This window comes from Lygodium microphyllum, chromosome 18, assembly GCF_053477565.2.
Source record: "Lygodium microphyllum isolate KBCC chromosome 18, Lygodium_microphyllum_v1.1.10, whole genome shotgun sequence".
Lineage (NCBI taxonomy): Eukaryota > Viridiplantae > Streptophyta > Polypodiopsida > Schizaeales > Lygodiaceae > Lygodium > Lygodium microphyllum.
In genome coordinates, this window is record NC_141152.1 from 44944880 (window position 1) to 45089058 (window position 144179).

Below are 144179 nucleotides of genomic sequence, written 5' to 3' on the forward strand. Positions count from 1 at the left end.
CGAGCTTTGAAAAATCCTGCGCGTCCGGCTTGACATCCTGCACTGACTGACAGCTCCTGACATCCCACACTATAGTCGGAAAAATTATCAAAAATCTGCAAGTGTCACTCGAGCGCCTTTTAAAAGCCGTTTTTCACTTGGTGCTTAAAATCGTCATAGCTGCAGAGCTGCCGCCTTCGATGTTGAATATTTTTTCCCTAAATTCCAGATTTTTTGGCAAATTTTAGGCACATACTGGGCTCAAAACTCCGCTCTCAGGATTCCAGAAAGAAACACTTTGGGAAAAATCCTTTATAATTCAAGAAAATGCATTCTCTCTATTCCCTTAAGTAGTCTCCACTTATGAATAATAATAATGGCCCGAATTTCTACACCTTCCACTCTGTACAAAACATCCGAGTTAATGTATGCATCAGTAGGAAGATTTTCTTCCAACAGCATCTTGTCATGTACTTTGGGGCTGAAACATTAAGGGAGATTCTTGTATTACCAGAACCTATAATCTTCCCAATGCTAGACTACAATGCATCCTTCAATGTACATGTCTTTATTTTATTATAATAGTTTCTCATGAATCACCGCGAGTAGTATGGAGCAATCCAACCTCTTGCTATGCAAACTGTGCATATTGTAGCCAGCACAAAGCTTAGATTCCAAGGCATTATTAGAAGCATACTAGGGCCTAGATGTCTTGCTAAAATCAATGCATATGTGAACCCATTCATCCTTCCCCTCATAAAATACAACTTAAGTCTATACGTATTCATCTTTGTACTCTACTAAGGCAACATGGCATTTCCAAGATTCTTTGGGCGCAATGGAAAAAATGCAATGGATTTTTTGGACAACCTTGAGATGGCCTTCCTTGTCTATGGGAGGGATGATGGAGCATTAAAGTTGAGGGATTTTCCTTTGGTGCTCAAGGAAGAAGCTAGAATGTGGTTCCAAACTCTAAATCCAGCCCAAAGAGCTGAATGGGAGGGATTGAAGGGAGATTTCTTGTAGAGATTTCAACAAACCAAGTCAGCTAAAGAGTTATGGCAACGGCTTTTGCCCTCCATCAAAGTGACCCTTATGGTTATGCAACTTATGAGGAAGGGTTTTTGAAGCTTTGGAGGTAGTGGTCAGACTCACAGAATCCTAGTGAGAGAGCTCCAAACTGCCTTCAAAAGGATCGATTTATTTCAGGTTTGTAACCCTTGCTCAGGGATAAGGTAAAGGTGAAATTTCCAAAAACCTTTGAAGATGCTTTGAGAATCACTAGGGAAAAGAATCAAAATATTTTCTACCAAGCCTAAGCTAGCCAAGCAGTTTTGGAAAACAACATCACAACTATGGAGGCCTCTCAAGTTCCCCCAAATGTATCTCATGCACCAAGCCTTGTTAGAGGTCAAGAAGACATGATCCAACAAATAAACAATCTTGCTAATCAAGTAGAGGGTTTGAGAGTGAATCTTGTGCAAGGTGCAATAAGACCTATCGAGGGGAATGGTGGGAATCGAGCACAAATGTGGCGACAAGCAAGGGAAATGTTGTGTTACAACTCTGGAGAAAATGAATATGGCATGTACAATTGTCCTCACCCTAGAAGATATGATCACCTTGCCAGAGGTCCTCGACAACAAGTAGGCCCTCCTCGTGCTAGGACTCAAGAGCGAGAAAAATCATAACCTGCAATTTTACAACCACCTTATGTTCAAGCTGAAACCCCTATTGTTCAACCAAATGTTAATGTCATAAAAATAGAGGAGGTGGTCAGGGATAAAAGACTCCAAGAAGAAATAGCGAGAGGTAAGATGAAGGTAGATGTAGTAGAGACCATACCTATCAAGCGGATACATGTCCAAACTGAGGCAAGCAAGGAAGTAATCAATGAGGCAAGTACATCACGTGCACCTAGAGATGAAGGGAAGAAGAGAAAGTCTCGAACTAGATATAAAATTGATATCTCCGACTTCCCTTTGGGTTCTCAGACACAACCTTATGATTTGATAGCAGATATGAGCTCTCAAGGGCCAAAAATTACTTGGCCACAACTACTTCATAACTCTCCAAAGCTACAACGACAATGGTAAAAAATGATAAGCACAAGGGCAAGGCAAGGTAAAATGGTTAGTGCAATCAAGGTATATGGCCTCAAAGATATAGTGCCTTTAGCGGAGGCTCAAATCAAAGGTCAACGGATTTCAAAAACATATATTGATAGTGAAGCAGAGGTTTGTGTCATGACAGAAAAGCTTATGCATCAATTAGGCTTAGAAGTAATGGAATCCTCAACCTTTAGGGCAAAGATGGCCAACAATGATGTAGTCACATGTGTGGGTGTAGTGAAAGCTTTGAGAGTTTCTGTTTTTGGAATCACTATAGCAGTGGATGTTTATGTGATGCCTGTAAAGGGAGAAGGATATCCCCTCATCCTAGGGAGACCTTGGCTTATGGGCATCGGTGCTAGGCAAGATTGGGCAACAAGGGATCTGGAGTTGAGGCCACGTAAGGCGGGTGGCCACAATCAAAAGGTGGTTTACAACTTGAAGAGTGGGCGTTAAGAGAACCTTGAACTAGAAACGTCTGCTAATGAGTGGAGCTCAAGTGGATGTTCCTCATTGGTAGAAGAGGAAGAGAGTTCAAGTGGAGAGATTGATAGCACTATCAAAGTTATGGGCGTCACCTTAAAGGAACCTACCTCATCAGAAGACAACCCAAGAATCCCATGAGAAGATGTGTGGGATGCTAGCCTAGAGAAGATGATATCCAAGGATATAAAGGATGAAGAAAGGGAGGGTTATGTGAATGCTCTCAAGAAGCATGCATCATTGTTTATTTCTAATTATACTCACATTACAGGTACATTGCAATGAAGCATCACATCCAACTCAAAGAAGGAAGCAAACCTGTAGTACAAAGATTGAGAAGACTGGGAGTTGTGCAACAAGATGCACTATTGATGGAGGTGAAGAGACTCTTGAATGTAGGATTCATATACCCAGTGGAAGATTCAGAATGGGTCTCCCCAGTATTAGTGAGGCCAAAGAAAAATGGTAAGTGGTGAGTATGCATAGATTACAAGCCACTAAATGCTGCAATAAAGAGGGACCACTTCCCTCTCCCATTTCAGGATGAAATCTTGAATGAAGTAGCGAGACATGAGGGGTATACAGTGTGTGATGGCTACTTTGGCTACTTCCAGATTTTCATTCCAGAGGAGGATCAAAAGAATACCACTTTCATCATACCATGGGCTGTTTTGCCTTTTGGGTCATGCCCTTTGGTCTCACAATCGCCCCAGCAACCTTTCAACGATTCATGAATATGGTCTTCCAACCTTACTTTGGTAAGTCCATAATGGTTTTCATAGATGACCTTTGTATTTACAGCTCAAGGAACATACATCTACGCAAGGTTGATGAAGGATTTACTCGCTTAGCTAGGTTGGGTGGACAGCTAAATAAGGATAAATGTCACATTGGGGAAAGCAAGGTTACACTACTAGGGCATGTAGTGTCAATTGAAGGAATTGAGGTAGATCCAAAAAAGGTAGAAACATTGCTAGCTCTACCTTCCCCAACCTCCATCAAACAATTAGTCTCCTTCTTACCAAAGCTAAGATATTTGGGTAGATTTATACACTTACTCTCTCAGGCCATATATCCCCTGCAGCAACAACTGACACGCCAAGAAACACTTGTATGGAGTGAACAAAGTGAAGAACATTTTAAGGAGAGAAAGAAAATGTTGGGGTCACTTCCTATAATCCTCCAGCCTTGTTGGGAAGAAACATTCTTTGTAAACCCTAGCGTGGGAGAAGAGGCCATTGTTATTGCTCTCCTACAAAAAGATCCAAAAACATCCTTCATGAGGCCTGTGTATTTTTCCAGTTGTCTCATGAAAGCCTCGGAGAAGGCTTACACATCCATGGAACAACTAGTGTTGGCCCTCATGTTTGCAGTAACCAAATTTCGGCCATATTTGCTTCCAAAGAGGTTTGTGATCATCACTAAGGAGGATATGTTTCCCTATGCACTACAACATATGGAAATCTTTGAAAAAATAGCAAAGTGGGTCCGACTTCAAGAGTTTGATTATACAGTGCAGGTTGAAAAAACAACTCGAGTATGCCCGGCTGATATTTTGATAAACAGGTGCTATGAGAAAAATCTCAGGGTGAAAAAAAGGACCTTCCACTACCCCCATCCATAAAGACTCTTGTAGATGCTTATAGCCTCTACTTGATGGTGCATACAAGAGAACTAAGGATAAGGCAGTCGTAGGCATTGTTGTTTTCTCTCCTTTAGGAGAGAAAATCTATGGTGAAGGAATCATCTTGGAAGGTGTCCACTCTAACAATGAGGCAGAATATCAAGCTTTAATTCATGGTCTCTATTGGTGTCTTAGTAATTCAATGGTAGGAGCAGTGGCTATCAAACCTCCACTTCAGCAATGCAAGGAAGACTTAGAAGATATTCTACACCTCTTAGAGCAAGGAGAAGCTCCCAAAAACCTGACTAAGGGAGAAAGATAGTGGCTAGCTCGGAAGGCTACAAGATATCGCATGGTAAATGATAGTTTGTATTGTCTTGGTAAGAATGGTGTGCTTAGGAAAGTGCCTTCAAAGTGGAAAATTGAAGAAATATTAAAATCTTTCCATGATGATGTGTGTGGAGGTCACTTTGCACACAACATCACAAGTAGAAAGGTTCCACAAGCCGGCTTTTCTTGGCCCAGTCTACACCGAGATGTCAAATGTTGGTGTCAACCATGTGAAGAATGTTAGAAATCACGACCAAGACGGCTCATAGTAGAACCCCAAACCCCAATTAAGGTCTATGACCCTTTGATAAGTGGGAAATTGATGCCATAGAGCCTCTACCACGCACTCCATCAGGAAAAGAGTATATTATCATGGGGGTAGATTACATGACTAGATGGGCTGAGACTATGCCAACTAGAAGAATCACTACTAAGGAAGTGAGTAAATTCATCTTTGACCACATTTGTTGTAGGTTTGGTACCCCTCTTGAAATAATATCAAATAGAGAACCAGGTATTAGAGCTAATGTGGTGGGTGAAGCTATGCAAAAGCTAAATATTCAACGATGACACTCTACCCCTTACTACTATGGGAGCTTTCACTCAACCGTCAAGACCCACGAACCACTTATTGTTCAAGCATTCCAAGCCGAGCACTAATGGCTACCTCTCACATAGCCGATGCGCCATTCATATCTACGGGTGTAGTGAGCTTACCTCCATGCCGATCGAGTTACCTCCTCTCCCGCTCACTCCAGTAGCTCCACGATCCAAGTGCAAGCTTCAAGCAAGCTCCATCCTCAAGCTCCATGCTCCAAGCTCCATGCTCCAAGCTCCATCGCCGTGAACAAAACAAGAGAAGAGAAGAGAAGAGAAGAAGAGAGGAGAAGATGGAGAGCTTCTCCTCGCTAGTCCCTCACCCTCATACACTCACTCCCTCTCACTCTCACACTCCCTCTCTCAAGCACAAGCTCAAGCAAGCAAGAAGAAGAAGAAGAAGAAGAAGAAGAAGAAGAAGAAGAAGAAGAAGAGAGCCACTTTTGGCCACACACAAGAATGAGCTTCTCATTCACTTTTCAACTTTATATACAAAACTCGAAATCCCTTTTGGGCGGTCATTCCCTTATCCCCTTTTTTACATGGCCGGCCGTGGCCTAGGCCCTTTTTCCCATTGCCCTTCTATCTTCCTAGCTTCCTTCCTACCACCCATCTACCTTTACAAATTGCACAGGTGAGAGCCCGACGCTCTTTAAATTAAACCATGATGTGCTTGCGCTCTTTTACAAAAGTATTGACTCGCGCTTTTTCTTGTGCATCTTTTCTCTTATTTAGGACATTTCTGCGCTTCTCATGTTTTTAGATTTTTCTTGGCGCGCCTTCGTCTTCCATTTTCACTTTGCCTTGGCCTTTGTCTTTTGCTTTAGCTTTTTCAAATTTTCCACCCTATTTGTCTGACGATTAACATTACCCCCCTCCTAGACGAGTGCCAGTCCCATGGCACTCACCGTCATATAGGTAGCAGGCTTTAGCATGCACCGAAGATGTGGGTGGCAAGGGCGCCTGGGGTTGCCGTGGAGGAGTGTTGGTGGTGGTGTGGAGGAAGGTCTGTGGGGGCATGTTGGTGGCCTAGGTGGCTGGTGGAAGGGTTGTTGGAATTGGTGGTAGGGCTGTTCTTTGTTGGGGATTGCACTGATGGCCAGTACAAGTGTTGGTTTGTTGGGGATTCTGCACATGACGATTCTTTGCGGGCTTGCAAGATAATAAAGGATAAGCATTCAGAGTTGGGTGTCGATAAAGAGCGAATGACACTTTCGTTGGAGTCTTCAATACCTGCAATTGAAAACCTCTCATAGGTGGTCTCTCCCTAGGGATAATGCTAGTCTTCTTTATCATGCACAAGACATAATTCAATTAGTTTGGGAGATAGGTCGAATCTAAGTAAGCTGAGAGTATTGTCCTGCACTTGAGGACCCAAACAATGTATATGTTTTGGTGCAGATAGTATGTGAGTGCTCGTGCATACTTAGATATTACGTAGTTAGAAGACCGCGGGCTGGTTTTGGTGCACAGATCGGACGCCGTATGCGTGCATAGTGAGCATCAGAAGGTCCCCAAGAACAAAAGAACTCTATTTTTGCACAAAAAACAAGGAAGAAAGCTTGCACGACATGAAGCAAGAGACTAATTGTGTGCAATCTCCCCCCATGCCTTGTGTGAGTGCTCCATAAAGCATGTATTTTATATATTATTCATCTTCAAGCTCAAAAAATAGCCCAATTTACAATTAGCACGCTTTAGCTTTTGTGTTTGCATTTGTGCCACTAAAGAATTAAAGCTATTGGGTGCCCAAGGAGTCAGGCGGTACCCAAATACAATGTCCAATAAAAATATTTAAATCGTGCGCCCATACGCATACAAAAGTGATAAATAAATATCAAGTGCTTTAATAAATAAGCGCGTCAAAATATGGATGCCATGCCTAAGATGCGTGCCCATCAAAAATTGATAATAATTTGAATACACGCTATCCTCCAATGCTTCCCAATGCCACCGCTACTTGCTCTACACATCAATTGAAGCATTCACAATTGTTAGAAAAATAATACAATTAAACTGACAAAAGTGAATACCTTGCAGTCTTCAGCTACAAAATAAATAAATTGGTTAGAACTCAATCCTAACCTTAATTTATTACGAGTGTGCACTCTAAACTCATAAACGTTTATTAATTTAAATATGTATTTTGTGGAATCACCCGCTGTGGAATCACCCACTTACACATTAAATTAATAAAACGCCCAAAAAGGATAGATGTCCCCATCGACTTTTCGCACAAAGAATCCACATTGTGTATGAGCCCCGGTAATAAAATTTTACGGAATCCACCGCAAAACCTCACGAAATCCACCATGGAATATGCCTCCTAGCATCATACCCCCGGGTTGGGATAGCAATTGTCCTCAATTGCTATTAGCTCAATGTGGAGCTTAATAGTGTTGGAAAAAGCACTTAGGTCTCTAGCGTGCATTCATCATTCATTGGGGCCTCTTCAACATGATGATTTTTAAACTTAACCAAATATCTAGAATATCTACGGCCAGTTCTAGTGGTCATAAAGTCAGTATCTATAATACTTTCAGGCTCAAGGATTTCAGTTTCTTCATCTAGCAAAGGAGGGTTTTCATAGACAGGGTGTACAGGTAGTTGTCCTCTAAAAGGTCGTAATAAATTGATATGGAAGGTGTTGTGGATTTTTCAATGTTGTGGTAATTCTAGTTTAAATGCATTGTCATTGATTTTGTGTATGATCTTGAATGGTCTATAGAATCTAGGTGCTAATTTGACAACGGGGTGTTTATCTACACTTTGTAATCTTCGTTTTTCAATTTGTAACCAAACATAATCATCAACTTTAAAAGTCATAGCTTTTCTTTTCTTGTTTGCTTGTTTTGTGTATGATTGCTGGGCTTTGGCAATCATATCTTTAACTTCATCGAAAATAGTAGCATGCATGTTAGCAAGATCATCAGCAGTTTGTATTTTGTTTGATAATGATGTAACAGGTGTAGGCAATAGATATCCATAAATAATTTCAAATGGTGCTTTCTTTGTGCTGTATGTGGTGTGTTATTATATGCAAACTGAAGTAAATGTAGATATGTATCCCATGTGTGTGGTTTTGAAATTGTGTAAGCACGCAAAAGATCTAAGATTGTACTGTTAGTAGCTTCTGTTTGACCATTTGTTTCAGGATGAAATGCAGATGAAAAATCAATCTTTGTTCCTAAGTTAGCAAACAAAGTAATCCAAAAATTATTGCAGAATCTAGAATCACAATCAGAAGTAATGACTTTTGGTAAACCATGGTTAGTAAAAACAGTTTTCAAAAACAATTGAGTAGCTTGAGATGCAGTTAAGGTTTTCTTGCATTGAATAAAATATGCTTGTTTTCTAAACCTGTCTACAATAGTCCAAATCATATCACCATTAGTTTTAGTGTTAGGAAAACCAGTGATAAAATCCATTGAAATCTGTTCCCATGGTCGTGATGGAATGGATAATGGCATTAGTGAACCATATTGTTTACCATGGTGTCTTTTAACTCGTTGACAAATTAGCCATTCAGATACAAAGTTAGATACATCAGTGTCCATGTATGGCCAATAAAAATCTTCAATTGATGTATGCAAAGTATATATAATTCCTCTATGACCTTGATATGGGGGGCAATGAATTTCATGCAAAACAAATGATCAAAATGGAACAGTCACACATAATTTTTTTTCATAAAATATAAATCCATTAGTGTAAGACAATGAATCAATAGGAATCCAATTATTTGCAACTAGTTTATTCCAATCAGCTTGAAAAGTAGGATCTTGGTGATAAGTATCTTTCATTGGGATAAGGGAATCAAATGATATCACAGAAATATTGTGAATTGTCGGTCTTCTACTCAAAGCATTAGCAACAACATTCTCTTTTCCAGGTTGATATTGTATAAGGGGATGAAAACTTTGAATAAAAGCAGCCCATTTAATGTGTCGGTCAGATATTGTGGTTGACTAAGAAGATATCTAATGCTTTGTTGGTCAGTTTTGATCATGAATTCAGATCCCATTAAATAATGTTTCCATTGACGTAAGGCTTGTACTACGGCTAACAATTCCTTGTCATAGGTAGAATATTTAAGTTCAAATGGTTTGAGTTTGCAGCTAGAGTAAGCTATGGGGTGAGAATCTTGCATAAGGACTACTCCTATTCCAGATCCACTAGCGTCAGTAAACTACTAAGAAGAATGGTCTATTGAAGTCAAGTAATTGTAATATAAGAGCATGAGTTAAAGCATGTTTCAGCAATTCAAAGGACTTTTGTTGATTGTCAGACCAATTATACACGATACCCTTCTTTAAGAGTTTTGTCAAAGGTAATGCAAGTAATGAGAAATTTCTCACAAATTTTATGTAAAAGCTAGCAAGACCTAGGAAAGAATGTAATTCATGCACATTTTTGGGTATTGGCCAATTTAAAATTGCTTCTATTTTTTTAGGGTCGACTTTAATACCTTCTGATGAAATAATATGTCCTAAATATTCAATTTCTTTTTGAAAAAATTCACTCTTTTCTGGATTAGCATATAATTGATTGTCTTTTAATAACTTAAAAACCAAAGACAAATGTTCATCATGCTCATTCTCATTTTTACTGAAAACTAATATGTCATCAAAGAAAAAATGCTGATGTTTCAAAAATATGCGATTCATCATATGACTGAATGTGGCTGGTGCATTAGTTAAAACGAAAGGCATAACCAAAAATTCATAGTGTCCAAATTGTGTTCTAAATGCAATTTTGAATATATCAGATTTGTCCAATCTTACTTGATGATATCCAAATTTAAGATCTATCTTACTGAATATGGCAGATCCTTGTAGCTTGTCCTTAAGATCATCTACCCTAGGAATCAGATATCTATTCTTAACAGTAATTTTATTTAGGGCATGATAATCAATGCACATGCGATAGGTATTATTTTTCTTCTTCACTAATAAGACAAGTGCACCAAATGGAGAACTACTAGATCTAATTAATCCTCTGTTAAGTAATTCGTCTATTTGGTTTTGAATTTCTTTTGTTCAATTTGGTTATGTCTATATGGTGCTTTACATTGTGGTTGTGTTCTAGGAATTAAATCTATCTTATGATCTTCAAGACTTGCAGGTGGTAATCCAAGTGATAAATCAACAGAGCAAAACAATCTTGGAATTGGGAAAGAAATTGTGTATGCCTAGGATGCATCTGGTTTTCTTTAGCTTGAATTTCATTCACCCATATTAAATAGGATTTACTACTTTTACGTAATGCACGTTTAGCCTGAGTATGAGTAAGCAATGGAAAATTATTGGAAGTGTGCATTCCATGCAATGTGATTTGTTTTCCCTGAAAATAAATTTTAATTGAATGCGTAGAATAATCTATATCAAGATTGTATTGATGACTCCAGGGCATTCCTAAGATAATGTCACTAGACTGCAAATGTACAACTAAGAAATTTCTTCGTTCAGTATAATCACTAATTTTAATTTCTAAATTATGCACCTCTTGTGTTCCATTATATCTCGTACCTAGGAATGCAGCCTTAATGCGATAATGTGTAGAAACAGTATGTAAATTCAATTCTTTGACCAATTTTGCAGAAATAAAGTCATGTGTGCTCCCATCATCATGTAAAATAGTCTTTTCTTTACCATGCACAAAACATTTCATTGTTAATAAGGAATGGGGAGTTGGTATACCTGGCAAAGTATTAGAAGTAGTACCAATGTCATCATCATCTTCTGTAAAATCCAGTATCTCTTCACATTCTTCATCTTCTATTGCTCCCGGATAATTGATATGAACAGATGGCTTTTTGGATTGACAATTGGCTGCTAGATGTCCAAGTTGATGACATTTATAACAAACTATGGGTTTTGCTTTGGATACATTATTGGTAATGGCAGGAAGTTTAGGAATGTTGGGATTTGACTGTAGGGATGGCTTAGGGTTTGGATTTGTGTTTGTGGCAAGGCAGGTGGTCGTGTCCAAGATTTATGGAATGAAGATGGAAGAAAATGACTTTGATTGAATCTTCGAAAATTTGAATTGAATTGTTTGGAACCAAAGTTACCATTAGTTGGAAATTATTGTGGTCGCTTATCTCGTCCGTGAATTTTGTCTTCAGTGTCATGGGCCAAGGAAATTGCATCTTCAAGGGTTGTTGGCTTGAACATATTGACCTCCACATAAAAATGTCCAAGTAGGCCAGACATAAACTTGCGTTTATGAGTTGCTTCAGGTACATCTTCGAGCATTCGTAGTTGCAATAGAGCATTCCAGAAATGCTCAGTATATTGTGAAATAGGTTCGCGATCCCTTTGTTGTAGAAGATCCCTTGTTTGATTGCTTTTTCGTGGAATTGGGGAGGAAGGAAATTCTGCAAAAAATTCTTTTGGAAAGTCTCCCAAGTAGTGGGACAATCAACGCTTTTGCGGACCACAGTCTACAATAAGGATGCTCGGTTAACTAAATGGTTAGTGACACATTTAATTTTATCTTTCTCAGCATATGATTCTTCATGGAAATAATCATCAAATTGACTGATAAAATCAAGGTCAGTCTTTCCATCGCGTGATCCATTGAAAGTATGACATTTGAAATTTCTTTTACTTATCTTTGTTTCTTTCCGAATGGATTGGGCTTCAAGTGTTGCATCGATGGTACGTCATATAAGATCTTCAAGTTGCGATCCATCTTGGTTGCTGGGAGATCGTTGCAAATTGGCCAATTGAGCTTGCAAAGTTTGTCGTGCTCTTCATTCCTCTTGAAGTTGCATCATAATCAAATCCAACTTTTGCTCCATTGTTGGTTCGGGTAGATCACCTTCAGCCATAAAATCTTCCATGGTTTGATCAGTCATCCTGCAAAATTCCAAAAGACCTCACACACTTGAAACCTTGTTAGCGGGATGAGCGTAGCTCAAATGCGGGTTTACAAGGCTTATATTTTTTTTTTTAGTTTGGCTTTTGTAGTATTTCTCCTTTACGATTGCAAAATTTGATGTCACAATCGTCTTCCAAGAAAATAATTTTGCGTATAGACTGTGTATTGACGATTGTTCGCTGTAATTTGCTTCTGTCAGTTCACAGGTGTGAACAGGGGCTTCCAAAGGGTAGTAAACTGATTCTTGAGCTATTGAATATGAACTATCTCTATAGTAGTTGTTGAAGATTGAAGTTAGGACCTTAGTGACTAGTGATTTTAGTATTTTTTGACTAAGCTTGGATTTGGAGGACCTGAGAATATTGACGCCTGATTCGGCGAGGGACGGGCAGTACATGCTACCGCCATCGACGGGTTAAAATGGGCTTTGAATCTTTTTATTAAACTTCTTTTGAAGCCTAATAAGCTTATCTTTAAAGCTTGAAAAGCTATGGAAGAAATTTCTTATCTGTTCTGAACGACTTTATGAAGGATCTTTTCGTGTGGTCCTCCGCCTCCTACAGAGGCCGGTCCTTCGCGATCTGAGTGTACAGTAGGGGGTTCTTGACTGCCAGGAACACGCTGATATAGATCGTTTTCCACAAGACTCTGATTGTAGAGCTCGATCATTCCAGGAGCTCCACCTTCGCGCGAGATGGTAAGCGATTGGAAGCTCTTGATCTCATCTTTGCTCTGATACCACTCTGGTGCATAGATCGGACGCTGTATGTGCGCATAGTGAGTGTCAGAAGGTCCCCAAGAATAAAAGAACTCTGCTTTTGCACAAAAAACAAGGAAGAAAGCTTGCACGACATGAAGCAAGATACTAATTGGGTGCAATCTCCCCCCATGCCTTGTGTGAGCGCTCCACAAAGCATGTATTTTACATATTAGTCATCTTCAAGCTCAAAAAATAGCCCAATTTACAATTAGCATGCTTTAGCTTTTGTGTTTGCTTTTGTGCCACTAAAAAATTAAAGCTATTGGGCACCCAAGGAGTCAGATGGTACCCAAATATAATGTCTAATACAAATATTTAAGTCGTGTGCCTATACGCATACAAAAGTAATAAATAAATATCAAGCGCTTTAATAAATAAGCGCGTCAAAATATGGCCATGCCTAAGATGTGCACCCATCAAAAATTGATAATAATTTAAATACATGCTATCCTCCAATGCTTCCCAATGCCACCGCTGCTTGCTCTACACATCAACTGAAGCATTCACAATTGTTAGAAAAATAATACAACTAAACCGACAAAAGTGAATGCCTAGCAGTCTTCAGCTATAAAATAAATAAATTGGTTAGAACTCAATTAACCTTAATTTATTACGAGTGCGCACTCTAAACTCATAAACGTTTATTAATTTAAATATGTATTTTGTGAAATCACCCGCTATGGAATCACCCACTTACACATTAAATTAATAAAACGCTCGAAAAGGATAGGTGTCCCCATTGACTTTTTGCACAAAGAATCCACCTTGTGTATGAGCCCCGGTAATAAAATTTTACGGAATCCACCGCAAAACCTCACAAAATCCACCATGGAATATACCTCATGGCATCAGGTTTCTCTTAACAACGTGTGGATGAAGCAAAGGTGTCCATGTTGAGAATAAGTACACGTGAAGGTGTATGACACATCCTTTGCGTTGTGACTGCACGACGTAGCATAATTGAACACAGGGACACTGCACTGTTGGTAGCTGGTAGCTGGTAGCTATTGGACCTGCATGATGAGGATAGTGTACTTTTGATGGCCATTCGTGCGGTGCTTACCATGATTGATTGCAATGGTATTAAGGTAGAGTGCAAGAGGGAATCATGCAAATGGGTCAGGGTGACAGGTCTACCCATAGGCAAGACAAGCTCCTTAGGTATGTCCTGCCCTTGATGTGCCCTGAACAATTGTGGGTGATGCTAAAGGGCTAGGGGACTAGGGACGGAGCCAGCTGACCAAGGTCACTGGACGTACCTAATTTGAGGACCCCTAGGTACTGTGCTGTGATCGTGTGTGCTTCGTATCATTTCATTATTTTCTTTTCTTTTTTCATTTTTTGATTTCTTTTTTGTTTCTTTTTCTTGTGTTTTTTTTTCTTTCTTTTTGTCTCTTTTCTTTTCTCCCTTTGTTTTGTTTTTTTTTTTTGGACTTGCCTGCGTACAACCATTGCAATATGTTGAAGCTATCAGCCTTTCAATGGGTTGGGAAATGTCAAGCTTCGAAGGCTCAAGAAATGGATATTACAATGATGATTGTGCCCTAGCCTCGTTGTTAGAGAAGCAGTCATTGAGATGAGGAGATACACTTGAGATATTGCAACCCTCTTTGGAACGTGTGATGTTGATACGATTGGGGTAACAGCTGCCGTGAGTGCCCGGTGTAGAGTGTAACCCAGAAAGACAAAGTGGTTAAGATCATGCTTTGGGCCATGCGACATGGGCACTCGCACAGGTGATTTTTTCTTTCGGTAGCATGGCTTTGTCGCGGCTCTTTGTGGGGTTGGTGGTCTTGCAGTGACTTGGGCATTGAACACTTTCGCACAAAGACCAGTATCATCCTGCATCCACTTATCACTTCATGAGAGTACATGCACGGCATATGCAGCAACTATAATAAACTAGTGCAACGCAAGGAGACATCACTTATCTGAATTCCATGGTGTTGACTTAGATACTTATCACATGTGCTTGATTAGCTTTTTCTTTGGCTAAAGACGTGAAATGTATTAAATGCAGATATGAAAAGTTTGTACAATTGGGGAACATGTCAGCACATAACCCTTTAGAGACAAAAAGTCATGGCCAGGTAGCATTTGATAAGCCTTTTACATAACATGGGGCTACTCTATTTCTACAAGGTGGGGCGAGTCCGGGTGGTCGGGTGACTGAGGCTGTGCCTGTAAGGTTGGGCAGGGAAGATGTCGGCCGGGACCTGAATGGTGTAGTCCCTGGCCACAACTATTTCTAGAATGCTTTTGAACAATGCATTAAATTCTTGCTTGTCTCGAGCTACCCTCTCCTCTTTCGAGCACCTGGTGCCCGAGCGCCTGGTGGGGGCCCGCACGACCGGTGTTGCCACGCCCCATGTGCTCCATTGAGCTTCTATTCCCCTAGCCTGGGGATTTTTTGGCCTACGTCCAGGGCGGTGTCGCTTGGGGCCTCGTTTCTTTGCATACCTTTTAAGGGTAGGTACGTAGCGTTCCAGCAAAGGATCTTGTGCTGCATGCTCCCTTCAATGGCAGATAGCGTCCTTGCAAGCCAGCTGCACTGGGTGCTCCATGTCAGCAACCGTAGGGGGACCTGTAAAATGCAAATCAAGGATTAGGCCTTGAGACAGGATAAAACTATTTGCATGGAAGGGATTATACAGTGGGTTATCAAGCGCATAAGATGAGGAGGGGAGAGGTGAGGCATGCAATGCTTGTTGTAGAGGGACAGCCCCTTGTTGATGTTTGTTTTGCCTCCAACCATTAGCAGATCTTGGCTTATGCTAAGTTGCATAGAGTGGTTATCATGGAGTGGAGCAGGGCTCATCCATGGAAGGATAGACCGAAAAAGGGAAAATGTGTATAGAAAGGGACGGTGTCCCATCTACATCATCAGAGATGTTGGTCAAGGCTTCCTATGGCGATAATGAGGGTTGCATGCCCTCCAATTGGAGGCGGGAATGATCACACGATTTCTAAATGTGTGGTGAGAGGAGGACCTGAGGAGCTTAGCCTGTCAAACCCAACTCTTCTCCCTACGCTTGACTATTATTACTTGTGTGTGTTGATATTGTCTATACAAGGTCACAAAATTCATTGTTTATTTATATACATATTTGCGAATCCATGTCAGTTCACGAGGATAAAAACCAATTGTAGAACTCAGGATTGTACTGGAGTGTGGCACACGCATCCAGTACTCATGGTAGCATTCTTAATAACATCAGGTATTTTGCAATGTCAAGTATCATGGTACCTTGTCCAAGTCTACTTGCAACATGTAGCTCCTCCTCAGTGAGAACCTTATCAGCCAAATAGTTCTCTTGGCTAGTTCCAGCTAAGTCTGTACCCCGAATGGTAGTTAGCACTTGAAAGGAAGTTGGCGCCACATAGGTTGGGTCTCTTTGAGACCGCCATTTGGCCAATCACTCCTCTGAGACTGTCATAATCTGGGCTCCTAGTTTGGCCATTGCAACGTGGTTTTCAAACCAACGTTTTTTAAATTGACTTTGACCCTCTGATTGTTGCTTTAGTTGCTCTATCTCTAAGCAGTTTGGTTGGCAAAGCACATCATTGAATGTTATAATTAAGTGTAGTTCGTCAGCTTCCTCGTGAGAGGTGAGTCACATACGTTCATGCAGGAGCCTGTCATAGTGCTCGTTAAGATGTTCTTGCTCTTCCCAGGATAGGAAAAATAACAAGTATTCTCCAAGCTGCTCCTTAGGGAATGCGCCCATGTCCGTAAGGACGTAGACACGTGCGAACACGTTGAGCTTAGCATCCAACTCAGTTAAGCATTCTGCAATACTTCTATGTTCAACGAGGGCTTGCTCGGTTGCTATCTCATGCAATGTTCTAGGAGTTTGCCTAGGCTTTAGCATAGCTGGGGGCTCACACCTAGATGAGCAAGATTGATCAACACTAGGATCGCTTACGCTCTCAGGGTTTGTGCATTTTTCTTGAGGTTTTGCTGCTATTTTGTCATGGTTCTCCTCAGATGTGATCGGTATAAATTTGTCACCCTATTGTGACCGTGTTGTATCCACTCTTGATTCATCAATGCGAGTTCTATTGTCGGTGGATTGAGTGTTGAAAGCAACCATTGATGGTAACGACTACTTTGATTTTTCAGAGCACACGGATGTGTCTGTAGGAGAGACATCAATGGGTTCATTGGTGGATGGTCTCGATGCTTTATTCCTTAGATCTTCGGCACTCTTGGTTTCAATCTTCTTGGGGTCTACAACCACTTGCAACTGCCGTTGTTGTTTTCTTTCTTTTCTCTTCTTTTTCTTAGGCAATCGAGGTGTATCCCTTGAAGACTCAGGACCTTGAACTAGGTTAGTCGTTGATGTTCTTGGCTAGGCCTCAGCATTCTCTTTCTCTAGTATGTCCTCATGGGGCATAGTCGTGGCCTACTGAATAGCCTCACTAGGTTGTGAGGTTACAACTGCCTCTCTTTTTGGAGAGTCTAGATCTTCAGTCAATTCCCTTCTGTTTAACTCCTCCAGCTTAGGCTTTAAGCACTTTGGAAGTGCTGGAGTTGTCAAGGATGCTGGTTGCGGCACCTTCTCCATAGGTGAATTGCTAAGGGCATGTTCCGCAAGGGGCATTGTCACGGCCAGGGGTTGTGAGTGCTATGATCCCTAGTTGGAAGTAGTAGCGGCTAGTCGAGTGGGCTGGCTACTCTTGGTGGATTGCGGTGTCAAGTCCCTAGGGCGATCAAAAGTGGTCGTGTCTTTTGTTGCCCTTTGAGCATTCACCTGTGTAGATCAAGCATGAGTTGATCTAGTTGTTGAGATATCGAGCTCCACTCGTGATACGCCAGGGTGACCGTTGTGTATTTATGTCACCGACTTGTCAGTTGCAGATGCGGTTGGTACACCGCCCATGAATAATAGCTAGATGACAACTATCCTTATCTACTCTAGTTCGTGGCTCAGTTAGTATGTCATCTTAGTTAGTTGAGTTTGGTTTGAGACCCATATATAGGGTTCTTCTATTTCTTTGTACATGAGTTCTTTTTGGCTTACACAACTAAGAAGAGGAAAACTATTTTCAGCCTCCATCTCTGTGTGTATTCCCCCATTGTGCAAGCAAGAAAGCTTCAAGTGAGACTCCTTCCTTCTCTCCCACAATCTTGACATGGTATCAGAGCCTTGTTCGTGGTAAGGAGCTCAAGAAAGCAAGCCAAGCTCGCGGTGTTCTGGTAAGAGGAGCAGTGTTGCTTTCATTTTCTGTTTTTGGGAGCAGATCTCTGCAGACAGCACAGTCGGAAATTGCAAGAGTGCATTGTCTCAGGTTGAGACGCCCTTCGCGGTGAAACAAGAGGGAAATATATGCTGCGGGAGAGGGCTTTAGCCAATGGCGACCCTGTTTTTTTTATTTGAGGCCATTTCGGGGCCTGTTTTGGAGGCGAAAGTTTTCTGCACGCACTCAGGAAAAAGCCCTGTTTTATGCTGTGCGACCACTGTTCTACAGGTCGGTGAAAAGTTACCACAGATATTGCATCGTATGCTCGTGTGCAGAGACATTGGGAGTTACAGAATCATCCTTGGTTCCTGTATATGCAAAATCGTCACTAGGAAGTGACTGCGTGGTCAAATACCACTTTCGCCAGTTTTGCAGATTTGCCCTTGTGAGGCTGAAGCTGTGTTCTTTGCAGTGACAAAATTTTTTGCAGTGTTCTGTAATGGCGTCTGATTCTCTTTCACAAATTGTCACTGAAAAGCTTGACAAGAACAACTTCCAAGCATGGAAGTTCAGAATGACGAATTTCCTTATGGGAAAAGGATATTGGGAATTTGTTGCCGGAAATGAAGAAGAACCAGTTCTTCCTGATGTTCCCAATCAACAGCAAATGCAGGCATTTAAAGCATGGCATGAGAGAGCCAGGAAAGTTATGTACTGGCTGTCTATCAACATTTCAGACTCTATGATTGTGCATATTCAAGATGCAAGTACGCCAAAGGAGGCATGGGATACTTTGTCAAAAATGTATAGCACAAATACGCAAGCCAAGAAAATGCAGCTCAAGCAAGAGTTGCACAATGTGCAAAGAGAAAATATGAGCATCAACGACTACCACATGAAGGTGAAGAAGATTGCAGATGCACTTGCTTCCATTGGGTCGCCAGTGGAAGATGATGATTTAGTTTCTGTGACCTTGAATGGTCTAGGAAAGGATTATACATAGTTCCGAACATCCATTTCCGTCCGTGAAAGATTTCTTGATTTTGAGGAGTTGATTGCTCTTCTAATTTTTGAGGAGCAGAGAAATGGTGGTGCATCTTCTTCAAGAGGAACTTCAAAAGAAGCTGTCTTCTACTCAAATGCTGGAAGAGGTAGAGGCAGAGGTAGAGGAGGCCGATTTGGAGGCCGTGGTAGAAATCAGAATATGCAGCAAACTCAAGAAAACCAATCCTATGGAGGAGGACGTGGTAACTCTAGAGGCAGGGGGAGCCAAAGAGGTCGTGGTGGATGGCAAAGAGGCCAAAATGTAAATAGCAATGTTGAATGCTACTACTGTGGTAAAATGGGTCATATGGCTAAAGACTGCTATAAAAAGCAGAATGACATCGTGAATGGAAAATTGCAACAAGGGAATTATGCATCTTCTAGTAGACAGGGTGATGACAAAAATGAGCATTTGTTTATGGTGCAGCACATGAACAATTATGTGACAAGTGCAGAAGAAAGCAACAATGTATAGTATGTTGACTCAGGTGCATCAAACCACATGACAGGTCATGCAGAATGGATGGAGGATGCAAGGAAAATGGAAAAACCAGGATTTGTGGAGACTGGTGATGATACTGCACATCCTATTGTGCAGATTGGAAAAATTCCTTTGTCTATGAAGGATGGGAAAAAGAAATACCTGTCTGATGTATTTCATGTCCCGAATATCACCAAGAATCTGGTTGAGTAGGGCTTGCAGGTCAGATTTAATCCTCGTGGATGCTTTGTTGAGGATATGAAAAATAAAGGTCGCTTGATAGCAAAAGGAAAGAAGAAGGGCAGAATGTTTACGTTGGATGCAGACATGCCTGAATTGAGTGCAGCAATGTTTGCACATGGGACCGGTGTAGTTGTAGATATTGATATCTGGCATAAACGCATTGGTCATGTTAATGTATAGCGACTTAAATCAATGCAGGCCCAAAATATTGTTGCAAGATTGACTAAATTCAAGGTTGCAGAAATGCATAAGGTATGTGAAGCCTGTCAATTTGGAAAACAGGCAAGGAAACCATTTCTTACACATGTTCAAGAGAGTAAGAAGCCATTGGAATTAATCCACTCTGATGTGTGGACTACTAAAGCTGCATCTCTTGGAGGCTGTCATTATTTTGTCACTTTTATTGATGACTATAGCAGAAAAGTTTGGGTGTATTTTATGAAAAAGAAAAGTGAAGTTTTTGGGCATTTCAAAATTCTTAAAGCTATGGCTGAAAAAGAAATAGGTCTGCAAATAAAATGCCTAAGGTCAGATGGAGGGGGAGAGTACCTCTCAAATGAGTTTGCAAGGTTCCTGCAGGAGCATGGCATAAAACAGCAATATTCATGCAGTCATACCCCACAACAAAATGGAATTGCAGAAAGGAAAAACAAGCATATTGGAGAGGTATCTTGTGCCAATGAAAAAGACCTGCCAGATTTTTATTGGGCTGAAGCAGTTGCTACAGCAGTCTACATAATGAACAGGACTCCCACTACAGCAATACATGGGATGACTCCATAGGAGAGGTATACTGGTAGGAAACCAGATATTTCTCATTTGAAAATTTTTGGTTGCATTGCCTATGTACATGTGCCAGATGAGTTGAGATCCAAGTTGGATCCAAAAGTTGAGAAGTGCATCTTTCTTGGTTACTCTATGCAGCAAAAAGTGTATAGATGTTATAACCCTTCTACTCGTAAGTTTACAGTGAGCAGAGATGTTGTTTTTGATGAGATAAGTAGCTGGTATAAACCAATAAATGTGATTGATGATGTAGATGCACAAAATGGTAATGCTGCACAGAATTCACAGCAGCAGTCACAAAATATTAGTGGACCTGGAGCGTCCTCTAGCAGTGGTTCACATTCTTCGCCATGGACAGGCAGATTGAGATCAAGAGAATCTTCTCAAAGCAAATGCAAGTCACTCTTATGTGGATGGTGAATCCAGTGGCTCAGAACAGAGCATTGATGATGAGTTGGGTATTCCTTCTATTGTTACACTTGGAGTAAGGAAGACCAGGGATGTTTTGAGAGCACCTGGGAGTGAAACTATTTTGCGCAGGTCTACGAGAGCTAGGTATCCTGTGAATAGGCTGAAATATGATGGATTTACAGCCATTCACTATGCATATATGGTCAAAGTGATACAGGAACCAGAACCCACTTCTTTTGAGCAAGCCATGGGAAAAGAAAAATGGGAGAAAGCCATGGATGAAGAAATGGATGCCTTGGAAGCAAATGCTACATGGGAATTGGTACCTTTGCCTAAAGGTAAGAATGCAATTGGCTGTAAGTGGGTTTGTAAGGTGAAGCACAATGCAGATGGTTCTGTGAACAGATACAAGGCAAGATTAGTAGTCAAGGGGTATGCACAAACATATGGCATTGACTATGAAGAAACATTCAGTCCGGTTGCAAGAATGGCAACCGTAAGAGCAGTCATTGCTATGGTTGCATCAAAGGGATGGTCTTTACATTAGATGGATGTAAAGAATGCCTTCTTGCATGGTGATTTGCAAGAAGAGGTCTATATGGAGCAACCACCAGGTTATGTGCATGTTGTTCATCATGAGTTTGTTTGCAGGTTGAAGAAAGCCTTGTATGGCTTGAAGCAAGCACCTAGAGCATGGTCTAACAAGATAGGACAATATCTTGTCACTATTGGCTTTCAGATTTCCAAGGCAGATTTCTCACTTTATGTGAGAAAAACAAAGAAAGGTATTATGCTACTTGTCATTTATGTTGATGATTTGATTATGACAGGTGACAGTGATGAAGATATCCTTCATGTGAAAATGCTATTGAAGCAGAAGTTTGAGATGAAGGATTTGGGAGAGCTGCGTTATTTCTTGGGCATTGAGGTGATTAGATCACCAAGTGGGATACAGCTCTTGCAGAGGCAGTATGGATTGGACATGCTGTCCAAATATGGGATGACAGGCTGTAAGCCTATTTCAGTTCCTTTGGAGCAGAATGTGAAGCTGAGCGCAGATGCAGGTAAGCTTCTAAAAGACCCTACTATGTACAGACGCATAGTAGGAAGCTTGATTTATATGACTATTACCAGGCCATATTTGAGCTATGTTGTTGGATTGGTAAGTCTGTTTATGCAGGCTCCAAGGAAACCGCATTTGGATGCAGCTAGACGCATACTCAGGTATGTGAAGTCCACATTGCAGTATGGACTATTTTATGAGACTGGGGTTCAGATACAATTGCATGGATACACTGATGCTGATTGGGTTGGTAGCATTTCTGATAGACGATCTACCAGTGGATTTGTGTTCTCTTTTGGGAGTGCTGCAGTCACTTGGAGCAGCAAGAAACAGCCTACAGTTGCCTTGTCCAGCACAGAGACTGAGTACAGGGGTGCAACAATGGCTGCATGTGAGGTAGCTTGGTTGCATAAGCTACTTTATAATATGCATCAGCCTACAGATGGGCCAGTTGTCATTTATTGTGACAACATTAGTAGTATACACTTGGCAAATAACCCAGTCTATCATGCTAGAACAAAGCACATTGAGGTGCATTATCACTATGTGCGGGAGAGGATTTTACTAGGTCTTATTGATCTAGTTTATGTCAGCACAGAGGATTAGGTAGCTGACATATTCACGAAGGCATTGGGCGCAGAGAAGCTGCGCAAGTTCAGAGACCTGCTTGGCGTGCACGAATTGGGATTGAGCTCGAGGGGGAGTGTTGAGATATCGAGCTCCACTCGTGATACGCCAGGGTGACCGTTGTGTATTTATGTCACCGACTTGTCAGTTTGCAGATGCGGTTGGTACACCGCCCATGAATAATAGCTAGATGACAGTTATCCTTATCTACTCTAGTTCGTGGCTCAGTTAGTATGCCATCTTAGTTAGTTGAGTTTGGTTTGAGACCCATATATAGGGTTCTTCTATTTCTTTGTACGTGAGTTCTTTTTGGCTTACACAACTAAGAAGAGGAAAACTGTTTTCAACCTCCATCTCTGTGTGTATTCCCCCATTGTGCAAGCAAGAAAGCTTCAAGTGAGACTCTTTCCTTCTCTCCCACAATCTTGACACTAGTCACATTAGGTTGCACATGCATATCCTTGGTCCGAGAGTTACGGCTGGTGTCATGTTCCACCTCTTGGACATTTAGAAGCTTAGATGGAGATAGAGATTGGGATTGAGCAACCGCCCTTGACGACTGCTGTCGTGCTTCCTGTTTCCGTTTGGGAAAAGAGAGTGTAGGAGATCTAGGACTCTTAGGTGGACTTGGCACTGGCTAAATGATTTTCTTGAGGCTATTAGACGATTGTGCCATTTGCCTTGTTGAGCAATCATCCTTCTCACGAGCAACGTTGTGCCTTTGGTGCTCATTATCCTCTTGGGGAATCAAAGGCTCCTTGGGTACTAGTGGCTTTTGTGCATCCTCAACGATTACATCTGATATCTACTTGTCAAGCACGCTAGGCTGAGGATCTACCCTCCGATTAGTCCCGTTTGGTTTCTTGATTTTGATCGTGAGGGGCTCGGTCACTCCAATGTTTTTGACTCGAGACTTGGTTTTTCGTTTAGATCTCCTCCTATGCTTCTTTGCTCTTGATACGATCTGGCCTTCAATCAACAAAGGAGGTTTAACAGGGGGTTTTGGTACCCAAATCCATTGGTTACCTGCATAATACCCTTGAGTACGTAGCAACACTTTGGATATCCATCGCGGCATTGTATTGACTCTCCACCGATGCCTTCGTCTATAAGGATTAGGCTTCTTTTGGGGGTCTTCTACGATATTTATAAGTCCAAAGCCCATCCTTAGAATTGTCTCTTGACCTTCTTGTTTCAGGCATGGCCTCACTCACTAGTTCTCGTTGTTCGACCTGTGCTTGTATCAACTCTTCCAACAAGTCCTTGCTCTCGTTAGTAGGCTTGACTGTTATGTCAGCACCTTCCTTGCCTTTTCCTCGAGGTTCGATGAGGTCACCCTTGCTAAAGGTTGTGACTATCCTCACTCCCGGTAGTATCAGGTGTATCCTCTGTGCTACATAGTCGGCCTCACACTTGGTCGCCCTTTTGAAGGGTCTTCCTAGGAGTGCTTGTGGGTGTCCCTCATAAGGGCTAAGAGTTGCATTAGTCGGTTTGAGCTCTGGTTGGTCTAGTAGGGTCCATGGAGCATCGATAGTATGCTCTCTTTTCGCGGTGAGTTTGACCCTAAGATAAGCAGGTGGTACTATGTCTTCGTCTTTCAGGTCTTGGCTTGTAAATTTAAGCCTTCTCACAAATGCCCTTGATTCCCCAACTGCACGACTAGATATGGATTCTTCATTGATGTCTTGGATCGTCAGTGCAATGCTATTCAAGGAGCATCTATCGTCACAGCTGTCATATCTAGTCATTCTCATTGTTGTAGCTTGATGTTGTTGCTTTCTGCTTTGACTAGATGTAGTCTAAATGCAACACGTGTGTGTTTTTGCAGTGTGGCCTTTTTTCCATGTCAGCTAGATTGGCCCATTGAGGTTCTAGGGTCTGTGTTTGTCTCTGTTCGGGTATGGGCTTTTGATTGCTCTTTTGCAAGTGAGAATCCATGCTTGTGTAGAGCCATTACTACACTAGTGTCTAATTTGGAGGACCTGTCATGGCGCGCGTTTTCTCTCCAATGTACTTGGGGGAGGTACGAAGGGGGCAGAGCCCCCTCTACCGGGGTCCGAGGGGGGGCAGTCCCCCCGGCCCACAGGGCCGTTACGGTAAATACCATATGTGATTTGAAGGGCCATTTATAGCCAAATTTTGAACTACTTGCTCTAAGTTTCAGCCCAGTGATTGATCTATGATATGGTTTTGGATCTATATGGTCTCTCGGTCAGTTTCACTGCCTACAGGTTAAAGTTTGAAAAAATCTAAATTTGGCCCAACAGGTCCGAATTGTAGGGGCCGAATGCCCGATTTAGCCCGCGTCTGAGGGCCGACTAGAAAGGGCCGAATTTAACTGGTCCGAATGTCAAATTGGGCTAGTCTGAGTCTGGTTGTTTGAGGGCTGAGTCGGTAGGGCTAAGGGCCGAATTTCAACGCGTCCGAGTCAAGTGATCCGAGTCAGGTGGGACTAGGGCCGAGTCAAGTGGGCCGAGTCAAGTGGTCTGAGTGGTAGTGGGCCTAGGGCCGAATGGTCGAGCGGTCCGAGGGCTGAGTCGACAGGGCAGAGGGCCAAATTTTCGAGCGGTCGGAGGGCCGATTCTGGGACTCGGCCCAGAATCGCCGTCACTTGGACATGCTGAGCGCGGCGCGTTTTTTTGTCGGACTTAACAAAATTCGCTGCGCCGAGCATTGGAGGCCTTCCCGTTGGTCGAGTAGCTCCAGATCCAACCTACTCATGTAGGGGAAGGTGTAGAATTACTTGGGCTAGGCAAATAACTCCCAGATGGCCAGATCGAAATGGATCCACTCGACGAAGCTTTCTGTCTCTCTCTTGCTCTCCTGAAACCTTGCAATGCACAATGTGGCCTTTCTTGCCACTTCTGGCTCCTTATCACCTTGCCCAAGCCTGTACTCACCTTAGTCTTGCCTCCCTTACTAACATTTAACCCAAAATTTCATTTTTAGCCCTTCTTTTTCCTGTATTATCCTGTTATACAGCAACAGAAAACCCTACTGTTTGCTCAAATCTTTTGCTCCTATCCTTCCTAAATGCAAGAAAAAATCATAAGGAAAATACCTACACTACTCCATCATACTTTCCCAAGTCCAAAACAACAAAAACCTACTTGCTAAGGAGATCGAATACCTTTTCAAACTCCCTCGCTTCCTATCTATCTACCTCAAGCACCGGTTCCGGGAAAACCCTACTTCAATGCTTGATTCGAAGCGCGCAAGTGCTCAAAGCTTGAATTCATTGGTCCCGGCAAACAGAACCAAAATGTGGGATCTTTCACTCAACCGCCAAGACCCATGGACCACTTATTGTTCAAGCGTTCCAAGCCGAGCACTAATGGCTCTCTCACATAGCCGGCACGCCATTCATATCTACGGGTATAGTGAGCTTACCTCTATGCCGATCGAGTTACCTCCTCTCCCGCGCACTCCGGTAGCTCCACGATCCAAGTGCAAGCTTCAAGCAAGCTCCATCCTCAAGCTCCATGCTCCAAGCTCCATCACCGCGAGCAAGACAAGAGAAGAGAAGATAAGAGAAGAAGAGAGGAGAAGATGGAGAGCTTCCAAAAGTATTGACTCGCACTTTTTCTTGTGCACCTTTTCCCTTATTTAGGACTTTTCTGCGCTTCTCGTGTTTCTAGATTTTTCTTAGCGTGCCTTCGTCTTCCGTTTTCACTTTGCCTTGGCCTTTGTCTTCTGCTTTAGCTTTTCCGGATTTTCCACCCTATTTGTCTGATGGTTAACAACTACCCTCAATGCAATGGATTGGTGGAAAAGCTAAATGGAATGATTTGTAAAATCATTAGCAAATAGGTACATTCAAGGCCCCGGGATTGGGACAAGCACCTTAGTGGAGCTCTATGGGCTTACAGAACCTCCTTCAAAACCATGTTAGGGTTCACACCTTTTCATCTAGTTTATGGACAAGAGGCTCTTTTGCTTACTGAGGTGAAATTATCTAGCCTTTGGGTATTAGGTGGCACAGTAGGCTCTCAAAAGGAGAAGTTACATCAAAGATTACTAGACCTAGAGAGGCTACAATTAGATCGTGAAGAAGCCATCAACCACTACTCCCAGGAAGCTGAGAAGCATAGAGAAAAGTTCAACAAGAAGCTAACAGATAAAAACATCAAGGAGGGATCTTTAGTGCTTCGATATGACAATCGCTTTGATTAAAAAAAGGATGGCAAGTTTCTTGACCGGTGGGAGGGACCGTTTTGGGTCACAAAAAAATTCAACAATGGCTCCTACAAACTTCAAGACATTGAGGGAAAAGTGCACAAGACCAGAGTAAATGGATGGCGCTTAAAACCCTATAAAATCAGGGTGGGGTCAGCTCAAGATACCAAATAGTGTCTAGAGGCATAAATACCTCTAGCCAGGTTGGGGGGGCTATATGATCCGAGAAAATCACAAAAAAATATGTCTAACACTTTGTTGATTTTTTGTACATTTGGAGGTTTGAAATAAAGAAGAGGGTGGGAACAACCTCTTGGGAAATCCAAGAAATCACTAGATGGAAATATTTCATGGACCGGTTTACCAAGGGGGGGTGAAGAGTAAAGATCAATGGAGGAAGGTGGAGGAGAATTGTGTAATGTGAAAAGAAAAGATATGAAATGGATTTGGAGCCATCCAAAGGGCACGTGAGGCTCATAATGTCATGGCTTTGGAGCCTTATGATAATTCAAACAAATGAGACCCTTCTTGGAAGCATTAGTGGAAGAAAAATCAAACACATGATTTTGTAATATTTTTAAAAAAATACTTCCACTCTGATCCAAAAAAACTTTGCAACATGAAAGTTGTAGCGTGTGAGCTGAAGTTTTGGTTGGTATTTTTTAATAGTTTTTTGGAGCTACGAGTCGGGAGATATGGCCAAAATGGTGGGACGCCAACTTTTTTCAAATGCGGTGGAGACCACATCCCAATTTTATACACACCCACACTTAACACTTCCATAAAAAATCATTCATTAGACTCCCAACCCTTTCCCCTCTCTTCTCCTCTCTCTCAAGCTAATAAACCATTAGAATTCCCCTCTTAAATCACCCTCAAATCATCCTTAATTGTAGTAGTAATGTATGAATTCTCACTACTCTCTCTCCATTATTGCTAGATATGATCTTATTTTCTGAAGATTCTCTATATTTTTTATAGGAGATCTCTTGGACTCAAGCTATGGGGGGAGAATGGAGACAACTCACCTATGATGGAATTTGATTAAGTACAAAATTGGTCAACAAAACATCTAGATGGAGCTTCCACATTGGTGGAACCGCCTTAATGCAACTTTGGTGGTGTTAATTCCTATTTTATCTTAACCTCCTCCCTAAACACCCTCAAGGCCTATATAAAGAGGCCTTCTCCTTTGTAATTTGCAAAAGAGAGAGCCAAGAGGCCTTCTTCAGCCCTATTGAGCTTTCCACATTCTCTCTCATGAGCTTATACAGTTCATTTCCTTACTATAGCTTATGCATACTCTACAGTGTAATAAGCCCATGCTATTGGTGTCCATATTGTGTATATTGGTTATTTCTTGAGGCTTCTCCATCACTTGTGCCCTCTTAAGTTTTATTGATTCATCTATTTTTTTTAGTTCTCTCTCTCTCTCTCTCTCTCTCTCTCTCTCTCTCTCTCTCTCTCTCTCTCTCTCTCTCTCTGTTTTCCTCTCTTCTCCCTCACAAGCTCCTCTCCCTCTTGCATAGCATCCTAGTATGCTCTTCCATGACTAGGTGGTGTCCTTACCTCATTCACTTTGTGGCAGAAGGGAGTTTGGCATAGTATAGAGGCTGCCATACCGAATTTCCTTCGTCAACAAGCTTTTAAGATTTCTTCAATTTTCCATTTTGAAGGCACTTTCCTAAGCACACTATCCTTACCAAGACAATACAAACTATCATTTACCATGCGATATCTTGTAGCCTTCTGAGCTAGCCATTGTCTTTCTCCCTTAGTTAGGTGTTTGGGAGCTTCTTCTTGCTCTAAGAGGTGTAGAATATCTTCTTGTTAAGTGTGGAAATGATTGGTTTTTTGGGCTGATTTTTTGTTGTTTTTGTTGCTGAATGGTTGTTTTTGTGGTTTATTGTTTGATTTTGAAGATGTTTTGAAGTGTTTGAAGTGGTTTGAGTATGTTTGAAAGGGTTTATGTTGGTTTTTGATGAAATATGTTGTTCTGAAGAGTTCTGTAATTCTCTCTGTATCGTTCTGTAAGGCCTAATTTTCTTCTGTTTTGTTCTGTTTTGTTTCTGTTTTGGTAATAGAGATGGTTGAATAGATGTTTTGAGAGATGATTGAGAATGTGTGAAAAGGTTTATGAGAGATTGAATTGGTTTTATTTTGATTTTTATGGGTTTTGTTGATCTTCTGTAAAGTTCTGTAGCTTCTGTGCTTCTGTAGCTCCGTAGTCCTGTTGTTCTGTTGTTCTATGGTCTGTTCTGTTTGTTTCTGTTGAGTGTTATGATGGACATATGGATGTTTTGGGAAGTGTTATTGTCTTAGGAAAAGGATGAATGGAAGCTCTATTCAAGTCAAAAGAAGTGAAGAAGTAGCTGATGAAGATTTACAGAAGGTTACAGAAGACAGTGACAGAAGACAGATCTCACAGGACACTATGATGTCTCTGGTGCCCCTTCATATCTGACATACCTTTTGGGAGGTGTATCCACGACCTAATGAGGATTATTGTGAGTGATTGTAGTGAGGATATGATGTAGTATTGAGAGCATACTATTGTGAGAGAAATCATATCAAGAGATAGTCGATTCTATGTGAAACATTGTATCTTTCTATGAGGGAGAAGACTATGAAGACAATGAAGATGAATACTATGTGATTTCTTTCCATCAAAAGTTGTGTTCTCTTTGTCTATTAATGAAGAATATGAATAATATGAAGAACATGATCAAGTTTGTTAAAGATAAATCCGTGGGAGATATCTACTATGATGCTGTGTGAAGAATTGCTGTTTTCTTTCTTTTGGTGATCAAAAGAATGAAATAAAAGCTTGTTGATGTTACAAGATAGATTTTCTTGAAAGAGAATTCCCTTTTCCTTGGTGTTCCTCTTGGGGCTCCATGTTTTTGGTGCGCAGCCGGGGAACTTGTCATCAACAAGCACCAGAAGAGGCTGAAAATGAAGGAAATGGCATTGCCAAGAAGAGAAGAATTCAATGGATGTTTGTAAAGTTCCTTCTTCTACTGAAGAGTTGGAATTTCTCATAATCAAAGCCACTTTCCACAAGAAGTTCATCCCACAATGGCAGAAACACATCACCATCATGATGCATGCTCTATGTGGTGGACAATTTCCTCTTCGTTTTGAAGCAGCAGAAACTTACATCTTGGTGGCAAACTGTTTGGGAACAAACTGAAGAGTAGAAACTGAGAGAATGACCATCCATGGAAGGTTTGGCATTCATTGAGAAGTTTCTAGACATCATCAAGTGGGAAATAGTCAAGAAGCTTCAGGAGTCGTGGTCTGTGGAGGTTCATAAAAATAAGAAAGAACAAAGCTCAAACTTGTTCCTAGACGCTCAACAGCAAGATACGTGGGATGCTTGGTATTCTAACAATCTTTTGTTTGTCCAATTGGCAACCCACTGGAAGTTGGTAGATAGAGTGTTTTTCACAACATACACTGTTAAAACCATTAGAAGCTGGCATTACTATGATGATAGCACCACCACAATGCTTAGACATATGCATTTTGACACCTTCAGAACTGAATACCTTCCTCTGTGCAGTGGCATGAAAGAAGAATTCAGAGATGTTGAAAAGGAAGAAGTAGAAGAAATGTTGGCAAGAGAGTCCTCCAGAGACTAAAGCCTTCTGTTATCCCTCTGTGGAGCACTAATAACATAGTGGATCCAACCCCCTGATGAATGACGCAATAAAGAGGCAAGCATTAGAATGAGTCCAGAGGTACGTGAGAAGAAAGAAAGCAAAAATCAAAGCCGAGAACGTGCTAGCAGGAGAAGCCACCTTTGATGCCCTTGCGGAACTCTTCACAGAAGTCCCAATGGCACATCAAGCCCTTCCTCCTCTTGCTGGAGGTCCACTTCCAAGCTAGATCCATCCTGGAAATATTGATGAGACAGGCCAGCGAATGTAGTCCCGTTGCCAATTTTTAAGGGAGAGTACAATGAAGACCCCTATCTTCATGTAGCAGAGTTTATTGTAGCATGTGTGGCTAACAATGCCAGAACCCCTGAGCATTGGTTAGCAATATTCCCCGCCACTTTCAAGGGCACGGCGTTTCAGTGGTATGAGAGACAAGCAGCAGGAACTTTTGGCACATGGGACGACTTGAAGTTGGCCTTCCTCACTAAATTTAGGCGTGAAGGTTTTGAAGAGCGGATGCAATAGGAATTTATGAATTTAAGTCAGTCCTCTGGAGAAAGAGTAGAAGATTATGTCTCACGAATGGAATCCATCCTGAAGAGATGGACTAACCATAATCTAGATGATAGCATACAGAAGGGAGTGTTTCTCAGAGGATTACAACCAGAAGTCCGTAAGTTTGTGGAGCTTCAAAGACCAGCCACAATGCAAGTTGCAACAGAAGGTGCAAGATTGTACGATGAAGTGGAAGCTAGATTGGCGATGAATCCAGGAAGAGGAGTCCTACCTCCTCTAATGTCAAGAATGATGTACCCACCAAATGCAATCCCAGGGACTTTCCCCTACCCTACCAACAGATGCCCCCAGTATCACAGTACAGTGCACCAAATCCATAGTGGCCACAATCAATGCCTCAAATGATGGTTCAACCACAAAAACAATGGTCCCAACCAATTTTCCCCATGCCAAATCAGCAGCAACAGTGGAACCCTATCAACTGGAGCCAACATTTCCAACAGTTCAAACAGGAGCTCTGAATCAAAATCAGAACAGAGACCCCTCTGCACCAGCCCAACTTGTTTATGCAGTGATTACAGAGACTCCTCAAAACCCTCCCCTACCAGTGTCTCAAGAGAAGAAAGCTTGAAGGATTATTTATCCAACTCAGTTGCAAATATCAAAAAGGAGTTGATGGATGTGATTACAGAGTAGTTGCAGACACTGAAAGTGAATACCGCTAGCATATCCAACGTTGCAGGAGCAGGAAGAGATGTGATGCGGTCAAATACTTGGTGTGGTAAGTGTCATCAAGCAGGCTATTTAGCCACTGAATGTACACGAAAGCCAACAGTCCTTGGAGCTTTCTGCTCCTACTGTCTTAGGAAGAACCATACAGAGGATATTTGCTCTCTGAAGGAGATGCATGATAGGAGAAGGAAGGAAGAAGACGCAAGATTCAACTTGCTGTAATCCAAAATGACAACACAGGATATTAGACCAAAGCCTAGGGAGTTTGGTCCTAATTTCGGACCCAGAAGATTTCCATCCCAAAGTTACAGAGGAAGACAGTCTGGTGGTGGTCAAGGATCAGAAGTGGAGTGTTATAAACGCGGAGAAAAGGGACACATTTTACCAAATTGTCCAAATCCCAGAAGGTCAGTGGATTACAAGCCCTTATGCAGTCGATGCAAAGGAGAAGGCCACACTGCAAAAGACTATCCAAGCCCAGCCCTAGTGAAAAACTGTGCTACTGATAATCCAGCCAAGGCCCAAGAGCCTACCTCCAATTTAGTGGAATTGGAAGTTGCTGCCATCACACGCGCAAAGAAGAAGGAACCACCTATCCATAAAGAAAATAATCCTCTTGCCAGAACAGTAAAGTTCAATCTTCCAACAGAAGAACAAAATAGAACAGAGCCTGACAGTGCCGTATAGAGCACTACAATGCCACACAGAGTCACAGAGACAGTTCCAGAGATAGGACCAGAGGTCCAGGAGATAGAAGAGGAGGAAGTGCCACAAGTGGCAGAAGAAGTCTCCATGATGCCCCTGTTGGAAGAAAAAAGGAAAATGAAAATGGGTGTCGCCCCATTCCCTAACTGGTTAGAGAAGCCAGTGGATCCTATTAAGGAATACGATCTGGTCAGAGATCTAGATACCTTTAAACCAAACCTCACATTCCGACAATTATTGATGTTGTCTCCTAGTTGCCAAAAAAGGTTCAAAACTATACTGACAAGAAGACGTGGATTAAGGATTGCTCCCTCAACAGCAACAAAGTCCAACAAAACTCCAGAGCCTGTAAAAGAAGTGGATGTGGCTAGCGCCTTCCTAGATCCGGGTACCCCAGAGACTGGTGTGTGGATAGAAGGTTGCTTTATTGCAAATGCACTGATTGATGGTGGTTCATCAGTGAACATTATGACGGATGTGACAATGAAGGATCTAGGCCTACAAGGTGTGCAACCAACCCAATGGTTCATCAGACTGGCAGATCAGAGCAGAATCAAGCCTTTGGGCATTCTCCCATATGTGAAGACTACAGTGGCTGGAAAAGATTATTGGCTAACCTATCTGGTGGTGAAGCCAAATTCTTATGGTATATCCTACCCCCTGTTACTGGGCAGACTATGGCTTTTTGAAGCCAGGGCAAGGACGGATTGGTTCAAAGGAACCTTGACCTTGGGTAGAGGACCCAATAAAGTGGTGCTGAAGTTATATGGTGCTCAAAAAGGACATGGATCCACCTCCTTGGAATTATCTTCTAACTCCCCTAATGAGGCTACAGATGGAACATCAGTAGAAGAAGATGCTGTCAAACAGATCCTTCCCAAGAAAACAATGGCACATTCCCTAACAATGGGTACTGTAAGCCAACTCCCAAAAGATGCAAAGCCATTATCAATGGGTGAATACTTCCTGCCTAAACCAAAAACGATTTCCAAAATCACTTCTGACAGTGAGATAGAAGCATGGATGTACTGCTCTCCCTGTTACATGGCCATAGTAGAGCCAGAGATAGAGGCAAAAGGTGAATCAGAGAACCTGTTCTTCTCTTACAGAGCTCCTACAAAGACAGAGACAGAGACAAATATAGAGACAGAGTCTAAAGAGGACGGAGATGATACTAAAGAAGAAGGTTATGAAAGCGAGATGGAAGAGTCTATCCCACCTGAAGAGGATATATATGAAGAAGAAGTTCCAGAAGCTTCAGAAGCAGAAGACTTCATGCTGTGGGACCGAATGGCAATGGTAACCTTTGGATTGGTAAATGGATCTTTCCATAGGCAAAGCCTATATAAGAAGTGGATCAACCAAAATAAGCCATCTTTTATCAGTGGTTCTTATCGCACCCATCCACACTTGTTAAGAAAGGATGATGATGATGCTCCTTGTCAACAAGTACCAGTCCCAAGGCCACAACAGAATTCCGAGAGCCCTTGTTTTGTAACATTCCTGGATGCATCCTCTGAAGAGAAGTCCTCAAGCTCTAAGGTAATTAACATTCAAACCAAAACCGAGACAGCGCTGATCCCATTTCAACATCTCAAGGAGCAACCTAAGTCTCCACCAAAAGAAGAAGTTGGTTCTAGTGGAACATCAGATGAGGACACCACTCCCTTGAAGGAGTCTGATTTGTATCCAGAAGCGGTCCGTGGGACCTTCATCCGTGAAGTAGAAGGTGAAAGGCAGTTAACCTTTGTAGATGCAGATGGCACTGAACGCCATTTGAAGGTGGGTAGTAGCCTACCAGAAGAGGAGTTGTCAACCTTGTACAACTTGTTGAAAGAGAATTTGAACGTGTTTGCATGGTCTTACAAAGACCTAAAGGGGATTGATCCCACAATATGTTAGCATCATATTGATTTGGAGCCTGATGCCAAGCCAGTACGGCAACAACAGAGGCGAATGAACCCGAATTATTCCACATTGGTGAAATCAGAGCTGCTGAAGCTTCTGGAAGCCGAGTTCATCTATCCAGTGGCAAATAGTGAATGGATCTCACCCATCATGATAGTACCCAAGAAGAATGGAAAATTACAAATATGTGTGGATTTCCGCAAGTTGAATTCCAAGACCAAGAAGGATCACTTTCCTATCCCTTTCACAGACCAACTGTTGGACACAGTGGTGGCAGGACATGAGCTTTATTCCCTTTCGGATGGATTTAGTGGATACAACCAAGTGCAGATAGCATAAGAAGATCAGTCCAAAACAACCTTCACCACAGAATGGGGGATCTACGCTTACCGAGTGATGCCGTTTGGACTCTGCAATGCCCCTGCTACTTTTCAGTGAGTCATGATGGCCACATTCCAAAATCATCTGCACGACTTTGTTCAGGTATATTTGAATGACTTCTGTGTCTATAGTTTGATCCGTGAACATTGGGGACATTTGGAACAATGCTTTGAACGATGCCGGGAGTATGGGATCTCCCTCAACCCCGACAAATGCATCTTTGGGGTCTCTTCTGGAGTTCCATTGGGCCACATTGTCTCTGCATAAGGGATATCAATAGACCCTGCAAAGATCGAGAAGATCGCAGCTCTGACAGCACCCACCAACCTCAAACAGTTGAGGGGATTCCTAGGCCATGTGGGTTACTACAGAAGGTTCATAGCCCATTTTGCAACAAAGGCAACCTCCTTGCACAAGCTTCTGAGGAAAGATGCTGAGTTTATTTGGATGGATGACTGTGAAGAAGCCTTTAATACCCTAAAACAATGCCTGATCCAGGCACCTATTTTACAGCCTCCTGATTGGACGGGGGAGTTCCATGTGCACACAAATGCATCAGTTGAAGGGCTAGCTGATGTCCTATGTCAAAAGGGCCCCTCGAAATTAGATCAATCGATCTATTACGCAAGCCGAAAAGTCACTGATAGAGAGTGGAACTATACAGTGACAGAGCTAGAGTGCTTGGCAATGGTGTTTGCCCTAGAGAAGTTTCGCCACTACTTGCTGTCTACCCACTTTAAATTTTATGTGGATCATGAGGCCCTGTCCTTCCTGATGAACAAAGCAGATTTGAAAGGACGAATGATGAGATGGCTCCTTCTATTCCAAGAGTTTGACTTTGAGGTAATTATCAAACCTAGTCGTTCCCATGTGCTGGCTGATCATCTGTCGCGTATCCCACAGACTGTAGACGAGGAGCAGGATGATCCAGACCTCCCTGATGCTTCCCTATTTCTGGAAGACACTTTAACTCCCTGGTATGCAGATATCGCCAACCTGCTGGGAACCCAACAGTACCCTCCTGGCATTTCTAGTCAGGAAAGGAAGAAGCTTATGTTAGAATTAGCCCCCTACACCCTGTTAGGCGGTGCACTATACAAGAAAGGCAAAAATGAAGTGCTCAGAAGATGTGTTGCAGGAGATGAGATTGGGATTGTTTTGAAGGCTTTCCATGACGAGCCATGTGGAGGCCACTTTGCAGGAGAAGCTACAGCCAGGAAAGCTCTGCTAGTAGGTTACTGGTGGCCGACCATTCATAAGGATGCATATGATTACTGTAAAAGATGTGATGCCTGTCAGAGGATGGGGAAACCCACCAAGACCAGTGCTATGCCACTGCAACCTATCCTTCCTTTGAAGCCTTTTGAGAAGTGGAGCATCGACTTCTTGGCCCAATCGATCCTCCCACCAGAAGGAAACAGAACAAATACATCTTGGTATGTACGGATTATGTCACAAAGTGGTGTGAAGCTAAATCCCTAAAGCGGGACAATGGTAACAGCATGGCCCTGTTCATGTACGAGAATATCATCACCCGTTTTGGCAATCCCCTAGAGCTGGTAAGTGACAGAGGCACTCATTTTATTAATAAAGTTATGGAAGAGTTGATAGAGCTGTATAAGATCTGCCATCGCAAGTCCACTTCTTATTACCCCATAGCCAATGGCCAAGTCGAAGTCACCAATCGCATCCTCTGCTCAATCCTAACAAGAACAATTGCTGCACATTGTCGTGATTGGGATGATCGACTTACAGAGGCCCTCTGGGCGTACAGAACCTCCCATAAAGCAGCAACAGGACAGACACCCTTCCAGCTGGTGTATGGTACAAAAGCTGTTTTTCCTATTGAACTGGAATTGCCCTCTTTGCGAGTGGCTATCAAAGAGCGTTTGGGGAACGATGATTCACTGCAACGCCATCTCGTGCACTTGGAATGTTTGGATGAAACTCGCAGGATGGCTCTACAGTGCATGGAAGCCACGCAAGTTCGACGTAAGGCTTATCATGACAGCTTCATCAAGCACAAGGAGTTCAAGGAAAGTGATTTGGTCCTAGCCTATGATTCACGATTTGGCAAGTTTCCTAGCAAGCTCCAACAGCGGTGGATGGGCCCATATAAGGTACTTGCTGTCAACCCTAATGGCTCTGTCCAAGTGCAGACCATTGATGCCTCTAATGATCCCTTCCTAATCAATGGATATCACCTGAAGAAGTACTTTCCTCCTTGGGGATCTTGACAATCACGGTCACCTGGTCCTTTCCCCCATTGGCGTGTCACTGTCACTCTTATGATGCTACTTCTGATAGCCATTCTTCAGCCACTCCTGATGAGGTGGACGCAACCCTTTGTCCCCTCAGCCCCACCTTCCAGCCCTGATCTCTTATCCTCTATTTTCCACCAACGACAGTGGCGAGGTGGGTTCTGACAAATGGTATTTCCACCATTCCCTTGCTTAATTCGAATATATATATATATATATATATATATATATATATATATATATATATATATATATATATATATATATATATATATACATATTGGTCATGGGAGAAAAGAACTTCGGTCCCTGTCATGCCGACCTATTCTTCGAGAAAAGGTGGAGACACCCTCGGGAATAGGAGAAACAAAAAACAACAAAACATTAAAAAAAGGAAAAAAAAAGAAAAGAAGAAAAAAAAACTGTTATGGGAGAAAAGGAAGAAATTCCCTGTCATAGCAGGCCTCGTTCCAAGAAAAGGTGGTTAACACCCTTGGGCGAGAAGCTGACTGTGGAAAAGTTGGCAACACCCAACAGTCCAGAAAGTGGATTAATCATTTGACATTCCCAGGATCCAGTTCCGAAGTTGCCTCCCTTGGTACGCTGTGTCCTATGCCTTTCTGCAGAGCGTTTGATAGTCCTCTAGCAGACGCCATGTCCTATGCAACACAACGTTCGATCTAATGGCTACCTCCCCGGGTATGCCTCTTCAACAACTGACGACACGATCTTCATCGACAAACAATCGAGGGACGCAAGCTTTCATCCTAACCGGATGGGAAAGTGAGTATGGTTGCCCTCTGAAACTATCAGCAGAGAGTGAGACAGAGGGTGGGGTGAGTGACCAGTCTTTTCCCTTTAAATCAAATGAGAGGTGAGAAGTGTGAATGAAGTGTTGCACGCACGGGATGGGCCTCTTAATGCACAAAGCACGATTTGTTTCTGTGCACTGCACCATAAGGCTCCCTGGCCTTCCTTCTTGCACTGTATGCCAGCATAGGGCGGGATGCACAGTTACACCATCAAATGCACACAAGGCATACAAACTTTGCACAAGTGACCGTGAGGATTATATCAATGGGTTTCAGGAAAGGGCTGCCCTCTGTAACTATCAATAGAGCATGAGACAAAGGGTGGGCTGAATGTGACTAGAATTTCTTCAATCAATTACCGAGAGGTGAGAATTGAGGGATGTTACGATCTTTGGAGTCAGGTACGTTCCGTTTCCCTATGCACCCACGGGGTGGGTCTCTGCCATCAACACAGGACACGTCACCCTGTTCTGTACACTGCACTGTAAGGCTCCCTTGCCTTCCTCCTTACACCTATGTCAGACGGGGTGGACGCACTGATGCACCATCAACTGTGTACCCTGGCATACTCCCTCTGCACCATCCCCTTGTCAATTCCTAAACCGGGTGTGAGATATGGGTTTCAATCATTATTCATCGAGTGATATTAGTAATGGGGCGAGTGATTGTTCTGTCATCCCATCTGAGTACTGTAAGCTGAGAGACTCTCCTTCGTCAGCGACACCGACTCAACGCGATTCATCCACCAGCTACCTCCTTGGGTGCTTCCGCGTGGTCCCTGCCACGAAGGATGTGTGCTGCGAAGATACCTTGGTACCTCCTACAGGCCGATAACGACAGTGGATGTGCCATCGACAGTCAACCTTGATTCTCGACAACATGGGCCAAGTTTTTCTAACCCTACACCTTTTGTTGTCAGTGGTGTTCATGTTTTAAGTGTGGGGACGTTAGCGGATAGTCTGTTGTGTGGTATTAGGTCCCTGTTGCTCGGTCAACCCTACCCATTAAGGTTTTAAGTGTGGGGACGCGTCCTTGCGCGTCTACCTTGTATACCATCCTACATATGCCTCACTTGGATCATGCATGTACGCCATGACTTTGTTTTACCCTCTGGGGTCCCTTCCCCACCCACTCGTCCACTGTCACCCCTCCCTTGGGGATGTTCCTACTCCATTTCTCTTTCTCCTTTATTTTGATGTGTTTCTAAGTGCAAGTACCCTATGTTTAGCAACATCCCCATCTACCTTTATAGCCCTGTCCGTCCCTTTGCACTTTCCAATTTTCCTTTTTACCTACCCCTGTTCCGATGCACGGTTTTTGAGTTATTAATTTTTGACGGATTTTGCATACATTAGACGGTTTTCCATGTGAACGCGCTTTTCTTGCTTTGGAACAGTGATCTGACATCATAGCCCTAACAATCACTTTCTCCTTGATATTTTTCCTTTTTACTCCGTGTCCTTCCGATGCACGGTTTGTCAAATATTAATTTTGCGGTTTTTACGGGACCTTTTTTGTGCATCTTTTTGACATTTTTTCATGTAAACCTGCCCTGTTTGCATCGAAATTCCAATTTGACTTGACAGACATGTCCATCGCGACTTTCCCTACATTTTTCCTTTTTTCTCCCCCTTATTTCGACTTCCAAATTTTTCATTATTAATTTTTAAATGTGTTTTGTGTCCTTTTTACGTTTTGCATCCTCTTTCAGTCGAAACGGTGTTCTGTCATGATAAGGTTGTCGGGCACGTTCTTTTGCACATTTTTCCTTTTTCTCGCACTTTGTTCCGATGCACGGATCTTTCAATATTAATTTTCAATTGCGTTTTTGGACCCGTTTTTGCGTTTTTTGCATGTGAATGCCTTGTCTTTCCCCCGAAACCCCCGTTGCACTTTTTCTCTGTCTTCCTCCTGCCGTTCTGCACAATTTTTGTTTTTACGCCATTTCGTTTCGATGCCCGGATTGGGAGATATTAATTTTTCCTTGTTTTTACGTGTTTCGCGAGACTCGTCCCGCGCGTGAACGCGCTTGTTTTTTATTTTACGTGTCTCAACACGCCCGGTCGCGTCCGCATACCCCGTGTCGACGTTCCGACGCCATTCCGATCTCGCCACGGCAAATTTTTTTACCCCACCCCGCGCCTGTGCGCGGGACGGGGGCACGCCTTTCATTTCTTTTTTCTCTTTTTTAATTAATTTATTACTTAATTTAAAAAATCTTATTTCCCCCCCTCCCATGGCCATTATCTCTTCTCTCTCCTTCCCCCTCTCTCTCTTCTTCTTGCTTCTTTCTTTTTCTCTCTCCTCCCCCTCCCTCTCTCTCCCCGAAACCTCCACCTTCTCTCCCCTCCTTCTGTTTCTCCTTCCTCCTCTCCTTCTTCCTCCTCCTCTTCTCCTCCCTCCCTCCTCTCCCCCTTCCGCCTGGTCCTAACTATCGCCTCCAGGCCGCCTCGCCTCTAGCCCCCCGCCCTGCTCTGCTTGACGGCCGCCTCCAGGCCATCTTGCCTCCAGCCCCCGCCTGGGCCCCCGCCCTGCTGCTGACGCCGCTGACATCGCCTCTCGCCTTGCTCTGACGCCGCCCGGCCTCCTATTGCCCGGCCGTCTAGCCGCCCGACACCTGGGCATTCCCTATCCACGCTCTCACTGACGCCTGGCCCTACCACTCCTCTGACGCCCCCCGCCTGCCTGGCTCTGCCACGCCCCGCCGCCACCGGCATTCCATCTCCTCCCACACCCCCATACACAAACCCCCACCCCCCCATAAGCCCCCATTCCCCCCCACCAATCCCAAACCCGCCCCCCCCCCCCCCCCCCCCCCAACAAGTCACACAACTCCCCCTCTAAGCCCCCATTCCCCCCCACCAATCCCAACCTCCCCTCAATTACACAAACCCCCCCTCCAAGCCCCCATTCCCACACACACACACACCCAACCCCCCAAGCACACCAGTAAACACACACAAAACCCCCCCCCCCCCCCCCCTCCAAGCCCCCATTCCCACACACATACAGAAACCCCTACCCCCCCATAAGCCCCCATTCCCCCCCACCAATCCCAACACCCCCCCCCCCCCCCCCCCCAATTACACAAACCCCCCCCTTAGCCCCCAGTCCCACCCCCCATTCCCACACTAACTTCCCCCTCCTACGCCCCTTTCCCACCCAACCTTCCTCCACAGCGCTGACCACCCAAATGTGCTTTCACCAACAAACACCCCCGTATCCCCTTCTCGGCCCCCTGTCACACGTCGGGTGTGCATGCATGGTTGTGCATGCGTGTGTTCGTGATTGCGAGTTCGTGCGCGCTTAGCAGCTGTTCACGCGCAGGGACGCGCTTCCGTCTTGTCCGTGCGGTGGTGTGCTGAAGCCCGCCGTTCACATGGAGTCCTTATCAGCTGTTCACACGCAGCCGGGTACTGCCCTTTTAATTTAAAATCCCGAAAAACCCTAAAAATACATTTAAAATTTTAAAAATTTATTAAAAATCAATTTAAAAAAATTATAGAAAAATTCCTTAAAAAATCCTTAAAATTTCCCAATATTTCTACACACAATTGACAAATTTTTCCACACTAAAATATTGAAAAAAAATTTACAAAAAAATTTCGAAATTTGAAATTCTTTTCAAAACCATGAAAAAAATTCCTTTAAAATTCATAAAAATGCCGAAATAATGTCAGAAAAAAATTTCTGAAAATTCTACAAATTCTTTTGTACATTTTGCCAATATTTCCTCATTGAAAATGCTTTCCTTAGTTGGCAAAAGTATTAATTGGAGCCAAAACCCTAATTTTAAACAAAATTCAATGAAAAAATCATTTTTCATCCCCCAAATGAGCTGAAAAAAACTCAATTAAATCCGATCACCTTCTTTACACTTGATGCTCATGATTGGTTACTGAAATTTCATGACCACATCGCTTTTTTTTAAAAAAACCAACACACATCAAAACCCACTTTAATTTTTTTTAAAAAACAAACAAACAATACAACCAAATCAAACCAAACTAAAAAAAAACAAAAACAACCCCCAAAACCAAACAATCATAATCTTAAATCCCAATCAATCCAAAACCCCAACATCTCCATTTTTTTTCTTTGGTCACACGTCGCATTTGTTTTATTATTTCTTTTTGGTCAATGTGTTAGTGGTTTTTTCGTTTTCCTGTACAACAGGACGACTAGTCTTAGTCGGCCTTTTGTTAGTTTTGTGGATTATCGGTGGATTGCGCCTCTCCCTTTTCGAGGCCGTTGTCTTAGGCTTTGCAGACAGACCCACACATTGCTAGGTTTTTTCTCTTTTTCCCTCTCTCACATTGCACCATAACACACATTTAAATTGTAATTAAAATCAATTGACCGTTGCACATACACAAAAATTGACATACTGCACTTCATAAAATTGTAATAAAACGAACCCGAACGTTAATTGTAAAAGGAACCCCGCTGTTGCACGAGCACCTTTGCACCATAACCCACTTAATTTTTGTAAGTTAAAACCCATTCACCAATGCACATGCACACGCGTTACAGACACCTTTAACTTGTAATAAAATGAACCCCCTGAAGTCACACATGCATGCACGCAAGTGCCACAGATCATGTAATTATAACAATGAACTGTATTAGTAGAGACCCAGTCAAGTAAAGTCATGTCAAGTCTGAGAGGGGCTGGGTTACGTTTCCGACTCGCCATGCATTAATGGATTAAACATTAATAATGAACTATGCTTAATTGATTATTTAAACAAAATGAGTCTTTAGCTTCACCCATCCACTTCACCGCACTGTAGGACCCTGAACGTTTACAGGGCTTGGGTTTTCTTCGTCCAAGATGTCGGTCATATTTGTTCATGTCTATTTTACTAGTCTGAATCTGTGATTCTGTTTGGAGTCTGATCAGTGTCTGGGTTACGGTATGTGTGACGCTTTTGTTTTATTTTGTGTGCTTGATTATGGGGTTTTGGGCGCTTGTTTATACTGCATATTCACCAAGCTTTCGGTCGCATATGTGCGTAGGTCATGTCGAATTTTTGGTAGGATGTGGTTTGGTTGGGGTGGTTTAGTCCAGTCAGTCTTGTCCTAAATCTTTCTCCTGTCGATGGTCTCAGTGGTGGTTTTGTTTGTGGGTTTTGCAGGTTTTCTCTTTGATTCCTGGTTTTGTGTGTGTGGTTTTTGCTATAGTCTGAATGGCATCATCATCTTCTTCTTCCCCTCCGATTGTGGTACACCATGTTCCCCTCGCAGTCCATGATTATTCTCTCCTTCTAGAGGCGGATTGCATCCGACGTGCAGGCCTCAGACCATTTTTTGCACTCACATTGCCGTCAGTAGATGAGAAACTTTGTTACTCCTTCTTGGCTTCTTATAAAAACCAGTCTGGCCTGGTTTATAGCCGTACCTTCTGCTTATCTACAGCTAATATCCATGAAGCGTTGTGCTTGCCCCTTTCTGCTTCCTTTGTGCCTAGCGGTAACCAGTTACTTACTGCTGAAGAGATAATTACGCTCTTGAAGAAGGAAACTTCTACCCCTTGCTTCTCAATCAACTTATTAACAGTTCAGGGGTCTCTATTGCTCCTATCTCTTCTCCAATATGGAAGCAGTTATGTCAGTTCCTCCAGGACCGATTTATGACGAGTAAGTCAGCTTCTAAGTATCTTTCCAAGGAACTGTTCACAGCGTCTGTGAAGATCCTAGAGGGTGCTAGGTTCAACTGGGCAAGCTTCTTACTCTCCAAGATGGATCAACATTTCCAACGTGTACGGAAGGGTCAGATCATTAATGTTTCCTATGGTACTTTCTTACAGTGCATTATCACTTTTGCACCTCCTCCTGGTGGTGTGCGAGTGCCTGATTCTATTCCTTTACCTCCGCAGCCTCCACCATCAGTCCCTTCCCCTCCATCTAGAGAAGATGAGGAGTCCCCTGTTGTATTTTCTCGCAAGAAACGCCTTCGTACAAAGGGTCCTTCCAGCCCTCTTGTACTTGCTTCCCCTGTACCCGCACCTGTTCCTGCCGTATCTAGTAGTGTCCTTCCTTCTTTCCTCTCCTGTCCTAATTTATTTTTAGCCCAAAAGGAAGGACAAATTGATAGCAGATGCCTTCATCCTTACATACTATATTATCTGGACCTATGCTTTCACAGCTAGTTTCAAATGTCCAGTCCACTCTGGAAACCTCCCTTACCTCTTGTCTTCAGACAATGTATAACAGTGTTTATACTTCCTTGCAAGACAAGGTGGATTCTTTGACTTGTCAGTTGACTAAGGCACTGGAGGATTTGTCTGCAGAAAGGGCTACACTCGGTGATATTAATACTCAAATGACTGCTGCCACATCCTTAATGGATTCCTTGAAGGCAACTATCCAAGAGTTAGAATCTAAGGTTGCTAAGTTGGAAGAGGAGAATGCATCCTTGCAGCTTGAGAAAAATTATGCCCTTGAGGAAATGGTCATTTTGGCTAGTAAACTTAGTACTTGTGAAGGTGAGTTGCAGCACTTTCAGGCAATTGTAGAGTCCCAACAGAAAGTTATTGAATAACTTAACCAAAGAGTGGCTCTTCTTTCTGTTCCTCCTCCAACTCCTATTGTCTCTTCAATCATATCTTCCAAAGGAGAGCTTGATCAGTTGCACCATAAAGCTAAATTATGTGATGGGTTCTCCGCTAAAGTGGAACGCCTTCAGTAGAGGATAAACTGCGTGCAGGAAGATTTTACCCACTATACTGAATTGGTGTCACCTCCTCCATCCTTTTGGATCAAATATAATCAACAGAGGTTTGCCCTATACATCTCTTTAAGCAATGTGGATTTGGAACCTCCAGAGGATGGGTGGTCAAATCTTTGGTCTGCGTGTCTCTTGAGAGCAGTTTTTGATAGATTTGTGGATGAGTTGGTTTCCCATGAGGTTCAGTTATTATCTTTCATGTATCTTGTCAGACATCTACAAATTCCTGATGAAGAGGACTTGAATGTTTATGTGGGGGATGTGATCTTACAGGCAGTCATGTATGTGCACTCAGTTGAGCTCCTGCTAGCAGATAGTTTGAAGTATTATCATGAGCAGACGTCTTGGTGTAAGGGACATGCTTGGCATCCAACTTTCGAGGCTGACGCTTTGGAACCTCGTCGTCTTCAGAGTGTTTTCCATAAATCTGATATCCAGCCATTACAATCTCAGTTGTTGAGCTTTATTACTGATCATCCGTTATTTATTGATTCCTTTTTCCAGGACCCTAATTTCCATTGTTCTATCTATCCTTTAGATCCTGATGATCTCCTTTCTTATTCTCTTATGGCATATCGTTTCCCTTTTTATATTTCCCTTCTTTCCTCAAGTCCTAATACCATTCCGCTTTTATCTTTTACTCCTTCTGGATTTCCTCATATCCCTGTTTTTTCTACATGTCCTTTTATTTTGCTGATCCTACATCATCACCTACCCCTTCTAACCCTCCACCTTCAATTCCTCCTATTCCTTCTTTTTTCCCAGTGGATTCCCTTCGTACCTTTTTGTTGAATTCTCCATCTTTGCCGTCTTCCTTATCCCTTCATTTGCCTTCCTTTTATGATTTATCTTATCCTCCTTTACAATGTTTTCCTCTTATTCCATTGCCCCCTTCATCTGATTATATCAATCTTCCTCCCCAGTCAGTGATGGATACTCCAGGATATGACAGTGACATACTCCATCGAAGACAATGGACGCTACATGATTGTGTGACAGGACCTGGCCTTTCATTCCATGGTCTTGGGATACATCTGCAGCATGTTTGAACTCTTACCTTCATTTTGCCAAAGTGCATGCTACTTCTGAGGATACCACTGTTCGCCTTGCAGCTCATTTTTGTTGGTATCTTGCTTTCATGCATCAGCAGTCAAAGTTGAATACTCGAAAGAGTATCCCTCAGTTGCTCATCAATCCAAATGTAGATGTGACAGTTGCTCAGATGGATGTTCTGTACTACTTTGCACAAACCTTCCCTACCAGGTTCCTCATCTTATTGGAAAGGATGTGTTGCTTACAGTTCCTCCAGAATGTGCCTCAGCATTTTGTTGATGAGAGTAAAGCTTTGGAGCGTTTAAAGCTTAGTATGCTGTTTAAGAAGAAATACCTTCATCCTACTTAGCAATGGAGCTTTTTCCTCATTGTATCATTCCTCCTTTATCAATGGAAATTTTCTTTTTGCTCTCCAATTTTTGGGGATCCATGCCATTCAGACTATATTTGTATATGGGTATTTTTTTGTATTAGGTGATGTTTTTTCAATTGTGTGGAGCTGATGAAGATGAAGTTGTGAAGATTGATGCAGTTGGTTATCACATGGTTGCAGTTGTAGATTTGGATGCAGAACTCTTATATCCTTTAATAGTTTGAGTTATTTTGGTTTTTATAATATTGGAATGGTTTTTTTTTTTAATGTTATTGGTTTTCCTTTCATATGTGTTTAAGATCCAGGTTATGAAGTTGATATGTTGGGGTTGTAATCAAAGTGGGTGATTTATGCTGAATTGAAGATTCTTTTTAGCAGATCATAGAGCTTTTATTCTTCCATTTTACTAGGTCGCGAGGACGCTTCCTTTTTAAGTGTGGGGATATGTTGAGTGTGGAAATGATTGAGTTAATCAAGTCATTGAAGATATGCTTAGGACATACTGCTGTCGCGAACCCAAAAAGTGGATTCAGTACTTACCATTGGTTGAGTTTGCCTACAATGCTTCTTACCAACAGAGTATTTAGATGACCCCTTTCCAAGCATTGTATGGGCATGATTGTCATACCCCTTTGGACTTCTCAGACCCAACTTTGAGGGTAGAAGCTTCTAGGTAGATGCTGGAAGACATGGATGATCAAATCAAATCAATAAGATAAGACATTCAAGCTGCCAAGGATAGACAGAAGGCTTACGCTGACTTGAAACGGCAAGACAGATCCTTCGTTGAAGGTGATATGGTCTTCATCCGTGTACGCCCTAAACAGAGTTCATTGTCCTTGGGAGAGTACAAGAAGCTAAGTCCGAGGTATTGTGGACCTTATAAGATCACCAAGTGCCTAGGGCCTAATGCTTACAAACTGCAGCTACCCACAACTCTAAAGATTCATAATGTATTCCACATTAGCCTATTGACTACTTAATCCAAATCATGTACTTGATGATCAGCAAATTGTAATGCCTAGCCAAGGAGTCCTTGAGCTACAGCCTGATAGAATCCTAGATGTTAAGGAGAGGCATTTGAGATCAAGGACCTTGAGAGAATACCTCATCCAGTGGAAAGATTATCCAGAAGAGGATGCCACCTGGATGGACGAAAATACTCTCAACCAACAATACCCCCAGGTCTTCTTGAGATGAGGACATCTCGATTCCTCTAAGGGGGAGAGGATGTAATATCCCTCGTGCCCCGTGCCTTCCCCCATGCAAACTCCCCCTTTTAAAAAAAATTAATTTTTTTTCAAAATTTTTTACTCTCCCTCTCTCTACCCCTGCCGTGTGCATGGTGGAGGGAGAGAGAGTGTGTGTGTGTGAGTAAGAAAGAAAAGGGGGGGCATGCTGCCCCTAAGTGGGAGGGGTGGCAGCCGTTAACGGCCATCTCCCCCCCCCCCCCCCATACCACCTCCCTTCCCTATTATAAGGGAAGCCCTCCCCTCCTCCCTAGTTGAAAGAGCGCCCCCCCTCCCTCGTCAATGGCAGTACGCCCCCCTCCCTCGGTTGGACAGGAAGCGCCCCCCCTCTGACCATGAGTGAAGAAGAAGAAGAAGAAGAATAATAATAATAATAATAATAATAAGAGAGAGAGAGAGGAGAAGAAGAGAAGAAGAAGAAGAAGAAGAAGAGAGAGAGAGAGGAGAAGAAGAGAAGAAGAAGAAGAAGAAGAAGAATAGAGAGAGAGAGGAGAAGAAGAGAAGAGAGAGAGAGAGAGGGGGAGAGAGAGAGATAGAGAAGCTTCTTCTCCCCCCCTCAAAGAGAGGTCACACACCCCTCTTGTCATTTCCGAAAATACGCCCCTCCCCCCCTCAATCTCTTCCTCCACTCAAGGAGAGGTGGCAAGGATCTTGCATAGGTGAGTGCGAGAACTCTGTCACTCGTACACGCGTCTTCGAGTATGGCCCCGAAGCGTAGTCCACAAATATGGCCGGAAACCCTGCAAGTGTGGATGGAGGTTCGAATCAAGGTGGCACCGCAAACGCAAACCATTCATCAGGCATCAATAACACTAGAATCACGGCATCACTCCAAACTCAGGTTTCTCTATTATTCAATCATAGGTCATAACTATCACGGTGAAAAATCATATTCACATGCATCACATTAATTGCATGTTCGATAATTTCCTAGGTATGAACATAGTTGTGATGTATGTAACGAACAAGATAATCTCCGTTGTAAGATGACATCATAATAGGTGAAATTGATTAGAAACTACATCATAAATTACCAAAAATTCTTGCATAAATTCTTACATAAAGTGCATTGTTCCTTGCACAAGTTCTTGCTTAAAATGCACTTCAGAGGACATTGAAAGAAACAAAATGCATGTCCATATTGCAAGATGGATTCCAAGGTACACGTAGTAATCTGCTGAAAAAGATTGAAGTGCAGCTAGGCTCATACAATGATCACATAAAGTTAGACCATTCAAGAAGGTTATCGATCGTGTAAATAATTACACAGAGAATAATGTTAAGATTGCATGCATAGAAAATACCTTCGCATGTGTAGCATAAAATATCGTATGGATTATATCAAAATTGTAAGCATTGAAAAGAAGGCATGGGATTACGTTGCATGCATTAAAGTTGTTAGGAAAATTCAACGTTGTTTGTAATCTACCAATTGGGATTGAGATCCATGAGTCTCATGTCAAAGTCCTTGGTGACTTCAAGAGGGATAGGTAAAAGCTTAAGCGCCTATGAGCATTATTAAGAGGGCTTAAGAAGATTATACTTTAGGACAGAGTAGGAACTATTCTAAACAGAACCATCTTGACCCACCATGGTCGAAGGGATAGACAATCTTGATCAATTAAGATCAAAGTTAAAGGTACATAGGTACTTCAAGGCATCTAGGAGATAACCAGTAAGTTGACCAACCAAGGACGACAGGGTTGTCCATGACCTATTTTTACCAGGAGACCTAAGGTAAGGATAATTAGGGTCGGCAGAGTACAAACACTAACCCAAAGATAAAGGGGAAACAAGCAACCTAGCATGCCAAGCCCTTGGAATCTCGCCAAGTCACGAACGATCCAGGATCGAATGTTGGGAGCATTCGGGAAGAAGAAATCACACCTTAGCAGTTGGTCATACAAACAACCTTTAAATTGATCGTGATTGTACACTTAGGTACATTGTTTGAACTTCTTTGCTCAAGGAACTAACTCAAGGCAAAACACTTAATGCTTCAGATTAAAAGCTTGGAGGGAGAGGCAGGTTTAGTTACCTCTGACTATCTGCCTGGCCCTATCCAAGGGTGTTGTTAGCCGCACTGAGTATATGGACCGAACCCGCCACGAGAGGTCTCTTTGTGGGTGCTGCTTGGAGCGAGAGGATGCTTGGGTGCCAGCGGAGGCTCTGGCTATAAATTCCTTGCCTCTGGATCCCACACAAGAGGCCAACATGACTCGAGATTGGATCTCAAGGCCCGTGTACTAGTCTACGGGCGAAACTTGGAGCAGCAATCCTGTTGATTGGTGGGATAGCCTTCGGACATGATACTTGATATATTCCGGGACTATGATAAATAAAAATCAGATATTTGAGAAAGGAACTTGCTTGACATTGTTTTTGTGTCAGTGCCTAAGTTATGTGAAGGAACTTATGTTTAAATTGATTAATTAAGGAAGCTGCTTTTGCATGTCAAGCATAATGTGGTAGGTAATTAAATAACTAAGCAAATTGAGGAAAGTGGGGTGGACGTGACTTGGGTCCATCCTATGGAAGGGTGGTCCCGGTTAGCTGGGAACTTTTCTCAAAAGACGTGATAACGAGACTACGAAGACCTAGCATCAGTAGAGTTAGAATCCTGATTTATGTTGTTTTAGGGGAACGGAATGGGACTATGCCTTATGGGCAGAAAGGTTGAGCTTTGCATCCCTCTCATTTTCCATTCTCTGCCAAGGGAGGCTTTGACTGTAAATTCCTTGCCTCTGGATCTCATACAAGAGGCCGACGTGACTCGATATGGGATCTCGAGGCCCGTGTACTAGTCTACGGGCGGAACTTGGAGCAGCAATCCTGTTGATTGCTGGGATAGCCTTCAACCATGATACTTGATGTATTCTGGGACTATGATAAATAAAGATCAAATATTTGAAAAAGGAACTTGCTTGACATTGTTTTTGTGTCAGTGCCTAAGTTACGTGAAGGAACCTGTGTTTAAATTGATTAATTAAGGAAGCTGCTTTTGTATGTCAAGCATAATATGGTAGGTAATTAGATAACTAAGAAAACCGAGGAAAGTGCGGTGGACGTGACTTGGGTCCATCCTACGAAATGGGTCGTCCGGATTAGCTGGGAATGTTTCTCAAAAGACATGATAACGAGACTACGAAGACCTGGCGTCAGTAGAGTTAGAATCCTGATTTATGCTATTTTAGGGGAACGGAATGGGACTATGCCTTATGGGCAGAGAGGTTGAGCTTCGCATCCCTCTTGTTTCCCATTCTCCATGAACCAAGTGTAGCATAAATCTGCTTCAACTCTGTTGTCCCTATGCAAAGAGGTTCATTTGGAGCTCGACGCTAGCTACTTCCTAGAGACTTTGCTGATAGGAAGTGAACCTTGGCTTCAGGTTGATCCTAAGTGGGAACGATTGGATACTTTTGCTCGAGGTAGAATCGGGAAGACCTAGATCACAAACCCTATAACATTCCTTGCAAGTGCCACATGGTGCTTTCTAGACTCTCTTTCTAATGGGCTGCTAAGACGTGTCCCATAGGAGGACAAGCAGACACGTTACAGTTGGTATCAGTAAGCATTGAAAAGAAGGCATGGAATTACATTTTGCATGCATTAAATTTTTTGGGAAAATTCAACATTGTTTGTAATCTACTAATTGGGACTGAGATCCATGAGTCCCATCTCAAAGTCCTTGGTGAATTCAAGAGGGATAGGTAAAAGCTTAAGCCCCTATGAGCATTATTAAGAGGGCTTAAGAAGATTATACTTTAGGACAGAGTAGGAACTATTCTAAATAGAACCATCTTGACCAACCATGGTCGAAGGGATAGACAATCTTGATCAATTAAGATCAAAGATAAAGGTACATAGGTACTTCAAGGGATCTAGGAGATAACCAGCAAGTTGACCAACCGAGGACGACGAGGTTGTCCATGACCTATTTTTACCAGGAGACCTAAGGTAAGGATAATTAGGGTCGGCACAGTACAAACCCTAATCTGAAGATAAAGGGGAAACAAGCAACCTAGCTTGCCAAGCCCTTGGAATCTTGCCAAGTCGTGAACGATCCAGGATCGAATGCTGGGAGCATTCGAGAAGAAGGAATCACACCTTAGTAGTTGGTCATACAAACGACCTCTGAATTTATCATGATTGTACACTTAGGTACATTGTTTGAACTTATTTGCTCAAGGAACTAACTCAAGGCAAAACACTTAATGCTTCAGGTTAAAATCCTGGAGTGCATTTGATGCTCCATCTTGGATGTACATATGGCATGTATGTTACCTATGCTTGACCAGTCTTGACATGCTTGGCATATGTCACTACTACACGCTAGTTACATTTTTTGGAGCTGATTACTACTAGTGCCTTGTCTTGCCTTACTTGGGATATTTCTTGGCTTGCTAGAGTTGTATTTGGGATACAATTGATGTCGATGGGATGCTCTATTTGGAAGCTACAAAGCCTATATGCTCATGATGTCTTATTGATGTCTGGTCTTGGATCTTTCATCACTAGTGCTCTCATATGCCTTTCTTGAGCTTCTTGGCTTGATCCATACGACTTTTGTGCCAGTGGGAGCATCATTGTATGTTTGATAGACATTAAGCAGGTGGTTTATGTTATTGAGCTTTGAGTCTTCTGAGACTGGGATCTTCTTCATTTGGATGTTGCATGGTTGATATTTTGTGGTCCGCATACATGTACTTGGGCTGATTTGGGCTTTGCACTCCCTGAGCATACACCTCTTTGTGTCAGGTCTTGCTAGTGTTGTGTACACTTTGCCCTATTACACAGGGGGTGTGCCGACTTACTGAAAAATTCATTTGACATGCTTGGGTGTTTTGACTAACTGCCTTCCAATCACAGAGAATCCCAAGAAAGGGAGGCTGTGAGTACTCCCACAGATCCAAGCAACAAACAAAGTACTTAAACATTCTCCTCTCTCACACAAAGCCATGAACCTCTGTGCACAAGAAATAGTGCCATGAATTCATCCTCACTCCCTCTCTCCCATAAGATTAGACATGAAGCACTAGAGAGGGAAGGAGAGTTGCGCAGAACGAGAGAGAGAGAAAGAATCGTAAGATTAGAAGATAAAGGAGAGAGATAGTTAAAACCACCTTTTCCAACCTCCTCTCCCACGACCTTTCAAGCCTCCTTTTTTTTAAAATTCATTTTATGGAAGCACAAAATACAAAATTATTCTTAGGTTCATAGCCTTTATAGTTTGTTAGGCTAAGTACAAATGAGATTGACATGTCCAAAAGACCATGTAGTCTGCACTACATTTGACAATACGTAACATGGTTTTTGATAAATTTTGCACTAAAATAAGGGTTCATCATTTCTCCCACACTGGAAAGGTGAGCTCCTGCGAACCAAGATTGGTGAAGACCCACCCGCAACTCTTCATCACTTTGCTTCATCAAAAGGCTTCTTTGACCTTGAGACACTCCCACACTTATTCTTCAAACTCCATGTTACATAGAACACAAGAAGGATCTCCCATCCGCCTTTGGTCCACAAAAAGAACAACCCCCACAACATGGTAAAAATGACTTTGCCACCTTGAAGCTTTGTGCAAGAAAGGCCCCATAAAAAGATTTTGCAGCGCAACACACCCTCACTTAGGATTTGGTCGATGAAGATCTCCTCCCATGGCCTCTTTATCTTGGACAGGCATATGATTGCAGCTTAGGCTTTGACCATTATCTTGATTAGTTTATGTGAAAGAGAAGAGGCTAGGGGTTATGTGTGAATGGAACTTAAGAGATAGGGTTTCTTTATTGTATTTTCTTGATGATGGATAGAGGGAAAAAAACTGTCACTGTCCACGATTGGAAATCCAGTTGTTGCTTCTTCCCATTGTTTTCAAATGGTGATGGCTACAATATACTGCTACTTTGGTGTTAATCCTGTGATGATTAGGCCAGCTTCCACATTTTTCATTCTCTAGGATTGGCGATGGCTTCAACGGCTTTGACCCAACTGATGGGAATTGAGAAGACTAATTCGATGCGCTCTATTTATGGGATACTATATCTTCTATAGTCGATTTTAGGCCGCCCTAAAATATATACAGCGATCATGTGCTGCGCCCAGATCTTGCTATCATGATACCTTCTTTTCATCTTTCAGTTCATCTCACTAATCTTTTGATGCTTCTCTTTGTGCTTGCTTTTGGTCAACGATTTCCTGAGGCTATCCGAACATGGTTCTAATGAGAAAGCCACCCGCAATTACTTTCTTTCAAGGCATCTTGTTGTTTGTTTTGTGATTATTACACCGCCTTGATCGTATGTTATCATGTCTTCGCTTCCATCGAGTAGGAAATCCATGCTAAGCCGCCCATGCTTAAGCGCATAGGATATGCAGATTTCAGATTTTGATAGCTTTGTTCTTCTATATTTGCTACTGAAAATCCATGGATCACCTCCCCCCCGGTAGACGCACCAAATGACTAGCTGCCTTCCAATCACAGAGAATCCCGAGAAAGGGAGGCTGTGAGTACTCCCACAGATCCAAGCAACAAACAAAGTACTTAAACACTCTCCTCTCTCACACAAAGCCATGAACCTCTGCGCACAAGAAATAGTGCCATGAATTCATCCTCACTCCCTCTCTCCCATAAGATTAGACATGAAGCACTAGAGAGGGGAGGAGAGTTGTGCAGAATGAGAGAGAGAGAAAGAATCGTAAGATTAGAAGATAAAGGAGAGAGGTAGTTAAAACCACCTTTTCCAACCTCCTCTCCCACGACCTTTCAAGCCTCCTTTTTTTTAAAATTCATTTTATGGAAGCACAAAATACAAAATTATTCTTAGGTTCATAGCCTTTATAGTTTGTTAGGCTAAGTACAAATGAGATTTACATGTCCAAAAGACCATGTAGTCTGCACTACATTTGACAATACGTAGCATGGTTTTTGATAAATTTTGCACTAAAATAAGGGTTCATCATGTTTGATCGATGTCTATATGACTATCATATGTTGATTTATACCCGCTTAATGCCGGTTATGCTTTGACAGTTGGTGGTTGACTTGGTGCATTGATTTTGCCTACAGTTTGCTCTCATTGTACTTGGTTGTAATTTATTACAGCAAGTAGTTATGTATGGACTGATGTGGAATTTTTAGGCTGAATCATCCTGATTTTATGTACTTTTGATGTTACTTGGTGGGCAACATCATTAGCTATTAGTTCATGGTCATTTTGCATTGGTTTTGGTGGTATTTTGGCTATTTGCAGTAAAAAATAGCAAGCAGTTTTGAATTGTTTGCATTGTTTTGGAATGCATTATGGGTTCTTCTTTCACTAACAGTGCTATCTTCAACATCCCTAAGCTTGATAGTACGAATTATGCCTATTGGAAGAGCCAAATTTGGAAGGTATTAGTGTAGAAATCGCAGATAAAGCCACTAAGGATGCATGGTGAGCAGCCTGAAATTATAATTGATGACGAATGGGATGAGCTTGATGAGTTATGCAAGTCCACCCTCATCTTGTCTCTCACTGAACAGGTTCATTACAATGTAGTTGAGGAAGCACAGAGTGCTAGGCATCTTTGGGATAAAATTAAGAGCCTCTTTGACAAGAAAAGTCTAGCAAGTCAGATGTATTGGCTGAAGCAGCTTATGGACCTACGTATGAAGGAGAATATGACAATGTCTACTCATTTGAGCCAATTCTATGCTATTCTCAAGAATTAACTCGCAGGGTATTACCTTTAATGATGAGGTTACTCCATTGTCTTTGTTTAGGACCCTAAGTGAGTCATGGGATGTATTCTACACTGCCTTATGTACTCCTGCTACTATTTTGATCTTGCCTGATGTACAGAGTGCTCTTCTACAAGAAGAGATCAAGCGTAAGAACTTGGATGCCTCTCATGTGTCGCATGCTTTGACTGTTAGAGGCAGAGATGGTAATGGCAAGAATGTGTTGGGGGTAAAGGCGCCTCCGCCTAGCCGCTCGTGTATTACTACACTCACAGTCACCGCCACTGCACACTACACGTGGCGGGCATCCATCACCGTCACTTTATTCTTTATTCTTTTAGTGACAGTTTGAATAAAGGAAGGCCCGATCACAGATTGTGACTGTTGGAGTTCCCATTTCTTGTCTCTCTCTTTCTTGCTCTTGCTCTCCCGCCATAGTTCTCATGTGCAAGCTTCGATCCTTCTCACCTTTCAACTAGTATTAGAGCTCGGCTTCCCGACTCTTGAGCTTGGTTCATAGCATTCTCAGCTTCCCATCGACTCCCCACTCGCATTGGGTCTCCTTCCCGGCAGCCATATCCGACTCCTTCGAGCTCTTGTCACTCCCCGACTTCCCGAGCACCTTCCTGGCCCCTTTGGGTACCCTCAAGGCATTCACACAGAGGTATTGCTTCACTCTTTATAGGGTTTACCTCAGTTTTCAGTCCTCTTGAAACAAGGCAGCCATTACACTCCCAGCTCTCATTTCATATGTGGGCTGCTCTCCCCTTGCTGGAGCTTGTTTGAGGCCTTCCTTGGCTTTAACCGGACCCCGCCGAAGCTTGGCCACCATTTTTTGCAGCCCCATGACCAGCATTTGTAGTTGGCGCAATCACGCAGCCCTCCCATATGTGTCTTCAGCATTGACAGTCACAACAACAGCTCTCCTCCTCCATTGGCACTTGGAAAGGCTCCATTTCGGGCATATGAACATGCTTTGATGGTTGGTTTTGATGGTTGATGTGTTGGCATAGCATTTGGATTAATTTAACACTATTTTGGGACTGTCATAATAGTCCACATGCAGTTTATGGCAGTGTTACACTGACATTTGATACTACAGCTTGTTTGGCATTGTCATTTGATGCACGGTTGGTCCTGTTTGATGCCCGGATGTTAGGGGAATGTATGCCTATTGTTTGGCAACCATTTGGAGCTGATTTTGGTGCTGAAATTCTCAGTTTTGAACAGTAAATCACTATTGTACACAGTTGGACTGAAGTCATTTTACTCATGTATGCTTATACATATGCTTTTAGGGCTATGTTTTGGGCATATATGGTGATGTATTGACACTCAGGGTTCGACATAGAGCTTGGTTTTGATTCGGGATTGTTGGTTGAGCTTGAGCTTGCTTTGCAAAGCATTTGGATGCTCCATCTTGGATGTACTTATGGCATGTATATTGCTTATGCCTGACTGGTCTTGACATGCTTAGCCTATGCCATTACTACATGCTAGTTACATTGTTTGGAGCCTATTGCTACTAGAGCTCGATCTTGGCTTGACCTTGGATTCCCAGAGCTTACTTGAGCTATTTATTGGCTTGCCAAAGTTGTATATTGGGATGTACTTGATGTCTTACATGCTTATGGATGCTACATACGGATGCTCTATTGCCTACATATCTAGGATGTACCATTGATGCTTGATCTTAGACACTTTTCACTAGTGCTTGTACATGCTTTGTTCGAGCTTTGTTGCTTGATATATATGGCTTTTGTGCCAGTGGGAGCATCTTTGGATGATTGACAGCCATTGAGCAAGCGGTCTATGCTCTTTGAGCTTTTGAGACTATTTGGGATCTTTTACCTTCCAGGATGATGCATGGTTCATATGTCTTGGTTCCTCTTATGCTTATGAGCTGACTCTTTGCTTTGGGTCCCTCTCTTTGTGAGCTGACACCTACTTGTGTCAAGTCTTGGTAGTGGCAGGAACACTTTGCGCCGTTGACTGGGGGGTGTGCCTACTCACTGGCAAATGTTTGTATGACACGTTTGGGTGTTGGATTCATCCTTATCAACTATCATATTCCTATGTTATGTCTGCATGATGCCGACTTTGGTCTTGGCAGTATCTGATTGACTTGGGATCCGATTTTGGCACTATTAGCTCTCATTTACTGAAATATGTAATTTATTATAGTAAGCATTTATGTATGGACTGACATGGATTTTTCATGCTGAAATATTCTGAAATGATGTATTTTCACTAGTTCTTGGTGGGAAGCAGCTTTGGTTACACTTTTCTCACCATTTTCTCTCAATTTTGGTGACTTTTTGGTCATTTTCTACAGTAAACAGCAAGCAGTTTTGAACTATCTACTGTCTTCCAACTTGCATTATGGCGAGTTCGTCCACTGAACATGCTATTTTCAACATCACTAAGCTTGATGGTACAAATTACTCTTATTGGAAGAGCCAGATTTGGCAGGTGTCGGTGCAAAAATCGCAGATCAAACCTTTGAGGTTGAGCGAGCATCAGCGGGCATCCGCCTACAACTATGCCAGATGAGGAATAGCTTGAGCTTGATGAGTTATGCAAGTCCACTATTGTATTATCTCTCACAGAACAGGTTCATTACAATGTATTTAAGGAAGAACAGAGTGCATGGTAGTTGTGGGATAAAATCAAGAATCTCTATGACAAGAAAAGTATAGCAAGTCAGATGTATTGGCTGAAGCAGCTTATGGACCTACGCATGAAGGAGAATGTGACCATGTCTGCTCACTTGAGCCAGTTCCATGCTATACTCAAGAACTTGACTTCGCAGGACATCACTTTTGCACAAGATGTCACTCTTGAGTGTTGAAATGACCTATTTTTTGGCTGCTTTTTGTTGTTTTTGAGAGCTGAATGGTTGATTTTATGAGATGATTGATTGGTTTGGAAGTGGTTTGAGAGTGTTTTGGGATAGGTTGGAATGGTTTGATTAAGCTCATGATGTTTATTAGTAGAGATGTGAAGTTATGTTGATGTTCTGATATGTTCTGTTTGGTCCTGATAGCTTCTGTTGAGCTTCTGTTTTGTTTTGTTTCCTCTCTGTATGGAAGAATAGAGTATTGATTGATAGGGTTTGAGATTTTTTGAAAGCTTATTGAGTGATTTTTGATGGTTTGGAATGGTTTTGGTATGAGTTATGTGTTTTTGATGCTTTCTATTGACCTTCTGTAACTCTTTGTTGAGCTTCTGTGAGCCTCTGTAGACCTTCTGTATGCTTCTGTATGTGTTCTGTTGGATGAGAGTGTAGCTTGGGAAAGTTTTCTAGCCTTGGAAAGAGGTGAATACAAGTGCAAAAGAGCTAAAAGAAGTCAAAGAAGTAGCTGCTGAAGACTCAAGTAAAGACTGGAGTGAAGTGACAGTGGTGAACTATAAAGAGTCACTGTAGTGGCTCTGGTGCCTCTTCATATCAGACATACCTCTTGGGAGGTGTATCCATGACCTAAGAAGGATTACTGAGGGTTATTATGAGAGTATTGTAGTGAGTATATGATGTACTATTGATGGAGAGAGAGAGAGAGAGAGAGCCAGAGATAGCCAATTCTATCAAAACAGTGTGATTGTATATGAGAGATTGAGAGAGAGAACTATGAAGATATTGAAGATGGATAATATGTGATTGATTTCCATTCAAGGATGGTGTATTCCTTTTTGTTCTTTGTTCTATTGATGGATTTTGTGAAGATGTTGAAGATTATGGTTGATTCTATCAAATCCGTGGGAGATATTTACTATGATGCTGCGTGAAGAATTGCTGTTTTATTTGTTTTGATGATCAAAAGAATGAAATAAAAGCTTGTTGATGTTACAAGATAGATTTTCTTGCAAGAGAATTCCCTTTTCCTTGGTGTTCCTCTTGGGGCTCCATGTTTTTGGTGCGCAGCCGGAGAAGCTTGCCATCAACAAGCACCAGAAGAGGCTAAAAATGAAGGAAATGGCATTGCTAAGAAGAGAAGAATTCAATAGATGTTTGTAAAGTTCTTTCTTCCACTGAAGAGTTGGAATTTCTCATAATCAAAGCCACTTTCCACAAGAAGTTCATCCCACAATGGCGGAAACATATCACCATCATGATGCATGCTCTATGTGGTGGACAGTTTCCTCTTCCTGTTGAAGCAGCAAAAACTTGCATCTTGGTGACAAACTATTTGGGAACAAACTGAAGAGCAAAAACAGAGAGAATGACCATCCATGGAAGATTTGGCATTCATTGAGAAGTTTCCAGACATCATCAAGTGGGAGATTGTGAAGAAGCTTCAGGAGTTTTGGTCTGTGGAGGTTCATAAAAATAAGAAGGAAAAGAGTTGGAATTTGTTCGTGGATGCTCAACAGCAAGATACATGGGATGCTTGGTGCACTGATAATCTTCTGTTTGTTCAATTGGCAACCCACTGGAAGTTGGTAGACAGAGTGTTTTTCGCAACATACACTGTTGAAACCATCAGAAGTTGGCATTACTATGATGATGGCACCACCACAATGCTTAGACGTATGCATTTTGACACCTTCAGAACCCAAATACCTTCCTCTGTGCAATGGCATAAAAGTAGAATTCAGAGACGTTGAAAAGAAAGAAGTAGAAGAAATGTTGGAAAGAGAGTCCTCTAGAGACTGAAGCCTTCTGTTATCCCTCTGTGGAGCACTAACAACATAGTGGATCCAACCCCTTGATGAATGACGCAATAAAGAGACAAGCAATTAGAACGAGTCCAGAGGTACGTGAGAAGAGAGAAGGCAAGAATCAAAGCCGAGAATGAGCTCGCAAGAGAAGCCGCCTTTGACGCCCTTGTGGAACTCTTTATAGAAGTCCCAATGGCACATCAAGCCCTTCCTCCTCCTGCTGGAGGTCCACTTCCAAGCCAGATCCATCCTGGAAATATTGATGACAGGCTAGTGAATGTAGTCCCGTTGCCAATTTTTAAGGGAGAGTACAATGAAGACCTCGATCTTCATGTAGCAGAGTTTATGGTAGCATGTGTGGCTAACAATGCCAGAACCCTTGAGCATTGGTTAGCAATATTCCCCGCCACTTTCAAGGGCACCGTGTTTCAGTGGTATGAGAGACAAGCAGTAGGAACTTTTGGCACATGGGACAACCTGAAGTTGGCCTTCCTCACTAAATTCAGGCATGAAGGTTTTGAAGAGCGGATGCGAGAGGAATTTATGAATTTAAGTCAGTCCTCTGGAGAAAGAGTAGAAGCTTATGTCTCACGAATGGAATCCATCCTGAAGAGATGGACTAACCATAATCTAGATGATGGCATTCAAAAGGGGGTGTTTCTCAGAGGATTACAACCAGAAGCCCGTAAGTTTGTGGAGCTGCAAAGACCAGTCACATTGCAAGCTGCAACAAAAGGTGCAAGACTGTATGATGAAGTGGAAGCTAGATTGGCGATGAATCCAGGAAGAGGAGTCCTACCTCCTCTGATGCCAGGAATGATGTACCCACCAAATGCAATCCCAGGGACAGTCCCCTACCCCTACCAACAGATGCCTCCAGTATCATAGTATAGTGCACCAAATCCACAGTGGCCACAATCAATGCCTCAAATGATGGTTCAACCACAACAACAATGGTCCCAACCAATTTCCCCAATGCCAAATCAACAGCAACAGTGGAATCCTACCAACTGGAGCCAACAGCCAACATTTCTGCACCAGCCCAACCTATTTATGCAATGATTACAGAGACTCCTCAAAACCCTACTGCCAGTACCTCATGAAGAGAAAGCTTGAAGGATTATTTATCCAACTCAATTGCAAATATCAAAAAGGAGTTGATGGATGTGATTACAGAGCAGCTACAGACACTGAAAGTGAATACCACTAGCATTCCAACGTTGCGATGTGATGCAGTCAAATACTTGATGTGGTAAGTGTCATCAAGCAGGCCATTTAGCCACTGAATGTACACAAAAGCCAATAGTCCCTGGAGCTTTCTGTTCCTACTGTTTGCGGAAGAACCATACAGAGGATATTTGCTCTCTGAAGGAGATGCATGATAGGAGAAGGAAGGAAGAAGACGCAAGATTCAACTTGCTCGAATCAAAAATGACAACACGGGATATTTGACCAAAGCCTAGGGAGTTTGGTCCTAATTTCAGACCCAGAAGATTTCCATCCCAAAGTTACAGAGGAAGACAATTTGGCGGTGGTCAGAGATTAGAAGTGGAGTGTTACAGATGCGGAGAAAAGGGACACATTTCACCAAATTTTCCAAATCCCAGAAGGTCAGTGGATTATAAGCCCTTATGCAGTTGATGCAAAGGAGAAGGCCACACTGTAAAAGACTGTCCAAGCCCAGCTCCAGTGAAAAACAGTGCTACTAATAATCCGGCCAAGGCCCAAGAGCCTACCTCCAATTTAGTGGAATTCGAAGTTGCTGCCATCACACGTGCAAAGAAGAAGGAACCACCTATCCAGAAAGAAAATAATCCTCCTGCCAGAACAATGAAGTTCAATCTTCCAATAGAAGAACAGAACAGAACAGAGCCTTACATTGCTGTACAGAGCACTACAGTGCCACAAGGAGTCACGGAGACAATTCCAAAGACAGGACCAGAGGTCTAGGAGATAGAAGAGGAGGAAGTGCCACAAGTGGCAAAAGAAGTCCCCATGATGCCCCTATTGGAAGAAAAAAGGAAAATAAAAATGGGTGTTGCCCCATTCCCTAACTAGTTAGAGAAGCTAGTGGATCCTATTAAGGAATACGATCTGGTCAGAGATCTAGATACCTTTAAACCAAACCTCACATTCTGACAATTATTGATGTTGTCTCCCAGTTGCCGAAAAAAGTTCAAATTTATACTGACAAGAAGACGTGGCTTACGGATTGCTCCCCAATCAGCAACAAAGTCCAACAAAGCTCCAGAGCCTGTAAAAGAAGTGGACGTGGCTAACACCTTCCTAGATCCGGGTACCCCAGAGACTGGCGTGTGGATAGAAGGCTGCTTTATTGCAAATGCACTGATTGATGGTGGTTCATTAGTGAACATTATGACGGATGTGACAATGAAGGATCTAGGCCTACAAGGTGTGCAACCAACCCAATGGCTCATCAGACTGGCGGATCAGAGCAGAATCAAGCCTTTGGGCATTCTCCCATATGTGAAGACTACAGTGGCTGGAAAAGATTATTGACTAACCTATCTAGTGGTGAATCCAAACTCTTATGGTACATCCTATCCCCTGTTACTGTGTAGACCATGGCTTTTTTAAGCCAGAGCAAGGACGGATTGGTTCAAAGGAACCTTGACCTTGGGTAGAGGACCCAATAAAGTGGTGCTGAAGTTATATGGTGCTCAAAAAGGACATGGATCCACCTCCTTGGAATTATCTTCTGACTCCCCCAATGAGGCTACAGATGGAACATCAGCAGAAGAAGATGATGTCAAACAGATCCTTTCCAAGAAAATAGAGGCACGTGCCTTAACAGTGGATACGGTAAGCCAACTCCCAAAATATGCAAAGCCATTATCAATGGGTGAATACTTCCTGCCTGAACCGGGAACGATTTCCGAAATCACTTCTGACAGTGAGATAGAAGCATGGATGTACTACTCTCCCTGTTACATGGCCACATCAGAGCTAGAGACAGAGGCATAAGATGAAACAAAGAACCTGTTCTTCTCTTACAGAGCTCCTACAGAGCTCCTACAGAGACAGAAACAAATATAGAGACAGAGTCTAGAGAGGACGGAGATGATACGGAAGAAGAAGGTTATGAAAGCGAGATGGAAGAGTCTATCCCACCCAAAGAGGATACATATGATGAAGAAGTTCCAGAAGCATCAGAAGCAGGCGAGCTCGTGCTGTGGGACAGAATGGCAATGGTACCATTTGGTCTGGTAAATGGATTTTCTCATATGCAAAATCTTTATAAGAAAAGGTTAAAGAAGACCAAGCCATCTTTCAACAATGGCTCATGCCGCCCTCACCCACCTTTGCCAAGAAAAGATGATGATGATGCACCATGCCAACAAGTACCAGTCTCACGATTCCAACAGGCATCAGAGGATCCCTGTTATGTGATGTTCCTGAACACGTCATCAGAAGATGAGTCTTCAAGCCAAGAGGTAACTAATCTCAAAACCAAACCTGAAACGGCTCTAATCCCATTTTAACATCTCAAGGATCAACCTGAGTCTCCACCAAGAGAAGAAGGCAGTCAAAGTGGAACATCAGATGAGAACACCACTCCATTGAAGGAGTGGGATTTGTACCCAGAAGCAGTCCGTGGGACCTTCATCCGTGAAGTAGAAGGTGAAAGGTAGTTAACCTTTGTGGATGCAGATGGCACTGAACGCCATTTGAAGGTGGGTAGCAACCTACCAGAAGAGGAGTTGTCAACTTTGTACAACTTGTTGAAAGAGAATTTGGACGTGTTTGCATGGTCCTACAAAGACCTAAAGTGGATTGATCCCACAATATGTCAGCATCATATTGACTTGGAGCCTGATGCCAAGCCAGTACGGCAATGACAGAGGCGAATGAACCCGAATTATTCCATATTGGTGAAAGCAGAGCTGCTAAAGCTTCTGGAAGCTGAGTTCATCTATCCAGTGGCAAATAGTGAATGGGTCTCACCCATCGTGGTTGTACCCAAGAAGAATGGAAAGCTTCGTATATGTGTGGATTTCCGCAAGTTGAATTCCAAGATGAAGAAGGATCACTTTCCTATCCCTTTCATAGACCAACTATTGGACACAATGGCAGGATATGAGCTTTATTCCCTTCTGGATAGATTCAGCGGATATAACCAAGTGCAGATAGCAGAAAAAGACCAATCCAAAACAACCTTCACCACAGAATGGGGGACCTACGCTTACCGAGTGATGCTGTTTGGGCTCTGCAATGCCCCTGCTACTTTCCAGCGAGTCATGATGGCCGCATTCCAAAATCATCTGCATGACTTTATTGAGGTATATTTGGATGACTTCTGTGTCTATAGTTTGATCCGTGAACACTGGGGACATTTGGAACAATGCTTTGACCGATGCCGGGAGTATAGGATTTCCCTCAACCCCGACAAATGCATCTTTGGGGTCTGTTCTGGAGTTCTGTTGGGCCACATTGTCTCTGCACAAGGGATATCAACAGACCGTGCAAAGATCGAAAAGATTGCAGCTCTGACAGCACCCACCAACCTCAAACAGTTGAGGGGATTCTTAGGCCACGTGGGTTACTACAGAAGGTTCATAGCCCATTTTGCAACAAAGGCAACCTCCTTGCACAAGCTTCTGAAGAAAGATGCAGAGTTTATTTGGACGGAAGAATGTGACAAAGCCTTCAACATTCTAAAGCAGTGTCTGATTGAGGCACCCATTCTGCAGCCTCTTGATTGGACGAAGGACTTTCATGTACACACTGATGCATCAGTTGAAGGGCTAGGTGCTGTCCTATGTCAAAAGGGCCCCTCCAAATTAGATCAACCGATCTATTATGCAAGCCGAAAAGTCACTGATAGGGAACGGAACTATACAGTGACAGAGCTGGAGTGCTTGGAAATGGTGTTTGCCCTAGAGAAGTTTCGCCACTATCTCCTGTCTACCCACTTTAAATTTTATGTGGATCACGAGGCCATGTCCTTCCCGATGAACAAAGTAGACGTGAAAGAACGAATGATGAGATGGCTCCTTCTATTCCAGGAGTTCGACTTTGAGGTAATTACCAAACCTGGTCGTTCCCATGTTCTGGCTGATCATCTGTCGCATATCCCACAGATTGCAGACGAGGAGCAGGATGATCCAGACCTCCCTGATGCTTCCCTATTCCTGGTAGAAACTATAATCCCCTGGTATGCAGACATTGCCAATCTACTGGCAACCCAACAGTACCCTCTTGGTATTTCTAGTCGGGAAAGGAAGAAGCTTCTGTTAGAATCAGCCCCCTACACCATGTTAGGCGGCGCACTATACAAGAAAGGCAAAGATGAGGTGCTCAGAAGATGTGTTGCAGGAGATGAGATTGGGATTGTTTTGAAGGCTTGCCATGACGAGCCGTGTGGAGACCACTTTGCAGGAGAAGCTACAGTCAGGAAAGCTCTACTAGCATGTTATTGGTGGTCGACCCTCCACAAGGATGCCTATGATTATTGTAAGCGATGTGATGCTTGTTGAGCGAATGGGAAAACCCACCAAAACAAGTGCCATGCCACTACAACCTATCCTTCCTTTGAAGCCGTTCGAGAAGTGGGGCATCGACTTCGTCGGCCCAATTGATCCACCCACTAGAAGAAAACAGAACAGATACATCTTGGTATGTACGGATTATGTCACAAAGTGGTGTGAAGCCAAAGCTCTGAAGCGGGATGATGGCAATAGCGTGGCCCTGTTCATGTACGAGAATATTATCACCCATTTTGGCAGTCCCCTAGAGTTGGTAAGTGACAGAGGCACTCATTTCATTAATAAAGTCATGGAAGAGTTGACAGAGCTGTATAAGATCCGCCATCGCAAGTCCACTCCTTATTACCCTAGAGCCAACGGTCAAGTCGAAGTCACCAATCGCATCCTCTACTCGATCTTGACAAGATTGATTGCCGCACATCGTCGTGATTGGGATGATCGACTTACAGAGGCCCTCTGGGCGTACAGAACCTCCCATAAAGCAGCAACAGGACAGACACCCTTCCAGCTGGTGTATGGTACAGAAGCTGTTTTCCCTGCTGAACTGGAATTGCCCTCTTTGCGAGTGGCTATCAAAGAGCGTTTGGGGGATGATGATTCACTGCAACACCGTCTTCTGCACTTGGAATGTTTGGACGAAACTCGCAGGATGGCTCTACAGTGCATGGAAGCCACGCAAGCTCGACGTAAGGTTTACCGCGATGACAGCTTCATCAAGCACAAGGAGTTCAAGGAAGGTGATTTGGTCCTAGCCTATGATTCACAATTTGGCAAGTTTCCTGGCAAGCTTCAACAGTGGTGGATGGGCCCATATAAGGTACTTGTTGTCAACCCTAATGGCTCTGTCCAAGTGCAAACTGTTGATGCCTCTGATGATCCCTTCCTGATCAATGGATATCACCTAAAGAAGTACTTCCCTCCTTGGGGATCTTGATAATCAGGTCACCTGATCCTTTCCTCCATTGGCGTGGCACTGTCACTCTTATGATGCTACTTCTGATAGCCATTCTTCAGCCACTCCTGATGAGGTGGACGCAACCCTCTGTCCCATCAGCCCCACCTCCCGCCCCTGATCTCTTATCCTCTATTTTTCACTAGCGACACTGGCGAGGTTGGTTCTGACAAATGGTATTTCCACAATTCCCTTGCTTAATTCGAAACAAAAAAAAAGAAAAAAATATATACATATCGGTCATGGGAGAAAAGGACTTCGGTCCCTGTCATGCCGACCTATTCTTCGAGAAAAGATGGAGACACCTCGGGAATAGGGGAAAACAAGAAAAAAGAAGAAAAAAAAAGAGAGAAAAAAAAAACTGTTATGGGAGAAAAGGAAGAAATTCCCTGTCATAGCAGGCCTCATTCCAAGACAAGGTGGTCAACACTTGGGCGAGAAGCTGGCTGTGGAAAAGGTGGCAACACCAGCAGTCCAGAAAGTGTATTCATCAGTTGACATCCCCAAGATCCAGTTCCAAAGCTGCCTCCCTTGGTACGTTGTGTCCTGTGCCTTTCTGTAGAGCATTTGACAGTCCTCTAGCGAACGCCATGTTCCTATCTAACCCCACGTTCAATCTGATAGCTACCTCCCTGGGTACGCCTCTTCAACAACTGATGACACGATCTTCATCGACAAACAATCGAGTGACGCGAGCTTTCATCCTAACCGGATGGGGAAGTGAGTATGGCTGCCCTCTATAACTATCAACAGAGAGCGAGACAGAGGGTGGGGCGAGTGACCAATCTTTTCCCTTCAAATCAAATGAGCGGTGAGATGTGTGAATGGAGTGTTGCACGCACGAGAAAGGCCTCTCAATGCACAAAGCATGATCTGTTTTTGTGCATTGCACCATAAGGCTCCATGGCCTTCCTTCTTGCACCGTATGTCGACACAAGGCGGGATGCACAGTTGCACCATCAAATGCGCACAAGGCATACAATCTGTGCACAAGTAACCGTGAGGATTACATCAATGGGTTTCAAGACATGGTTGCCCTCTGTATCTTTCAACAGAGCGTGAGATAGAGGGTGGGCTGAGTGTGACTGGAGTTTCTTCAATCAATTACCGAGAGGTGAGGATTGAGGGACGTTACGACCTTTGGAGTTAGGTACGTCCCCGTTTCCCTATGCACCCACGGGGTGGGTCTCTACCGTCATCACAGGACACGCCACCCTGTTCTGCACTGTAAGGCTCCCTTGCCTTCCTGCTTGCCCCTATGCCAGATGGGTTGGACGCACGAATGTACCATCAATTATGCACCCTGATATACTCCCTCTACACCATCCCCCTTGTCAATTCCTAAACCGAGTGTGAGATATGGGTTTCAATCATTATTCATCGAGTGATGTCCGTAATGGAGCGAGTGACTGTTCTCTCATCCCATCTGAGTGCTATAAGCTGAGTGACTCTCCTTCGCTAGTGACATCGACTCGACGCGATTCATCCATCAGCTACCTCCCTGGGTGCTGCCGAGTGGTCCCTGCCACAAAGGACGTGTGCTGTGAAGATGCCTTGGTACCTCCTGCAGCCGACAACGACAGTGGACGTGCCATCGACAGTCAACCTTGATTCTCGATAACATGGGCCAAGTTTTTCTAACCCTACACCTTCTGTTATCAGTGATAGTCATGTTTTAAGTGTGGGGACATTAGCAATTGGTCTGTTGTGTGATATTAGGTCCCTGTTGCTCGGTCAATCCTACCCGTTAATGTTTTAAGTGTGGGGACGCGTCCCTGCGCGTCTACCTTACATACCGCCCTGCATATGCCTCACTTTGCTCATGCATGTATGCCATGACATTCTGTTACCTTCCTGGGGTCCCTTCCCCACCCACTCGTCCACTGTCACCCCTCCCGTGGGGCTGTTCCTCCTTCATTTCTCTTTTTTCCTTATTTTGCTATGTTTTCATGTGAACACACCCTACGTTCAGCAGAATTCCCATCTGCCCTTCTATCCCTGTTCGTCCCTTTGAACTGTCCAATTTTCCTCTTTATCTACCCCTGTTCCGATGCATGGTTTTTGAGTTTTTAATTTTTGACGGATTTTGCGTAAATTGGTTAGTTTTCCATGTGAACGCGCTTTTCTTGTTTCGAAACCGTGATCTGACATCATAGCCCTGCCAACTACTTTCCCCTTGACATTTTTCCTTTTTACTCTGTGTCCTTCCGATGCACGGTTTGTCCAATATTAATCTCGAGACTTTTTCATGCGTCTTTTTGACATTTTTCCATGTGAACCTGCCCTGTTTGCATCGGCATTCCAATTTGACTTGACAGATGTTTCGCGCCTTCCCCCACCTTTTTCCTTTTTCCTCCACCCTCTTTCAACTTCTGGATTTTTAATTATTAATTTTTAAATGTGTTTTTGAGTGTATTTTTGGTGTTTTTCGCATGTGAACCCCTCCTACTTCCGCCCGAACTGCGTTCTAACATGACAACCCTGTGCCACCCCTTCCTTCGAACATTTTTTTTTTACTGCATGTCATTCCGGCAAGCGGTTCGTCCAATATTAATTTCCAATTCCATTTTCGGGTCAGTTTTTTGGGTTTTTCCCATGTGAACGCATCTTATCTCAGTCGGAACCATGTTTTGACGTGATAGGATTGTCGGGCACGTTCTTCTGCACATTTTTTCTTTTTCCCACACCTCGTTCCGATGCACAGATCTTCCAATATTCATTTTCGTTTGCGTTTTTTGACCCTTTTTTGTGTTTTTTGCATGTGAACGCCCTGTCTTTCCCCCGGAACCCCCGTTGCATTTTTTCCATGTCTTCCCCCTACCGTCGTGCACAATTTTTGTTTTTACATCATTTCGTTTCGATGCCCGGATTGGGAGATATTAATTTTTCCTTGTTTTTACGTGTCTCGCACGACTCGTCTCGTGCGTGAACGCGCCCGTTTTCGATTTCACGCATCTCCACACGCCCCGGTCATGTATGCGTGCCCCGTACCGACATCCCAGCGCCATTCCGATCCCGTCACTGCAAATTTTTTTACCCCGCCCCGCGCACGTGCGCGGGACGGGGGCACGCCTTTCTTTTATTTAATTTATTTATTATTTTAACAAAAAAATTTATTTATTATTTTTTAAAAAAATAATTATATCCATCCCTGCCCCCCACGGGCACCCTCACCTATCCCAACCACCCCCTTTCTCTCTCCCGGACACCCTCCTCCCTAACCACCTCTTCCTCCCCTGCTCCACCCTCCTCTGCTCCCTCCCTTCCACCATATCTCCTCCCCCATTCCCCCACATGTTCCTCCCTCCTCCCTCCCTCTTCTCCCATGCCTTGCCCCCCCGCCCGCTGCTCCGTGGCTCCCTCCCTCTTCTCCCACACCTCGCCCCCGTGGCGTTGCTGCCCCCCCGCCTAACTGCGTCGTCCCTCGGACACCTTCCGCCTCCCCTACCTGGGACCTCGTCGCCTACCTGCCCCGGCATTCGCCTCGCCATCGCCGCCTGGACCTTGACACCTGTCGCCGCTGCCAGGGACGCCCGCCGCCTCCACCATCTTCGTCGCCCATAGCCAGCGCCGCCACTGTTGCCTTCCCGCCGCCCGCCATCCTGTGCACGCCCCCATTCCCCCCCAGCAATCCCCACCCACCCCACAATCCACCCCCACATGCCCCCATTCCCCCCCAATTCCCCAAACCCCCTCAATTCCACAAACCCCCCCATAAGCCCCCCTTCTCACCCTCTTTCCCCCACCCCCCCGCAGAAGACCTAAAAACAAAAACAAGAAACCATCAGAAACCCCCTTTTCAGCCCCTGTTCCCCCCAAACCCGTAGGCGGTGTTTTTTTTAAAAAAAAAGCAAAAACCCAACCGACCCCCACACCCCCTTCCTTTCACATCCAGGCCTCCCAAGTAGCGGGTTGTGTCCGTGCGGTTGTTCGTGTGCGGTGTGCCGTGTTCGTACTCTCTCGTCGCGGCCGTTCACGCGCGGGGACACGTGTTTGCTTGTCCGTGCGGGGACGCGCATTTTCTTTTCCGTGCAGTGGTGTGCACCAGCCAGCTGTTCACACGCAACTGACACGCAATCCATTCCTGGGTACATATTCCCGAATTTTTAATTTCCAAACTCGAAAAACCCTACCCGAAAAAACCCTAAAAACACATTTAAAAATTCAAAAATTCATTAAAAATCAATTAAATCTAAAAAATTTACAAAAAATTCCTTAAAATTTCCCAATATTTTTGCAGTCAATTGAAATATTTTTCCAAACTGAAAATCTGAGAAAAAACTTTCAGAAAATTTTGAAAGTAAAAATTCTTTCCAAAATACATACAAAATGAGCAAAATTTCATTAAAATTTGTAAAAATACCAATTTAATTACAAAAAAATTCCTAAAAATTCCATCAACTTCTTTTCTTATTTTTGGAATATTTTCTAAGTTGAAAATGCTATGCCAATTTACTCCATTATTATTTTATGGCAAAAATGCTTCATTAAATGCCTAAATTCATGAAAAATCCTCTTTAATTCCAAACATAAGTTGAAAAATCAGGAAAAATCCAGATACCTTGGTCACATGTGGTGGATTGATGCTGAAAATCTTCCACATTTTTATATGTGTTTCATTGTCAAAATTTTACCACAAAGATCAACAAAAATACGAAAAAAACAAACAAACAAACAACAACATATAAGCCATCAGTCATCCAAACAAATTCATATACAATAATCTTGCTATGTCGTGTGTCTAATTATTTTCAGTTTGTGGTTTTTCTTTTTGGATTGCTGACCTACATTTTGGGGATTGAGACGTGCGCATTGATTGCATACACATACACCCACTTTCATGTATTTTTCCTTTTATATTTTTTATTTTTTTCGTGATTCCAAAATTCACGTTTAATTTTTAACATGAATCCTAAACACCACCATGGCACGCTGTCAAAGAGTTTACTGTTCATGATATAAATCATGGGATTCTTATGAACTCAGAAGAGTCTCACTGGGAATTATATTAGATATTTGCATACAAAATTCAGGCATTGTTATCCAATATCTACCTTAGTTTTACAAGTTCTTTTGTATTTGGCATATAATTTGTAGTTATACCATGTACATTTATGAAAAATAAGTCTATGGGAACCTTTAACTTGGACATCTGGAAGTAATTGATAGTCTGCTGGATAAATCACATTAATCCAGGGACAAAAATATGGACAAAAACTAAAAATGTTGCCAAAAACTGTCAAAAGTCCACTAGGTCCACATGGGACCAAAAATAACTGACTTAGGTGACCAGCACAAGTGACCTAGGCTGGTCAAAAAGTGACCATGAATAAAGCAAAGAGCAACCCCCGTTTTTCGGCGCAAAATGCGGGCTGCTCTGTCTAAGGGAAACTGGAAGAAAGCTGGAGCTGAAATGCATGGAATGGAGCATGCAAACTGAAGATTAACAGGTCAACAATTGAATATGTTAACTTGGTGAGAGCTCCACTTCTCTGCCTCTTTGGTCTGACGAAAATGCATGCTGAAACTGTCTTAAAAAAGGGAAAAACTGAGAGAAGAGTATTCAACCTGCTCTTATGCACGACTTCTCTCATCTTCTCTACCTAATTCTTGGTCCAATGAAGCCCGACTTGTGCCCAAGTACTTGAGTGACTTTAGGGCAAGCAAAGGGTAAGGATATTGAAGACTTATGGACTGTTATGGGCTGTAATAACCAGTCAAAAATAGGGCAGCCCACTGTTATGATTTATTTTTATGAACAAACATGGGTTTTTTATGGTTGTAATAGAGGAAAATGACCTCTTTTCTTCAGGACATTATTCATAGATGATCAAGAGTGCTTCTTCATGAGTTTATGCACTCAATTTGAACTTGATTATGGGCTGGAATTTTTTGTTTTAAAACAGGGCTGAAGCTAAAATTATTCTTTTTCAATCCATTTCATGCATCTTTGGCCCAAATCTTGGATGCATTTGATTCTAGCATCAATATACTTGACCCAAAGGATTGAAATACATCTTTATACATGAAATAAATGCCGTTAGTACTTGCATTTGACATTCATATATGAATTGGAAATCTGAAAATATCCTTTATGAAATTATGTATGTATCCTGAAGCATTTGATGTATTCAAGTTAGTCTTAATCCTTATGTTCAAGTATGCTAAGGACAAAGTGAGAAGGCTTGAATTCCCCTTCCGTACCTAAATCATTTCTAACCCCAAATCTTATTAAAAAACCAATCCATTTTTCCTTTCTGAATTTTGAATCCTAAACTCTTCTTCTGCACTAAAAGCCCCGGTGGTAGACCTTCAACTCTTAACGCAACGACAACGTGCGCTCGCACCAAACACACCTTTTTCTAATTAAAATCAACCCGCCGTTCACTTAGCACGCGCTACGTGCGCTTCAGAGGCACCTTAATATTTTTAATAACAATGAATCAGCCGTCACAAAAGCACACGCTGGCAAAAAAGTGCTCCACATCACCCTAATTTTTAATAAATGAATTTGCATTTAGAGACCTCAATCTGGTATCGAAGTCCGGGATTCGGATTAATGCACCGCTCCAACCTAATAATTTGTAATTAAAATTTTAAGAAGGAACTGCTGTTTTCTTGTTAAGGTTTAACACTTAATTAAAAATTCACCCATTTCTTAATAACTTATAAAATGAACCGTTCATTAAACTACTTCCCCTCACTTGTTGAGATATCGAGCTCCACTCGTGATACGCCAGGGTGACCATTGTGTATTTATGTCACCGACTTGTCAGTTGCAGATGCGGTTGGTACACCGCCCATGAATAATAGCCACATGATAGCTATCCTTATCTACTCTAGTTCGTGGCTCAGTTAGTATGCCACCTTAGTTAGTTGAGTTTGGTTTGAGACCCATATAGAGGGTTCTTCTATTTCTTTGTACTAGAGTTCTTTTGGCTTACACAACTAAGAAGAGGAAAACTGTTTTCAGCCTCCACCCTTGTGTGTCTTCCCCCATTGTGCAAGCAAGAAAGCTTCAAGCGAGACTCCTTCCTTCTCTCCCACAATCTTGACATGGTATCAGAGCCTTGTTCGTGGTAAGGAGCTCAAGAAAGCAAGCCAAGCTCGCGGTGGTCTGGTAAGAGGAGCAGTGTTGCTTTCATTTCCTGTTTTGGGAGCAGATCTCTGCAGGTAGCACAGCCGGAAATTGCAGGAGTGCATTGTCTCAGGTTGAGACGCCCTTCGCGGTGAAGCAACAGGGCGGTATATGCTACGGGTGAGGGCTTTAGCCCTCGGCGACCTTGTTTTTTTTTATTTGAGGCCATTTCGGGGCCTGTTTTGCAGACGGAAGTTTCTGCACGCACTCAGGAAAAGGCTCAGTTTTATGCTGTGCGACCACTGTTCTACAGGTCGGTGAAAAGTTACTGTAGAAATTGCATCGTATGCTTGTGCGCAGAGACATTGGGAGTTTCAGAATCATCCTTGGTTCCTGTTTATGCAAAATCGTCACTAGGAAGTGACTGTGTGGTCAAATACCACTTTCGCCAGTTTTGCAGATTTGCCCTTGTGAGGCTGAAGCTGTGTTTTTTGCAGTGACAGAATTTCTTGCAGTATTCTGTAATGGCGTCTGATTCTCTTTCACAGATTGTCACTGAAAAGCTTGACAAGAACAACTTCCAGGCATGGAAGTTTAGAATGACGAATTTCCTTATGGGAAAAGGATATTGGGAATTTGTTGCAGGAAATGAAGAAGAACCAGTTCTTCCTGATGTTCCCAATCAACAACAAATGCAGGCATTTAAAACATGGCATGAGAGAGCCAGGAAAGTTATGTATTGGCTGTCTATCAGTATTTCAGACTCTATGATTGTGCATATTCAGGATGCAAGTACGCCAAAGGAGGCATGGGATACTTTGTCAAAAATGTATAGCACAAATACGCAAGCCAGGAAAATGCAGCTCAAGCAAGAGTTGCATAATGTGCAAAGAGAAAGTATGAGCATCAACGACTACCACATGAAGGTGAAGAAGATTGCAGATGCACTTGCTTCCATTGGGTCGCCAGTGGAAGATGATGATTTAGTTTCCGTGACCTTGAATGGTCTAGGAAAGGATTATGCACAGTTTCGGACATCCATTTCAGTTCGTGAAAGATTTCCTGATTTTGAGGAGTTGATTGCTCTTCTAATTTCTGAGGAACAGAGAAATGGTGGTGCATCTTCTTCAGGAGGAACTTCAAAAGAAGCTGTCTTCTACTCAAATGCTGGAAGAGGTAGAGGCAGAGGTAGAGGAGGCCGATTTGGAGGCCGTGGCAGAAATCAGAGTATGCAGCAAACTCAAGAAAACCAGTCCTATGGAGGAGGACGTGGTAACTCTAGAGGCAGGGGGAGCCAAAGAGGTCGTGGTGGATGGCAAAGAGGCCAAAATGCAAACAGTAATGTTGAATGCTACTACTGTGGTAAAATGGGTCATATGGCTAAAGACTGCTATAAAAAGCAGAATGACATCATGAATGGAAAACTGCAACAAGGGAATTATGCATCTTCTAGTAGACAGGGTGATGACAGAAATGAGCATTTGTTCATGGTGCAGCACATGAACAATTCTATGACAAGTGCAGAAGAAAGCACTGATGTATGGTATGTTGACTCAGGTGCATCAAACCACATGACAGGTCATGCAGAATGGATGGAGGATGCAAGGAAAATGGAAAAACCAGGATTTGTGGAGACTGGTGATGATACTGCACATCCTATTGTGCAGATTGGAAAAATTCCCTTGTCTATGCAGGGTGGGAAAAAGAAATACCTGTCCGATGTATTTCATGTCCCGAATATCACCAAGAATCTGGTTTCAGTTGGTCAAATGGTTGAACAGGGCTTGCAGGTCAGATTTAATCCTCATGGATGCTTTGTTGAGGATATGAAAAATAAAGGTCGCTTGATAGCAAAAGGAAAGAAGAAGGGCAGAATGTTTACATTGGATGCAGACATGTCTGAATTGAGTGCAGCAATGTTTGCACATGGGACCGGTGTAGTTGCAGATATTGATATCTGGCATAAACGCATTGGTCATGTTAATGTACAACGACTTAAATCAATGCAGGCCCAAAATATTGTTGCAGGATTGCCCAAATTCAAGGTTGCAGAAATGCATAAGGTATGTGAAGCCTGTCAGTTTGGAAAACAGGCAAGGAAACCATTTCCTAGACATGTTCAAGAGAGTGAGAAGCCATTGGAATTAATTCACTCTGATGTGTGGACAACTAAAGCTGCATCTCTTGGAGGCTGTCATTATTTTGTCAGTTTTATTGATGACTATAGCAGAAAAGTTTGGGTGTATTTTATGAAAAAGAAAAGTGAAGTTTTTGGGCATTTCAAAACTCTTAAAGCTATGGTTGAAAAAGAAACAGGCTTGCAGATAAAATGCCTAAGGTCAGATGGAGGGGGAGAGTACCTCTCAAATGAGTTTGCAAAGTTCTTGCAGGAGCATGGCATAAAGCAGCAATATTCATGCAGTTATACCCCACAACAAAATGGAATTGCAGAAAGGAAAAACAGGCATATTGGAGAGGTATCTCGTGCCATGCTCAATGAAAAAGGCTTGCCAGATTTTTATTGGGCTGAAGCAGTTGCTACAGCAGTCTACATAATGAACAGGACTCCCACTGCAGCAATACATGGAATGACTCCAGAGGAGAGGTATACTGGTAGGAAACCAGATATTTCTCATTTGAAAATTTTTGGTTGCATTGCCTATGTACATGTGCCAGATGAGCTGAGATCCAAGTTGGATCCAAAAGCTGAGAAGTGCATCTTTATTGGTTACTCTCTGCAGCAAAAAGGGTATAGATGCTATAACCCTTCTACTCGTAAGTTTACAGTGAGTAGAGATGTTGTTTTTGATGAGATGAGTAGCTGGTATAAACCAGTAAATGTGATTGATGATGAAGATGCACAAAATGGTAATGCTACACAGAATTCACAGCAGCAGTCACAAAATATTAGTGGACCTGGAGCGTCCTCTAGCAGTGGTTCACATTCTTCGCCATGGACAGGCAGATTGAGATCAGGAGAATCTTCTCAAAGCAATGCAGATAGTGGTATGCAGGTATCACGAAAAGGAAAAGAGAAGGTTGATCAGCCCATGTTTGATGTGAATGCAGGTCACTCTTATGTGGATGGTGAATCCAGTGGCTCAGAACAGAGCATTGATGATGAGTTGGGTATTCCTTCTATTGTTACACCTGGAGTAAGGAAGACCAGGGATGTTTTGAGAGCACCTGGGAGTGAACCTACTTTGCGCAGGTCTACAAGAGCTAGGTATCCTGTGGATAGGCTGAAATATGATGGATTTACAGCCATTCACTATGCATATATGGTCAAAGTGATACAGGAACCAGAACCCACATCTTTTGAGCAAGCCATGGGAAAAGAAAAATGGGAGAAAGCCATGGATGAAGAAATGGATGCCTTGGAAGCAAATGCTACATGGGAGTTAGTACCTTTGCCTAAAGGTAAGAATGCAATTGGCTGTAAGTGGGTTTATAAGGTGAAGCACAATGCTGATGGTTCTGTGAACAGATACAAGGCAAGATTAGTAGTCAAGGGGTATGCACAAACATATGGCATTGACTATGAAGAAACATTTAGTCCGGTTGCAAGGATGGCAACCATAAGAGCAGTCATTGCTATGGCTGCATCAAAGGGATGGTCTTTACATCAGATGGATGTAAAGAATGCCTTCTTGCATGGTGATTTGCAAGAAGAGGTCTATATGGAGCAGCCACCAGGTTATGTGCATGCTGTTCATCCTGAGTTTGTTTGCAGGTTGAAGAAAGCCTTGTATGGCTTGAAGCAAGCATCTAGAGCATGGTCTGACAAGATAGGACAGTATCTTGTCACTATTGGCTTTCAGATTTCCAAGGCAGATTTCTCACTTTATGTGAGAAAAACAGAGAAAGGTATTATGCTGCTTGTCATTTATGTTGATGATTTGATTATGACAGGTGACAGTGATGAAGATATCCTTCATGTGAAAATGCTATTGAAGCAGAAGTTTGAGATGAAGGATTTGGGAGAGCTGCGTTATTTCTTGGGCATTGAGGTGATTAGATCACCAAGTGGGATACAGCTCTTGCAGAGGCAGTATGGATTGGACATGCTGTCCAAATATGGGATGACAGGCTGTAAGCCTATTTCAGTTCCTTTGGAGCAAAATGTGAAGCTGAGCACAGATGCAGGTGAGCTTCTAGAAGACCCTACTATGTACAGACGCATAGTAGGAAGTTTGATTTATATGACTATTACCAGGCCAGATTTGAGCTATGCTGTTGGATTGGTAAGTCAATTTATGCAGGCTCCAAGGAAACCACATTTGGATGCGGCTAGACGCATACTTAGGTATGTGAAGTCCACATTGCAGTATGGACTATTTTATGAGACTGGGGTTCAGATACAGTTGCATGGATACACTGATGCTGATTGGGCTGGTAGTATTTCTGATAGACGATCTACCAGTGGATATGTATTCTCTTTTGGGAGTGCTGCAGTCACTTGGAGCAGCAAGAAACAGCCTACAGTTGCCTTGTCGAGCACAGAGGCTGAGTACAGGGGTGCAGCAATGGCTGCATGTGAGGTAGCTTGGTTGCATAAGCTACTTTATGATATGCATCAGTCTACAGATGGGCCAGTTGTCATTTATTGTGACAACATGAGTAGTATACACTTGGCAAATAACCCAGTCTATCATGCTAGAACAAAGCACATTGAGGTGCATTATCACTATGTGCGAGAGAGGGTTTTACTAGGTCTTATTGATCTAGTTTATGTCAGCACAGAGGATCAGGTAGCTGACATATTCACGAAGGCATTGGGCGCAGAGAAGCTGCGCAAGTTCAGAGACCTGCTTGGTGTGCAGGAATTGGGATTGAGCTCGAGGGGGAGTGTTGAGATATCGAGCTCCACTCGTGATACGCCAGGGTGACCATTGTGTATTTATGTCACCGACTTGTCAGTTGCAGATGCGGTTGGTACACCGCCCATGAATAATAGCCACATGATAGCTATCCTTATCTACTCTAGTTCGTGGCTCAGTTAGTATGCCACCTTAGTTAGTTGAGTTTGGTTTGAGACCCATATAGAGGGTTCTTCTATTTCTTTGTACTAGAGTTCTTTTGGCTTACACAACTAAGAAGAGGAAAACTGTTTTCAGCCTCCACCCTTGTGTGTCTTCCCCCATTGTGCAAGCAAGAAAGCTTCAAGCGAGACTCCTTCCTTCTCTCCCACAATCTTGACATCACTGCACTTATTTTCCCTTTTTAATGAACTCGCTTTGTGGGATGGGCACGTAAAAGTCTATTAGTTGACACTGATAGTCAAGTTATGGTCCAGTCTTGATGTCCGTTTTTTATAGTAGTCTGATTTGTCCATGTGTTACGATTACGAGTACGGTGCGTAGTTTTTTTTTATTGCCTGATACGGGGATTTGGGTGCTTGCATGTTGCATCGCATGAAGCTTTCGGTCGCATATGTGTAGGGGTCATGCCAAAATTTTTCTAGGCTGTGTATTGTCTGGGGTGGTACTTGGGTTAGTTCTGTCTATATTTGTATGAGTGTCTTTCTTTGGATTGATTCCTTTTTTATAACCTTTTGGTTGTTTTGCAGGCATTATCTTTATTTGTCTGTGTTTGTGGTGTGTGTGTGTAACCATCTGAATGGTGCCCTCTCGTACTCCTCCCCCGATCCAGTATGTTCCTTTGGCTTTACATGATTATTCTTTGTTACTAGATTTGGACGTTGTCGCTAAAGTGGACTTGTCCAAGTTCGTGAGCCTTTCTTTCCCATTGGTTCCAGATGATCCTACCATTTGTGACGAGTTTTTAACCTCTTACAGTAAGAGGTCTAGTCCAGTCTGTGGCACTACTGTTCTTCTGACACCGAAGAGTCTAGGCAAGGCTCTTGGTCTGCCATATCGTGGGGAGTCTGTCCCTGCTGCCAGACAGTTGTTCGCCAATGACGATATTTTGAAGCTGTTGCAGAAGCAGACTCAAGATGTTCTTGATCCGAAGAAGGTCATTACCACGTCAGGAGTCAGTGTCTCCATGATTTCCAATCCCCTATGGAAACAGCTATGCCAATTCCTTCAGGATAGGTTCATACCTGCAAAATCCCCATCTCATTATCTTTCCAAGGAGTTGTTTACAGCTTCACGAATGATTTTGAAAGGCATAACTATTGATTGGAGTACCTACCTCCTCTCCAAGATGGATTACCACTTTATTCGAGCTACTCGAGGAAATGTGACTAATGTTACATTTGGGTCCTTCCTCTATGTCTTCTTGCTACATGCTGCCCCTGCAAAGGAAGTTCCTTTACCTCCAATTGATCCTCCAGAAGTTCCTCCTCCGCCTCATAATGAAGATGATGATGTGATAATTGAGGATGATGATTCTTCTCCTCCCCTTGTCATTCAGAGAAAACGTCTCAAGAGGGTGGCTGAGTCAGTGCCTATTCCTCCTCCTCCAGTTCCAGTGACAATTCCTGCCCAGTCTTGCAGCACCTTGCCTGCATTCCTTCAGACGCCAAATCTTTTCAGAGCCCATAGAGACGGATGCTAGAACTTACTATTCATTCTGTTCACCGCCTGGTAACAGGAGATGCTATTCCGTTCCTGTGCAAGGATATCCAGAGTTCTATTGAACTTTCGAGACTGCCTATATCTAGCAATTATATTCTTCATTTTATGATGAAGTTCAACAGTCTAAGGAGGAACTGAATAAGACCAATACTGAGTTAGCCTCTGCTCAGGAGAAATTCTCTGACCTTTGTACGCAAATGGAGCAGCAGAGTAAGCTCATGGATACTCAGAAAGCTAAAATCTCTAAGTTGAAAGCTGAGTTGGCAGAAGCTAGGTCTCAAGTGGTTGCTGTAACAAAGGAGAGGGATAAGTTACAAAAGGAGAGTCAAGAGATGAAGGAGGTAATAGCTGCCCAAGCAGAGAAGTTTAAATCCACCACAGCTATCTTAGACCAGAGCAATGCTCAAATCCAGCAACTCAAAGATCAGTTGGCTCAGTCTCGGTCTAATACACAGAGTCCTGTGCAACCAGTTTCTCTTTTATCCTCTGCAGACTTGGCAGCTCTTCAGAGACAGGCTACATTATGTCCCTTATTTCAGGCCAAGGTGGAAAGATTGCAATCTTGCATGGATTTATTATGGTCTTCTTTTGAGCAGTATCAAGAATATGTTCCACCAGATCATTCCTTTTTTGTCCATTATCAACAACAGAAGTTGGCCTTCTATATAAAACTTTCCACGATGGATTTACCTATTCCAAAGGATGGATGGAGTGGGGCCTGGTCATCTGATTTGTTGATAGAAGTAGTGAGGATGGTTTTTGAAGACTCTGTCACTCCAGATACGATGCTTCTATCCTATATGTATTTGAGGGGTATGTCCTTACCATGCCTAACCCATTATCAACAAATGGCTCATAGGTATGATGCTTATATTTCCCTTTTTCAATCTAACCCAAAGGTCATTTTACCCCTTCTTTTCCAACCTCAAGGATCTCCTCAAATTCCTATATTTATCCATTGTTCTTTTATTGAAGATCGAGCTTTGCTACCTCCTGATCCTTGTCCTTCCCCATCCCCTGACATTCTATCAACTTTTCCTGCTTATCTTTTAACGTCTTTCTTAATAGAATCTCCTCAATTTTCAACAAATCCATCTTTAATCCATTCTTTATTTTATGATTTTGCCTATCCATCGCTTCATCCTCTTTCATTAGTCCCTCTTCCATCTCCTAACACTTCTATTCCTAATCCTCCTCAGTTGGTTAGTGGGTATCAAGGACTTGATCAGAAGATTCTTCGAAGAAGATGCTGGAGTTCAAATGATTCCCTTACTCGACCTCAAATCAATTGGCCATTGATCCCAAGAGAATGGATAAGTGCTAGTTAGGCTTATCAGAATTATCTGCATTTTGCTCAGTAATATTCTCAGTCTGCAAATCCTTCTGTGCGCTTAACTGCTCATTTTACTCGGTACCTGGCATATATGCATAGGCACTCTCATAATGATTCAAAATCTATTCAAAAGTTGTGCATGAATGTCAATGTGAGCATTGATTCTCAGCAACAACTAGATGTCTTGTACTTTCATGCCCTCTGTTTGCCTAGCAGATACCTCATCTTATTGGAAAGGATGTGCTGCCTTCAATTCTTTTAGAATCCTCCCAAGACATTTGTAGATGAATCCTTGTCCATGGATCGTTTTCGAAATCACCAAGCCTTCAAAAGGGATCATCTTCATTGATACCTTTGCAATGTATTGTGGATGATTTTTAATTATAAATCTCTCTTTTTGGAGGAGTCATTCAAATGGTTGTGTTGTGTGTAGTGTTTGTGTTGTGGGTTAATTTATGTGATAAGATCGTGGTGGTTGCCTATTCGATTTGCTTTTGTGCGAGCTACATTTTTGGAGAATTGCGGTGATGGTGTTGCTGGTTGGATAGTTGAAGATGCTAATGCAGAAGAAGAAACCTCTTATATCCTTTATAAGTTTGTTGTGATTTCCAGTTTGATAAGAAGTGTTAATGTATAAAGGGTTTTGCTTTCGTTGTATTCTTTATATCAAATACAGGTTATAAGTTGGGGTCGTGGTTGGATGGACTGTTTTTGAAGATTTATTGGAGATCAAAGTTGATCTCTTGAATGAACTTGTATTCCCTTTTTCCTGGGTCACGAGGACGCTTCCTTATTAAGTGTGGGGATATGTTGAGTGTTGAAATGACCTATTTTTTGGCTGATTTTTGTTGTTTTTGAGAGTTGAATGGTTGATTTTATGAGATGATTGATTGGTTTGGAAGTGGTTTGAGAGTGTTTTGGAATAGGTTGGAATGGTTTTATTAAGCTCATGATGTTTATTAGTAGAGATGTGAAGTTCTATTGATGTTCTGATATGTTATGTTTGGTCCTGATAGCTTCTGTTGAGCTTCTGTTTTGTTCTGTTTTCTCTCTGTATGGAAGGATGGAGTATTGATTGGTAGGGTTTGAGATTGTTTGAAAGCTTATTGAGTGATTTTTGATGGTTTGAAATGGTTTTGGTCTGAGTTATGTGGTTCTGATGCTTTCTATTGACCTTCTGTAACTCTCTGTTGAGCTTCTGTGAGCCTCTATAGACCTTCTGTATGCTTCTGTATGTGTTCTGTTGGATGAGAGTGTAGCTTGGGAAAGTTTTCTAGCCTTGGAAAGAGGTGAATACAAGTGCAAAAGAGCTAAAAGAAGTCAAAGAAGTAGCTGCTGAAGACTCAAGTAAAGACTTGAGTGAAGTGACAGTTGTGAACTATGAAGAGTCACTGTAGTGGCTCTGATGCCTCTTCATATCAGACATACCTCTTGGGAGGTGCATCCACGACCTAAGAAGGATTATTGAGGGTTATTATGAGAGTATTGTAGTGAGGATATGATGTACTATTGATGGAGAGAGAGAGAGAGAGAGAGAACCAGAGATAGCCAATTCTATCAAAACAGTGTGATTGTATATGAGAGATTGAGACTATGAAGATATTGAAGATGGATAATATGTGATTGATTTCCATTCAAGGATGGTGTATTCCTTTGTGTTCTTTTTTCTATTGATGGATTTTGTGAAGATGTTGAAGATTATAGTTGATTCTATCCAATCCGTGGGAGATATTTACTATGATGCTACGTGAAGAATTGTTGTTTTATTTGTTTTGATGATCAAAAGAATGAAATAAAAGCTTGTTGATGTTACAAGATAGATTTTCTTGCAAGAGAATTCCCTTTTCCTTGGTGTTCCTCTTGGGGCTCCAAGTTCGTCTACTGAACATGCTATTTTCAACATCACTAAGCTTGATGGTACAAATTACTCTTATTGGAAGAGCCAGATTTGGCAGGTGTCGGTGCAAAAATCGCATATCAAACCTTTGAGGTTGAGTGGCCATCCGCCTACAACTATGCCAGATGAGGAATGGCTTGAGCTTGATGAGTTATGCAAGTCCACTATTGTATTATCTCTCACAGAACAGGTTCATTACAATGTATCTAAGGAAGAACAGAGTGCATGGTAGCTGTGGGATAAAATCAAGAATCTCTATGACAAGAAAAGTATAGCAAGTCAGATGTATTGGCTGAAGCAGCTTATGGACCTATGCATGAAGGAGAATGTGACCATGTCTGCTCATTTGAGCCAGTTCCATGCTATACTCAAGAACTTGACTTCGCAGGACATTACTTTTGCACAGGATGTCACTCCTCTTTTCTTGCTTGGTACTCTTAATGAGTCATGGGATGTATTCCACACTGCATTATGTGCCTCTACTACTACCTTGAAATTATTTGATGTTGAGAGTGCTCTTCTGCAACAGCAGGAAGAGGTTAACCATAAGAATTTGGATGCCTCTTGTATGTCACATGCTATGATAGTTAGAGGTAGGAATGATGGATATGGAAAGCATGGCAATGGCAGTGGCAGTGGTCGTGGATGGGATTCTCAGAAATCTTGGTCCAAGTCTCATGGGAAGTCACATAGCAAATCCCGTGGTAGGAATACAGATGTTACTTGTCACCATTTTGGGAAAAAGGGCCATATTAGGCCACAATGCCATGAATTGCGCAATGAAAGGCACAAAGATAAGGGGAAAGACAAAGTGCAGGACAAGTCTTCTGATCGCAGCATAGTGCCTGCAAAGTCCAGTGTTAAAATTGAAGAGATCAATGTTATGCAGCTTGAGGATGTTGATGATGATGATCATATCCTTGCAGCTTCTTCTAGTGCTTCGTAGATGACAGAGATAAACTCTATGTATGCACAGTGTTGGCTCTTGGACTCAGGTGCGTCCTTTCATGTGACACCTTGCCGAGAGTGGTTTCATTCATACCGTACTTTTTCAGGTTCTGTGCGCTTGGGATATGACAGCTCTCTTGATATTGTGGGTATTGGTGATGTTAGGCTGTAGTTTCCTTCTAGCAGCAGCTTTGTTATGCAAGATGTACGTCATGTACCTACTTTGACACGCAGTCTCATGTCAGTTGGATAGCTTAATGACACAGGATATCATGTATGATTTGGAGACTCTGCATGAAAGATCACTCGTGGTGGGCAGACTTGCGATTGCGAGAGGTACCAAGGTTGGCAGCCTCTATCACTTGATTGTATCCGCTTCTTCACTTGATCATGTTTTATCTGTGGGTTCTATCCCACATGTATCTCTTTGGCATGCCCGTTTGGGCCATATGTCTTTGAAGGGAATGAAAATGCTTTCTGGTTTGCAGTACTTACCACCCCTTGATTATGCATGTTTTGATTCATGTGAGAATTGTCTTTATGGCAGGAAAACTAGGTCTACGCATAAGAAGTCTGGTAGGCCACGCATGAGTAAGCCCTTGGCATTGGTACATTCGGATGTCTGTGGGCCCATGCCTTGTTAGTCTATGGGTGGTGCCAAGTATTTTGTTACTTTCATAGATGATTTTTCACGAAAATTTTGGGCTTATCCCATTAAGTTGAAATCCAACTGTGTTTCAGAGATGGCTTGCATTGGTTGAGAACCAGTCTGGGTATAGGCTAAAATGCCTAAGGATAGATAATTGGGGTGAGTATGTCTCACGTACTTTTGAGCAGCTATGTGATGAGAGGGGTATTAAGTGTTAGTTGACCACCCCCTACACCCCCCCAAGAATGGTTTGGCTAAGCGGATGAACCAAACCATCTAGGAGCGTGTACGCAATATGCTTAGCCATGCAAGCCTACCACAAAGCTTTTGGGCTCAGGCAGTTAGTACATATGTGCATATCATAAACAGATCACCTTCTAGTGGTTTGGATTTCTAGGTTGCCGAGGAGGTATGGACTGGAAAACCTCCCTCTTATGCGCATCTCCGTGTCTTTGGATGTGAGGCATTTTGCCATGTGCCCAGGGTCAAGAGAAGTAAGCTGGATCCTAAGAGTGTCAGATGCATTTTCCTTGGTTATGGGGATGCAGGTGAGATGGGTTACTGTCTCTGGGATCCACATGCACGGAAAGTCATCCGCAGTCATGATGTAGTCTTCCATGATGACAAGATGCATAGGCAACCTGAAAGAGTTGTTGAGATCCGCAGGGTCATATTTCAGGAGGAGCCGAGAGCTCTTGCAAAGCCAGTTGGACAGCCTATAGCTGTAGCAGATGCTCATGGTCATGGTGTTGGACAGGCAGCTGGGCAGGAAGCAGAGCCTGCTGTGAGATGGTCTACTAGAGATAGACGTCCACCTGATAGATTTTAGCCCTCGATGCATTATGTCTTGGTTACAAATGTAGGAGAGCCTTTCACTTATGATGATGAGGCTATGCGCAGGGGTGACAGTCACTCCTGGGAGAGGGCTATACAATCTGAGATAGACTCCTTGCATAAGAATGACACTTGGGATTTGGTTTCCTTGCCTAGGGGCAAGAAGGCTTTGCCATGCAAGTGGGTGTACAAGTTGAAAAGTACCCCTGGACACCCCAAGCCGACATACAAGGCTAGATTGGTAGCAAAGGGTTTTAAGCAGGAGCATGGTGTGGACTTTGATGAGGTCTTTTCTCCTATGGTTAATATGACCACCATGCGCTTAGTCTTGGCTTTGGTTGCTCAGCTTGACTTGGATATATATCAGATGGATGTCAAGACGGCTTTCTTACATGGGGACTTGCATGGTGAGATTTATATGGAGCAGCCTAAGGGCTTTGCAGAACCTAGCGGCAGGGAGCACCTAATGTGCAAATTGAAGAAAAGTCTTTATGGCTTGAAGTAGGCACCTATGGAGTGGTATCATAAGTTTGATGCCTTTATTCAGTCATCACAAGGCTACAGCAGGAGTGCTATGGATCCATGTCTTTACACAAAGAAAGCACGTGATGGTTCTTTATTGATTTTGGTACTCTATGTGGATGATATGCTAATAGTAGGGAAAGCTCATGATGAGCTAGATGCTCTTAAGGCTCAGCTCAAGAAGAGATTTGAGATGAAAGATCTGGGACATGCCGCTCACATCCTTGGTATGCGCATTAGACGCTACAGGCATCAGGGACTCCTCTACTTGTCACATAGGGAGTACATTAATAAAGTCCTTGAGCGCTTCCGCATGCAAGACGTAAAGCCTATTGGCTGTCCATTGCCTTCTTATGTGAAGGTATCACAGGCTGATTGTCCGCAGACAGATGAGCAGAGGGCCGAGATGGCCAAGATTCCCTATGCATCCGCAGTGGGCAGTTTTATGTATGCCATGATAGCCACTCGTCCAGATATTGCCTTTGCAGTTGGTGTTGTGGCACGCTATATGGCTATACTTGGCAAGAAGCATTGGGATGCCATGAAGGGTATCATGAGGTACCTGAAGGGCACTGCAGATATATGCATATGCTATGGCAGCCAACCAGGGTACAGGAGTCGTGGGGTACACTGACTCTGATTATATAGGGCATGCAGATAGTAGAAAGTCCACTTCCGGCTATGTATTCACATATGCTGGAGGTGCTATTTCTTGGATGTCCAAAGTGCAGAAATGCACAGCCTTTTCTACTATAGAGGCCGAGTATGTTACAGCCACTGAGGCTTGCAAGGAGGCCATTTGGTTGGGTCGTTTGGTTGTGCTGACCTTGGTATTGATGCTATCCCTACACAGCATTCAAATTCTATGAGTGCTATTCAGTTAGCCAAGAATCTGGTCTTCCATGCGAAGACGAAACACATTGAGGTGCGGTATCACTTCATATGTGGGGTCGTTGAGGACAAGTCTGTTGATCTTGTCAAGATCTCTACTGACCAAAATCCTGCAGATCTGCTCATGAAAAGCCTCTCTACATAGCGCTTTGCCTTCCTCAGGAGGTTGATGGGCATGGGATGAGATGGCGTCCCTCCCTCATCCTGTTGTACATGTGTACATGTTGTACTGTCTTTTTCTTTTTCTTTTCACTCCTCACTAGGGCAGGTTCACCTTTAAGTGGGAGGTTGTTGGGGATAAAGGCGCCTCTGCCTAGCCGCCCGTGTATTACTACACTGACAGTCACTGCCACTGCACACTGCAGGTGGCGGGCGCCCGTCATCGTCACTTTATTCTTTATTCTTTTAGTGACAGTTTGAATAAAGGAAGGCCAGGTCACACATTGTGACTGTTGGAGTTCCCATTTCTTGTCTCTCTCTTTCTTGCTTATTACTCAGATAAATAATGCAACCTTATTTTTCCTTAAAACCTCTGAAATTGTAGCTTAACTTTAGCAATGGGAAGAGAGTTTTATTTGAGAGTTGTTTCAATAAACTAAGCGATAGATAATTTGAGTATTGAACTCTATTATTGACGCTATATAAACTCATAAAATTTAACTTGCGAATTGCTAAAAATTTCCCAGAATCTCGCACCCACAATAATTCCCAACGAAGCTCAAGAGAAAAGGAATCTTTTGAAGCAAGTCAAACCTCCGGAGTTTGACAGGAAAGGCAAAAATGTGGAAGACGATGCAGAGATTTGGATCAAATCTATGGAAGATTATTTTACTGCTGCTGGAACTATCCCAGCCAACCAAGCCATGATAGCTAAGCTAAAATTAATTGGCGAAGCTCGACTTTGGTGGAAGCAGTGGTGCCGAGACCAAGGTGTCCTTGAAAATACCATTACTTGGGATTTGTTGAAAAAAGCTATAAGAGGAAGGTATTTACCTCCAGCTTATCGCACCCAGAAGATGAATGAGTTCTTCAATTTGAAGCAAATGGGACTAACCTTGGAAGCATACTACTCCAAGTTTGTTTCTCTTCTTAAATATGCACCCCCCATGGATACTATTCAACAAGTGTACAAGTTTTGCAATGGGCTAAATTATTCTCTCTGAACACTTGTTTGGATCAATGTACCCTATAGACCTCCATGATGCTTTGATTCAAGCTTCTCCTATTGTGCGGGAAGTATGATCAAAGCCTAACAACAATAAGTTCTGGAGCTACAATAACTAGAACAAAGGAGGATTCAAAGGTCAAGCAAAAAGAACCCAAGGCCAATTTTACCAAAGAGATAAGAAAAATGAAAAATCCAACGCATTTGGAAATTTTATTCCTACCCAGGGAAACAAGGATGGTCTTAGGTGCTTCCACTGTAATGAGACAGGATATTTTAGGAGAGATTGTCCAAATCTTGGTAGGAACCATTACCAAGGCCAATTTCAAGGTCAGGGTAGAGCTGTCTAAGGCCGTAGCCATGTAGCTATGGCAAGAGGAAGAACATCAAATATTACCCTAAAAGAGACCAATAAGGAGGAAGACCCTACTATGGAAGAAGATATTGAAAGAGTAACTGTTCATGCTACAATCCACACGAAAGGACCAAATCGCCAATATTCGGTAATACAGACATCGACTAGTCACCAAGGTAAATCATTTAAAGTTTTGATTGACTGTGGAAGTACACACTCATTTATTTCACCCAAGTGTACTAAGAAGTTAGGAATAGATACAGTAAATGCATCAAAGCTGCTTGTGGAATTAGCAAATGGAAAGGGAGTACTTTCTACACAGCAAACTACCAAGGTAGAGTTTAACCTAGGAGAAAACCTTTCAAGTATAAGGTTCAGAGTAATGAACTTAGGAGCCTATGAATGTTCACTAGGAATGGATTGGTTGATTCCCAATGATGCTCATATCCATTGTGGAAAAGGTCAAGTCACATTTCAAGATTTGAATGGTGAAATAGCAACTACACAAGGTGGAAACCTAAAGTTCAATTAGCAAAAGCTTCTCGAATTGTGAAAGGCTTGAAGAAGGAATTACATGTTTACTTGATCAAGCTTAACAAGATAAATCAAGACAGTCAGGCAGAAGAAGAACCATCCTAGTTAAAAGAGTACATGGACATATTTCTTGAAGAGCTAACTGAGTTACCTTCGAAAAGAGAAGTTGATCATGAGATCAAACTTGTTTCAAGAGCCGCTCCAATGGCAAAGAGACCTTACAAAATGTCTATTCCTGAAGCCATCCAACTAAAATAACAACTCAAGCAACTGCTAGAACAAGGGTATATCCAGTCAAGTAGTTCACCATGGGAAGCCCCAGTATTATTCCAAAAGAAGAAAGATGGAACTCTCAGTCTTTGTATCGACTACCGAGGGCTAAACCAAGTAATAGTAAAGAATAAGTACCCAATCCCAAGGATAGATGAGCTTCTTGATCATCTACAAGGAGCAAAGATCTTTTCTAAGATTGATCTTTGGTCAGGATATTATCAAATTAGAGTCAAGAATGAAGATATTTCAAAGATTGTCTTCAACAAAAAATACGATCATTTTGAATTCATCTGATGTCATTTGGGTTGACAAATGCTCCAACTACCTTCAACAGGTTAATGCATGACATTTTTAGACCTCATCTTGATGATTTTGTTATTGTATTCTTTGATGACATCCTAACTTATTCTAAGGAGGAAGAAGATCATGAACCACATCTTTGCATTGTCCTAGAGACAATGAGAACACACAAGTTGTATGACAAGAAGAAGAAGAAGAAGTGTGCCTTCTTGAAAAGGAAGATTGAATACTTGGGATTCATAGTGTCTAATGAAGGTATATCAGTAGATCTTGCCAAGGTCAAGGATATTCAAGATTGGCCACCCCCAACCACTATCAAAGAAGTGAGAAGTTTTCTAGGTCTAATAGGATGGTATAGGGTATTCATCAGAAACTATGCTCAAATTGTAGCACCTCTTACAAAATTACTCAAGAAGCAAGTTGCCATTAATTAGACGCCAATTGAACAGTCTAGCTTTGAGCAACTAAAGCATAGTTTGGTAACTGCTCCTATCTTAAGGCTATCTGACTTAAGCAAGGAATTTGAAGTTGTCATAAATGCCAGCTCTCTTGCATTGGGATGTGTACTAATGCAGGAAGGACATCATGTAGCTTACTCTTCAAGAAAATTGAAAACCCATGAGCAGAAATATGCTACTCATGACCTAGAGTTGTTATTGTGATTCATGCTCTCAAATGAGACATTACTTGCTTAGAAATAAGTTTTCCTTAGTCACAGATCATAAAAGTATTAAGTGGATTTTTACTCATGTTGATCTTAATGTGAGGCAACGACGTTGGATCGAGATTCTACAAGAGTATGACTTTGAAATTAAGTTCAAACCCGGTAAAGAAAATGTAGTAGCAAATGCCCTTAGTCATAAAGCCTTCCTTAATACTCTTATCACTAAAGAACCATCTAGGGCAAAAACTCTGGCTACAATGGTATCAATGCCAACAAATCCTATCATCGAGTTGACCAAGGACGAAGCAAATAAGGACCCAGACTATCAACAATTGTTTTGGGAAGTTCAGAATAAGGAACAAGATCCCAAACTCAAGACTAAGTATCAAGAATTCTCTATAGATGAAGACGAATGACTTGTTTATTTCAGAATGAGACTATGCATTCCTTCAAGTCAAACTCTCAAGAGAAGGATACTTTGGGAAGCACATGATTCTCCTTTTTCAGGACACCCAGGGTATGCAAAAGCCCTTAATGCTGTCAAGAAAAGTTATTACTGGTAAAAACTCAAGGATGATGTACTTAACTATGTCACTGAATGTCTAAATTGCCAAAGGGTAAAATCTGAATGTGTCAAGTTACCAGGAAAACTCCAACCACTTGACATTCTCCAAATGAAATGGGAATTTATTAGCACCGACTTTGTAGTTGGGTCACCTTTAGTACAAGGAGGATATAACTTAATAATGGTGATAGTAGACATGCTAACAAAGGTCGCTCATCTTATTCCAACAAAAACCAATTACAAAGCTTCAAATATCGCTAGAATTTTTGTAAAATAGTTTCTTAGGTTACATGGGTTACCTAAAAGGATCATCAGTGATCGTGATTCTCTTTTCACATCACACTTTTGGAAGAGTTTATTTGAAGCCATTGGAACCCAACTTTGTTTCAGTGATGCTTATCATCCACAAAATGATGGGCAGACAAAACGAGTTAATCAAGTAATTAAGGATATTGTGCGTGCATATTGCAGCAAGGAACCAAAATGGTGGATTCAGCATCTATCCTTAGTGGAATTTTTCTATAATGCCTCCTATCATCGAAGTATTCAGATGACTCCATTTCAAGCATATATGGTCAAGATTGTTGTATGCCACTTAATTTTTTCAATTCTACTCTAAGGGTAGAAGCCTTGAGAAAAATGTTAGAAGAAATGGATGATCAAATCAAGATTATCAGAGAGGATATTTAAGCTGCCAAGGACCAAAAAAAGGCACATGCTGATCTAAAAAGGAAAGAACAAATCTTCAAAGAGGGAGACATGGTCTTCATCCATGTCCATACAAAGAAGAGGTATTTGTCTTTAGGAGAATTTAAGAAGCTAAGTCTAAGATATTGTGGACCCTATAAGATTCTCAAGTGCTTAAGACCAAGCGCTTACAAGGTACAACTCCATGAGAATATAAAAATTACTAATGTATTTCATGTTAGCTTATTGAAAGCATACATAGCTAACCCTAACCATATCCTTGATGATTAACAAGTTGTAATACCTAGCCAAGGAGTCCTTGAGCTACAACCTGAGAGAGTTATTGATGTAAGGGAGAGAAAATTGAGGAGTAGAACCCTTAGAGAATACCTTGTCTAGTGGAAGGATTATGAAAATGCTCTTCATCAATAATACCCACAGTTTCTCTCAAGATGAAGACATCTTGATTTCTCTAAGGGGAGGAGGATGTAATATTTCCAAGCAATAAAAGTTACTTGGTTAGTTCAAAAGTTAGTTAGTCAATTAATAAGTTAGTAAGGTTACTAACTAAAGTAAAAAAAATTAACTAACATTAATAACTAACTAACATTAAAATAAATAAATAAAGAAAATCGAGAGTCGTAACTCGATATTTTTTATGAATTAACAATGACCGTAGCCACCCTTTACGAAAGTTACAACGTGAACAAGAGAGATGAGCTATATTAATCACTAATATTAATGTGTATAGTAAGGATGGTCTAAAAATATTGGATTTTTGGAAAAGACTAGAATATTTTAGATATTTTAGATATTATCGTTTTTTTTTAAAGATATGGAGATTTCTAGAACTGAATGTCATTTAAAAGAAAAGACAAGTGATGTGTTAGTTAGTTTGAATATATTTTTTTAAGAAAAAGAGAGAGAGAGATTGGCAAAATTGTGTGTGCTGCGATCCAGTCTACAGACAGAAAACAACACTTCGAACAGAGAAAAGAAGAAGGAGTGAATTGAGAGCTTTCTACACAAGTGTCTTAGGGTTTTACCCCCCTTTTGGAGCCAATGGAATCATCAGATTTATGATTTGAGCATCAAATCACTGATCTTTCCAAGATCTCCCTCCACAAAGAGCTTCTCTTCTCAGCCACAACCCTTCTTCTCCAATTCACTACAAATAAGAGGCATGGGGGGTAGTTAGGGAGACATAAGAAGACCCCGAGAGGCTACGATAGAGAGGTAGAGAAAGAGAGGTAGAAGGATACCCCTTCAAGAGGCTTTGAGAAGAAGCTTGAGAGAGAAAGAGCGAGTTAGCTCAATTCCCTTGTCTCGATCTTCAACTAAGCCATATTCTCTTATGCTCTCTCATCTCGAATCTATTCCACCTTCCTTATCTCTTGAACCACTCGTGTACGATGGCTCCAAAGCGACAAAGTGGAAAAACCATGGGGACCAACACAACTAGACAAGCAACGAGTATTGCCGATGATACGGGAGTGCTCGAGGTTGCCAGAGTTGCCACTACCAACGGAACATTGGGTGTGGCTAATGCAAGCATGAGTAAAGACAAAATTTCTAATGTCGTAATGCTGCCAAACTAGGTTATTCATTACTAGATTATTATTTTGCTATATAAAATAATTACATAAGATATTAGCTTCCATATTCTTCACTTACACGAATTGATAACTCATCTAGAAAACATATTAGTACAAGCATAAACAATTAATCCCTATGATTTGTAGCTAGATTAATTGATATTCTAAGTCATAGAATCATGTTAGAATTAATTGCCAAAGGTTATTGTACATATATCTTTATGTGCATTCGATATAGTTATGGTCAAATGCGACAAGGTTAAGAGTTGACTAGAGATGGTTATAGAAACTGATTATCTATTTAAGACTCCTATAAGTCATCTCGTTGAGTTATTGGCACAATTTATTTCTTTAAGGAATCTCGTTTATGTTGGGTAAGATAGTCCAAACGGAAAATTCATGCCTTGCTTAACATGCTATAAGAGATGTACCCAACACTTCTTTATGGGGAGGAAAATCCTCATTAGAATGTAAGGTTGCCTTAGGATAAAGTCTACCTTGGCTATGTGAAGCAATGAATTGTATGATGGGGTGATTGTCATTGCATCATTTGATATACATTTGAAAGGATTGTTTCTGTTTACCAGAATCTAGATCTCTGATTGAAATTATTGTCAAACAGAATAAATGAAGGATCGCACTAGGCTACCCTCAAGCTAGCCGGCGAGACCCTACTCCAAGGGGGTCATGATTATTGAGAGGCTTGGACGGGCTCTGTAGGCGAAAGGTTTGTCAATAGGAATAGTCTCGGACAGTAGGAAATGTAGGTGTTTGAGGGGGCTCTGGCTGTAAGTCCTGCATTCTTCTTAGAATCTGACGAGCCCCTTTGTGACCCAGGATGAGATCCTGGAACCCTAAATACTAGTTATGAGGGTGGAATCTTGGTGGATAGAATATCCTCGTGGAATTCTGTGTATCTTCCACTAGGATGGAAAGATGAAAACTATAATAAGCTTCCAATATAATAAAGAAGTTTGCTTTATTGTTCGAATTGTATGCATGTCAGTGAGATAAATTATATGGAGGAACCTGTGACTTAATGGACTATTTAAGAAAGCTAGTTGTATATGTTTCAATAAATGTGTTGTAGGTAACTAAAAAACTAAAGATGACCCATCATCAAAGGAAAGAGGGTGGGCGTAACCCCCGACGGGTCCATCCAATGGTAGGGTGGTTCCGGTTTGTTGGAAGCTTTTCTAAATCGGCAATTGAAATAGGAAGACAGTAAATTGACCAACTAGTCGTTAGGTAGAACCGACTTGCATTGTTTTCGGGAGATAGAATGGGATTTTGCCTTATGGGTAGAAGGGTTGACATACCGCATTTCCCTCCATCTTTCATTCTCTTTGAGCCAATTGCAATGATAAGTCTGCTTCGGATCAAGTAATCCTGTAAAAAGTGGGACTCGAAATTACTGACGCTAGCTGGCTGCTAGGAGACCCATCCAATTTTAGGAATCTGAAACTTCAGGTCAATCCTAGTGGATTTGGGGCCGAAACTCTCCCGTTGCGAAGTAGACTCAGTAGGGCCTAAGTGACAAACCCCGTGATGTTCCAAGGGAGCACCAGGAGGCATCATTTTCGGAAAACCTACTGATGGACTACTAAAATGTGTGCTGCGGATTGAGACTAGCAGACACCTCTCATCAGATGTCTTGGCTATATTTCAGAGATGGCTTGCATTTGTTGAAAACCAGACTAGGCATAGGCTAAAATGCCTTAGGAGTGACAATGGGGGAGAATATATGTCACGTGCTTTTGAGCAACTTTGTGATATTCATGATGTAGTCTTTCATGAAGACAAGATGCATAGGCAGCTTGAGAAGGTGGTAGAGATACATAGGGTTATATTCAAGGAGGAGCCACGTGCTCCTACACAGTCAGTTGGACAACCTGCAACAGCAATTGGTATACATGGCAGGGGTGTTGGACCAGTCGCAAAGCCTGCCGTGAGACGGTCTACTAGAGATAGACATCCACCTGATAGATTTGAGCCCTCTATGCATTATGTCTTGGTTACATATGCAGGAGATCCTGTCACCTATGATGAGGCTATGAGCAAGGGTGACAGTCACTCCTGGGAGAGGGCTATATAGTATGAGATAGACTCCCTGCATAAGAATATGACTTGGGATTTGATTGCATTGCCTCAGGGCAAGAAGGCTTTGCCATGCAAATGGATGTACAAGCTGAAAAGTGCCCTTGGAAACTCCAAGCTTGTTTATAAGGCAAGACTTATCGTTAAGGGTTTCAAACAAGAGCATGGAGTTGACTTTGATGAAGTATTTTCTCATATGGTCAAGATGACCACCCTACGCTTGGTTTTCGCCTTAGTCGCATAGCTTGACTTGGACATGTATTAGATGGATGTCAAGACTATATTCTTGCATAGGGATTTGCATGATGAGATTTACATGGAGCAGCTTTAGGGCTTTGCAGATCCTGGCAGGGAGCACCTAGTGTGCAAGTTGAAGAAAAGTCTTTATGGCTTGAAGCAGGCACCTAGGGAGTGGCATCATAAGTTTGATGCCTTTATGCAGTCACAGGGCTACAGCAGTAGGAGTGTTATGGATCCGTGTCTTTACACAAAGAAAGCCCATGATGGCTCATTGCTTATTTTGGTACTTTATGTGAATGATATGCAGATAGCAGAAAAAGCTTATGATGAGCTAGATGCTTTTAAATCCCAGCTAAATAAGAGCTTTGAGATGAAGGATTTAGGACAGGCCTCTCACATTCTTGGTATGCGCATTAAGCGCGACAAGCTTCAGGGACTACTCTACCTCTCATAGAGGGAGTACATTCATAGAGTCCTTGAGTGTTTCCACATGTAGGACGTAAAGCCTATTGGTTGTCAATTACCTTCTTATGTGAAGATTTTATAGGCTGATTGTTCATCGCGCAAACGGATGAGCAGAAGGCCGAGATGGCCAAGATCCCTTATGCATCAGTCGTGGGCAGTTTGATGTATGCCATGATAGCCACTCATCTAGATATTGCATTTGTAGTTAGTGTTGTGGCACGTTATATGGCTACATCTAGCAAGAAGCATTGGGATGATGTAAAAGGTATCATGAAATACCTGAAGGGCACAGCAGATATGTGTATTTTCTATGGCAACCACGATATAGGAGTTGTGGACTACACAGACTCTGATTATGCAGGACATGTAGATAGTTTATCTATGCTGGAGGTATTGTTTCTTGGATGTCCAGGGTTTAGAAGTGTATGGCTCTCTCTACCACTGGGGCCGAGTATGTTGCGACCACTGAGACTTGCAAGGAGGCCATATGGTTGGGCCATTTGGTTCATAACCTTGGGATTGATACTATACCTACGGTACATTCTGAATCTATGAGTGCTATTTAGCTAGCCAAGAATTCGGTCTTCCATGCAAAGATGAAACACATTGAGGTGAGGTATTACTTCATATGTGGGGTCGTGGAGGACAAGTCTGTTGACCTTGTCAATATCTCCACTAATGAAAATCCTAAAGATTTGCTCACGAAAAGTCTCACTACCAAGCACTTTGCCTTCCTCAGGAGATTGATGGGTATTGGATGAGATGACGTTTTTCCTTATCATGTTGTACATATGTACATTGTACTATCTTTTCTTTTTCTTTTCACTCCTCATTGGGAAATATTCACCTTTAAGTGGGAGGTTGTTGGAGGTAAAGGTGCCTCTGTCTAGCGGCCCATGTATTACTACACTAACAGTACCCACCATTGCACACTACAGGTGGCAGGCGCCCCTATCACCGTCACTTTATTCTTTATTCTTTTAGTGACAGTTTGAATAAAGAAAGTCCTGGTTACACATTGTGACGGTTGGAGTTCCCATTTGTGTCTCTCTCCCTTCTTGCTCTTGCTCTCCATCATAGCTCACTTCCAAGCAAGCTTCGATCCTTCTCACCTTTCACACTGACAACAAAGCATGTATCTCTATGGTTCAAGGCCCCAAATTAAGTCTTAACTTCCACCATATTGACACAGGTATCATTTTGTAAGAGAGTTAGTGGAAAACTCTTATATCACCCTTGATTATGTACCCTCTTGTAACAATGCTACTGACTTCCTTACCAAATCAGTTCCACACTTAGCCAAAATTGCAATGCAAATCCTTTGCATGCTCAAAAGGGGAGGGAGGGGTGTAAGGGTATGGGCTTTGTAGCTATACCATGGCGTAAGAGCTAGAAATACCTATATATAGGGAGTAGTTGTGACTCTAAGCTTAGCTTGGTTTCCACTCTATGTATGATTTCCTATACTCAGTGGTGAACCCTCATATGTGCGGCGTCACGAGGGTGTAGTCCTAAGATGTGCCTCAATGTTGTATCTTTCGATATCGTGAATACAAAGATTCTTTATTGATATATCTTGTGTGTCATTCTGTTGTGCCTTTTTGTGCCTCATGACAAGTTTTATCATGAAGTCCCGTGAAGGTCCGTAACACTTTTTCAGATCTTTCTTGTGTGTTTTGTACTTAGACAAGCTGGTTGGTTCAGCTTGCCCTTTCACACGAAAGGTGCAGTCTTGGTGCATGGCACCTCTTTGACTCTTCTTAGCCTCATTTAGAGTTGAGGTTCTTGGTGGAGAATGGACTAAGTCATCACACTTAGACCGGATTTTGGTTTGCAGAAGTAGAGGTATCCTTGAAGTTCTTAGGTTAACGCCCATCTGTGTGGTGCTTAGTATGTCACGGATCCATAAGATTGGAATAAAAACTCCTTTCACTGCTTGCGGCCTGAATACCGATATCTCAATCTTTGTTAGAATTGAGTATGGTCCCAACGTGTTCCATAGTCCAAAGACATTCACCTTAAAAGTGAGTTAGAGAGTTCTCCAAGGCTCAACTAGCAAGGTTCCCTTCAATGGCACTAAGTTACCTTGGCTGGACCATATTGCGAGTACTCCCTCATGCTCTCCCTTCTTTGAGGCTTTTTTATTTGACTCTTTCTTTTCAAGGTCATAAGGGTTTGCATCTTCAGGCTCAAGTACTTGACTTGGCAATGAGGGCAAAGCATCTTGGCAAACAAACCAAGAGATCCAAGTCCCCAAGGCCAAGGCAACGGCACAAAGAAAGAGAGGCCTGGCGCAAGGAGCAACTCAATGGATTGCCTCCCTTAACGCGTGGCACAACATGGCAATAACCATGCCAACACACCTTGACCTCAACAACGTGACAACTTGGGATCGCACCTACAAAGCTTGGCATGCAAAGCCATAAGCACCAAGCCACCTCAAGTTAGGACTATGAAGCCTCCACTCCTCAAATGTAATTGAGTTGAGGGTGGACTGGAGATGAAAAAAAAAACAATAAAAGAACTAAGTCTAGATGGGCAGCAGACCCTGGCCAGCTTGATAGCATAAGCTGTGTTAAGACCCCCAAGTCGTAGTGCAATAGACACTAACTAGCTTGATAGAAAATGCTACATTAAGACACTGCTAAGGAGTCAATCCTAGACCGGTAGACAGTGACCAACTTGATAGTATAAGTTGTGTTAAGACCTCGGAATGAGTCAAGAAACCACCCTTAATTGCTGAGGACAGCAATTCATTAAGCGGGGTGAGTGTAAAGGTATGGGCTTTGCAGTTATACCATGGCATAGGAGCTAAAAACACCTATATAGGGAATCGTTGTAACTCTAAGCTCAACTTGGTGTCCACTCTACATGTGATTCCCTATACTTAGTTGTGAACCCTCATACTTGCGCCGTCACGAGGGTATAGTCCTGAAATATGCCTCAATATTGTATCTTTCGATATCATGAATACAAAGATTCCTTATTGACATATCTTGTGTGCCATTTCGCTGTGTTTTTTGTGCCTCATGACAGGTTTTACCATGAAGTCCCATGTGAAGATAACCGCAAAAGGGGGGGCAGGGGCGGGGGGGGGGGGGGGGGGGGGGAGGGGAGCTCTCTTGTCCGGGAAGTAGATCGTGGCATTATCCCCTTGTTCGAGCTACATATTATCCGATCAACTTAAGGTTTTGTAATTGTTTTTATGTTCGTTTGCTCTAATAGTCCAAACAAACACCTTCTCTCTTTCTCTCTCTCTCTCTCTCTGCTTACGCAGACTTAGTAGAGAGGTCTCGCCATGGCAGGAGCCCAAGCCCACGGGTTAGTCCTGTCTTTCCCCATGCAAGGCCGCATCAACCCTCTCCTGCTCTCTGTGTGGTGCTTAGACCGCATTGACATTTGCAGTGATGTAATTGCTAATGTATGGCCTATGTTAATGTGCTGTAATTGATTTGAACTGCTTAAAGGCCATCAATTATCTCATCAGATGTTGCATTTGCCTGTCAGAGGAGGATGACAATCCCATTGCCAAGGATCCTGTAACAAGCATTCCAGGTCTACCTCCCATTCGGCTGTGTGATTTTCCTCTCTGCTTCACTTTTGCACCGTCACACTAGAGGTTGGGCATGCTTCCTGGACCTCTCACACAGTGAAGCACCGTCACACTAGAGGTTGGGCATGCTTCCTGGTCCTCTCACACTGTAATTGAGTAAGATTTAGCATCTATAAAGAAACACAGAAACAAATTCATGGCTGTCACTGCTCCATCGCCTTTTTCATGTTGATCAAGTGAAAGCTTATTTCCAGTGATGATGTTCCTCCCCATCCTGTTGAGGTGTATAGTTTAGCTATAGATATACCTTTGTCACTGTCGATACTGTCAACACTTAGAAATCTAAAATGATTTTTGCCTTTACAAGTGCTAAGCTGTTGTACTTCATGACTTTGGTGTTGGGATTACCCCAGAGAACTTCTATCCTCTCAAACAAGTTTGGTATAAGAGAGACCCCTGGAAAGAATCCCCTGCTGCTGATGAACAAAATAATTGGCCCTTGGATATGTCAGCTGGATGGATGCTGGTTCTATTTTTGTTTAATATGCAAACACTTTGCCTATTTTGAGAAATGAGATTGTACTTTGATGTCTAAAGTTTTCACTGGTTTTAGCTTTCCTTTTGTGGTTTGCCCTATCTGCAATATTCTTTAGTATTACAAGTTGCTATGTTCCTAGCACCACTTTCTGACAGAAGGCTGTACAGGTATCATTTTGCCTTGAGGCAACATGAGAAGTTTTGCTATTGCTCAGCAATGCTCATTAACACATTTGAAGAACTAGAGCCTGCAGCAGTTGCAGCATTGCGTCAGGATATCTCTGTTTTGCCTATCAGTCCATTATTACTTCTCTGTGCCCGGGGTGCAACCATCAACAAGCTGAGTCCCAGCTACTGGCAAGAAGAGACTGAGAGTCTAAGATGGCTAGACAAGACAGTCAGGAGGCTTCTTCAGTATTGTACATCCCTTTTGGCAGCACATCCGCAATGTCTACTCATCAAATTCATCAGTTAGCCCTTGGGTTAGAAGCCAGCAATCAACCATTCTTATGGGTTATTCGTAGAGATTATATAGCTGGTTCTCTTTCTGGCAACCTACCCGATGGTTTCTTGTCAAGAATAAAGCACAAAGGGCTCATCATCTCCTGGGCTCCTCAAGTAACCGTTCCAAGTGTGGGGGGCTCCATGACTCATTGTGGATGGAACTCGACTCTTGAAGACATTAGTGTTGGTGGACTCCCTACCATATGCTGGCCCTTGATATCAGAGAAGATGATGAACTGCAGGATGTCTGTCGATGACTGGAAGATAGGCATTGAAGCAGCAAAAGGGGATGATGGAATTGTGGGCAAAGATGAGGTTGAAAGGGTGAGGGCCTTGATGCAAGGAGAGGAAGGCAAAGAGATGAAGGCCCGGGTGACAAAGCTTCAGGATTCTGCTGGAAAGGCTCTGCAAAGGGGAGGATCCTCAATTATAGATTGTGAAGCCTTTGCACAGCTCTTAGCTGCAACTTAGTTGTGAAGGTTACTTGATGTTAAAGAGTTACCTTTGTGATTTTTGACTGATTCCAAGAGGCGAAAGGGTAATGTGTTATTTACTTCATTGTAGCATCACAACATGTAAATAAGTGGGCATGCCACTTACCTGCATGCCCATGTCACATCATGCCATATAGAATTTCAATGTATTCTATGTCTTCACTTGCATGCTAATGCTTGTGTCTCTGGGACTCTGGGCGGCTATATTGGAGTGAAGCTCAACTATGACATTTGATATTTGTTCTACCTTTCCAAGTCTTTGATGGCAGTAGTGGTAAAGCCTAAGAATGCTTTGTACATTGTAAGATGGATAATTGACATCACAAATTGCGATACCAATGATATAACTGAAGACCTTTGCTCGAGTGCAAGTAAAAAATTATTCGGAAAGATCAAATTGTTGAGTGAATGATACAAAGCAAAGCACATGGAGAGCCACAAGAATCCGGATAGGCATGCGGGACACTGCTATTAGAAGGACAACGAATCAAGCAGGGAACCTGCCAGAAGTCGCCTGCTGCTTTCACCAGTTTTTAATGCCAAAAAGCCTTTGACAGACATAACTGGATCCTACAGCACAATAGATTAAAAGGGAAAAATAAAAATAAAAATTATATATTTATTTATTTATTTATTTAAGAAAATTCTGCGTCCTTCATCAGTCGGTTTCGTGGTGTAGTTGGTTATCACGTCAGTCTAACACACTGAAGGTCTCCGGTTCAAGTCCGGGCGAAGCCATGGCAGGTTTTCCCGGCCAACTTTTGTGATGTTCGCCGTTTATACTTAATTGGGCATCGTAGGAGATGAAAAATGAAAGTAGCATCAAGAAATTCGATACATTAAATTTATGTTTTTAAAGGGATGCCTAAACTGAAAGGCACTTACAATCATATGAAGCTAGCAAATTTCAAGTACACTACTCTTTTTGTAGAGCCTATGTTTCTCTCTTGTTGAATAACACCTTGTAGAAGATGAGAGAAGCAAATATGAAAGTTACTCAAAATCTCAAAGGAGGGCCTTTGATATTTTATTATTTGAATGTATTACAACTTTTTAAGAGTCCAAAGGAAAATTTAAGCACATAATCATGAACACCTATTTAAGAGTGAACTCTTAAAATATGTGTTCATGAACTCTTAAATTTTAGGTTCATGATTATAATACATACAAATAATAAAATATCAAATACGTGTTCATGAACACCTTTGAACTCTTAAAATATATGCTTAAATTTTCCTTTGGACTCTTAATAGTGAACTCTTAAGATTTAAGCACATAAATTATGCCACATGAACACCTTGCAATAGTGAACACAATGCCCATTATAATGCTAGCCAACGAGGCTAGTGAACACAATACTCTCCACACAAATGCTATGTGCGTTACTAAACACTCCTAGCAATGCCATACCCACTCATTGTACACCTAGTAAAGTCATGCCATGCCATGCCACCACAACTAGCTAGCTATAATGCACGCTATCCAATTGCCATATACATCCATGACAATGGCACATTACTAGGAGTAGGCATGCCACATAGGAACACCAACACATTGCTATGCCAACTACCACAACACACATTAGCATGCTAGTGGACTCCAGCCAAATGCCAACAGTATCAAGCCCCTGCATTTTGTGATAACACTAAGTCCTTACACATTAGAGGGCGTGGCAGGCAAAGTGTAGGTTATGATAACAAAAAATGCTATAATTATGGTCAGGAAGCTCATATTTCATATAATTGTCTAGAAAAGAGAATAGGTGGAAATAATAGAAATGGGAGAAGAAAATGCCAAAAGCGCAAGGGTAACCTTAAAAGTCGAGGCAAAGGCAAATGCACATTTTAAAATGTAAAGGCGTCTCCAAATTTTTGTAAAAGAGTGCTAGACTCCCTCCTATACAATTTGTAAAGAGTAGATGGGCATAGGTGAAGGTATAATGTAATTAGAAGGGAATAGAAAAAGAGGACCTTAGTAAGATGGCCAGTCATGTAAAAAAGGGAATGGATGCCCAAAGGGATGAGGGTATGTATAAAAGCCAAAAAGTGAATAGAGAAGCTCATTCTTGGTGTGTGGCAAAAGTGACTCTTCTTCTTCTTCTTCTTCTTCTTCTTGCTTGCTTGTTTACTTGTGTTTGAGAGAGGGAGTGTGAGGGTGTGAGGAGTGAGTGTGTGAGGGTGAGGGACCATGGTGGAGAAGCTCTCCATCTTCTCCTCTCGTTTTCTTCTCTTCTCTTGCCTCACGCATGTGGCTATGGAGCATGGAGCTTGAAGGTAGAGGATTGAGCTTGCATCATGGATCATGGAGCTACTGGTGTGCTTAAGAGAAGAGGATACACGATCGGGCATTGAGGTAAGCTCACTACACTCATAAGCTTGAGAGCACGTATGGCTATGTAAGAGGTAGTCATTAGCATTTGGGCTTGAAAAAATGCTTGGGCAATAAGCGGTCCGTGGGTCTTGGCAATTGAGCGAAAGCTTTCACATTTTGGCTCCGCTTTTGAGACCAACGGATTTGAGCCTTGAGTGACTGCGCGCTTCAAATTGAGCATTGGAGGGTTTTTCCCGAACTAGTGCTTAAGGTAGATAGGTAGGAAGAAATGGCATTGTATCTTCATTGCAAGTAAATGTTTTGGATTTTTGAAGTCTGGATCAGTTGGTTTGATTAGCATTAGTGTTTTCTTATGATTTGTAGGCATTTGCATGCATTTAGGTAGGGAAAAATAAGGAAACAAAAAGAAAACCACAATAGAGTTTTGTGTAACAATAGGCCTAAATCAAAGGAAAGCGGGATTATAATCCGAAAATGAAGAGGAAAAGACATCCAAGGGCTGTTGAAGAGGGGATCTAAAACCCTAAGGAAGGGGGAAGTGAGCTCGTTTTCAGTGTCTGAGCTTTGAGAGAGAGAGAGAGAGTGTGTGTGTGTGTGTGTGTGTGTGTGTTGGAGCTCCAGGGCAAAGAAGAGATCGAGTGTACTGATTCAAAGGTTTTCGCTACTCTAGGTACACAAAAACCTTCTTGTCTCACCTCGCAAATCATTTGCGGCACTAAAATCAGACATCTGTTTTGCAGAGTTTAATTCCCAGAGTTAGATGCTTAGACTCAAACATTCCTAGTCAGTTCACTTGGACACCACAATACTCCATCTCTAATTGGACATTGTTAGCCGATCCAATTTAGATAGACCCAAACTCGGATTTGAACAGCCAAGCTAGCTAGGCTAATCAAACCATCTGATTTTTACAGAGTTGAACAAGGCCCAGGATGATCGGACAGTCTGATTCTGGGAATCAGACCTATGAGAATCTGACACACTAATTAGAACGTGAAATTTGACCAATCCAGCACATCCCAAGCCAAGTAGAGCTCTATCCGAAGCAAGGCAACATCCCTGTAGATATCCAGACACATCGAACGGCCCATAGAGCCTCCAGACTTCAAGATCATGACTCAACTGCCTAGGAAGAGACCTCAAACAAGGCCCCTCAAACCACCACACATTTGAAACGACTTAAAGAACCCCACTGAACCTATTAGAGTGTCCACTAAGGGAGTTGTGGGAGCTTTCACTCAACCGCCAAGACCCACGGACCGCTTATTGTTTCAAGCGTTCCAAGCCGAGCACTAATGGCTACCTCTCACATAACTGACGCACCATCCATATCTACGGGTGTAGTGAGCTTATCTTCATGTCGTTCGAGTTACCTCCTCTCCCGCGCACTCCGGTAGCTCCACAATCCAAGTGCAAGCTTCAAGCAAGTTCCATCCTCAAGCTCCACGCTCCAAGCTCCATTGCCGCGAGCGAGACAAGAGAAGAGAAGAGAAGAGAAGAAGAGAGGAGAAGATGGAGAGCTTCTCCTCCTTGGTCCCTCACCCTCACACACTCACTCCCTCACGCTCTCACACTCTCTCTCTCAAGCACAAGCTTAAGCAAGCAAGAAGAAGAAGAAGAAAAAGAAGAGGAGAGCTACTTTTGGCCACACACAAGAATAAGCTTCTCATTCACTTTTCAACTTTATATACAAAACCCTAAATCCCTTTTGGGTGGTCATCCCCTTTTCCCCTTTTTTACATGGCCGGCCATAGCCTAGGCCCTTTTTCCCATTGTCCTTCTATCTTCCTAGCTTCATTTCCACCGCCTGTCTACATTTACAAATGGCACAGGTGAGAGCCCAGGGCTCCTTGAATTAAACCATGATGCGCTTGCGCTCTTTTACAAAAGTTTTGACTTGCGCTTTTCCTTGTGCGCCTTTCTCCCTTATTTAGGACTCTTCTCCTTGTGTGTCTTTGTCTTCCGTTTCTCTTTGCCTTGGCCTTTGTCTTTGTCTTCTGCTTTAGCTTTTCCGGATTTTTCACCTTTGTTCGTTTGAGGGTTAACAGGAGAGAACTAGAAAAGTGTGTTGCATCACATTGTTTTTGTCACAGTCATGCACTGCCTGAACAATCACTTGAAGCACACTCAAAAAGTAAAAAGCCTAATTTCACACTCTATATGAAAAGAAGCACCCCACGAACACTTAAGCGTACTTAAATTTGAGGACTAGCTGAGCTAATAAGGAACTCAAACGCAAGATAAGTGACCTAAATGAACCCACTAATAGGAGAAGACCCTCAAATCGCAAAAGAGCGAGAAGACTAGTGCAATTAGGGACTCAACCTTACTTGAGTTGATCGGTTTAATTGACAACCTAGTAGACTAAGAGGCCGACAAGATGTCACGACCAAGCTCCAACCATGAAAATGACCAACTCAACTTGGGAGAGTTCTGAGTCGATATCTAACAAATGATCAATCGTTACAACGACTTACAAAGCAACATGGAGCATCATGGTAGTCTAGCTGAGGATATCAAAGCTAACCTTGAGAAAGAGCAAAGATTGGACAAGACAAACATGTAGGGGCATAGCTACTTACAACCAGGGGCAGCGAGCTCAAAGGCTAAGGTAGGAAGTGGAAATGCAAGAGGTCCAACGAGTTTTGGTGCTTGCAAATCGGAAAAGGACAAGACCTGGATACGGAGAGGAAAAGAGCACTAGAAGTTAATCTCATATTGAGCGAGCTTCTCATCACTAAGCAACTCATAGACAACACAGCTGCAGAGCAGAGTGGAGCAACGCTAGCAACTTCGATGCTAGTGGGGCTAGGAATCATGCCAAATTCGAGGAGCCAACCGAAGATACCTGTAGTCACCAAGCAACTCAACAAGTACTAACAACCCGTATAGCTTCATAAAGCAATTCGAGCAAGTGTGTGAGGCGAACGGCCTAACAAACCTTGCTCAATGTGTGCAAGCCTTCGGTCTTTGTCTCAAAGATAAGGGACAAACGGGGTACACCAGTCTAGATGATGTCGAACACAACAGCTTTAGTACCCTGAAGAGCCTCTTCATTAAGAGACTCTCTAAGGTGGGGTACTTGAATAACCTTATTGTTTGACTGATGAATGTCAATCAAAAGGATGAGGACATTAGAGATTACATCACCTACATGCGGAGTCTTAAGAGAATCCCATCCCCATAGGAGCGACCTAGTGAGTGAGTGGTCTCCATCGTATTCATAAGTAGAATTAGGAGCAAAGAGCTTTACAAGGCCTTGGCAGGCAACTCAAACCTGCAAAGGGACATGCTAGCTAGGGTTTTTGAAAAAGCCATATGCATAATGATGAGGTGCTCAAGGAGAGATGCTAGAGAGCCACGAGCCAAGATAGTGCAGCCTCTAGAACCTCAAAGAGAGCTACCCGCCGCTAGTGAGGGAAGAGTATTGTCCCTAGCCAAGAATTGGCGAACGTAAAGCTAGAGTCGGCCAAGCTCTAGGAAATGATTATAAAATTTGCACAATCTCACGTGCAATGTGTCCATTGTGGAGGGAACCACCTCCTGGCCAAGTACGCAGATCCTCAATCCAAGACCTTATGCCAACTATGGTAGGTTTGGTCACAATGTTGTGCATTGTTGACTACCGAGGCGATTGCCACATTTGCACCTTTACAACCAGCCATACTACTTGGGGAATAGACTACCACAATTTTGAAGGGGAGCTCCATTAGCTCTCCTAGCACCCTAATGATGCCAAGTCGGCTATCCCCAGAATGGACATTAACCCTACAGGCATACCTAGACAACTTGGATGCTTCCTGACCCATCTGTCAAGTGACGCTCCAATACATTACATAGAGGAGCTGAATGAGGATGAGACATACATAAACCCTTACATCTCATATGACAATGAGGGCAATCCCATCTTAATAGACTTTAGACTAGTACCGGTGATGGTGTTAGGTCGAGGAAGAGATAGAGGCATACGAGGGAAAAGCCAAGACCCAATCTCATGTTGGACTTGCAACTGCCTAGAGCATATCTCATCTCATTGCCCTGAATGAGAATAAGCTAAACCAGAAAAGGCTGACTTTGTGAGATCGAAGGATCGAGGTGCAGCTCAGAGTTCAGTAGACAGTGTGAGAGTAAGAGAGACAGAGTGAAGCACGACACCCAAGAGAATAGACTGAAAGAGTGTAAACTGAAAGTACAAGGTACAACCCTTAAACCTTAGGGTTGTAGGGGGTGTTCACACCCGACACACACTAAGTGCCCATAAGTGTGTAACATAAGCACGTAAGCACATACGACAATAAGACTATAAGTCTGGGGGAAAAAACCTCTCCTACCGAGAGTAAAAAGTGCCCCAGTGTCCTACTAACACCAACACTTCCATATGAGCATAGGAGTAAGTGAGTCGTGAGTCAAATACCCAATAAACCCCCCTGGAGTGAAGAGTGATCAAGAGTACAAGGATCATCCGCCACCAAAGGATATCAAATTTAAAGCATCGTGAAATGCTTCAAATTTGTCACGAGGAAGAGCTTTGGTGAAGATGTCTGCCACATTACTGGTGGTAGGACAATAGACAAGGCTGATATCACCTGCATGTAGCCTCTCTCTGACAAAGTGATAATGGATCTCAATTTGTTTCGTGCGGGCATGAAACACTGGGTTCCGTGCCACTGCAATGGTACTCTGACTGTCAGTGAACAAAAGAGTAGGCTCCGTAACAGATACATCCAGATTAGCTAGCAAGCGTCTAAGCCATACGCATTCAACTGTGGTAGTGAAAGCTGCCTTGTATTCAGCTTCACATGACGATGTGGCAATAGTGGATTGTTTCTTGCTAAGCCAAGAAATGCAAGAAGAGCCAAGAAAGAAACAATTGCCACTAGTAGAGTGATGTGTATCATAATCACCAGCCCAATCAGAATCACTGTAAGCATGTAACTGCAGTGGTTTCCCCTTGGCATAAAGCAACCCAAGAGATCGAGTACCCTGCAAGTAACAAAAAACACACTTGACAACTTGCCAATGTGACATACGTGGCTAATGCATCAAACAAATAAAAGTAGACTCCAAGTCGTAGAGACCCAATGCATTTAGAATCGAAAGAGGAGTCTTCAAAATTGAATGCGGTCGCATTTGGCCAGATCACTTAGGTGTGATGGACTATGAACAAGCAGGGCTAGTCCAACCAAGTGTCACACCTCTCTTTAGGATGGATTCGACCTTAGATTTGTGACCATCGGGGGAAACTCTATCCTCTAGCAAGGATTGTGATTTCAACTTGGAATCAAAGGTAAGCTCTAAGAGTGAACCAGAGATACCTCGATCACTTAAGACCAAATGCACCAAATGAGACTTGTCGGTCCACCTAAGGCACATACGATTAAAGGAGGGAAAGGGAAGAAAACCAAAAGGGATGGAAGTCGAACAACAAAATAAGTGCCAAAAACCTACCAAAGCATTTCACTAAATTCAAGAAAGGGGATAGGATAGTGATCTTGTTGGGTGCAAAAAGGCAAGGACAGAGGAGTGAACCGATAGAATGACCTGCCAAAGTCAAGGAAGTCAACTTGGCAAGGAAAGGGGAGAAGCCTTGACCTATGTCTATAGTTGATGATCTAATTGAGCAAGAAGAGGGAGATCTTATTGCTCTCTCGTGAGAGTACATAGACGTGTTCACCTGGGGAACTCAAAGGAGTTGATTCAAGGGTTGTAACACATAACATCCCAATGACTCTTGATGCAATGCCAGTAAAGCAACGGCCTCACCCACCAAGATGAATCCAAAGCATGCTCACACGATGAAGAAAGAGATTGACAGGCTATTGAAGGGAGGATTCATCTATGAGATCGACCACATGGACTGGGTGTCACCCATTGTGATCATCTTGAAGAAGAACAAAGGCACATACTTGAGAGAGTAGCAAGAAAATATGCCTACACTTTCCTGGATGGCTTCTCAGGTTACAACCAAGTCTAAGTACACACCAATGATAGATAGCATTCGTTATGGAGTGGGGTATATTTGTGTACATAGTCATGTCGTTTGGGCTGATGAATGCTCATGCTACCTTTTAGTATCTAATGTGCACCATCTTCAAGGAAATGCTTACATGAGAGCTATAAGTATTTGTTGTACTCGAGTTGGAAAAAGAGCACTTAGATAAGCTTCACACAATCTTTGAATGATGTAGACTCTATATTCTCTCTTTGAACCCCCTAAAGTGCCAATTCTGGGTGAGACATGGATGTATCATAGGGTATGTTGTGTCCAAGAATGGTATTGCCACCCATTGACTTCTCAAAAATTAGGTTTATTGTCGACTTACCACCATCAACCGACTATAAGGGAGTTCAATGCTTCCTAGGATGCACAAGGTACTATCGATGCTTTGTTCTGAACTATGCATTGATTGCTAAACTGCTCTACAAGTTACTGATTGTATTCGAGTGGACTGAAGAGTGCCAACACACTTATGAGGAGTTGAAAAAGGCTCTCACTACTGCACCAATTTTACAGGCCCTAGACTAGAACATAACATTCCACGTACATATTGATGCATCAAAGTTTGCCATTGGAGCCATTTTGTGCTAGCCTAGCAAACATAACCTTGACTATCCAGTGAGCTTTGCTAGCAGACAACTCATGGATATGGAGATGAACTAGTCCACAATGGACAGGAAAGGTTTGGGCATGGTATTTACTATAAAGAATTTTTGGCATTATCTTTTAGCTATGCTCTTTATCTTCTTCGATGACCATCAAGCCGTGCTTTATCTCATTAACAAACCTTTGCACTATGGGACGCATAGCTCGATGGGTACTTTTACTTTTAGAGTTTGACTTTTCTCTGTGGTTGTACGTAAGGGCAAGCAACATTACATGGCAGATCACATGTCTTGCATACCCATAGGAGAGACCGCTGGAGGACAGGGTATTATAGATTACCTACCTGATGCACACCTCTTTAGCATGTCTAGTGAGAAGGATTTATTCAGAGTTTACTTGACTCCTTATTGGGCTGATGACATAGTCGAGATCGTAGAACACAGACTACTAGAAAGACCTATTGAGAAGGCTAGGCTAACGCACCTTATCCTTAATATTTAACCCTATCAATTGATCGTCTGTGAACTCTATAGGTTAGGACAAGATGGCCTGCTACGAAGATGTGTATATGAGCATGAGATGCATGAGGTGCTAATGGAGGTGCATGGTGGAATTGCTGGAGGACACTTCAATGGAGATACTATGGACCATAAGGTGCTACAATCTCAATTGTGGTGGCCTACCCTATTCTCCGATGCTGCTAAATTCATAAAGCATTGTGACGATCAAAGGACTAAGGTTCCTATTTGTAAGGACAAAATGGAGTTGACTCCAGTCATAGCATGCCAACCATTCAAAAAATGGACCATTGACTTCATTGGGCCAATCAATCCTGCAGCACAGTACTCCCATGCCAAATACATCATTATGGTAACGGAATACCTTACAAAATGGGCCAAAGCTCGAGCCATGAGAAAGAATGATGCTAGAACCATGGCTAAGTTCATTTGGGAGCAATTGATCTCACGAAGGTACTCATTTCATTAATGAAGTGATTGCCAAGTTTCTTTTGACCTTCTTGATCATCCATAGGAAATCGTCACCCTACTACATTCAAGCTAATGGTTAGGCGGAGTCACATACAAGATCCTAGTGAATTTTCTGACTAAGGTAGTCTCAGTCTCGCGTAGCGACTAGGATAACAAACTCATGGCAACACTATGAGCTTATAGGACAACCTATAAGATGGCAATTGGGTAGACGCCCTTCAAGCTGACCTACAAAACCGAAGTAATTTTTCCATTAGAGTTTTTTGTCCCTAGCTTAAGAGTGGTAGTACAAGAGCGATGGGAAGGGAAAGAAGAATGGACCAAATGCTTAGTAGAGTTGGAGCATCCCTCCAAGAGATGTGACTCCTAGCTACTCATGCACTGATCTCTGAGAGGGCAAGACACAAGAGTTGGTTTGATAAGCATGTCAAACAGCGGGACTTTGAGCAAGGGGACCTAGTATTGCTATACTTAGTGAAAGGCCATGAGCAGAAGATAAAATTCAGGGTATTAGGGCCTTTAAGAGTCTACAATATTAGTCAAACAACAGGCAATGTCGAGCTTGAAACTTTAAAGGGAGAGAGGGCATAGACTTCTTTAACGAAAGTCGTATCAAGAAGTACTACTCCCCATTGCTTCTCAATGAGTCACAATGTTGCTCAAAAGACATGTACTTTTGATGTGCTCATTGATAAGGGAGATGACTTCAACATCCTTACTTTTATGAGCATTTGACTCTCATTGATCAGCTACCTAATACCAAAATGGCAGGTAAGGAATCGCTGCTAGCACACGCTTTCAAGAAGCAGTCACATTGCAATATCGACTACGACTTGTAGTGCATTCACCTCCCCATTGGCACTGTGAGGATCATAATGGATTTTAGCAAGGGCAGCGTGGCTCCACCCAAGCCCAAGCTCCACCAATAGCAGTATCTAGCAAAAGTCTAAGGAGGGGGTCATGACTTGTCTCGCCCTACCAAGACCAACCCTAGTGAAATGCAACCAAGACCACTAAACAACAACTAAAATGGGTACCTAAATGCCAATCACTGCCATCCAAGAACTGACCCACAAACAAGAACCACCCATGACTTTCAAACATCACATCCTAAACATAGGAGACATAGTTGGCACTCTAGAACCCGATGAATAGTCAAGCTGCGATGGGTATCTACCGCCCTATTGCGCGCACAAGGCTACTATGAGGGCAACAACTGGATTTGGGTGCCTAAGACCAAGAGTAGCACACACACCCCTCCACCATCATCTGCTACTAGCCCATCTCCAAATACTAGTGAGCCACCTAAACCTGCTAAACCACTTGAGTCAATGCCCAAACCCGTCAAACTTCAATAGGTCTACTGACCAAAACTGCAACCTGTTGTCCCTAAACTGACCCAACCTAACACTACTCCTAGTGCCCCAATGACTTCACAACTAGCAAAGTGGCACAACATCTAAGCCTCAAACCAAGCCCCTCACACAAGTGGCTAGCCCACACCCTAAGGATAAAAAGAAGTAGCATCCACCACTTGTTGTTGAGCTATCTAGCCTAATCAAACCCCAACCTCTGGCAAGCCTCAAACCCTCTTATGAGTGGAGATCTATTCTTACATTGGTCTTTCATCTAGCTCTGCAAACATGAGGGATGACTTAGTCACATGCATTAGATTCTTGGATGCTACCTTCAACGATTAGACCTAGGCCTCCTAGACAAGCCCTTGGTAAACTGATGTACATGCGACGCCATATACTTGGAAAGAATCCGAGTTCATGTTCATTAATAAAGTCCCCATGGTAGTCAAGGAATTGATCACCACTGAGATTTCTCACGATCAAGCTCGTAAGAAAAAGGCTAATTATCTCCCATACCAAGAACAAAGTCTCTACCACAAACCAAGAGCTAGAAGGACTTAAAAGGCTGGCTATCACACTGACTCCTTCTTTCTACGTGAATGGTACATCCTCCATATTCAATGGAAACAAGAGGGCTACCCAATTATGAAAAATTTAATGCCCTTAACCCTTTGTTCTCCAATCCTAGGAAGGATTCATATCCTTCCCGAGAGGGGGGGGGGGGGGGGGGGGGGGGGGGGGGGGTTTAAAGGTGGAAAGTAAAACGTGTCTCAAACCTCAACCAATGTTTCAAGGAATAAAAACCAACTTATGGCTCAAAAAACACTAAGTTGCAGCAATTCCAAGTGGAATGTGGAATGTAAATATTCAATGTGTCAATTGTATGGTGCATTACCTTCACTTATGAGCCCCTTCAATGGTGGCATGCTCAATAATATATTAATGTGGGTCCATTTGATGACTATATGCATAGACAAACAATCAATCTTCTACACAACATAAGAATGGGCTTCATACCAGATGATTACATGGTGCTCCCAACATGGAGAAGAGAGCTAGAATTGTGGGTGTGATCAACAATATGCCACACATAATTCATACATTGGTAGATGGGATGAAGGTTGTGAATAGTACTTGCATTATCCTTTTGGAATTGCATGTAGACAACATGGTGCTAGACTTCATGAAAGACAACACTCTAAGGGTGGCCATAACCAACTAGGGTCTAATGCTTATATCTAATATAACAATGCTAGACTTCACAAAATACAACATCCCTACGATGGAAATAATGGATTGGGGTCTAATGGTTATATCTAGAATGAAAAGGCTAGCCCTCAATTAATAGTGTGGCATACCAAAGACAAGCCCATGGGCGTCATTGATGAGCATTTAAGAGAAAACACGCCTAGGAAAGAAGAAAAAGATAATGAACTGCACTAAAGATTTACAATCCCTTGTGCTAATTTGTATACAAAAATGAGTTTGATGTATATGCTATCGAGTTTTGGTGATAAGACCAATGCCTATAGTTGTGAAGAGAATTGAGGGATGCACCAAATGAAATGATAATGCACTTAATAGATTTCAAGGTCCAGGAGTGCATGTTAGTATATGATAGGACCCTATGATCATCCTTTGTAAATCTATATGATTTTTTAAAGATGAGATGCAACACTAACCCTACAAAGGCACAATGATATTTAGTAGAGCCTAGCCCATCACTTGTAAAAAACCCCAATATTTTTTTAATGACTTAGCAACTTTCAAAGTCTCTATGACTCATGAGCCCAATGGTGCCTTGTAATGAGTCATAATCTTTTGTAAAATAATACACTATGGAATACAACTTGGCAACTTTCAATGTCTTTATGAGTCCAATGTTGCATAATTAGATTATGAATTTAACTACTCTATCACATAATTTGGATCTAAATGAATTTATAATTTCCTTTGGTATCTTATTTATCAAGAATACCAAGTCAAATGCATACCTTATTGTGCATATTGTGTTTGCATCTCATTGGTTTAAATTTATGGCATTGTGTAATCTTGTGCATTTATTTATTTTTTATTGGTTTATGTCCCATGTTATGTGATGTATTATGTAATTGAATCTAGTTCTTTGTCTCTCATTGTGCTAACTTGTATATCATTATGTTGTGATGTCATGTAGTTTCTTGTAGCCTCTTCATCTGCCTATCTGATTTGCGAATTATGAATAAATTTAACTCTTGATAACAAAACATGGCTAAAGTTAAAGGTCTCCGATGAGCAAGGGATGAGGGTGATTACAATGAAGAGAGGGTATATAATGAGCACACTTGGAAGGTGTATGAGCATTTGAAAATTTTGGTGGTGGCATTGGATGGGGAAGAGAGGCCCAACACATGGCCCACCAACAACTCTTGCAATGGGCTAATTCAAGTCAATGCAGTGGAAAGAGGTTAACAAGGCAATGAATATTGACATGGTCAAGACAACATGGCTATGCTTAGATGCAAAGATAAAGAAGGGGCAATGGAAAGTGAGCAAGTGCTTCCACAAGGGTATCAAGGAGGAAGCCGAATGCATAGCCCTCAATGTCTTCATCCAACCTCTTCACAATGTTGACTCCCCCTTGTATCTAGCCAAGATGCTATATATGCACTTCTTGATGGGTTAGCTAATGGACTTCTCTTCAAAGGAGAGCCACTGTACTAAGGACATGTGGACACAAAGTATGAGCATCATGAGGGATGATTTGCAGTTGATGTTGCAAGGTGCAACATTAGACCTACACACAAGAAAAGAGGCCTTAAAGATCATCATCCCTTGTGATGGGCATAAAGTGTGGCAATCACAAGGGATGATTTGTAGTTGGAATTGCAATGTGAAACATTAGACCTACACTCAAGAAAAGAGGCCTTAAAGAACAAGTTGGTCCAAAGGGAGATGTTGTTTTAGCAAGTTTTGCAATCCCAAACACCACCACAAGTTGGTCCAAAGGGAGATGGTGTTTTAGCAAGTTTTGCAATCCCAAACACCACCACAAGTATATGCCTACATTGAGGAGCAACTTGAGACACTCACATAAACAATTCAATGTGTGGAGCACCACATGGTGGAGGGTGCTTCTTATAGGGTGTTGCCACTCCATGTGCAACATGGGGCCACTCCAAGTGTATTGTACTCCATCCCCATGTACTTGAGTAATATTTTATGTGCTACTTCAATCCATTTGACAAGAAAAAGAGCTCATCCTTTTTGTCATGCGGGCATCGCATGTACTTTATTGCCTAGTCCAATAGATGATTCTACCTATTAGTGTCCCAATTGCAAATGTTGTTTCCTAAAGCCTTGTACAAGATATTCAAAATGCCTTATACACAACCTCAAGAGAGTGAGCAAGAGACTACCAAATGTTGTTTCCCAAAGCCTTATACAAGATATTTAGAGTGCCTTGTACAGAACCTCATGAGAGTGAACAAAGTACTCCTAGTGCTCTCTCAAACTTATCTGATTAAAACCTAGTCAAGGATTGCGATGTAAAAGTTTCCGAATTTCAAGTTCGAATCAATAAGGGTTCAACTTGAATTGTGGGATATGCCTTAAAGGCATCTTGCGATTGTTTCTACCACATAAAAACTATTCTACAATGGGTGTGTGCCCTAATCACCTCCATAAAAACCAAATAAAAGAAAAGATAGGTGGTCTAAATAAAAAGCGAACCTCGCACTACCATTTTTGCTTGCCTTTATGGTGGTGGAATGGCTAGTGCAAGAGTTTCCAATTTTCAAGTTTTAATCAACAAGGGCTCAAAGCTTAGAATTGTGGGACATGCCTCAAAGGCATCTTGGGATTTTTCCTACCACATAAAAACTGCTCTTCTACGATCGATGTGTGCATAACACCCTCCACAAAAACCAAACAAAAGAAAACGCAAACCTTGCACTATCATTTTTGCTTGCCTTTATGGTGGTGGAATGGCTAGTGCAAGAGTTTCCAATTTTCAAGTTTTAATCAACAAGGGCTCAAAACCTAGAATTGTGGGATATGCCTCAAAGGCATCTTGGGATTTTTCCTAGCACACAAAAATTGCTCTTCTACAATCGATGTGTGCATAACACCCTCCACAAAAACCAAACAAAAGAAAAGATACAAGGTTGTCTACATAAAAAGGAAGCCTTGCACTACATTTCTACTTGCCTTTTTGGTGGTGACATGGTTAGTGCAAGAGTTTCCAATTTTCAAATTTGAATCAGCAAGGGTTCAAAACTTGGAATTCTAGGATATGCTTTAGAGGCATCTTGGGATTGTTCCTACCATCTAAAAACTGCTCTTCTCTTCTCTTCTGTGTGTGTGTGTGTGTGTGTGTGTGTGTGTGTGTGTGTGTGTGTGTGTGTGTGTGTGTGTGTGTGTGTGTGTGTGTGTGTGTGTGTGTGTGCTGCCTCAAAACGAATGCATACAATTGAGAGAGATGTTGAGTCTCAATACACCCTATATTGGGGTCAAACTATCTCTTTTTTATCAATACAACCAATCTTCTCCTTCCCGTGCTATGTCCCTTGGGACTTGAGAGTATCAGTTGCTACTTTGGTTTTAGTAGTTTGAGAGAGAGATATGTGGGTGCGTGTGCGTGTGCGTGTGCATGTGTGCATGTGTGCATGTGTGTGTGCATGTGTGTTCCAAGATTTGATTGAGGTGGGTTTATCAAATTATTAGTAAGGGGCTTGGTCCCTAGAACTGAATTGGACCTTGAAAATTATGCAATAGGTTGAGCTATCATTGGCACTATAGTTGCATCATTGTCTCTTTCTTTCATCACAAAACACCATAGGTGATGTCTTTTGGAAATACTTATAATATCTGTATAAGACTGTAACTCAATACTTGGATATAAGTTGAACCTCCTCATATGCTAGGTGCTTCTTCCTTGCAACTAATATCAGCTATTTATTTCCTCAAGTTGTGGATTGTAATTCTGCCCATTCTGAAGGATAGATTTTATATCTCTAATTTGAGACTATCACTTAGATTTAAATAACATGTTATCATAAATGCATATATTTTGCTTTTTCTAGATAACATTAGAAGGAAAATTGGCAACCAATCTCTTAATGTAGCATAAGGTAGAGCAAAAATGACCATGTCATTAGACATGTTCTTCATATGCTTCAAAACTTCTCATTTCAAACTCTCTTAGCTCTTGTATTTGGATAGGTTCTATCATGCCTATAAAAGCCTTCAACTTCTTTGTCTCTAACTCTTGAGCAACAGCTCAACTAGTAGGAATACTAGGTGTGTTGTGTGTGATCATAAGTTTGATTCCTAGCTAAGTGACTATGGGGGGTACTTTGCTTATATGCAAGCAATAATGGTGAGCACATCAAACAAAAAAAAAAAGTTGCAAGGCACCACATTAAGAAAACTTCTTCATCTCTTTCTAAGGGCAACAAAATTTTCACGCATCTTGTAATAATCCTACATAACATCCTTGTAGTGTGCTAGAGTTAAGGATCCACAAGCTATATATCTCCAATGCTACTATATGCCTTGGGGGAAAGGCATATATATATATATATCTCTCTCTCTTTCTCTCTCCATGATCCAATCAATGATGAGAACTTGTACTATGGCTTCAAGTATATCAAAGCTAAAGCTAGCCTTGCATGTCACAATCTATCTACAATATCTAGGACCCTTTTATTAGAATTGAAAAGGTTTGCACATGCCTTCTTATGATTGTAAGAGTCTATGAAGGAGTCATGAAGGAGAGCTTCAATTATGAATTCTTGCCAAAGCACAAGCCAATATATAGGCTTTTTGCGAAAGGCATGCAACCATGAGCCATACCAAGTATCAACACCAAACATCACACTACACCTCAAGTGTGGTAACTTTGCTTCCACCCACCCTCCTCTTGTATGAAAAGTAATTGGTAGCTTTACCTTTCAACCTACTAGCTTAGCAAAATCCACTTCTAGATCCCGAGGATTCTCATTCACCTCTAAGTTTGAAATTGGAATTGTCCATTAGTTACTAGGGATATCTCAAAACCTACCTCAATCAAGAGTGCATTTCCTAGGGGGCACAACAAATCTAAACTAAGCTAAGAAAATGCTAGCTTTGCAAGTCCAATAGGGGTCAATAAGTACCATGAATAACATAAATTGTTTGGTAAGGATTCTGAGAATAACCTAATTAAAGGATACATTTTCCTTGAAGGATACATTTTCATTATTTTATCTAAGCCTCTTGCTTTAGAGAATAGAGTTTCTTTCATACTTAAATGTTGGAATTGTGTAAGTTTGGGTATGTGATAGGAAGTAATGGATGAGAGATTGGAATGTCTTTTTGTTGGTTGCATTGGTAATAAATAATAAATCAAGACAGTTATCATGCTAGAAAAAGTAGAGAAAAACATCAATAAAAAATATACTTTTATTATTTCTTTGCTTCAATCTGATGTCTATGGAGCCTTTGCACTACCTTGCCTTTAAAATACTTCATGCATGCAAGATGAAGATATGGATACTTAATGTTAATGTGTGTGTGTGAGCCTAACTGCTTGTGACAAAAGCCCTCTCCCATCCTCAACCCCTTGCGCTACCTTGCCCGAATACAAGATGTGTGTGAGCTTAATTGCTTGACAAACCAAATCCCTCTCTCCTTCCCCTGATAGCAAACCACGATCATTCATCTTTCGAGACAAGATTTCCCCAACTTCTTCTTGAGCTCCTCCGTTACCCTATTAAGGTCGCAAACATCCTATTCCACTCCGTTTAAAACACTTTTGATCCCAACCCCATAACTTAAGTATAAATCTTGTGTAAGTTTCATAAATTTTTCCTTTTAGCGACTATATTGCCCTTATAGCGTCTGTAAGGCATTAACTGCACACGCTAAGGCTTGGATATTTTGGTTGGCCTCGTCTTTGGAACTCTGCATCTTGAAGGTTGGATTGTGAGCCCGCTTCGGCGTCACCGACCGTGCAGGTGGAGCTGCATGTCTCCGCTTAGCAGGCAGTCGTCACAGCGATACATCCTCCATCGCAGGGCACCACGCAGGAGCCGGAGAGGCTCAGTCAGGAGGGGACTCCATGCCTCGACGACGAGTAGTCTACTGCCGGGCAAGAAACTCCACTCCCACGAATCTCTCCGCTGCATTTCCCGTGCGATGGGGCACCGCTCGGATAAGATCAAGTAGAGCGCTAGATTTGACTGTGCGTTTATATATAGTTTCACGCCACACAACCTCTGGCCCTTCATTGCTTACGGGATTGCACTCTTCCAAAAAATGCCGACTATCATAATCCGTGCTTGTATGAAATTTTATAAAATGAGCTTCCCGACCAATCGGGCATGCTTCTAGAGCGGACTTGGCTTAATCCGTAATGATTGACTTTAAAAGTTCAGCAATTTCCTTCTTAATCAACTCTTCTTTTACCTCTTTGGAAACTCTTTTCTTGCTTTTCTTGATGATGATTCGAGCTTGCAACGTGGCGAGCATTCGAGATCTTCTTACCACCTACTGGAAGCAATCATCTTTGAGACAGTGAAGAAAATCAACATGCTTTTTATTAAATACATGTTTATTACATGCACACCAAACCATCCACAAATAGAGGCCTCAGAGGAGAGTCCAAAGTGAAGCCAATTGAGGTATTTCTAATTATAGGGGCAGTTGATGAAAAGATGCATTAAGGTTTCCTATCCTTGTGACATTCGATGTATAGCCCATTGCCAATTACAAGCACCTCTACACGTACATGTGTCCACATAGCCTTATGTAGGATCAACCATAGTAATACTGATATTTTAGCGGGGATGTAGCAAGCCCATATTTGTTGAAACCAATATTCCCACATGTGAGGGTTCCAACTAAGCATCCATCTGTGATTCTTAGTGTTGTCTCTCTAGAGAGTAGGTAAGAGGGTGAGGGAGGGTTTATCTTCCCAACCATAGTTTGAGATTTAGACCTATCCATCAAGTTGAATCATAAGAGGGTTAGTGTTAGACCATTCATATTTTCTTTCCTAAATTAGCCTTAAGTCATCTTGGTTGAGCCTAAAAGTAATTTTTAATTCATCAATATGGGGGGAGGGAACTACTCTGCCAAACTAAGTCCTTGCTACTCCAGTTCAAAGCACACTTAGGTTTGTGTATAGAGACAAGGGGCTTATACTTTTACCAGCCTTCCCACATCCCCCTCAAAATCAGAGAGACTTGTATTGGTTTAAACTTGGTGTCAAAAAGTATTATGGTGTGGATGGGGAGATTTCTAAAGGGTGAGTGGCATACCACTCTGAATGTCCTGATCTATGCACGAATGAGTATGGCCTTCCACTTTGAATGGGGACATGAGTTCACCATTTGACCACTATATTGAGGTTGTACCATTCCCAAAGAGAACACATACAAATTTGAACAAATCTCCTTCCCAACCCCATATCAATCAACTAGAGACTATAAAATAAAATCCCATTCTAGTCCATCATATGCTTTGTCAAAATCAATCTTGAGAAATACAAAGTCTTGGTTGTGCTTCTCAACATATTCAAATCCTTCCCATTATTAGGCTAATGATTGCATCCATTATATATCTTCCTTTGATGAAACCTTTATATTCCCTTCTAATCTAGGAGTGGAGATGATGGGTTAGCCTATAGGGCTTTGGTGAATATTTTATAGGTTGAGTTAAGGCAGGTGATTGGTCACCGGCTACAAAGGTCTCAATCTACTTTTTTGTGGATCTCCCTCATTTATGGAGAGGGGGAGGGCCCCATAGTGGGCAGCCTCTTTCTAGACTGCAAGTAGCGAGTAGATTAGGCAGTGTTTGAAGTGATGGAAGAATTCATTTGGGAGGCCATCCAACATAGGGGGTTTTCCTTTAACTAGGGAGTCTATTGTGTCCAAGATTTTCGCTAGAGGGAAGTCCATATCCAGCAACGATACTAGCTCAAGGAGGGACTACTCTCTTTCTACACAAAGAGGCTCTAGCCTTTGTTGCTATCTCTTCTTCAAATCTTGTCTAATGCTCCCAAAGATGTTAAAAAGTGGTCATGAGTAATATGCAAATTAACATCCTGGTTAGATGCCAGGGTTCCATCCGCTTGCCTAATGAGGGTGACTTTATCTTTAGCCTACTTGGCTTAAAGGATTTTGAAGTTTTTTTTTGCGAGGGCGGTTTGATTTGTCCACTCACCAGTCATGGTAGTAGATGTGGAGCCTATGGGCTTCTTTTTCCTCTTCCTTTCTCAAAGAGGATTTTTTGGAAGGTAGTAGACCTTGAAGCTGAATTCCCCCCAATTGATTATATCTTCCATAATGATGATTTCCTTGGCTCTACGTTCTTGTCTAACTCTGGTTAGGGTCCATTTTGCCTTGCTCAGAAGTTTTTTGGGTCCATTTTGCCTTGCTCGGAAGTTTTTTGGGTCTCCTTGATGGTGGCGGACCATTCTTTAGTAGGGCTATCCCTCAAGGGAAAGTGATTGTCCCATATGCCTTAATTCCCTATTGGACATAATAGAATTTGAACAATTTTGGATCAGCATGGAACCACCTTGCTCTGAAAGAGAATGGGAAACTTATCATTTTCAGACATTGCTTTTGTGTTGTCTTTCTCAACTTTCCTCCCATCCAAGTGGGTACCATCTACAAAATCATCTCCTGAGTCAGGTTTGGAAACTGAAGATTTTTCTTTATCCTTACTAATAAACAAGTCATCCCTATAATTAGCTAGAATAATGGCATATCTATTGTTGAAGTTTAATTTGTTGTTAGCAGGCTTCTTAACTAAGTTATTTTTCTAACCATTCTTTTTTTTGTTTCCTACTTTAGACCATTTAAAACCCTTGGTCATCGACAAGGGGGCTAGCCTTGGCCTCATTGTTCTTTTGGTCATTGCCCCACTCGAGGCAGTCTTTAATGAGGTGCCCTTGCTTAATGCATTTGAAGCAAGCATTCAGTAGGTTTTTGTAGATCATCACTGATCAACTGGCCTTTGGTGTTCTTAATCATGACCATCTCCTTCAATTTCTTACTTATATCAATCTCAACTAAAATATGCAGATGCCATCGGGGGTTTATATCGGAGATCCATCCTCTAGCCTACAATACCTTTCCTAAGGGCGCAACGAAGGATCCTAAGACTTGATGGAAGGGGTCAGGCAAATTGGGGAACTCCACCCTCACTAGAACCTTTCTTGGCTTTGGGCCATTACCATTTGAATAGGGTGAGAGGGGCATTACGTAGCATCCATTGCCCATGCAAGAGGATTGATATTGTCATGTCCCTTATTTCAAAGAGAAAGATGAAGTAGTTGTTGGGAAAGTATCGTTCTCTTGGGGGAGCTGAGGCTATCAACACTCTTTGACTGTAGAGTGAATCCATGCATGCCAATGGGTTGTGGCTATCCACCACGAGGCCCTATTGTGGGAGGACCTGTAAGATTCTCATTGAAGCATAGGGTTACCCACCGAGGCCTAGTTAAAAAGAGGTTTAGATTGCAATGATGAGAATGCGTGTTGGGGGGTAGAATGAAAGCCTATGTGACAAATCATGTGAGAAATTTGGGAAGGGTCCTTGTTTGCATGTGTGAAGGATACCAACTAATAGCAACAGCATGTCCCTCCTAATGAGCAGAAGTGACATGTTTTGTCCTATCGAATATGAGTGGCGGGATGGGGAACGACATGAGAGGCATGGATAGCTGAGATAATCATGTTGCAGAGACAAGGATGCAAGGATTTGGGGTGTGGGTGCTACAATGGGGGGCCATCATACTCTGCCAATGAGCCAATCAATAGAGGCTATGTGTGGGCATATGGTGGTAGGGGGAGAGAAGGCCGCATGGCCTCTTGTCATGTGGTAGGAATCGGCCATTCCCACCACCATGTGGAGTTCTTTCCCCCGCAATGAATAGTTCATGGTGAGGCTTCTGACATGCTTCCTCAATTATCTTGTTGACATGGTTTTTTTTCCAAAGGTTTCATAAATTACAACTTTGCTAAGATTTTATGCAATGCAATCTTTATACAATTTTAACTACTAAACCTTGAACAAAATCAACAAAATGCACAAAAATAAAAAAGTGTAACAAAAGTAATAACCATATCTTACAAAGTAAATTCTAATTTGTCACTAGTTCCAAATATGGGTACAAATCTAGCCACCTTTGATGGTGCAAAAAGACAATAGAAGTTTTTTATTATTCAAAAGAGCGAGCTCATATAAGAAAGCTAATGAAAATAAGCAAAAGAAAGATGATATTTGATGCAAATCACAAATTCTTTTTGCTTTTACAAGCTCCCAAAGTCCATAGACCTTATTGCATCAACATCACAAAGTTGTAGCCCAAGCAAAGAGAGTCGCATTAAAGCAACCAATGTAGTAATTTTCAAACATTGACATCGTCTTTGAAAATCCTCTTTCACATGCTACAAATGATACTAGAATCACTAAAACACCTTGCCACAATCTCATTAAGTTTGGAAATGTATCACGTCAATGAGTAATATGTGAAAATACTCTCCATGCATCCTTTAATGACATCCCTTCACATCTTGTGTGCAAAGTATCCACAAATTCTCACAACTCATTCTTGCATCCTTGTGTATCAATCACATGTCTGCCAAGTTTCTCTAAAAGACGAATCACCCAAAGCAATGCTTATTGCTCTCTCTCTTTGTCATTGAGTGGATAGTATTGTGGAGAGAACAACTTAGTTGCATTGAAGAAATACATATCTAGAAATCTTTCATTCATACATTCTATGACCTTTTGTACAAACTAGTTGGCCATTGTAACACATGTATTAAGATCACCAATGCTAGTATCCAATGCATTACCATTGTTATCCTTTCCAAGCATACTATTATGCAAAACATATGTGCATATTCTTTTCCTTCATCATTTACATGCATGTATGCACACCACTACGTATTGCAACTATAAAATCCTTTAGATATGATGTATCATTTCCAAATGTGTCTCCTAAAAACTTTCTCTTCAAAGATGCTATTATTACTTCAATGTAAGTGCTAAAAGAAGTAATGTTTAGAACATCTTCTTGAAAGAAAAAATATTCAACATATCCAAGTCTTTAAGAATATCAACCATCATACAAAGGCAAAATAAAACCTTATATACTCTTAATTTGTCATACTAAGAGCATGCAACCTCTTTTGAAAATCCCAAGATAGCAAGCATAAGTTTGGTCAATCTAGACATCATACTTCCTCTAGCTAGTCATCTCACGTTATGATTTTGCAACACCTATAATACCTATATGTGCATCTCAAGTAGGAGGCATTAAAAGTCTTAGTGCCTTAAACTTGAGGTAGAAATCCATGAATAGATCTTATTTGCAATCTTATCAATGTATTCCAAGCATGGAAAAAATTTAGATGCATCAAGTACAGCCAATGCTTCTCTATATGAGCAACACAATGCACACTTACAAGAAAGGGAATCACACATTTTAGCTTTGCTACTAAACCATCATGGCATCCAAGCATAGAGTTGTCCCCACTCTATAGCAATACCAACATGATGCTACAAGCCAATGCCCTTTTATTTCAAAGCATCAATCTTGGTTTGCACACAACCATCATCAACACAAACCAAATCTAAAAACTCTACCCTACATATCCCTTTACCATTGTTAGATAGAAAAGAGATATAGAGAATCAAATGTTTCTCTAAAGCTCTATCTGTGGTTTCATCAATCATGATTCCATAGTAAGGACTCACTTTAAGATTCCTTGCAATTGGTTTTCATTCAAGTATGCAAAAATTTAAAACACAAACGCTTTCCCGAACATGGGGTTTGCATAAGATGAATACATCCTCTTAGTTGGCATACTATTCTCCTTCCTATTAGAACTTTCCATTCTTGGAGGCTTATTAGCTACATGAAGTGGTTATGTAAGATCACACAAATTTTTGTTGTAGGTTTGGGGAACCACGAACCTCCAAAGGGCTTCCTAAACCTACCCCCTTCCCAAATCTTCCCTTTCTCTCTCATGTGTAATCTCTACCTTTGTCTTCCCCCTCCCCTTTTTAATTAAACCCCCCATCTCTCTCTCTCTCTCTATTTGCATCCACTTTTTCCTATATTTGAAAAGAGGATAGAGAAAAAGGGGATACATAGAGAGAGAGGGAGAGAGAGGATAAAGAAAATCTTAGAGAGGATAGAGAAAAAGGGGATACATAGAGAGAGAGGGAGAGAGAGGATAAAGAAAATCTTAGAGAGGATAGAGAAAAAGGGGATACATAGAGAGAGAGGATAGAGAAAATCTTTAAAGAGAAGATAGAGAAAAAGGGGACACACACACACACACACAGAGGAAGAGAAAAAGGAGTTTTAGAGAGAGAGAGAGAGAGAGAGAGAGAGAGAGAGAGAGAGAGAGAGAGAGAGAGAGAGAGAGAGAGAGAGAGAAGAAGAAGAAGAGTGATACCCTTACATCCCAAACTCCATCATGTAGGGGGGAAGAAGCAAGGGAAGTAATGTCTTCATTTGATACAATCTTGCTATTGCACGAAGCTACTATGAAAGAAACCTAAATTCCCTACATGCACATTGCATAAGGAACACTTTGTATTTATGCATGGCTATAAAGTGGGTTGAACACCTTGATTATTATTCAATGTGCCAAATCAAGAGTAGATATTTTTTTAAAGAGAATTCTACCTCCTCAACATCACATGGGAAATGTTTCATGTACATGAACTTCATCACCACTTGCATGTCTATAAGGAAAGTCAACTTTCATAACTTTAGCCACAGACTCAACCCACCATTGTTCACTTTCTCTTTTCACACCAACACCAAAATATCCAAGGTCAAGGAGATGTCAAAAGGAAAATGGACTTGTGTACTCAAGACAACATAAATACTCGGTGTGCCATCTACAAGTTATTTTGCTTCAACACATAACAACAACAATTTATAGTATTGATGGCAAATTATAGTCATTCTACATGGTGGGGGAAAACAAAATACCCTAATCTTAGAATGTCTGTCTCAATGGTAGAAGAGATTTTGTTCTTTTGGGACAAGTTTACCATAACATGGTTGCCTATCTTGAGTCATGGAATGTTAAAAATTTTTCAAAACAATCTCTACCTTGCAAAGAGGCACACTTTACCCTACTTTTCAAAGGAATTACTAAGCTGACATCTCCATGAGTTTGTGCTTTGGTTGTTAGGTGTGTACAAAGTGGACTCTCCTCACAAGAGATACACTTTACGCTACTTGAAAGCAATTGCTAATTTAATTAGCTTCATGAGCTTTTGGCTTGGTTATTTTGTGTCATGAATTGATCATATGTATTGGCTTTTATACCGTGTTGCATGTGCATGGGCTTTGAAGAATAATGACATTTACTTTCTTTTCAAGGTTCAACTACCCATCTAGACTAGTGCTCTCTTCATCATCACAAAACTTTTCATTTTGTCCTTAAATCAAACATCCCTATGAAGCACAACTCCAACACTAGGATGCAACTTTATTGTTTCTTACAATTAAGGAGACATCTTACATAGTATAATTACTAGAGCCTTTGAATTACAAAAATCCCTTAATGGCTCATGGGAGACAAGGATAAAAAGAATATTCTGTGGTTCATGTCTAGAAGTCAATTGGGAAAGCATATTGTATCCTTTTTCCCTCTTTTTCCTCTCTCCTCTTTCCCCTCTTTCTCTCCTCTTTTTTCTCTTCTTCTTCTTCTTCTTCTTCTCTCTCTCTCTCTCTCTCTCTCTCTCTCCTTCTTCTTCTTCTCTCTCTCTCTCTCTCTCTCTCTCTCCTTCTTCTTCTTCTCTCTCTCTCTCTCACACATTTTTTTTCTCCCTCTCTTTTTTCTTTTCTTTTCTTCTTCTCGCTCTCTCTCTCTCTCTCTCCTCTTTTTTCTTTTTTTTTCTTCTTCTTCTCTCTCTCTCTCTCTCTCTCTCCCCCATTTTTTCCTTCCCCTCTCTCTCCCAACTTTTTAATTTTCTCTCTCCTCTTTTTTCTTCTCCCATCTTTCATCGCTGTTTTTCCCTCTCCTCTCTTTTCCTTCTCTCCCTCTCCTCTTTTTTTTCTCTCTCTTTCCCTTATTTAATCCTTCTCTCATTGCTTATCTCTCCTTCTCTCTCTTCCTCTCCCCCTCTCTCCTTGCCTTTTATAATTCTCACTCACTCTCTCACTCTCTCTCTCACACACACACACACACACACACACACACACTCTCTCTCTCTCTCAAATTTTGTGTGTGTGTGTGTTCCCCACTCTCTCTTCTTCTTATTCTTCTCTCTCCCTCCCCCCTATCTTAAAGTATATGAAAAACTATGTCAGAAAAATTTTGATGGAAAAAGGCTTTTGAAAATGTTTAATTAAAAGGGTAAAAAATGTAAAAGTATTTAATTAAAAAAGAAAATAAGATAAAAGTTTAAATTAAAAGGTTTAATCTAATTGAGAGAGAGAGAGAGAGAGAGAGTTTTGGTTTGAAAAAGGGAGAAATAGACATTTGTGAAAAGTTGATTTAATTGAAAAAGAGGGAAGGAAGGCAAAGTGAGAGAGCCTACATGTGAGAGAGATGGGGGGAGGTTTGGGAAGGGTAGGTTCAGGAAGCCCTTTAGAGGTTCAAGTGTTTTCAAACTTATAATAAAAATAATATAGTAATACAAATTTAAAAAATATTTAATTAAAAGAGGAGAAAAAAGAAAAGAAAATTAAAGTAAAAAGTTTAATCTAACACACACACACACACACACACACACACATACACACACATAGGCTTTTGAGCTAAAAAGGGGGAGAAAGAGACATTTGTGAAAATTTTGATTTAATTAAAAGAGAGAGAGAGAGAGAGAGAGAGAGAGAGAGAGAGAGAGAGAGAGAGAGGGGGGGAGGGAGAGAGAGAGAGAGAGAGAGAGAGAGAGAGAGAGAGAGAGAGAGAGAGAGAGAGAGAGAGAGCCTACACATAAGAGAGATGGGGGGTTTAATTAGAGAGAGAGAGAGAGAGAGAGAGAGAGAGAGAGAGAGAGAGAGTATAGTAGTTTATTATCGTCCATAGAAGGCCAAATTATGACCCATGGGACCTTTCCACATAAGAGAGATGGGGGGGTTAAAGAGAGAGAGAGAGAGAGAGAGAGAGAGAGAGAGAGAGAGAGAGAGAGAGAGAGAGAGAGAGGGGGGTTAATTAAAAAGGGGAGGTTTGGGAAGGGGATAGATTCGGGAAGCCCTCTAGAGGTTCAGGGTTTCCCAAATCTACATTGAAAATAATATTATTTTCATTGTAGATTTTGAAATTGGACTTCATTTTGCAGCTCTATTATTTTTCTAAGGTTTCATAAACTACAAGATTTTATGTAATGCAATATGTATACAATCTATCCTACTATATTATTTTTATTATAGGTTCGGGAAGCCTCGAACCTCTAGAGGGCTTCCTAAACCTACCCCCATCCCAAACCTCCATTTTTAAATTAAAACCCCTTCTCTCACACGTGTAATCTCTCCCTCTCTTCCCTATCTCCTTTTTAATCAAATCGGCCCATCTCTCTCACTTGTAGTTTCTCTCTCTCTCTCTCTCTCTCTCTCTCTCTCTCTCTCTCTCTCTTCCTTATCCCTTTTTTAATTAAATCAAACTTTTCACAAATATCTCTTTCTTCCTCTTTTTAAATCAAAAGTCCCTCTCTCTCTCTCTCTCATTTATTAGTTAGATTAAACTTTTTAATTTAAACTTCTTTTCTTTTTTCTCTTCTTTTAATTTTAAAAAATAAATTTAATTTTCTTTTTAATTAAATAATTTTAAAATTATTTTTAAATTTAGAAAATTTTTGACATAGTTTTTCATATACTTTGAGAGAGAGAGAGAGAGAATTATAGAGAGATGAAATATAAAATTTAAGAGAGAGAGAGAGAGAGAGAATAAGAAACTATTCTCTCTCTCTCTCTCTCTCTCTCTCTCTCTCTCTCTCTCTCTCTCTCTCTCTCTCTCTCTCTCTCTCTCTCTCTCTTTGTATCTCACAACGCAACTATAGCTCATTCACTAAAATACGTTGTATAGTCACCCACATTGGATACATCACTGTAGACACTACTAATCAAGGTTTCAATAGAGTGCTCTTTTAAAACCATGCCAAGTGCAACACACAACTTACCACAATTTTTTATAATACCCACTCCATCCCCTATTTCTTGAATCTAATAAATAAATCCATTATCCACTATATTACTAGTTGTTTGACACTCACATATCCTCAAATAGCCTTAGCACCCTCACATAGTGCCACAAATCAGAGTAACACAATGCAACATTAACAATATCCTCATATGTTCCCTAATTTACCACAACTGATAAGACCTACCTAAAATTCTCTCCAAATAAAACAACATTTCCACCAAATGGCTTATCACAACTCACAATGTCTCTCAAAGTTCTATCAACTGCTTCAAAGGCATATTGATGGGTCATAGGAGCCTCACCCCACAAAATAAGGCTCAATTGTCTCAACTCAACTAAGCAAGGTTACTTTGAACATGAATGTTACAGGTGGATTGACTATTTAATTTTGCTAGGATTTTAGACTATGAATGAGCTGTACAACCACCTAGTAGAAGCAAGGCAAGAATGCCACATGATGTTATTGCCAATGCTATATGGCCACCACTTCGCACCTTTTCAAGCAAACACTTATATAAGAAAGTCTTCCCAGATCCACTGGGACCATCCAAAAAGAATGTATCCCCAGTATTTGTGTCAACAACATCCATAACTACACTAAACACAGTCCTTTGTCCCTAATTCAACATTGCCTCCATAGATTCAAAAACCTACATTGTTCCGATGTGTTGCATGTAAATTCATCTTGTAAAAGGAGGTCAGCATCATATAATTGAGAGTTTGGTTGATAAGGCTCTTGAAACCTATCAAAATTAGAGAGTCTTTGCCCTATATGGCACAAAAGGTCTTGGATATGTAACAAGACATGTAACAAAGCCATGTTAGATGCCTTGTGTTGTAGAACACCAAGAGAGGCATGCACGTGATGTAGTTGCAATCTATACATGATATCCTCTACCATTGGTACCAAAAATCTTTCCCATAGCTAGCTAGGCCAAGCTGGCTCACAAAAGACCAAAATTGCAACAAACAAAGTATATAGTTGAGCGCCAAGTTGCACATAGGCAACTTTTTCCAAGTACATAACATACTCATCATCACTCTCCAACACAACCCTTGCAATGCAAGCATCCCCAAAAGTATCATTGATCACATTATCAACGATACATAGATCTTCAAAAGAAGTATAGACACCCTATTAAAGGCATCCACAAATAGTAAAGCTTACCATAGGTAGGCATGCCTCCAAATGCTATATATCAAGCTTTTCATTGTGCAATGGGGAATCATAGATCTGCCAATGTGTTCTAGAGGTAGAAACATATTGTGCATCCAAATAACTTTGGATCTCATCCACTTCATGAACATTGCCACCATTTTGTGATGAATCAACCCCAACAGAAAATTTGATGGTTGCACAATCATGCCCCTTGTACACGTACTTATACAAATACTTAATAGCCACTACCATCGCGAGCACATCTCCACATTTATGTGTGCATTGTATTTCTTACTCAAGTAAGAATTATATGGAACAACCTATTGATTATCAATAACATTACCATTTATGATCATAGAGTTTCCATCATCTCACCTTTGATAGATGGGATAGCTAGATATATCAACCATTGTTATACCTACTAATTTTCACGGGTAGTATTTAGTACATCTATCCTTTTCCATGCATGGACTCTTGGGGTTCAATCCCCCACAAGGGTCATGAATGTTGCATTTTGAAATTATCCCAGATAAGGTTGGAAACTTAACTCTATCCAACAACTCAGCAAAACCCTATCTATCGTAGTGACATGCTTCAAAGGTTTGAAAGGCCGCTCTAAAATTAGGAAAGTATGAAAATGTGGTAGCCCCCTCTTTTGGAATTCAATCATAGTAACATAGCCCACAACCTTTCCAAAGAGTTCCTTTTGCAACAACATGTGCATCAAATCGGCATGTTTTTTGTGAAAAATGTGAGCAGTCAAATCCAGATGGTCATAAGTACTCTATATAGATAACAAAGCATTAGTTATCTCTAACCACTTTGGATTGCATGCCATTGTTATCAAAAGGCTAGGTTTCCCCTTGAATCGCACTATTGTAATGGCATCTTGATATAATTGATACATTCGCCTTGGCCCACCCATAAATGACAATGGTAAAACTATCCTCTTGCCAATAGAGGCACCAACAATCTACATTGGCCCATTATTGTTTACCCTCACCATGTATGCCAAGCCTTTGTAGGCCTCTAATCGCAACATTGGCTAATTCTGGTGACACCAAGTTAATCTGCGTTGCTCTATACTACAATAAGCATTAACAATAAACTATTGCAACAGTCAACTACAACACAATATGCACACTGTTAAAATATTGAGGATACATGATAGGGTGAATCACTGATGAGCAAGTAGGCAATCATAATGAGACATAAGTAATGACAAAGAAAAACAACTAATATTATTCAAGCATAATGCAAGTACAACTGAATGAGAATGATGGATAGATTGAGTGTGGGGATGAATGCCTTTTATACGCTTATAGTAGGTGGTATTGGTAGGTGGAAAAATGTTGAAAGGGACCATAGTATTCACCAACTGTGATTTTAATAAACCATGCATACATTATCTAGTCTAAGGCTTTATTTGCAATGTGATCCTTTGGCTTGTTGTTCATTACAAAGGGGATATAGAGTGGGTGTGATTGCACATTTCTCAATACCCCTCCTCAATCACAACCAAGAAAAACACTGAATATACAGAGGCTGTCATGAGTAGAACCTTGCTAAGTGTAGACATGGAAAAAAACAACCATATAAAGTTAGAGGGTATCACAAGGCCTCATTAAGTGTGTAGAGGCTATAGTGCAAAGATTACATGAGGAGTACAAGAGCTTATGGTAAGAACATTAGGCAAGTACACATTTAAACCTAAAAAAGTCTATCAGAAAATGAGCTACAAAAGAGAGACTGGTGAGTCTTATCCTTTTGCTCTTGGGTGTCTTCTTCTTCTTCTTCTTCTTCTTCTTCTTCTTCTTCTTCTTCTTCTTCTTCTTCTTCTCCTCCTCCATTGTTGTCTTCATCTTCTTTGATTGTTGCAATATATCCTCTTTGAGATCTTTTCCTAGCATGACAAAACTTCACAATATGCCCTATTCTTTTACAAAAATCACAAACTATGGCCTTCTTCCATTTGTCCTTCACATAGAGGAGTTGTTGGTCTCCTCTTGGGGTGCTTGCTTCTCCTTTGATCTTGATCTTCTTTTCCTCTTCAAGGAGAGAAGCTTTGATATCCACAAGCTTCGGCTTTGGCATGTTGATTAATGTGGTAGATACATTATCACACTTAGGTGGAAGACTTTTGAGAAGTACTCCAATGCAAATGTCTTCATCCATCTTCAAGTTGATTCCTGCAAGTTGTGTCAACAAGCTTTCCATATAATTCAAATGAGTTGCAAGTGAGATGCTACTTTTCATATCAAGCCTAAAGAATTCAATTAGCAATCCATATTTGGAGGATTTTGAGTGAGCTCCAAACAAGGTTTCAAACTGATCCCATGTTGCTTGAGAGGTTTCACAATCGTCAACATGATGAATGTAGCTATCATCAAGTTCAAGCTTGATAATATCTTGAGCCTTATAATCATTTTTATCCCATATTAGTGAGAGTGAAGCTTCCCTTGGTTTCTTCTCTTGATCACTTGTGATTGACCACAAGCCTTTCTTCATCATGATGAGTTTGATCCTTGTATTGCCATGTGTGAAACCTAACACCGTTGAATCAACATGAGGGTGAATCTTTGCCCATTTTGTTGGCAAGAGCAACAACAATTAACTGAGAATAGATTAGCAAGAGAGTTGAAGTTGAGTGTGTCAAAAGACACAAGAAGCACTAGTGCCAAAAAGCACTATGTGAGTATTAAGAGATACTAGCAAGTTGAGCCTTTGATATTCAATCTCAAGGTTGAATCACTTCCTTATTGATTTTATGTGAGAGCTCTGCTAGAACCTGAGTGCTGGGGAAAATTAGAGAGTCAGTGACTTGATTTGAGCCAAAGGAGTGAGAGAAAGAAGTGAAGCATGAGCTTGAAGTTTGATAGCTATGGCTGCCTTCTTTAGGGTTTTGACAGGCGACTGATATTTCTCTCATGGATATTGATGCAATGATCATTGGCCAAGATTTTTGGTGACTGGGTAGCTTAGAGGTGTGGCTTTGAAAGCCCTATGATTTTCATTAGCATCGTTGCACATGTAGGCCGAATGGACGATATGACTAGAGAAGGCACACAAAATGGCAGCGGGCTGATACAGACACAATGCTGGAGTAGTGAGTGCATAGTGTCACACTGTCAGGTGCTAGGTTGGAGCGGCTGGAGCAAAGGAAGATAATCCCAGAAGGAATGACGAGGTGAAATGGCCTAGTTTGAGAGATTTAAGTTCTCCAATGAAGGTGGGTGGCTATGGAGGTAGGTGAGAGATTCATGGGAAAGTGGGGGGAGCCAAAAATTCAAATTGTAATGACCTAACTAGCACCCTAATGACTCATTAGAATTGAAACCCACTTTAATACCATGTTGAAATAATGAGGATGTCTGCTAGGGTGGATCAGTTTGATGAGCAAGTAGAAAGAACAACTGATATTATTCAAGCATAATGCAAGTCCAATTGAATGAGAATGATGGATAGATTGAGTGTGGGGATGAGTGCCTTTTATCGGCTTATAGTAGGTGGTATTGGTAGGTGGAAAAAGGTGGAAAGGGAACATGGTATTCACCAACTGTGGTTTTAATAAAACCATGCATACATGACCTAGTCTAAGGCTTTATTTGCAATGTGATCCTTTGCCTTGCTATTCATTACAAAGGGGCTATTGAGTGGGTGTGATTGCACATTTCTCAACACACATATCAGTATCTTCATGCATCTGAAGTCAAAATGCATAAAATTGCATTTGGATAACACAATTTTTATTGGACAATTCATGTATGTTAACAAGAATATTAACATTACTGTAGGGAACCTTTATATACCAACCATCATCTCCCATAGGGAAAAGGAGGACATATAGCATCGGTATATATGCTCTATGTAAGTTTGAAATAGCAACACATCGACCACCCTGAGTGTAAACATGAATATCTCGATGATCAAGAGTATTCTCATCATCCTGCCCCAGCATGATAGCTGCAACCTCAATTGTTGTAGCAGCTGAGTATTGTTTGTTGGTTCTTTTAACACCAAAAATACTCATTCTTAATTCTTACATGGAATCATTTTGCAATTGCATACCTAAAAGCCTATGCATATATGTTTTGTCAATGCATCATACATGAAGCTCCCCAAGCAAATTTGGTAACAAATCATGCATAACTCCCAACCATTTATACACCTCATGCTCATTATCATAAACATAGAGTTGCATATTAGGAAGCAAAGGACCTATATGATGACAAACAGAGTCATGCCCTCTCAAGGTGTAACCATTCCTAACAACATGCATGTCATCAACATTAGCTTTAAGTGATACAAATGCAAGAGCACTATTGTATGCTTGTATGTTATTTTTAAATATCCTACTCTGAGGATGCATACCATGCAACAAATCATGCAATGGCTGTGGTGGACATTACAATGGTGGCAACATTACTTTTCTATTTTGACAATAGTGCTTTTCAAACAAAATTGACCCTTGTACGTGAGTCTTGCATCTCCACAACTTAGCTAAACACCTCTCATATATTTCAAAAAGACTCCCCATGGAATGCACGTCCCGCTCTTGAAATAGCAATGTCATTGTTGCTAATGGATGAGCATCAATTGCAAGCAAAGTATGTAAAATGGAGCACAATCCACCATTTTGTGTCTCATTAACCAAGGAATTTTCCACATTGCAGTGATTCCCAACATCATAGCCATCTCTTGATATTAAAATATTAGGCACAACATGATCAACATGCATCATAGTCAAATATATATCAACATGCTATTCAAATGGTTTGTTATCTCCATTTACAATTTCAACATAGTAAGACACACTCTCATAAACCACTCCATTATGATTTCCTCCATTTTGATAGTTAGTATCAAAACATTATTAACATGTGACTCAATAATCATATGATTTTCCACATTCTTGTGTTTTCGACCTTGCAACCACCTGTTGATTTGGTAAAGCATTAGTCAAATCCATGTTGAGCCAATTCAGTATCGCCACTTGCAATCTCAATGTAAAAAGGCATACTCTGAACATTATGCATCCTCTAGCGACATCCCTTAATGGTTCTATCCTGACCTAAAATCCCTCTTTGGGAGTTAAATGGCAAAACATTATAAACACATAACTCACCAAATCAAATGATTCTCTACATCCATGTGATGTCGGGGACCATTGCAATAAACCAAAATGGCAAAGCATTAGCCTAGATCAATACCAAACTATCGCTGGGGGTCTAGTTCATGATGACCATTTGGAATCTCTTGATGAAAAGGCAGGTTTTCAGCATCCCTATGAATGGATCTACCATGATCTAAAACCCCTCTCTGAGCCCTAAGCCTAGCAATCTGTTGTCATTCACACCTTGTGGAGATAAGCACACCTCTATGAACACGTAACACATAGCTCAACCAGTTGCTCAATGCAAACAACCCATATTGATTGGATGCCCATAAAATATGTTATCAACACATTTCATCAAATGCATGGCTCAACATATACCTACATGCACATTAAATGCATCATACATATTTTAATATTAAATATTAAGACACACAATATTAAGTCAATGTATTTGAGTCAATATCACTAACCCCTCTCTCTCTCTCTAACTAAGTAACCAACTAATCAACATAAAACAACATATTCCTAACATGACTAATAATAACTAAACACAAACATAAACTAACCTACTCTTTCACTTACATAACCAACATAACTAATGTACACACACTCTCTCTCCCCCGTTCTTTCTCTCTCCCTCTCTCTCATTGTTATTGTGTTCCCGCAGCACAGCGGAGCGAAAAATGGAAAAATCAAAAAAGGCGCAGGATAAAAGCAGAAAAGGGCCATGTAAAAGAGGGAAAAGGGGATGACCGCCCAAAAAGGATTTAGGGCTTTGTATATAAAGTTGAAAAGTGAATGAGAAGCTCATTCTTTGGTGTGTGGCAAAATGAGTCTTCTTCTTCCTCTCTTCTTCTCTCCTTCTTGATTGCGTGTGCTCTTGAGAGAGGGAGTGCAAGAGTGTGAGGGAGTGAGTGCGTGTGAGAGTGAGGGATCAAGAGGGTGAAGCTCTTCACCATCTCCTCTTCTCTTCTTCTCTTCTCTTCTCTTCTCTTCTCTTCTCTTCTCTTGTGCACGCGACTATGGAGGATGGAGCTTGGAGATGGAGGAGGCTTGAGGATGCTTGAGCTAGCATCAAGAATCGTGGAGCTACTGGAGTGCAAGAGAGAGGAGGGTACTCGATCGGGCATCAAGATAAGCTCACTACACTTGTAGGATCGACGGCGCGTCGGCTAGGTGAGAGATAGCCATTAGAGCTCGCTTGGAACGCTTGAAACAATAAGCGGTCCGTGGGTCTTGGCGGTTGAGCGAAAGCTCCCACATTTTGGTTCCGTTGCCGGGACCAACGGATTTAAGCTTGAGCACTTGGGACCAACGGATTTAAGCTTGAGCACTTGCGCGCCTCACATCGAGCATCGAAGTAGGGTACTCATCCTCAAAACGGAGCTTGAGATCAGTAGGAAGTTGGGTGTTTTTAATCTTCAAAACAAGTAAGTATTTTGGGATATTTTGGTTGGTTGATGATTGGAAAGCAAGGAGGATCTATTTCAATTTTTTGCCTTTGATTTTCGTTGCATTTAGCGTAGGTCAGAGTTAGGAAATCGAACCGGAAAAGGGTAGGGTTTACTGTGCAAATGGTCTTATAGACCCTGCATAGCGAGCTTAAGCTTTCGGCCTGTGCTTAGGCAATAAGGGGAGGACATGGTATTCTAGTCTGGATGACGCAGAACGTACTAACTTTGCTCGCCTTAAGGGCCTCTTCATCAAGAGGTTTTCGGAGGCTGGGTATTCGGATAACCTCATCGTTAGGTTGATGAATATCAGTAAAAGGGAGAAGGAGGACGTTAGGGATTACGTCACTCAGGTGCGTAGCCTCTACAAGAGAATCCCTGCCAATGAGCGACCTACCGAGAGGGCAGTGTCTACAGTGTTCATGAATGGGATTCGGAGTGAGGAGCTCTACAAGGCTTTGGCCAGTAACTCCACCTTGCAACGAGACATGCTAGCTAGAGTTTCCGAGGAGGCAATACACGTAGATGATCAACTTAGGGAACGCAGCATGAGGACTACCAATTGAGAAAGTGTAAGCCAGAAGGACCCTGAGAGATCAACTACTTCGGGGGAAAAAGCAACTGCTAGTGTGCAGGATAAGGGAAAGAGTGTAGACCATGAGCAGGGGATGGCAGAGATGAGAATGGAGATTACACGGTTGCAAGAGCTCGTGAGGAAGCCTATGAGATCGCATGTACAATGTATATACTGTGGCGGCAATCACCTCCCAGTGGAGTGCCAAGATCCTAGATCTCGACCGTGCTCAAATTGTGGTAGATTCGGGCATGATGGAGTGGATTGCAGAATGCTGAGGAGATTCCCCTATGCACAGCAGTACAACCCTCCATACTTAGGTAATAGGCCACCCAATTTCTTTGGGAGGGGAGCCCAGTTAGCTCTTCCATCACCGACGACTGACTCAAGACCTGCCGTGCCTAGGCTGGAGATGAACCCAACTGGTATACCTAGGCCACCAGGGCCTTTTGTAACCCACCCATCTAGCCGTGCTCCTGTTCACTTTGTGGAGGAGCCTAATGAGGAAGAAACATATGTCAATTCGTACATATCCTATGACGAGGAGGGCAACCCAGTCCTGATGGACTATCGGCCAGTGCCGATGATGGCTTTAGGAAGAGGAAGAGGTAGAGGCTTTGGAGGGCCCAGCCACAGTCACATGCTGGACTTGAGGCCACCCAGGCCACATTTCATCACGCTACCCAGAACGAGAAAAAGCTAACAAGGACAAAGCGGATCTCCGATGCATAGAGTGTGGAACCACACATCTGTTTCCTAATTGTCCTAGGCGGAAGCCATCAACCAGCTCTGCCAACATGCCATCGGTGCCTTTGGGGCTCTTTGGAGTGGAAACCTTTGGTAGTGAGGATATGCCCATCCCACTATATGCTACGACGCGAGCTCAAACAAAACAGGTAGGCATCTCCTTGCCAGGGCCAAGTAACCTTGACGCAACCTCAATAGGGAAGAAAAGCCTGAGGAGACGGAAAAAGAGAACCGATGCAAAGATAACTCTTAAAACCGAGGAAGCGACTATGTTAGTAACGGGAAAGAAGGTCACAGACGCAGAGGCGGAGACCTCAGCTCCTAAGACAGCCGAGCTAGGGAGTGCCAAGGTAGGGGAATATCCCCACCCCAAACGGCAGCTCGAGGCTATAGCCAAGGTCAAGGAGTGGGTCAAGGATGCTCAAAAGCACCTCAAGGATGCTGAACCCATATTAGAAGATCCTATTGACGATTTCTCTAGCGTGAGCACACCAATCTCACCTTCAAAACCACAAGCTGTGAGCATACCTGCACCACTGGGAGCAACTCAGCAGCAAGGCCAGGGGGAAACTTGCCAGGGCAGACAGAACGCATGGCCTAGAAATGCTAGCCTCAAGGGGAGACAAGAGGCCAGTAGCCTCCTCACAACCTTGTTGTCTACTCCAGTAACTCTAAGCTTGGAAGATCTACTTAGGAAAAATCATTCCTTGTGGCACGAGTTAAAAGACTTGATGGAGGGACACGTAGGACTTGCGGGTGCTGATCCGCAAGATCATGATGCAGTTACACAGATCCCAAGTCTAACTCTACACTCAAATCCTAAGTCTTTGCACATCAATGCTTTTTGGGAAGGCACTGAAATGCACGCAGTTTTGCCTGTCCTAGCCTTAGGAGATATGATGCGAAAAGGAATTGTAGACACAGGCGCAGATGTTAGCGTACTAAACCATGCAGTCTTAGAGGCATGGGGAAACCCTCCTGTAGAGACTGCCAGGTTTAACATCACGTTAGCAAATGGAATGAAGGTAAGACCATTCGGGGTCTTAAAAAATTGGCCAGTAAAGATTGCCGGTGTGCAATTTTCGGTAAACTTCATTGTCATGAAGGGAGTGGATTACGACATACTATTAGGCCGACCTTGGATGAGGAATGCGCGTGTCATTGAGGACTGGGGCAATGGTTTGATTTTCCTAGGGAACAGAACTAGTGCAATAAGGGTAGAGATGGACACTTGGAAGACGACCTCTGTTGACCTAGATGCCATCTCAGCTATGCTGAAAGGCGACACTCAAACGACCAAACCCTATGGATCACTCACTAAATATATTCCTTGCCCAGAGGATGAGAGGGATTGGATGCACGTTTTGGCAACCATTGACCTACCAATCTCGGATGAGGAAGAACTATATCGGCAGGCAGCTAAAGCCGCAACCATGCCAATTGAGGAACCAATTGTGCCACTCTGCATGATGGCAAAAAGCTCACTCAGCCCAGGCAAGCCAGCCTCGTTCCATATCCCCAACAACAAACTAGAGCTTCAAGAAATCGTAGAGTATCTGACCAATAAACTGGAAGGCAACTCGGCTGCTAACTTAAAACCTCTACGTGATCTATTAGCTAAGCCAGAATGGAAATGGACCAAGGTCCACGACCTGAATTTGTTATATAACTGGGCTTTAGTTACTGATGACACAGAGACTGGAGAGGAAAGCTTAGGTGATGATGAGCAGTCAGAAGGACAGGACTCTGATGATGAGGAGTATGAGGACTGTTGCTCTACGGGAGAGGAGAGTGAAGAAGAGATAGATACAATAGAGTATGACATGGAAGGAAAAGCGATAGAACAAATCAGGGCAGACTTGAGGCCTAGGAAAGGAAGGACCAGTCATCAGAACGAAAAAGAAGTCATGCGAATGGAGTGTGATAGATCTTGGCTAGAACGCATAGGAGCCGTGGATTACGAGCAAGCCGGAGTGGCACGACCATGGGTAATCCCAGTGCTCAAGATGGATGCATCTCTACTGAACTACGACCCCCTGGGAAAACACCTTCATCAAGTGAGGGGTGCGAGTTTAACTCAGAGTCGGAAGTCAGCACTGAGAGTGATCCCGAGATACCACAACCTTCTAAAGTCAAATGCACCAAGGGAGACTTGCCAGTCCACCTGAGGCGCAGGAGGCTAAAAGAGGAGACCAGGAAGCAAGCAAAGGACTCAGAAGCAGAAAGGCAGAAGAAACCGTAGGATCTACCCAAACAGTTTACAAAATTTAAAAAGGGTGATAGAGTGGTGATTCTGCTAGGTGCGAAAAGACAAGGCCAAACTAGTGAACCGATCGAGGGACCCGCCAAAGTCAAGGAAGTTAACTTGGCTGGGGAAGGTGAAAAGCCAAGACTGGTGTTCATTGTAGATGACTTGACGGAGGATGAGGAGACCAAACTCGTTGCGCTCTTGCAAGAGTACATTGACGTATTTGGACGAACTTAAGGGAGTCAACCCTAGGGTTGTAACTCATAATTTCCCAATGGTCCCTGATGCAGTGCCAACAAAACAACGACCTTACCCCATGAATCCCAAACACGCCCATGTAGTAAAAGATGAGATTGATAAACTCATGAGGGCAGGATTCATATATGAGATCAGCACACAGACTAGGTATCACCTATCGTGATTGTCATGAAGAAAAATGGAAAAATCCGAGTGTGCGTGAACTACAAGAAAGTGAATGCCGCAACGAAGAGGGATAACTATCCTTTACCTTACACTAAGCACATGCTTGAGAGGGTAGCAGGTAAAGAAGCCTATAGTTTTCTGGATGGTTTCTCGGGCTATAATCAAGTGCAAGTGCACACCGACGACAGGCACAAGACTGCCTTTACCACGGAATGGGGCGTATTCGCCTACATTGTCATGCCTTTTGGGCTAATGAACACATCTACAACTTTTCAATGCCTAATGTACACTATCTTTAAGGACATGCTTAGGCGAGAACTGGAAGTGTTTGTAGACGACTTATGCTTACACTCTAGTTGGGCCGAACACTTAGAGAAATTGAGAGCTGTCTTTGAAAGGTGTAGGTTGTACCACCTCTCATTAAACCCCTTAAAGTGCCAGTTCTGGGTGAAACACGGATGCATCTTAGGGCATGTAGTATCAAGGAACGGCATTGCCACTGACTTTTCCAAAGTCAGAGTCATTGTTGACTTACTGCCACCCGATAACTACAAGGGGTTTAGTGCTTCTTAGGACACACTGGATATTATCGATGCTTTGTACTAAATTACGCACTAATTGCCAGACCATTGTACAAGTTGTTGATAGTGTTCGAGTGGACTGAGGAATGCCAGCGCGCATATGAGGAGTTGAAAAAGGCTCTTATGACTGCACCAATCTTACGAGCCCCAGACTGGAACATAACGTTTCATGTACACATAGACGCCTCTAAGTTCGCTATTGGAGCCGTGCTATGCCAGCTTGGTGAACATAACTTAGATTACCCGGTGAGTTTTGCCAGCAGGCAGCTCACAAAGACCGAGATAAACTATTCCACGACAGAAAGGGAGGGGTTGGCCATGATATTTGCGGTAAAGAAATTTAGGCATTACTTGTTGGCCACTCCCTCTGTCTTCTTTGTTGACCATCAAGCCTTGCTGTATCTTGTGAACAAGCCTTGCGCTACGGGACACATAGCTAGATGGTTACTCCTTCTACTGGAGTTTGACTTCTTTGTGGTTGTACGCAAAGGAAAGTAGCATTACATGGCTGACCACATGTCCCGCATACCCACAGGAGAAGCCGCTGTACAAGGCATACCTGACGATTTACCGGATGCACATCTCTTTAACTTGTCTAGCGAGAGAGAATTGTTCAAAGCTGATCTGACACCGTATTGGGCCGATAACATAGTGCAAGTGCTAGAGAGTGAATTACCTGAGCGACCCATTGAGAAGGCCAGGCTGAGAAGATTGATCCTGAAAATTGAGCCATACCAACTGATAGCCGGCCAACTCTACAGGTTGGGACAAGCTGGTTTATTGCGCAGATGCGTATGTGAGCACGAGATGCACGATGCATTGAAAGAAGCACATGGCGGAATTGCTGGAGGACACTTTAGCAGAGACACAACAGCCCGAAAGGTGCTACAATCCCAACTATGGTGGCCCACCCTCTTTCGTGATGCAGCTAAATTTGTAAAGCACTGCGATGAGTGCCAAAGGACTAAAGTGCCTGTGCGGAAAGACAAGATGGAGTTGACCCCTGTCATAGCCCGACAACCCTTTGAAAAATGGGGCATTGATTTTATTGGACCTATCAGTCCTGCAGCACAATATTCCCAAGCTCGCTACATCATAGTGGAAACCGATTATCTAACGAAGTGGGCAGAGGCACCAGCCACAAGGAAGAATGATGCTAGGACCACTGCAAAGTTCTTGTGGGAGTAGGTCATTTCACGGTTTGGCTATCCAATCAAACTTGTAAGCGACCAAGGCATGCACTTCGTTAATGAGGTGATTGCCCACTTGCTCTCTACCTTCCTAATAATTCATCGAAAGTCCTCTCTCTATTACCCTCAGGCTAATGGCCAAGCCAAATCCACAAATAAAATCTTAGTCAACGTGATTACAAAGGTAGTGTCTACCTCAAGAAGTGACCGGGACAACAAGCTAATGGCGGCCTTGTGGGCCTATCGCACAGCTTATAAAACGGCTGTTGGACAGAGGCCTTTTAGGCTGATGTACGGAACTGAAGCCATTTTACCCTTAGAATTCTTCATCCCTAGCTTAAGGATAGCATTCCAGGAGCGTTGGGAGGAAAGAGAGGCTTGGACCAATCGCTTAGTGGAGCTAGAGTGCCTAACGGAGACCCGACTCCTCAGCACTCACTCTCTGATTTGTGAGAAGGCTCGACGAAAGATGTGGTTTGACAAGCATGTCAAACAATGAGACTTTGAACAAGGGGACCTTGTTCTGCTATACTCTGTAAAAGGACATAAACAGAAGATGAAGTTTCGGGGGCTAGGGCCTTTCAGAGTACACATGATTGGTAGAACAGGGAATGTTGAGTTAGAGACACTTGAAGGCGAAGGAATAGGCTTTTTTAATGGCAGCCGCAGAAAGAAGTACTATCCTCCTTCCCATCCATTACATGAGCCACCCATGCTAGAACCCCCAGTGAACGTCTGCATGGCTACTATAACCGACCTTACAGATCAGGACGAAGAAGCAGTGGCACTGGTGTATCTACGAATCACAGCCACAGCAGGAGTGATGTATTCTTTTGATGCCTTGATTCATGAAGGTGCCGACTACAACATCTTGATGCATGACCATTGGACACGCATTGATCAACCGAAACTACAGCCCACTAATGCCAAACTCACCCCGTTTGGGGGTACTGCTTATTCACTCCTAGGGAAGTGCAAGGTAGTCATTTCTATCGAGTTTGAAAGTTTACCAGCTTTCTTCCATGTGTTGCCTAACACTAAAGGAGCCGGTAATGTGTCACTATTGGGTCGTACTTTCAAGAAGCAAACGAACTGTAATGTGGATTACAACCTAAACCGCATTCATCTTGCTATAGGCAATGTGCGTATAATGACGACTTTCAGCAAGGGCTGTCATGATTCCTCCACCATTACAAAGCCACCGGTAGAAACCCCAATGACTATGCTCCAGCCCAAGTCTAAACAGAAGAAAACTACGGCCTCGTGCCAGGCTCTCGACCCCAGGCACAAACCCACCAAGAGTGCTCACAAGGCCAAGGAGTCCAAGCTTATATAAGTGCCAAAACGGCAAAGACCACATTTGGGTAGACCACCCAAACGTGATCCTAAACGCCAAAATCATCAGCCATCACGGCCTAAGAGGCAGTCCAGACGCTATCGACGTAGACACATAACCACGCCGCAATGGATCCCCAAAGATCTCTTGCGAGCACAAGGATACTATGAGGGCAACCCCTGGATTTGGATGC

General features: G+C 42.2%; 1 non-coding gene and 1 pseudogene across 2 annotated transcripts; both read left to right on the forward strand.

Annotated features, from left to right (window-relative positions):
• Positions 1-43501: 43501 nt before the first annotated feature.
• On the forward strand, positions 43502-100887 carry LOC148020820 (UDP-glycosyltransferase 85A1-like; annotated as a pseudogene). The gene is made up of 4 exons (XR_015694544.1): positions 43502-43787; positions 98867-98962; positions 99149-99260; positions 99900-100887. The product of XR_015694544.1 is annotated as a UDP-glycosyltransferase 85A1-like (transcript).
• Positions 100888-101393: 506 nt separating this feature from the next.
• On the forward strand, positions 101394-101467 carry TRNAV-AAC (transfer RNA valine (anticodon AAC)). Its single transcript has one exon. It is a non-coding gene; the product is annotated as a tRNA-Val (tRNA).
• The last annotated feature ends 42712 nt before the right edge of the window (positions 101468-144179 follow it).